We start from the raw sequence: 122,107 nt of genomic DNA on the forward strand, positions 1-122,107 counted from the left end.
CAGATTTACCCGCAGAGCTCTCTCTCCAGCTTTGTGGCATTTTTTCTGAAATTCAGATTTAACTTGGCACTCTGAATCTGGCAACTCCGCTGTCAATGGTCCCATTTTACCGCCTCAGAACTTCCCTAAGATTTGTTGGATTTTTGTTAACATTCTTCACTGCCTTTAAGAGAAAGTTCTTTATTTTTAAATTAGTTAATTAATCTCGAGACAGTGTCTCACTATGCAGTCTTGCCTGGTTTGCTATGCCGATCCAGTTTGCTTTAAATTCAGACACCTGCCTCTTTCTGCTTCCTCAGTGCTGGGATTAAAGTTGTGACACACACACACACACACACACACACACACACACACACAGTGAATGAGTAAAGTTCAGAATATTCGCCCAAAAGGTCTCTCAAATACAATAGTATGTAAGGGGGTCAGCATGGGGTTTCCTACAGCACCTTCTTTAAGTGCCATGTACAAATTATGGTTTCCTAGTTAAGTACAGAAAAGATATTTTGTTGGTAATGTTTGCTTTGTCTTCTTTTTGGTGCTGGGAGTGAATATAGGTCTTCCTCCATGTTAGGCAGACACTCTACTACCGAGTAACTTCCCAGTCCAGATAAAGTTGTGTGAACAAAAATATTCCTGGCATTGTAAGTTGCCTTGATTGGTGACTTTTGTTTTTCCCAAACTAACTAAACCTCGGGTAAGAACGTCTAGAGTGTATTGTGTCATTTGGGGCTAGCCGAATATGCATTCCGTAGCCACGACCTTTCAAATTTTCTTTCAAAGATAAACTTGAGACAGGAGCGGTGTTTTTTGGTTCGGCGGGATTGCCCAATCGGCAGGGGACAGGCGAGGTTGGTTACCTGTGGATTGGGTGGGTCCCACCAAGCACAGGGCAGAGGGCCCAGAGGGCAGGGACCACAGCGCACGCGCAGACGGGAGGGCGCGCTTGCCCTTGCCCCTCCGCCCTCCAGGCGGCGCTGGCGACCCGCCGCCGCCTCTCCGAAGCCAACCCCGGGTGGCGCCGGGCGCCTTGCGGGCCCTGGGTCCGCCTCCGCCGCGCCAAGGGCGTGGGCTCCGGGCTCCCGGAAGCGGCGGCCGCGGCGTGGAGCCCAACGGGCCGTCGGTCGCCGGAGCGACAATGCGCGGCAGCCGGGGGCTGTGAGCTAAGCGCGGCGGCGCGGCCGGGGCCCCCTGAATGGCGGCTCGCTGAGGCGGTGGCGCGGCGCGGTCTCCTCCCGGCGTGGGGTGGCGGGGCCGGGGTGATGCTGCTTAAGCTCCTGCAGAGACAGACCTATACCTGCCTATCCCACAGGTATGGGCTCTACGTCTGCTTCGTGGGCGTCGTTGTCACCATCGTCTCGGCTTTCCAATTCGGAGAGGTGAGTAGCGGAGCCCGAGCCCCGGAGCCGCGTGCACAGCCCTCCCCGACCGAGCGCCGTGGTGCCAGCACCCCGAGTCTCCCTCCTGCCTTCCCATCCTCTTTGCAGCCTGGGGACCTGCACACAGCCCACCAATCCCAGGCGCGATGAGCGCGCATCCTCTCCCCTGCTCGCCTGCAGCAGCTGTTCTGGACGTCCGGGCCTCCCATGCTTCAGCGTGCTCATGGGTCCCCTTCCTTCTGCAGGGTGTCCCCAAGAGTCCTCTGGTCATTTGAGTTTTGGCTCTAAGGCCTTGCGCGGGTGAAACTCTCTCCTAGGGTTTGTATTTTTCTGTAGTGATCCTTCATTCCGTGGCCCTCCTTCGGATCCAGTCCTGCGGTGCCACCCTATTAATCTTTCACCGTTGACAAAACACCTTATCTTCTGTTTCTTCTGGATCTCAGACTTTGTCTTAGAGGCACGCGCGGCTTTGCATGTGAATTTTGCGCGGCTTTGCATGTGAATTTTGCGCGGTTTTGCACGTGAAAGGGGAATTTTTTAATTAACTTTTTTCCTTTTTCATAATTGCTCTGCTGTTCTATACAGCTGCATGCCAGCGGGTGGAGGCCTTACTTATGAGAATGCACACGCTGATGGGAAGCGCTAAGTGCTTATCTCAGACGAACTGAGAGTAGGGCACTTGTCAGGTGACTAGGACTGCCTGACTGATCTTGAACTCCAGCCCCGGACCTCTTGAGAGGCAGCACAGACCCTTGAGTCATGGGCTATGCTAGTACTTTTTAGATCAAGTCCCTGGTCCTTCTTGGACTGAGAACTGCGCTTAATTGATGTAAAGCCGCTTGGTTAGACTGTAAACTCTTCAAAGGGCAAAGGCAACCGGTTTGGGAGGTGTGTGAAAGGCCAGGTTAAGTGAATTTTGTGCTTCTTTGGAGACATACCTTGAACGTTTTGGGGACTGCAGTTACTCTTCGGTTTAAATTTCAGTTGTTTGATTCTTGGTAGTCTGATGCGGTATGCTCTATCTTAAGAGTGCAAAGGGGTATGAGCAGATCAGAAATGAATGGGCACAACTGTGCCATTCAACAAAACACTGCCCCTGGAGACAGGAGGAAAACGTGTGCTTTCAAAGAGTTTGAAATGGTCTCCCTGTTTTATTTATTTGCTTATATTTCAGTAAGCGGTTTAAAGGGTTTTATAATTAACCGAATGCTCTTATTAAACGCACAGTACACATGTGTGCGCTCTGCACCAACACCGGGCAGTAAGCTCGGTGGAGGTGGTGGTATCAGTTTAAATGCTGTAACTCTAGCCCAGGCCCAGTGCCAGGTCCTGCCAGTGTGTGCATACTAAGCATCTGTTTAGTGACTGGCCTGTTTCTAAGTGTGTTTTTCGTGGTTCTAGGGACTAGAAAAAAGTAGCTTTACGGATGAGAATGAGAATGAGAACGTCGTCCACTACCACGTGTGGAAAGTTTTAATAGCCGACTACCTTCCGATCAGTCCTTGTTTCATGTTGTTTATGCATAGTTAGTGTCTTACTGCTTTGGAATGACTTTTTAAGGAAGAGCCTCACTAAGTTGCCTAGGCTAGCCTGAAGTTCCCAGGCTTCCTTTCGCAGCCCTAGGGTTACTGGTTCGTTTTAAACGAGCTGTTTACTAACCACGGTGTAAAATACATTTGTTAGAGCCTTGAAGAGTTTGAGACAGAGCCTCACCATATGTGGTTCCAGGCTGGACCGGAACTTCCTATGTAGACCAGGCTGGTCTTGCACTCGGATCCACCCGCCTCTGCCTCCAGAGTGCGGGGATTCAAGGTGTATGCCTCGAGGCCTGGTTCGTGGGCACAGAGTTTAAAGTTTAGATTAAATGGGGAAAGAAGAGTACAGGAGGGGTGGCCGCAGCTGGCCTGTGGTCGGGGGAGGGTTAGGGAGAGCTAGTGTGGATGTGACTGATGGCTCCAAGTTAATGCTAACCATGATAATAACGAACGTAGCCCTTACTGGGTGTTCTCTTAACTGCTTTACACACTAATTTAGTCTTCACAGTGTCATCTGATATGGACAGTATTATTTAACCCACCTCACGGGTTACGCAGCTGAGGTGTTTGCATAAATTAACCCAGCTAAATTACAGCAGACTTGTGCTTCAAACTTAGACAACTGGCTTTGATACCAATGTCGTAATAACACCTCTTTTAAAGATTTACTTAACTGTTTATTTTGTGTGCATTGATGTTTTGCCTGTATGTATATGTGTGAGTAAGGATGTCAGATCCCCTGGAACTGGAGTTACACACAGTTGTGAGCTGCCATGTGGGTGCTGGGAATTAAACCCAGGTCCTCTGGAAGAGCAGGCAGTGCTCTCAACCACTGAGCCATCTCTCCAGTCCCCAGTAATCCCTCCTTTTTTTTTTTTTTTTTAAAAAGGCTTTTCTTCCATATATTTATGCTATGTGCATGCATGTGGGTGTACCTGTGTCACTTTGTACTTGTGGTTCTCTCTCTGTACCTTGTGGTTCCAAGGAGTCAAACTCAGGTTAGGCAGCTCCCTCATCCTCAAAGCCATCCCCTCACCGCCACCCACCACCTTTCTTTTCCCTGCTGAGGCTTGAACATGTGACCTGGTGCATCCCAGGGAAGAGCTTCACCTTGCACTTCACCCTGAACTCCTGATGGTTTCTCAAGTAGCCTGGGCTTTGCTTATCACATCTAGGAAGAAATCTGACCCCTCCCAGCTTCCTCTTCTTTAAAATAAAGGCAAGACTGTCTTCTTCTCAGGGCTGTTAGTGGAAATTAAGTGTAGGAAGTACTTCATCAGATTGATAGCACATAACTAGCTGTGGTTCAGCCATAATAGTTGATGTTATCACCATCAATTGTTTAGTCTCAGTCTTCACTTTGAAATATTTCCTTGAACTAGGACTTTGATCTATAGGTAGCACCCAGCTGTTAACCAATTATGATCTTAACCATATAATGGTTAAGAAGATCGTTGTTAAATTTTGTGTGTGTGTTTGTTTGTCTCTCTGTGTGTGTGTGTGTGTGTGTGAGTTTGAGACAAGGTGACTTGTACCCCAGGCTAGCCTCCAACTCCATATGTGCTTGAAGATGGCCTTGAAATTTTTTCTGACCCTGCCGCTTCAACCTCCCTAATGTTTATAGTTATTACAATATTTAGGATTGTAATTTTGTTGTTGAATTATTAAAGTTTAAGACCTCTATGCAGTGCTGGGGATGTAATCCCAGGCTCTGCAGGTTAGGCGAGCACTGAACCAGTTAATCTATCTCCTGGCCCTGGGCTGTTGCTTTTTAATAAGCAGTTTGAACACTTGTCCAGATTTTGAGGAAAAGTGGAATCAAGGGCGGGATCTACTAAGTAAATTGTTTTCCCTTACAAGTTAAGCCAAGTATTTCCTGGAAACCCCCTGGGAATTCTGATAAAATAGGAATACAGTTGAATCTCAAGGTGACCATCTAGGGTGAGCCCTTGAAGTAGAGATATGGGTCTGAATGAAATAAGGACCCGGCGGCTCCTAGATTTGGTTGAAAAGAAGGTTTTGGTTTTTTTTTTGTTTTGTTTTGTTTTTTTGTTTTTAAATATTAGTTATTTTATTTGTTAACATTTCAAATGTTGTCCCCTTCCAGGTCTCCCCAGAAAGGTTTTTATTATAGGTGTGAGGGAGAAAACAGCCAGAGAACAGCATCTGGAAGAGTCCAGAGCAGGGAGAGAAAAAGTAGACTGAACCTGGCCTTGGGATGGGGAGGTTGAGAGAAAGAAGGGATAGAGAAAAGAGGGGAGGCAGGTGAGATGGGAGGGGAGGGAGGGTGAAGGGTAGAGGAGAGGAGACACCCAGAGGGAGCAGGGGGAGAGCACATGGGCAGGGTTATATAAGAAGGAGAAGCTGGGAACAGGAAGCCAGAAGTTTGGGGGAAGGGGTGGATAGGAAGAACCTCAGACTCCTTAACTGGTACTTGTGCTGCTGAGAGAGCCTGGAGGCCAGCCTGCTCTTTGGTATGCTGATAGCCACCACACTGTCAGTCCCAAGTTTCCTTTGGCCCGCACTACTCACTGTAGTGCCTTGGGGTAAGGGCTGCAGGGAAGAACTTGCCTATTTTAAGTCACGTGGGTCTGGGAGCATTTTTAAGTCACGTGGGTCTGGGAGCCTGGGTTTCTGGTATCAAGCACTTGTGTCCCCAAAGAATCCTTTATGGACTCATTCATAAATGTTTGATTCTGCCTTGCATGATATAATATGTCTGAAGATTAGCACCCGGGAGACAGGCAGGAGGGTTGAACATTAGACATTAGCCTGGGCTACACAGTGAGACACTGACTCAAGGGAAAAAGAAATTTCTGACTTTGACGTTAGTATTTGTTCTGCCTTATTATAGTTGCTGTTACACGTGCCTTTAAAACAAACTTTAGGGAGGAAAATGTATTTCAGGCCTATCCTCATTTATATACAAGTCCACACACCCTTTCCAGAAACTTCTGCAATCACTACAATATCTTAACATTAAGTCCCTGCACTCTCTGTAGTGAAGTACATGGATATTTCTACTCTGTGAGAAAAATATTGACTATAAATAGACTCCTGTTAGCTCAGGTTTTACCACCAAACAAGTTCAAGGCAGGTCGGGGAGACTGCCAAGTGAGGAATAAAAACAAAACCAGTGTTTGCAGCTCCTTTGACTTTAGGTTTGTGAAAAAAGCATCCTAGATTACTGGTCCGTGAGAATTTGTGTGTGTGAGCTGTCCCGTGTAGTGAACATACCACTTTCTTATGTAAGCTGCGTGTGGAAACAACCTGCCGCTTGCTGGTTTATGATCTTGATGCTGGATTGATGAAGTACTCTTTTTCAACAATAAAGAAGGATTGAAAACGGGATCCAGCTAGAGTCACCTTACGGACTAGTTTCTTGGCTGGCCGAATTCCAGGAAAGAAATGTGTTACCATGTTTGTGTTTGATTAGTTTCCTGATTTAACTGTTTTTGTGTGTTCTTGGTCAGAGGCAAAAAAAAAAAAAAAAAAAAAAAAAAAGGCGGGGGAGGCAGAGATTCCATCTGAAGGGACATTCCATTCCCTGGCCTGCACAGTGCCCAAACTGAATTACTTCCCAGCTGATCCTGTGGGTTGGTGGCTACCTCTCTGCTAGGTTTTGTTAGACAGGGTAGTATATGCCTTTAATACCAGCTCTTGGGAGACAGAGGCAGATGGGATCTTTGGAGTCTGAGGCCAGCCTGGTCTATGTGTATAATTAATTGCTGGCCAGCCAGGGCTATGTAGTGAGGACACAATCTTATAGAAATCAACAAAAACAACAACAAAATGGTTTCGAAATTACTAGCCAACGTATTCAAGGCCCCCCTCCCACTTTAATATATAAAAATGTACATTATTGGACACTTCACTTAAGAAACTGTGGTTGGGAGTTGGAACTCATGTAAAGGCCAAACTCATGCCGTTGGCCAAAGGCACACACACACACACACACACACACACACACACACATGTGCACCAGTAAAACAAAAATAATGGAATTTGTGCTACGGAGGAAATGCTAAAGATCACATAGAACTTTGGTTTTTTTTTTTTTTTTTTTTTTTTTGGTTTTTCGAGACAGGGTTTCTCTGTGTAGTCCTGGCTGTCCTGGAACTCACTCTGTAGACCAGGCTGGCCCCGAACTCAGATTTTTTCCCAAAACCTTGAGACCTGCATGCTGTTAGCTTGCATGCTATTAGGATGCACACAGTATGGCAGCCGGTACCGTCCCCATCAGGACTTAGCTCAGGCTGGGGGAGATGAGGCCACTGCAGACATGAGAACTACTAATGGTGGAAGGAAGAGGGATTTCAGTGTGTGGGTAGGTGGGTATGTAATAACAGCTTAGTTTAAGGGAAGAAAATAACTGGTTGAAGCATTTTAGAGGGATCTTAGCGACCTTTGCAGGAGGCACGAGCTTGTAGGGTGGCTTCATAAAGGAGTAGGCCATGTAGACAGAGAAAAGCAAAGAATGCTTTGGAAAGTCAGACCATTTGGAGTAGCTGAGCTGAGGCTTGTTAATATAGAAAAGTCTGTTCCCTCCCTTTTGCATGTTGAATCACTAGTCACTGGATGCATCAGCATCAGTAACAAGTTGCAAGTGACAGATCCCACCCAGCTCAGACCTGGTTTAAGAAAAAAGGGAGCTTTTCTGCTGGCATGACTGGACCAGGTAAAGTTCAGGCAGGGCTGGATCAAGGTGCTTGAATGATGTGGGAATTTCTCCTGGTCCTGTCCTTCACCTCCCTTGGGCAGCCTACCCCCAAATGGGTGTGGCCTCCAGTTTCCCTTCTGCCTGAGAGTAACTGCAGAGACTTGTTCTCAGGAGGGTAGACCACACTTGCAGCTGCCTGCCTGCCTGCCTTGACCTGGGGTTGAGTGCCCCTGTGTGAGTACCTTTGTGTACCACCCAATCCTCTGCAGAGCCTTGGGGATGGGCAGGCCTGGAAGTCACAGCTGAACCACCAGATCGGTGAGGGCTGCCCCTGAGAATAGTTACCAGATTGTTATCAAAGAACTGGCCAGTGAAACAGATGCCCAAGATACCGGCTTCTGATCAAACCCGTTTCCTTTCCTTGGCCTTCACATTATGCCTGTGATAACTGTTTGCCCTTTGTCTTGTAGATGTGATCATGGCTGTTTCCATGGAAAGTATCTGCGAGATTTATATTCTTGTCTGGGCATATTATCCTGGGACTTAGCTAAATAGGGCTCCAGGGTACTTCATAAGGCTTCCAGCAGTGATTCAGTGTATAACATATGTAGCAATTCCTAGTTGTGTTTGGTCAGATTTTGATGTCTAATCTTTTTTTAAAATTAATCATTCCATTGTTTAGAAGTCTAATCTTTTTATTAATGAATTTTAGTATGTTGTGAAAGCAAAACTTAACCTGACCCCTCCCCCTCCTACCCCCCTTTACCTTTTCTGGTAGACAATTTGTATCTAGAAGTTCTCTTTTTCTTCAGCATGTCCCCCCCTTTTACCTTTTCTCAAGGTTCCTTAGTCTTTTTTTTTTTTTTTTTTTTTTTTTGGTTTTTCGAGACAGGGTTTCTCTGTGTAGCCCTGGCTGTCCTGGAACTCACTCTGAAGACCAGGCTGGCCTTGAACTCAGAAATCTGCCTGCCTCTACCTCCCAAGTGCTGAGATTAAAGGCGTGCGCCACCACCGCCCGGCCCAAGGCGCCTTAGTCTTAAATTGGAGAATTGACAAGATCACTTCTTTACATACTTCCCTCTCCCCTCCTGTGGCAGACAGACATGTTTATCATCATGCTGTTCTTTTCACCCCGAGCCCAGACATAGTGTCAGGAGAAAGAACGAAGTGGTCTGATGTTCTACCAGCGTCCCAGGACTCTCCCCAGAAGTGGAGGGAGAACTTTCCTGAGACCTAAGCAGTTCTTTCCGGGCACTGTTACCATTTGTGTCTTAGAACTGTGCCTGAAAACAGCCAGATATTTGTACTACCTAGCAGTGAAGTTCCTTTATTAGGAACAGCTGTGCTTGTCCCTATGAATAATAGGCTGCCAGTTGGGCCCAAGATGTGTGGTGCTCCTTGTTGGTTTGGGCATGGTGGTATACAACTTTAATTCCAGCTATGGAGAGCCAGAATAGGCAGATCTTTGTGAGTTCGAGGCCAGCCTGGTTACACACTTCCGCAATCACTTCAGATTATAAACTATAGTGTTTCTTCAGCATTAGAGTGGCCAGTCTCAGAGAGGAACAGATACCAGAGCCTAAGCTGATTTTGTGCCTCCCCTCTCTAGGCCTGCAACACACAGCAAACCTAAAATTAAGCAGAGGAGGTGGGTTTGCCGGCCCTTCACTTTCCTAGCTCTATGTGCCTCTGTCTTCCACTTGTGCAGCAAGACACAAGGGCTGAAAGCCTTTACTATGTAACGTCATCCGTCATCCGAGGTGTCCACTGAGGTGACCACCTCAGGTTTGGCAAGTGTCAAAGTTTGTTCTCTACTGAACACCATCAAAGGGTATTGAGACCACTCCTTACCACCATGCTGGGAGCTGTTGCTCAGTCATCCTGTGAAACCAAATGTCATTTTCATTTAGATGGGTTGCTTATTCTTCCCATAGCCTCTGGAGCTTTTCATTTTAGCCTCTGCCCCTACGGGGGTGGGAGTGGGTCTTGGGCTCTGTCTTAAGTGTGACCCACTTCCAGTACACCGCATACCCATCTTTGGTTCCAGCTAGAGAATGTGAGCTGATTCCAGGCCATCGACCATCACCTTCCCCTGAGAACAGTTAGCTGACAGCCCTTTGTATTTCTGAAGTGTGAGGCAGGGCTGGCATTTACCAGCATTGTGAACTAGAGTGAGCTGTGTTGGTGAGCCTGCTGAGTGTTTTCCCTGGACTTGGGGAGATGAGAAGTTTCTGTCTTGTCCTTGGAAGAGGTGGAGCAGCAGTTACAGAATGCCAGTCACTTCTGCAAAGCTCTCAAGCCTCGGGACACTTGTGCCATAGTGGGGATGGACTCCCACTCTGTAGGACACTGTGTTTTGGTCCTACTTGGCCCTGGAACATGGTCTCTTGTGTTTGGTACTTTAGAGGAAACTCGTCTTTTTCTGTGCACTGCAGCTTCTCAGATGCAGTTACCACTCAGCTGGTGTACCATGCTCAGGAGAGAAAACTTCCTGTTCTGTACTCAGCAACCGGGGCTCAGAGATGACGTCCATAACCTTACCCCACAGAATGCCTGGCTCATTCATTCAGTTAGGAAATAACCTGGCCCCTTGGGTCAAAATAGTTAAGGAGGAGACCTGGTTCCTGCTGACAAGGAATTTGTGCAGTGAGGCAGTAAAGGCTACTTTATCACATTTGTGAGCAGTGCTGTTAATGTGGAGGGAGAGGGAGGCAGTGAGGACTGACCTGCCCTACCAGCCGCTCAGACAGAGGACAGAGGAGGGTAGTGCTGACTGGCATTTACTTTCAGTTTGTGGTGATTATTTCCCCCAGGGGATGTTTCACAACATCTGGAGACATTTTAGATTGTCCTAGCCTGGCGTGGAATGAAATGTTGCTGATGGCTTTAATGTGTGGAAGCCAGGGATTCTGTTAATGGACAATACAAGGCTCGAAGCCCCAGTGTAGGGGATGCCAGGTCGAGGAGGTGGGAGTGGGTGGGGGAGGGAGCACCCTCATAGAAGCAGGAGAAGGGGAGGGGATAGAGGGTTTCTGGAGGGGAAACCTGGAAAGGGGATAACAGTTGAAATGTAAATAAATAAAATATCCAATAAAAAAAAATCATCCAGGCCCAACAGCAGTGGTGCTGATACTGAGAAACTACCACTTCCCACCCAAAGAAACAGAATAAAGACCTTGATGTTGTGAGGACAATCCAAAAACAAAACAAAACAAAACAAAACAAAAACAAACAAACAAACGGTAATGAAGGAGTCAGCGTGTAAAGGCACCTGCATGTCACCAAGTCTGGTGACCTGAGTGTGAGTCCCAGGACTCATGGGAAAAGGAGAGAACAGATTCCCAGATTCCCAAGTTGTCCTCTGCCCTCTACATGTATGCTGGAGAACTAACACGCCTCTGCCATACACAAAATAGACAAGTAAGAGGATAGAGGAGAGGTGTGTGTGTGTGTGTGTGTGTGTGTGGTGTGTGTGTGTGTGTGTGTGTGTGTGTGTGTCAGTGAAGGCCCTGTGGCTAGAGTGTTACAGAGAAATATCAGGGTGACTGGTATGGTTGTAGTGACCTTTCCCCCAGCACTGGGGATTTTGGTAGTACCATTAAAGATTGTTTTGTACTGGCATCTGATACCTGAGACTTAGGAGTACTGCCAAATGATGATAACCCAGCCCTAGTAACAAGAAAAAAACCGTCAGGGCCCCTTACCGGGTACAAGATTTGAGAAGTCCCCAGAGAGATCCTGAGAGTGACTGTGGGCGTGGTAATCTGCAGGAGTCTTGGACTCAACTTGTAAAAGGGTGTAGAGAAGTGGGTAGGAGAGGAACAGCAAGAGGCCCAGGCATCTGCATGCTTGCCAGCCACTCCACTAACACCTCCATCAACAAGAGTAAGCAAAATAGGCAGTTGGCGTTCCTAGCCCCTAACGGTAGGTGTTCCGTGAGCATCTGTTGAAGGAATACTAAAGCATCCAAACTTATTTTTGTTCACTGACTGTACTGGCTGTTTTTGTCAGTTTGTGTTGGTTTGACACAAGCTAGAGTCCTCTGAGTGGAGGGAAGAGGAAAAAAAAGGTCTCCATAAGCTGGTAGAGAATTTTCATAATTAGTGCACAGTTAGTGTGGGAGGGTCCAGCCCATTGTGGGTGGTGCCATCAGGGCTGCTGGTCCTGGGTTCTATAAAAAAGCAGGATGAGCAAGCCAGTAAGCAGCATCCCTCCATGGCCTGCCTCTGCATCAGCTCCTGCCTTCAGGTTCCTGCCCTGTTCGAGTTCCTGTCCTGAGTTCCTTTGATGATGAGGAGAGATTTGGAAGTGTAAGTGTAACGTTTCTCCCCAAGTTGCTTTGGTCATGGTGTTTTGTCATAGCAATTATAGCCCTCACTGAGACACTGATTGTGACTAAGCCTAGTGACAACAGGTGGGCTACACGAGGAGTCAGATGTCTACAAGTCACCTTGCAAAATGCTCATAGAAAGCATCCAATAAGTACTAATTAAGTGTCATATGTCCCCTCTGGGGAGCCCTTCCAGCTGGGATGCTCTTGCTGGCAGAAGTGAGAGACCCACTGTCTCGGCTGATGCCTGCCAAGTGTTCCCCTAGAGACAGCAGAAAATTTCCCAAGGACTGCCTGGCTCTGCTGTATTATTGTTACTGGGATAGCAGAGGGGCAAGTACTTTATTAATATGACGTGCGCTTTTATAAATGACTATGTAGGTATCTTCTCTAGTTCCTTCTAGAAAGGATCAAGCTAGTGTTCCTAATGGATGATGTATATTATTCACAGTATGCTGTTATAAATTTCTCTAGTCTCGGGACAGTTTGTTCCAATCTTGTGATGCAGATGGCAGTATCTTTAGCAGGTGACTAGTCAGCCTGTGGTTGATTCATCCACACAGCACATGAAGCAAGAAGAAAGGATCTCGGAAACATCCTACGGACCAAGTGCCATTCAGACAGAGGGCACGGCGTTCTGTGATCAGACAGAAGAATGTATGGCTTGCTTTTAAATTGATTTCTAAGTTTGTTTCTTCTTTTAGGATTCTAGTTAATGCTTTCTCCTTGATGTGCCTGTTTACCCTTTATTGATAGATGTACTTATTTTTATGTATGTGTGTTTTGCCCTCAAGTATGCAAGCCATCATTGTGCGTATCTAGTGTCCTTGGCGGTCAAAAGAAGACATCAGATTCCCTAGGACTGGAGTTACAGGGTTGTGAGCCCACATGTGGGTGCTGGGAATTGAACCCAGATCCACTGGTAGTGCAGTCAAGTGCTCTTAGCCATAGACCCATCTCTCCTGCCCCTTACACAGCTGCCTTTCTTTCCTTCATGTTACCCTATGTTACCCCAGTCCCTTAACTTCATGTCCATTTCTCACTTATTTCTATCTGATAAATATTCCTCACCAAAATTCCAGAAGTCCACACGACAGATTTACGGAGGCGTTTGCTGTGGTCAGGTTCTCGGGTGGGTCTCCTTCTGTGTTTGAGGGACTCACAGTCCAATGGGAGATGGCCAGAATGGCCTTGAAATCTTTGCAGGGTAAGGTAAAGAGAAGTGGAACAAGTTCAAAAGATGTTGACAGAGGGGACAACAATAAGAATGGAAAAAAACAGCACATAGAGGGTCATGAGAAGAAAACCAGAAATGGCACGAGAGTCAGAGGAGCAGTGGGAGGAGGGTTGCTGATGGCTACAAGGTGACCACAGGCTGCCCCCACTGGTTTACAGAGCTGAGAACAGAATGCTGAATAAGATGGAACTTTTGTCTCTGTAGAACTTTGTGGAAGGTTTGATAGTCACAGGATACAAGCCAGGCACAGTGATTTTCATCTCATCCAAGAGTGAGTTAAACCCAAATGAGAGGATGTTGTAAGTAGAACCGGTGGCACGGGCTGGCCGCTAATCACTGTGGGAATCTCACATTGGCCATGGTGGGGGAATCACTTTTGGTTAGGGAGTAGGTCCATGGCTCCATTTTCTGTCTACTTGAAGGCCACCATTATTTCAGTGAGGAGTAACACTGCCATTGATCCAATGGTCTGAACCTCCAGTGTACTTGTTGAGTCCACAATTTACCTCTTAGCATCGTCATAGAACACAGAACACCCTCACAACATCAAAATGCCAGGCACGATGGGACCCTGGCAGCAGGCTTTTCTTTTCTTTCTTTTTTTTTGTTTTTTGTTTTTTGTTTTTTGTTTTTTCGAGACAGGGTTTCTCTGTATAGCCCTGGCTGTCCTGGAGCTCACACTGTAGACCAGGCTGGCCTCGAACTCAGAAATCCGCCTGCCTCTGCCTCCCAAGTGCTGGGATTAAAGGCGTGCGCCACCACCGCCCAGCACAGCAGTCTTTTCAAAACCTTTAGAAATCACAGTTGAAGGCGGGTGGTGGTGCATGCCTTTAATCTCAGCACTCAGGAGGTGGGTGGATCTCTGTGATTCAGAGGCCAACTTTGTCTACAGGGCTACTTCCAGAACAGCCAAGGCTACCTAAAGAAACCCTGTCTTGAGTGCCCACCCCTACAAAGCACTGGTCAGAGTATGGCATATCATAAGGACTCATTTTATCACTACGTTTTTCTGTTTTCATTTTTTTTTAGACCAATAGTATTTGGTACTGCTAAATCCCAGGTACCGTAAGTTCCTGGGCTATCTGGTCTCTGGTTCTAGGTCCCCCAAGCAGTGTTGGGTATGGGTTCTATCTCACAGACTGGGCTTAAGTCAGATCAGTTGTTGGCTGGTTACTCCCACAAGCTTTGTACCACGGTTGCCGTAGCTTCTATTGCAGGCAGGAGACCATTATAGATCAAAGGGTTGTGGCTAGCTTGGTGTTTGTTTCTCATTTGGTAGCATGCAGTGTACCCTCCTATACCAAAGACACTAGAACTGTGGTTCTGAACCTTCCTAATGCTGCAACCTTTTAATACAGTTCCTTATGTTGTAGTGACCCAGACTATAAAATTATTTTGTTGCTACTTCATAAGTGTCATTTTGCTACTGTTAGGAATCGTAATATAAATATCTGATATGCAGGATATCTGATATGCGAACCCCAAAGAGGTCACAGCCTAGAGGTTGAGAACTGTTGCACTAGAACCTAGGGGGAAAAGGTTCTATGTAGTCACAGGCTTAATTTCGCCATGTTCAGTGAGTTGTGTAGGTGTTGCCTTCAGCAATGGGGCCTTGCTGTCAGTTTGTGGAGAGCAACCTATAATCTTGGCAGCAGCCTGGGGTGTTTAAAGATTCCCATGGGACCCTGGCCAACAACTCAATTGGATGTAACCCAGTCTTCTTACTGGAAGCTATATTTGGTGACAAGAGATGGCCAGTTGGGAGTCTGTCTCCCTCATTATTTGGCAGTTTGATTTAGATTGCCTTTAGATATGTATATATTTTAGGAGGCTCCTCTACTGTATCAGGGTTCTATACTACCCCTCAAATGGCCCTTCATTTTAGCTGTCTCCCTATATTTCCTCTTGTTCCCCATTTGATCCTCCCATCCAACCCCACCCCCCATCCATCCATAATTATTTATTCTAGATCCCTTTCCTAACAAGATCTATTTGTTTCCCCTACTTTCTTAATCTCTACCTAACCTCTGTGGTTCTTTGGACTGTAGCTCGGCTATCATTGACTTAATAGCTAATACCCACATATAAGGTAATACATGCCAGATTTGTCTTCCTGGGTCTCAGTTACCTCACACTCAAAATGATTTTTTTCTGGTTCTATCTGTTTGCCTGTAAGCTTCATGATGTCATTGTTTTTGTTGTTGTTGTTGTTGTTGTTTGTTTGTTTTTTAAACATCTGAGTAATGCTCCATTGTGTAAATGAGCCATATTTTCTTTATCCATTCTTCTGTTGAGGGGCATCTAGGTTGTTTCCAGTTTCTGGCAATGAGCATAGTTGAGCGAGTGTCTGGTAGGATGAACCATTCTTTGCTTATATTCCCAAGAGTGGTATAGCTGGGTCTTGAGGTAGATTGATTCCCATCTTCCTGAGGAACCGCCGCCTGATTCCTATAATGGCTTTACAAGTTTGCACTCCCACCAGCAGTGGATGAGTGTTCCAATTACTCCACATTCTTGACAGCATGGGCTGTCATTTGTATTTCTGATCTTGGCCATTCTGACAGGTGTAAGATAAAATTCGAAAACAATTTTGATTTGCATTTCTCTGATAGCTAAAAATGTTGAACACTTTCTTTGTTTCTCAGCTATTTGATTTTCTTCTTTTGAGACTTCTCTGTTTAGATCTGTGCCCCATTTTAATTGTTTTTTTTTTTTTGATGTCTAGTTTCTTGAGGTTTTTTATATATTTTGGATTATCTCTCAGATGTGTAGTTGGTTTAAAAAAACTTTTCCTATTCTGTAGGCTGCTGCTCTGTCCAGATAATGGAGTCCTTTGCCATGCAGAATCAACTGTTTCATAAAGTTGTTGCAGGATATTTGAACTTGTTTAAAGTTAGGGTGTGGCTCAGCTTTAGCACACACCTTTAATCTCTCTGGCTGGAATAGAGACACATCCTTAGTACACACCTTTAATCCCAAACAATGAAGATAAAGATAGTTTGTAGGAGGAAGTAGCCATGTTTGAAAGTGATGTCTATTTGAGTTGCAGAAAAAGTGACAGATCAGAGAAAGATTTAACAGAACAGGATATGCCCAGCTTTCGGGAGAAGAGAGAGGAAAGAGAAGCTACTTAGGGAGAGACAGACAATACAGGAGAAGAGAGTGCACTCCAGCAATGCAGCAGAGTTTGTGGAGACAGTACTGTAGACTTGAGAGGCAGAGTAGAGCAGCACTGAGGGAGAAGGAGGCAGTTTTACCAGGAGAGTTTTTCAGAGACAGACTGAAGAGAGAACAAGCTAGACACAGGTAAAGACAGAATGAGAAGGAGCCTGAAGATTAGAACAGATTGCTAGAGTTAGTTTGAGGTTCAGAGGCCAAGAGAAAAACCAGATTGATTAAGTCAGCTGAGTTGAACCAGCCAGCTAGATAGAGTTCAGAAAGAAGAAAGGGTGAGCTTATCCAACAGCAGGTCTCAGAGCCCGAAAACATTCTAGGCAGAGATTATGCAAAGGCTAGAAGCTTCCAGGACTAGATTAGCAGGCAGAGGCAGTAAGCCTCACAGACAACAGTTACTACAGGAGAATAAATGTTACTTTTACATGGTGTCCCATTTATTAATTGTTGATCTAAGTGCCTGTGCCAACAGTGTTCTGTTTAGAAAGTCTTTTCCTGTGCCAATGTGTTCATGGCTATTTATACCTTTCTTCTATCAGTTTAGTGTATCTGGTGTTATGGTTAAGGTCTGATCCGTATGGAGTTGAGTTTTGTGCACGGTGATAAGTATAAATCTATTTGTATTTTTGTGCATGCAACTGAGTTTAATCTGCACCATTTATTGAAGATGTCTTTTATCCATTCTGTATTCTTGGCATTTTTTTTTCCCTAAATCAGAAATCAGGTGTCAGCAAAAGTATGGATTTACAGTTTCATTCTATTGATCATCATGCCTGTTTTTGTGTCAGTACCATGCCGGTTCTGTAGTATGACACTTTCTAAAGGTCTGAGGGACAACCAGTGTCTTCAAACCTGGGATTGTTAACCTGGGTAGGTGCTGGCTCATAATGTAGACATGCTGGGTTTCTGGTTATCACATCTAGGAAGATGGCTCAGTGGTTAAGAGCACTTGTTATTCACCAAAAGAACCGGGGTTAACATAGGAAAAGCCCTAGCTATGTTATGCAGAGTTCATGTGTTCCTTCAGTTTCATAGGGTAATCTGCCACGTTCTCCACACTTAAACGTCGCAGAGATGTGCTTTTGCAGAGAGTGCTGTGTGCCCTGTGTTGGAGCTTTTTTGCCTCTTTAAGTTTTAGTTCTTATCTTCACCAAAACTCTGTGGAAATGGATCCAAAGCAGAAAGTTCTGGAGAGAAACTTGGGAGTGGTGAGCTGTTCCAAGATTGCACCCTTATGCACCCATTAGGCACGTTTGAAAGTGCTCGTTGATGTTTGGTCTAGGCATTGTGCAAGGATCTAGAACTAAAGTGTCAGATCAAGTTCTTAGCTCATAGGCACGGAGACCGTTATTCTGTCCTTGAATTGATATGTAGAAATTGTGCATTAATTTATGGGGTGCTGTGGGATATTTTGGTAAATATAGAAAAGCCTTGGCAAATATTTTAACAGTTAAATTTTAGTATTATAAGTGCCATTTTAAGAGTTCTATAGACAGTTTGCCTGTGAACATTGTCGTACAGTTTTGTAAAGCAGGTGGCATTAATAGTATTATACAGAGAGAAAGTGTCCTAGGTTTGTACAATTGATAAGTATCAGGTTCAAATACAAACCTTCTGACTTAATCTTTGGATGTTTGTATTGTGTGGGGATAAATACAGGATTCTGTACATATCTTGCACATAGTCTGCATCTGATCTATATCCCAGACCCAACTCTTTTTTTTTTTCATTAAAAAAACTATTATCTTTATTTTATATACGCTTAAAACACTCTTCCATATAAACACTTTACAAGAGTGTTTTGCCTGTATGCGTGTCTGTATATCCTGTGTCTGCATGATGCCAAGGAAGCCAGAAGAGAGCACTGCGGGGACTGAGAACTGAACCACAGGTTCTTTTCAGGAATAACAAGTGCTGTTAACCATTGAGCCATCTCTCTAGACCTTCCTCCTCCTCTTCTATGTTTTTAATTACTCGTGTTTGTATATGTGTGTCTAGGTGTGTTACAGGTAAGGATAGTTAGTTGCTGGTTGATGCTAGAGGTATGCTATCCCCTAGAATTGGAGTTACACAAGAGGGTCTAACCTGATCAATGACCTGGGTGCTGGGAACCAAAATCCACTCCTCTGCAAGAGCAGTGTGCTCTCTTAGCTGCTGGAGCATCTCCTCAGCACCCCCAGCTTCCTGTTTAGCAGTGTTTCTAACAGTTCCCTAGCCCTGTGTGCATGTGTGTACATGCAAGTGTGTGATGGCATGCATGTGGAGATCAGAGGATGACTTGCAGAAGCAGGCCTCTGCTTCATCTGAGAGTTTTAGTAATGATAAGGGCTGAATTTAAAAAACGCACTTTTTATGTAATTGTAGGCATTTATAGCCATTTCAGGGAAATAGTTCTGGGTCACTGGATGTCTGGTGTATTAAGTAAACATTAGTTTTAGAACTGCTGAATGATTGCATTGATAAATGTAAATTATTATCAAAGCAAGTAAGTCTGAGGGAGCAGCCTGGGCAAAACTAGAGTCAGATGACCCAAGTTCCATCCTATGGCTAAGGAGGGAGGTAGGAGGGACCGCTTGGAGGAAAAATCAGAGGTAAGGAGACAGCTCAGTCAGTAAAGGACACTCTCTGCAAGCATGAGAACCTGGATTCACAGTGCAAACAAGTGCAGACGTATGGTTCTCCAGTCGTCGTCCTGGAGAGAGGGGGGACAGGCGGATCCCAGAGCTGGGTAGCCATCCAGCCTAGCAGAATCGGTGAGCTCCATGCTCAATGAGAGACCCTGCCTCAAAAGATGAGTCGGAGAAAAAATGAGGAAGATATCTTTGACATCCACACACTTTCATGCATGCACAAACACACGGGGGAGGGGGGGAGAGAGAGAGAGAAAGAGAGAGAGAGAGAGAGAGAGAGAGAGAGAGAGAGGAGATTTTTACCTAACAAGCTTCCTTCTAATGGTATTTATTTTTAAGATTAATATCCCTGAATGCTATGTCAGAAATCATTTTCATAAAAAGTATTATAGTTCATCTAGTCTCAGGTTTTACCAACAAACCATATTCTAAGGAAAACGTTTTAGAACAGTGGTCCTCAACCTTCCTAACGCTGTGACCCTTTAATACAGTTCCTCATGTTGTGGTGACCCCCCCTCCCCCAACCATAACATTTTACTCCACAACTGTAATTTTGCTACAGTTATGAATCATAATGTAAATGTCTGTTATGCAGGATAGCTGATACATGAACCGAGAGGAGTGGAGACCCACAGGTTGAGAACCACTGGTCTGGAAGTTGGTTTAGAGAGTAGCATCTGGAGGAACAGCTTCAAGTGACAACATAGCACTTCGTATATAAAAAGTGACATTAATTTCCATGCACATTTTAAATTTGCGTTAGTGCCGTATGATGCTTTAAGTATCTTGCCGTTACAATAATGAAGGCTCCAGAAGCCATGCTCTGTTTAGTTAGAGGTCTAGTATGCCTGGCTAACAGGAGAAAAAATAAGTAAGGAGATCAAAGCCAAGGCTGGAGAGGTGGCTCAACATCTAAGGATACTGGTTATTCTTCTCCCAGGGGTCCCAGGTTCGATTCCCAGCACCTGTGTGGCAGCTCACAACTGTGTAGCTCCAGGTCCGAGAGAGCTGATGCCCTTTTCTGACCTCCACAGGCACCACATACATGAGGTGTAAAGGCATACATGCAGGCAGAAAATAAAGAAAAGAAATATTCAGATGAAAACAGCAAAGCGAACACCCAGGCATGGGGTGGGGCTGCGGACAGTGGGTGTCTGATTTCATAGTTGACAGTCAAGATAAAAGTTGTTGGAGCAAAGAATGGGACATTTAGATTGAACCAAGAGACAAGGCACTTTTTCTAGTATGTCAAAGCACTCTGGACTTGGTGAGGTTGGTCTCTCTGGTGGGTGCAGGCACGTGGAAGGAACATAAAGCAACACCAGCTGAGCGTGACCCTTGGTGAGGTCACACTCAGCTCACCCTCCCTTCTGTCTCCTGCATCTTCTGGACAACCCACTAGCCAAGAACAATTTTCCTCGCTTAATTTTGTGGTTTTTTTCTCAAAAGAATTGCTATGTTTATACTCAATAAATTGATATTCGTGCAGTTTATACTATTGTAAGTTGGCATACCTGTGTTTTACAGTGTAGATGACATTTTACAGCTACAAGTTTGGTTCTGTGTGGTATCAGAGATAGAGCACTTTACTTCTCCAGGAATTTGAAGTCCAGCTGGAGGACACTTGTATGCATGTCTAACTGCATTCACCGTGATGATAGCAAGGTCCTGGATCTTGCTGGGAATCCTACCACCTCTTTTCTGTGAACAGCCATCCTACCTTGGCAGAGAAGGAGCACGAAGTTAGAAGGCGTGTGGTAGGGAAGACACCAGAGTAATAGAGGGGGAGGGGACGTGCTTCTAGAAAGAGGGACTGGTCCCTTAAGAATTAAGGTAGAGAGCCAGCAAATGTCACTGGACTTGACAGCATAGAACCTTGGTAGGCCATTGAGATAGGGCGAGGGCAGAGGTGGTGGAACGGGCTGAAGGTTTCAGAAGAGTACAGATGACTTTGAAAGCTATAGAGGATTTTGGATAGAGTGATCAGCTAGACGGATGTAAAGGGAAGGCTTTCCAAAGACCTAGAATGTGCTTATCTACCCGGAGGAGAAAAGAAAGGAGGAAAGGCCCTGAGGTGTGTGAGGCCATGTTGACGAGGCCTAGAGCAAGTTACACAGAGGCAGGGCATTTGCTAGGAAGAAAGACACTTTCTCAGTGCTCAGGAATGGAGAAGATGAGGCCCATGGACGGATGTTCATCCGTCAGGAGCTTCTGTAGCAAGGCAGTCAGTGGAAGCCTCGTAGTAAGATCATCCTCCTTCAGATGGTATTGGTCTCTTCTCCTGCTGTTGCTGTTTTTATGAGCTGTTCCTCCCAGACTTTAGGGGGTCTGAAGGCTGTCCTCCAGAGCGTCTGCTAACCCATGTGCGGCAGGGCAGGCCATAGTCAGGGCCCAGCTTCCTGTCCTAGCTTCGATTCTCTCCTGGTATCTACCTATTCTCTGCTTGAAAAAAGCCAACCACGTGGGGCTGGAGAAGTGGTCCAGTGGTTAAGAGTACTAGCTGCTCTTCCAGAGGATCTGGGTTCAGTTACTAGCACCCACATGATGGTTCACACCTGTCTGTAACTCTGGTTCCGAGAGTTCGGATACCCTCACACAGATAGACATGTAGGAAGAAAAACCCAACCACACAGTTGCCCTCAAGCAACCTGCCCCAAACATTCTTCCAGCTAGCTGACACTGTCTTTCTCTTCCTCCTTCCAGACCCCATGCAGACATCACTTCCTTCTAAACATTTTTATATTTCTAGACCCCAATCCAAAGCCAGTGAGACCCTAAGTCTTCTCAGATGTCCGAGCCACGGTTGTAGCTTGTTTACTGGCCCGAGTAGGGTGTCAGGTGTAGGACACACGTGGAGTGGGTCGCTGCTTTGGACCAGTCCGTCTGCCCCTTTAGCAGGTGTTTATAACTTAAAGTGGACTTTTTTGTTGAACTGTTAGTTTTTGATGCACAGAAAGTGTTGGTATTTTTCTTTTTCTTACAGGTGGTTCTGGAATGGAGCCGCGACCAATACCATGTATTGTTTGATTCCTACAGAGACAACATTGCTGGGAAATCCTTTCAGAATCGGTAAGATGAGAGTCATTTTGTAGAGCATCTGTTATTTGAATTTAAATGCTAAGGCATGTATTATATGGTGGTTAGTTAAAGAGAGACCTTTTCAGGTTGTTCATGGCAACACAAAACACACCTCTCACCTCTGAGGAAATAAATAGTTTACTTTTAAGGCAAATACAAGTAGCTAGGTGCATGGATTCTTTTTTTTTTTTTTTTTTTTTTTTTTTTTTTTTTTTTTTTTTTTTTTTTTTTTTTTTTTAAAGATTTTATTTATTTTATGTAGATGAGTACACTGTAGCTGTCTTCAGACACACCAGAAGAGGGCATCAGATCCCATTATAGATGGTTGTGAGCCACCATGTGGTTGCTGGGAATTGAACTCAGGACCTTTGGAAGAACAGTCAGTACTCTTAGCCACTGAGCCATCGCTCCAGCCCCAGGTGCATGGATTCTAAATGTGCCAAGTTGTATGCTCCTATGTGGAAATGGCTCATGAGGGTTTTATAGTTATGTAGCAAAAGAAAGTCATAAAAGTATTTTTCAGCCTAGCAGTGGTGACACACGCTTTTAATCCCAACACTTGGGAAGCAGAGGCAGGTAGATTTCTGAGTTCCAGGACAGCCTGGTCTACACAGTGAGTTCCAGGACAGCCAGGGCTACACAGAGAAACCCTGTCTTGAAAAACCAAAATAAGAAAAAAAAATTTTTTTTTCAAAAATATCAGGTAACTGGGTGTCTTAGGGTTTTGTTGCTGTGAAGAAACACCGTGACCATGGCAACTCTTATAAAGGCAAACATTTAATTAGGACTGGCTTACAGTTTCAGAGGTTCAGTCTGTTATCATCATGGTGGGAAGGATGGCAGCATTCAGGCAGACATGGTGTTGGAGGAGCTGAGAGTTCTCCATCTTGATCCTCAGGCAGTGAAAGAGACTGTGTGCCACCCTGGGTGTAGCTTGAGCATATGTAAGATCTCAAAGTCCACCTCCACAGTGACTTGCTTCCTCCAACAAGGCCACACCCACTTCAACAAGGCCACACCTCCTAATAGTGCCACTCCCTATGGGCCAAACATTCAGACACATGTGTCTATGGGGGCCATATCTATTCAGACCACCATAGTGGGTTACAGCAAACTGGGAGATCTCTGCCTAGGTTTCAGATGATGGAATCTATTCCTGGCTTTTGGACTGATGGAAACTATTGATCCGTTAATACATTTTAAATATGTCTTACATTTTAAATAGATCTTAGATCTGACACAGAGGTAAGCACCAGATGGCTGTTAAGAATATTACAAATAACCCAAGAGGATGTGGCTCTGGATCGGCAACATTCCAACTCTCTACAATCAGCTGGTCCCAAGCACTCACTTTTCCATATAGGTTTTGCTGTGGTCTTTAGTGGACACTAAGAGTAAATGACATCCCTTCCACAGAGAGCAACCCTCTCAGCTTTACGAGGTTCTAGACACAGAGATGTGTGTGTCTGTTGTAACAGTAGTAGGGGACAGAACATGTAATCAAAGTAAGAAAAAAAAACAAAACAAAAAAACAAACAAACATCCCTTAGGATCTGTAAAGCTGCAGTTTTCAAAGACACCCAGGCCTCCAAAGAGCCTCCAGTTCAGTGAAATAAAAGATCTCTCTATAATAAATGTCTGTATGTTATTTGCTTTTTAGAAACTATATACATTAGTGAATGGTATAAAAACAAGTGTGTAAAATTGCTCACACCCTAATATTTTACCACTGCTTTGCTGAAAGGGAACAGAATAGGGTGGGTCTATGTATAAATGTTCACGATGAAGCAGACCAGTTACTAGCCTGATTTTATGTTGACCCTTGAGTACACACTTGCCTTTTTAATTCCCTAGATCAGTCGTTCTCAACCTGTGGGTCACGACCCCTTTGGGGGTTGACGATCAGATAACCTGCATATCAGATATTTGCAACATGATTCATAACAGTAGCAAAATTACAGTTACGATGTGGTAATGAAGTAATTTTACGGTTGGGAGTCACAACCACATGAGAAACTATATCAAAGGGTTGCAGCATTAGGAAGATTGAGAAGCACTGTTCTAGATGATGTTCACATTAGCTGCATGGCGATTGCTTAATTAAGTCAACGCCCTTGGGCGGTTGAGTCACGAGTTGAACTAGCCGTCTTTTTCATGGTAACTCTTGTTACTTTATAGAGTATGGTTAGTACTATTGTCTGCTCTATAACTCGGACTTAGTTGGTTTTGTTTTTATTTGTCAACGAACAAGGTGATCTTGTCATTTTAAGGAAAGCGGACAGTAGTATCTGTTAGCAGTGATAACATCCGTGTTTCGGGTTTATAGAACTTGCTTCCAATACGGAGACGTTAACAGTTTCTGTGATTACCTTTAGTCTCGCCTCTGAAATCACACTTGTTAATATTACGTAAGATGATTAATAAAATGTATCAACATTTGGCAGATCTACATGACTGTTTAAGCTGTTAGTTTCCAGAGTGTGTTGTTACAGAATCTTGCATTAATAATTGAACTGTTCAACACGCAAGAAAGGCCAGTGGGTTTTCAGATTCCACACAGCAGCTAACCCTTAAGTTGCTATGGCTGGTTTTGGTTTTGGTGTCAAAGTATAAACTATTATCTGAAAAGGCTATTAACTATTAAAAGATGCCCTTCCCCATGTCCGTGTGAGCGAGAATTTTCTCCAAAACACTTTTTCTTTCGGTTGTCTAAGTAAAGCATCCTATGTAAACAGACTGAAACTGGAAGCTGTAAGATGCTGGCTAGCTTACTTCTGCTAACTGGAACAGAAAACTTCAGGAATCCCAGAAATGCCTCTCTCTAAATTTTGACAGTATTTCCTAGAAAATACAATTTCTGGGTTTCACAGATGGATCCATTGGTAAAGTGCTTGCAAGTCATCAAAAAAAACCCCAAACTGATCCCCAGAACCGGGGTCAAAATAGCCAGGTGCACACTTGTAATCTCGGTGCTGGGGGGCTGGAGATGAGCAGATGCCCAACCTATTTGATAGGCTCTAGGCCAGTGAGACACCTTGCCACCTGAGGAACTGAATGACCCTGGAGAGTGTCTTCTGCCTGTGTCCTGGCAGAGCAGTCATTTTATCACACAGACACACACAGACACACACACACACACACACACACACACACACACACACGAAAATCATGGTTTTCATGACAAAAGTTATAACCATTAACATGTAAGGAAGTTCATAGCTTTAAGCTGTCTTGTTCCATTGTAAATATGGAAAACATGAATAACTACAACCTATAGGCAAAGCTCTGTGGGCCTTGAGGGTTTTCAGTGTTGAGGCCAGCAGACCCATGTAAGGCTGAGAAACATCCCCTAGCTACAATGGTTGTTAAATTTTGCATGCTAGGACGGTGTGAGCAAAGGGTAGGTTCCAGAGTCTTAGAATGTCCCTGAGAATTGAGTTTCTAACCAGTGTCCTAATGGTCCTGAGGCTGAAGGCCTGGTGACTGGTGCTTCAGGAAAGGATTCAACAGGATGTGTCACTTCCATCACATCCGTGTTTCTCTATCTTGCCCTTTGACAAGTTGATTCTCCCACCCCACCCCCACCTCTACAAAAAGCTCCAGAGTGATCCTCTCCAACTCACACATTTATGGAGCACCTACTGTGTACCTGATTATGTGCTGCCCGTTGATGATGCACAGACCAGTAAGTCTCTGCTTTGAAGAGATGCCAGACTTTTAAGAGAAGAAAGCTAAGTTGTTAGGAAATACAGATTTTGGAATTCAGTAAGTTTTTGAAAAATTAATTATTTGTCTTAATTTTAAGTTATGTGTATATGTGGTAGTGTTGGGGGTTGTGCATGTGAGTGCAGTGTCCACAGAGGCCACAGAAGGGCATTGGATTCTCTGGCACTGGAACTGAAGGCGGTCATGAGCCATGTGCTAGAAGTTAATCAGGTCCTCGGGAGAGCAGTGCTTGCTCCAGGCTCCTGAGCCCAAGGTCAGCGGTTTTCATCCAATGCCCTTGTTTTCTTTCTAAAGAATTTCCTGTTTTGTTTGAGACCGGATCTCATTCCATAGCCTGGAACTTGCTGTGTAGACCAGGCTAGCCTCACTCACAGATGTGTCTGCCCTAGCTCCTGAGTGCTCAGATTGAAGGTGTGCACCTACACCCAGCTCACTAAAGGTTTTTCTTTTTAATATTGGTCTCAATATGTATCCCAGTCTGGCTTCACAGTTAGATTTCCTGCCTCAGACTCTCAAGGGCTGGGTTTGCAGCCTAAAATTTTATGAATACGTTTCTTCCATATTTAGGTTGCACTACGTGCTATAATCTTTATTGAAAGCTTCCGTTCTTTTGCCAATTTGCTTGCTTGCTTTGTTTTGTTTTTGAGACAGGGTTTCTCTGTGTAGCCCTGGCTGTCTTGGAACTTGAGCTAGAGATCTGCCTGCCTCTGTCTCCCAAGTTGTAGGATCAAAGGCTCGAACTGCTCCCACCCACCCCGCCGCAGTACAGTTCTTACTAGTGCCATCTGCTCTGAATGAGAAGGAAATCCCAGTCTGAGGGTTCAATTCTTGCTAATATGTAAATCATCCATTGTTCCTGATTTCAAGGCAGACATTCCTTCTGGGGCTCTTTCATCATGTGTAAAGCATGGGTATGAAACCGTTTTTTTTAAGCTTTTTTTTCTACTGCAGGTCTGAGGGTCTGGGAAGTGACTTTGTTACTTTTCTGTAGTGATTTGAATACAATTGTGTCACATATTTGTCACCATCCCTTTGATCCTGAGTCACAGGCTTCCTTCTCAACTGGAAAACCAGATCATGGTCTAGTGGTTATAACTAAAGGCTCAGACTCATCTCTGCCATGCTTGATAGAAAAACAACTGACTCATGGCTGGGAGCCAGTCATGTGATCTCTGTCGGGTTTTTAATTTAGCCCCTGAGGTACACATGTGATAACAGGCTCATCAGAAGAGCCAGCACGACTCTAAGTAAATGACTTAGGAACTTTAGTTGTTTTCCTCAGTTGAACATTTACCAGTATCTCCTGATTCTAATAAAATCCATTCTGAATGAGTCATTACTTTACTAGAAAAACTTCAGAATACGTATTCTTTTTTCCTTCCTTTCCACTGAAAAGTGTATTGAATCAAGCAGGGTTTTGGTGGGGTGGTTGTTTTTTGTTTTTGTTTTGTTTGCTTGTTTGTGTGTTTTCTACATTTTTAGCATCTAAGTCTAAATGTTTGACACATGAACCTAATGACTGGTGTGAGAACTGACACCTCCAGGTTGTTCTCTGCCCAGCACACATGAGCGTGTGCCCTCTCTACCAAATAGAAACAAGCACCCACACAAACACAAAACACACACCATAATAAAGACATTTGAGAGGATTCGAGTTGGAGTGACCTTGAATAAGTTGTGTGTGGGTATACGGGGCATCAGATAGATATTGGGAACATACAAATATGCTGAAGAAATAATAGTTACCGAGGCTAAAGACAGAGCTAGTTAAGGGCACCAATTGCTCCTCCAGAAGACTGGGGTTTGATTTCCAGCACGAAAATGGCAGCACACAATTGTCTGTGACTTTGGTTTCAGGGGATCCAATACCCTTTTCTGGCCTCTGCAGGCATATGCCAAGAACATAGAGGGTACACAGATATACATGCAGGCAAATACACCCAAAACATTAATGATGATAATAATAAAATTGTAATGAGAATATAGTTATTTATCTAACTGGTACATATTAACCCACTCAAAGGAGGCACTGTTCTAGACCTCAGGCCAATAGTGGTGACCAAGAGGAATCCATTACTCTTACATAGAGGACGGGAGGTGCAGTAGGGGACACAGAGCACAGCTGATCTCAAAGTGTGGCCGCCCAGATGGGCAGCAACAGCATTAGCCCAGAACTTCTTTGAGAAGACCGTTCATTCTGAGGCCATCTTGGACCCTCGCAGTTAGAGCCTGACAGAGAGCAGCAGCCTGTTTATAAGTCCTCTGTGTGGCCACCGGCTACTGTGTGAGGCCCGCCAAGGAGTGTGCAGGAAACACCTAGAGGGGATGTTTCTGATACTGTTGCAGTGGGGAGAGGGAGCCTGGAGGTGCAAGAGAGAAGGTAAGTGACTAGGAAGGCAGGCCGCAGGTGCGTAGTTCCACTTCTGTCCAGGGTGCTGGCTCTCTCATGGAAGATACGCGTGTCTGTGGTGGTGGAGGTGGTGGAGGTATTAAGTGTGCTAAGAATCCCTTCAGGTGTAAAGTGCTGGGGAAGATGCATATTGGAAGAGAACAGGGCTGAAGAGGGAAAGTGGATGGAGAAAGATGTGGTTAACGGAGTGTTGAGAGAAACGATGAGATGAGTTCCTAGCCGCACTGAGGGTGAACAGCCAGGACGTCTGTCCCAAGAACAACAGATTGTGAAGCCCAGACTGCTGGGGTCACACTCAACTATGGCACATATGCGTCCTCATTTTCCTGACAAAGCATTGGAACCTTGTTACCTCTCTGGTCTCCATTTCTAGTCAGGTTCATCCTGTTGCTTGGTCTTCCCCAGTTTCTTGGATAAGCCAGATAAGTGTTGTCTCAGGGCACATGAAAATTCCTTTTTCTGATACGTTTCTTCCTCCAAACTGGCTCATTCCACACCTTACACTGTTTTCTACAATGCCATAGTCTCAGCACTGTGCCGAAGTTGCCTAGACCTCATGTATACTGAGAAAACACTCTACCTGTGGGCTGCATTCCTACCCCAGACTATTTCCCAGTAATATCTAATATCTCTATCTAAAAATAGTCCTTACACAGACAGGCTTTCTATATTTTCCCCGTGATGTTTAACACCTCTGACTTCATATCTATTTAGTTTTTATTTAGCTGGAATATAAGTGCCACATTTCTTTTGGGGGGTGGGGGTGGGGTTGGGGGCAGCGTTTCAGCATAACCCAGGCTGATTCAAGATCATCCTTTCTTGGGCCTCTTGAGACTTCTATAATTACAGGTAGGTGCTGCCAATCGCTTGCTCACGTCTTTCAAGCAAAAGGTGGTGGTCACTTTGACAATTTCCCCATGAAGTAATTAATCCATGATGGAAATTATATATATATATTTTACAGCCAGAAGCCTAATCCTGTGCCCAGGCTGTAAGAGGGGCAAATGGAGCGTGCGTTTCCTCATTGCTGTGACCAGATACCTGACAAAGAGCACCTTGGATGGGAAGGTTTATCTTGGCTGCCGATTCATAGTGGGGGAGGCTTAGTATCACGAGGCTTTGCAGGCAGGGCAGGTGGAGCAGGTTGATGGACGCGGAAGCAAAGGGGGGAAATCCAGTGCTCAGCCAGTTTTCTCTGTCGCCCCTTCTTATTCAGTCGGGTACCCAAGCCTATGGGGATTGCACTGCCTGCATCCAGGGTGCTCCCTTCCCCCAGTTAATTCTCCCCTGAAATAATGCCTTCATAGGCACACCTAAGCCTGTGGCTCCCTGTCGCCCTGGGCACCTCTGATATCAAGCTGATAATCAGAATTAAGTATCTCAGAGGTCAAGCTTTGGAAGTTGGCCTTACAACAAACAAACCAATAAATAAATAAAATAAAAACCCTGTCCATTTATTTGGAAAAGGGAAAGAACCATCTAAAATGTCAACACCCAAACAGATATGAAGTTTGTAACACCCAAACAGATATGTAGGTCAAAGTGTTGAGATTGTTTGTTTGGTTTTTAGGTTTGTTTTTTCTGGTTGTTTCTGCTTTGTTTTGTTAAGTCAGTGAACTAAAGAAGAAACCTTCTTTTGGTGGGATAAACCTAAACCATAACACTAAGGCAAGGCTGGGCCTCATTCTTATTTTCCAAATGATTTAACAACAAGCAGTTGGGGGAAACACCATCATGCCTCATGCCATGGGCTTTTCAGCAGACACTGGCTGCCTCCATGCCAGCTGCTATACCACCTTGGATGCTTTGGGAGGCAAGCAGGAAGGTCTTCTGCCTTCTTGGTGCACAGGAAGGAGATATGTAGCTGGTAGAAGAGGTGGCAGGTTAGTCAGTTGACATATTAGATGTCAAGGGCTCTGGGACAAAGGAAGAGAAGAGTTGGACTTGGAATGTCTGTGGGGCACAGAGGGCCGTGGCATTACTTAGGCCAAGCCTTCACTTGGGCTGTTAGATAAATTCACTGTGTTTTGCTCTTTAAACTTCTGATTACCTTCCTGTATTTTTGATTATCTTTTTGTATTTGGCTGCATTTGATTTCCCAGGACCAGCCTTGGCATGGAGAGGGGTTCTGAGAGTAGGGGTATCTGGGCATGTCGAAGAGAATGACTCAAAGTCAAATCGTGGATCCTGCTTAATGACCTGTGTTCTATTTGATACAGCTTTTCCAGTCTGTTCCTCTCTATGTTCTGCTTTCTCTCTGGAGATTTCTCTCTATATTCTGCTTGCTTACTATTCTGATAGGTCTCTCTGTCCATGTTCTGCCTCTCTCTCTCTCTCTCTCTCTCTCTCTCTCTCTCTCTCTCTCTCTCTCTCTCTCTCTCTCTGTGTGTGTGTGTGTGTGCTCCAAGCAGTTCTCTTTTTATCCTAATAAATTCTCTAGATAGCTCATCTCCTGCAAAACACAAGTCCAGTCTTGATTTTACATATCAATCAGCCATTTACTCCAATTCTTAAGAGACTGCAAGCACCTGGCAGTGGTGGCGCACACCTTTAATCCCAGCACTTGGGAGCCTGATTTCTGAGTTCGAGGCCAGCCTGGTCTACAGAGTGAGTACCAGGACAGCCAGGGCTACACAGAGAAACCCTGTCTTGAAAAACCAAAAGAGAGAGAGAAAGAGAGAGAGAAAGAGAGAAAGAGAGAGACAGAGACAGCAAGCATATTTTTTTTTTCTTAACATTGTAAAAGAATTCAGAGATCTGTCTGCCTTTTTTAAGCTTGGAAGGTTAGGTAGTTGGGTGGGACCTTGCCCTGAAGTTACCATTTCTGCCACACCCGTGTTTAACCTTGCTGTGTCTCAGGATGACCTTGAACTCTGCCCGCCTTTGTATTTTTCTGACAAGCTGGCTCATAGTGCAGCTGCTTTTGTTCCCTTAGATCCCCCTCAAAACTCATATTGCATCCTTATATTTTGCATAGTTGAGAAATTATATTTTCGAACTCAGGTGTCTAGTGTTCTTTCCTTAGCCTTAAGGGCTGTCCTGAAGGTCCCAGCATTTACCATTTTGCAGAGACATTAGCCATACCTTCATCTGGATTTGTGCTATCTCAGATTATCATGGAGTCATTTATGTTAAGAAAGACAATCCTCGGAGGAATGTGAAATATGTACATGTAACATGCCTTATGCCTACAGCAGGCATTGTCACTTGTGGAGGTTCACACCAGGGGCCCTGTTCCAGGGGCAGGAACCTTGTCACTCTGTCCCCACCAAGGCCACCACGGGTTTAGGATTTGATCCTGCCAATCCTTTATTTGTGGAGTATATGAGGATTATCTATAGATTAACTAATCTAAACTGAGTTCTAAAACTAACACCCTCCCAGAAAAATCTTTATTCTCACCCTGCTTGACATTTTCTTTTAGCAAAACGTGCCATAGCACAGACTTTCGCATTTTAACCATCTTTACAGTCTATGGTTAAAAGCAGCACCAAATGCAGTCACTGTGTTGCCTGGCTGTCACCACATCTAGTTCCCAAGCTTTCTCCACCCCAAGCAATCTTCCGACTCCCTGCTCAACCGCAGCTCCAGGGCCTCCAAGGAGCGCCTTTTGTCTCCCTGTTAGTCTTTATTGCCACCATCATCATCACCATCATCGAGTGTGTGCATGATGGTGGGGTGGCATGCCATGGTGCGTGTCTGGAGGTCAGAGGATAACTCTTTCCCTTACCTTTCCAGGGATCAAACTCTACCTCTTAGGTTTGTTCGGCAAGCACTCTGAATTCACCAAGCCATCTTGCTGGCCCTGAAAATAATCTATATAAAGGAAAGCTATCAACCTCTTTAAGGGTAGTCGTGAGGATCAGATGATTCTATGAAGTTTCTAACATAATAAAGTTTTCAGAGATGGTATTTGATAGACACCTCTCCCCCAGCAGCGGCCCCAGGAGAGCACACAGTTCTGTCCCCTTGCATGTCATACCCCTGTGACCTTTTCATTGATTTTCTTTGATCATGTCTAAATTTAAACTCTTTTGTTGGTGGTAGGTTTGTTTGTTTACTGTTTTTTCAAGACAGGGTTTCTTTGTGTGGCCCTGGCTGTCCTAGAATTCACTCTGCAGACCAGGCCAGCCTCACACTCAAGAGATCTGCCTACCTCTGCCTCCCAAGCACTAGGATCAAAGGTGTACACCACCCACCACCACCCAGCTTAAATAAAAGTTCCAGTTAGAATCTTCCCCCCAAGTGTTCTGAAAAAACGTGCAGTTAACCTGGAGGACTTGCATGTCTGCCCTAGGCTCTGTCTGCCCATGCCAATCGACGTGGTTTACACCTGGGTGAATGGCACAGACCTGGAACTGCTAAAGGAGCTACAGCAGGTCCGAGAGCACATGGAGGAAGAGCAGAAAGCCATGCGGTGAGTCACTTTGGGAAGAAGCCCACGACTGGCCGAGAGATGGACAGGGTGACCACTCCAAGCTGAGTAATGTCTCCCGTCTGGAAGATTTGCTGAGAGCTTCCCCGCTGTTTCTTTATAAGCATCACCAGTGTGCTTCAGAAGCAGGTCATTTGTACCACGTACTGCAGCGACTTCTCTGGCCCAGAGTAGAAGACGACGCCACTGCATAAAATGACCCGCAGCCCCATTCCATGGTTTATAAATAAAAGTGAGCTTTATTGGTTGCAGTTTGAGGCTCAGGGTTATTGATATAGCATTTCATCCCTATCTGCTCAGCAGCTGTGGAATTAGTTCATGGCCTGAAGTCCCTGTGTCCCCATGCCGAGAGATGAGCACATCGCGTGATTTGTTTATGTTTTCAGTGCCCTAAGCTTTGTGACACTTCCCACTGGCACATCAGTTCCAGCGATGTGTCACCAAGAGAGTGACCATTGTCAAGTCTCCCCTGTCCACAGTTGGGCCCCCGCACTGGCTGCTGCACGTGTAACAAGCTGCCTTTACTCTTTACCAGGGAAATCCTTGGGAAGAACACAACTGAACCGACAAAGAAGAGGTGAGCGGTTTGGCTTTTTCTCGGGGGATGAAGTGTCAGGATTATCGCTCGTGGGACACGCTGGTATATATATTTAAGCTGCTGCTCACCTGCAGCCCCTCCCCTGCTATTTTGACACCCCATTAAGTACACCCATTAGAGATAATTGGCAGTGCTCTATTCTGTGACTGCCTGGGCATTCACGGGGTTTGTGTTCTGGTCGGCTGAGTCTGGCTCGGTTTTGGCAAAGCCAGAGTACTCATTTATCTGTCCCAATGCATTGTTTAAACTAGTTACACCCTCTTTAAACTAGTTACACCCCATGTTTTACTGACAAATTTATTTGTACACTTATAATCCCTCCTTATCTGTGGAAGCTGTCAGGTTGTATATATTTAAGGAAGGGGATTTAGCCAAATGACAGGAACCAGATACATCTCTTTTGCTAAATATATATTGATATCAATCACGCCTGGCTCTGACAAGTCTCTGAAAGAGCGCTCACTGACAAGCAGAAGCGTCTTTCCTGCTTCTTTCCCACTTAGATGTTAAAGGCAGCTCTCTGTGGAGATGCTCGTGACACCTGTTCCTCAGCAGTCTTCTGCTTGTTTGTTTTTATGTTTTGGGACAGGGTCTCATATAGCCCAGGTTGGCCTTCACACTCACACTGAAGCTGAGGATAGCCTTGAACTCCTGACCCTCCTTCTTCCTTCTCAAGTGTTGGGATCACAGGAGTGTGCGGTGCACTCAGCTCACTGCTTGCTGTTACTCATAGTTTGTGGCCCAAGGTCTCCTGCTCTTTAATTCCCATGTCGATGTATTATTTTCCTGCTTCATGTCTCTCAATGCGTCGGGCAGGCTTGCTATAAGCATACTGTCATTGTAAGTATATAATGTGTATATATTTCCACATTCTGTCCCTGAAGAACTGTGAGGCCACAGATATTTGGGAGGGACAGACTTACAGTGCTTAGTCATCATTTCTGAGGTGTGCTAACTGAGCCAACGAGGTGACAGTTGCCGCCTTTTGCATTCCTGTTACTAGCTAAGGAGGCTGGGCAGTTTTGTACACCACTGTACTAGTTGTGCTCCTCACTTTGTGAGCTTCCTAGCCATGTTGTGTGTCCGTCCATTGCTTCTATACACGGAATTATTATTATTGTTTTGTTTGTTTTGTTTTTTTGAGACAGGGTTTGGTTTCTCAGTGTAGCCTGGAACTCACTCTGTAGACCAGGCTGGCCTCAAACTCAGAAATCCGCCTGCCTCTGCCTCCCAAGTGCTGGGATTAAAGGCGTGCGCCACCACTGCCCGGCTATACATGGAATTTTTAAAGGAATTTCTTTAATGCTAATAAAAAAAGTCTCCTACGTGTTCACGTTAGAATCACACATTATTTGTATCAGTGTAGAACATATTGTTCCAGCTGGGGTGTGTAAATTGTATCTAGTACCATGTCACAGCCAGAATCTTTTTCCTAATATGCTAACAACAGCCTTCAATGGACTACAGATATGTTTTTTAATGGAAATATTGAAGTACTTAATTTCTTATGGATTTTTTAGTTACTAAATTTTGGTGGCAAACTTAGTTTATCTCTTTTTTTTTTTTTTTTTTTTGAAACATGATTTCACTATGTGTTCCAAAGTGGCCTAGAATTTATAATTGGTCCTCTTGTCTTATCCTTCAAGTAGGAGACATCACACCTGATTGATACTTTTATAATTAAGAGAAGTTCGAGAATGGGATCTAAAATGTGTCTTGTTACTTTTATTACTCCATACTTACAATTTTTTTTTTTTACATTCTTGAGATTAGCTAATTTAGTAAGGTATTTTATATAGGCTATGGGTTTTAAAACCCGCCTCATTCAGTAGTGGGCACAAGGTTTCCCTTGTTTGAAGTGCTGTTTGTCTCTGCAGTGAGAAGCAGCTGGAGTGTCTGCTGACGCACTGCATTAAGGTGCCCATGCTTGTTCTGGACCCACCCCTGCCAGCCAACTGCACCCTGAAGGACCTGCCATCTCTTTATCCGTCTTTCCATGCTGCCAGCGACATGTTCAATATCGCAAAACCAAAAAATCCTTCTACTAATGTCTCAGTTGTTGTTTTTGACACTACTAAGGACGGTAAGATTTTTTTTTCCTATTTTTTAAAAAGAAATATTTATTACTTTGTATGTATGAGTGTTTTGTCGTCATGTATGTCTGTACACCTCATGCCTGGAAGACAGGTGAGGATGTTGGATCTTTTGGAACTGAAGCTATAGAGGGTTGTGATCTGCCATGTGGGTCTCCAAAACAGCCCAGGTCCTGTGGAAGAGCAACAAGTCCTCGTAACTGCTGAGCCATTTCTCTCTGTATATTTTATTTTTATTATTATTTTTAGAGGTTTTATTATTATGTAGCCCTGGCTGTCCTGGAACTCACTATATAGACCAGACTGACCTTGAACTCAAGGAGATCCACCTGCCTCTACTTCCTGAGTGCTGAGATTAAAGGTACGTGCCACCATGGCCTCTGGATGCATTTTAAAACCATGTTATCACTGATGTTCAGAATAGTAAACTAAAAATGTCCAGAGAAAAGTCAAAGAGCCATTATCGTATTGTGTTGTAAGCTGTCCGACATCTCAGAAAAGGACTGCACTGCAGTTCCTTCATGTAGACACATCATATCATGTGTTTTAAATATATCCTATGATATTCTATCTGGTACTCCAAAAGTACTCCTTTCTGGCTCAAAGTCATTCTGGAGAAAAAAAAAAAAGCCATATAAGAACCAGAACACATACTTTATTCAGAACATACCAGGCCATTCACACTATATTCAGAAATGCTTGTTTTCTTTCTACTTCACACAGTGAAATCCAAACTCCTGAAGGGATGGCACAGGACACGGGAACTTTGGGAGGTGATCAGGGCGTGAAGGCTGAGCCTTCATGAGTAGAACAGTAGTATAATACAGACCCTAGACTCCAGCTCTTCCCCATGGGAAGTTAACATTACCTAACTGCAGTTGGGAAGAAAGTCCTCCCTAGAGCCCAACTATGCTGGGCCCTGTTCTTGGCATTGGTGCCTTAGAATTGTGATGCATCCTGTCTGCTCAGCAGCTGTGGAATTAGTTCATGGCAGGAAGCTCCTGTGTCCCTGTGCTGAGAGATGAGCTGCCGAGGCCACACGTGTGTCGTCCCAGCTCTGGTCTTGTCTTTCTCGGTCTTCCTGTGGATTGGACATCTTTACCTGGAGACGGTGTGGATTTTGCTTGGGGACCATGAATGGTCGCAAGCTCTTTCACCATACAGAGTATCATTCTGTCCACGTCATACCTGCCAGCCCTACTTTTTGTCTTTGCTTCTTCCATCATAAACTAATAACTAACTTCATCCTGTCAGTTGCTTTTGTTTTGCCAACAGTTCTTAGGTTCCTCCCCTGTTCATTTCCTTCATAGACTCTGAGCTGTTCTGTGCGTAAAGTTCTCTACCTAGCACAAACTGGCAAATCTGAAAATCCTGATCTCATTGATTCACTCCCCGCTTAGAGGACAGTACTGCAGTAATACTGTATTTGCTTTTTATGCCGGTTTAAACTCCTTCCTGTTCCTGGTATTGCAGATTCTGCTTGGCTGTGCCCTTACTTCTCTGTAGTGAGAATTTTGGTTTCTTTAAAAACACAGAGCTATTATAAGAAGAAGTTTTCATTTTAATCCCAGGTGTGGGATGTGGGGCTGCCTCAGATTGTCCACAGCAGCTGACTATGATTTTTGCCTTGTGCTCTAACAGGGGTGTGATTTTGCCAGCTGCAGTTAGTTCCTGTGATTGTGAGACATTTGGAATTATGGGAACTCTTCAGAGGGTGTGTAAATGCTAGGGCCCCAAGAGGCAAAGGAAGCAGGGTTGCTGTTGGTTGCTGTTTGATAGTAGTCATGGTCGAAGAAGAAACAAAAAGAATAGTTCAGTCTTTCTCTGCTACCTAGGTTAGGGGTCTAAAGGGCGAAATGAGGGTGGAAAAGGAGGGAAGAAAGAACCCACAAAGTAGCAAAAGAACAGCTGCAATTAACAAATAAGTCAGTTACATACTTAGAAAATAACACATAGAAGACCTTTGCATAGTGGTCAGAAAAGGGGACAAAGATCCCAAACTGAGTGTTGGGACAGGCTTCCCGAAGAGGATGAAGAAGGTGAGGGGGCCAGCAACAGGATTGACTGGAGAATTATCACTGAGGTAGAATAGCTGTTGCAAAAGCTATCCTACAGCAGGAAGGTGGCTGCTGTGTTAGAGGAGCAGAAGGCCATTGTGAGTTAAAGATGAACAAGAGAAAGCAGGAAGAAGATGGGCCTGGAGAATTGGGGCTGGGGGAGAGCATGGAAGCCTTTAACCCATAGTTCGATGGCAGGTCATCGAGCGATTTCGTCATGCTCCATACAAAACCACTTTGCTGTGCGTAGTGAGTATAAACTGAGAAGGGACAAAAAGTGTCACAATCCAGGCCAGAATGAATGTGTCCCAGACAGAAGTATGTGACGTGAGGAGGGTTTGCCTTCGGCCAGTTTTGAAGGCCAGCCCACCTAGGTTTCTTGGTCAATACATCTTGTGGTGGTTGTTTGTAGAACTGGCCTATGGTGTCTATTTATAGATTGTACCTTTGCAGAAGCCTGTATTTTGCTACATTTGATGCATTGCTGTAAGCAGCCACAAATTTGGAAAGTTGTTAGTCTGTTATCTAGGATAAGAAATCCCACTGGGCTGTGGTGGTGCTCAACTTTAGTCCCAGCACTGGAGAGGTAGAGGCAGGTGAATCTCTGAATTTGAGGTCAGCTTGGTCTACAGAGGGAGTTCCAGGACAGCCAGGGCTACACAGAGAAAACCTGTCTCAGACAAACAGACAGACCAAACTGCCAGCTTGTCGACACTTCCCTTTTCTTTTCAAAACTTTGGTGTGGGGTTCATGGAGACCAGAACCACGGCAAACCTCTCAGGCATTCTTCCAGGTTGGCTATGGCTGTGTGATCCATAGCCTTCAGTTGAATGGGTCAGGTCATGCTCTCCTCTGCTGGGTATTCAGCCTGTGTGTCTCTTAGAAACAGGAAGGTGGCATGAGGACATTGTGAAGATTTTGATGAACATTTGATGAACATGAACGTTATGTTACACATACCAGACCTGTTAACAGGATATTGCCCGCTGTATCTGTGGAAACAGAGTTACCTGATAAATGTATTTGAAAGTTAGGGTCACTCCTAGGGGCTAGTGTTGCTGCTTTTAGGGGTGGGGTTGTTGCTGGCGATGTTGTTGGTCTTTTGAGATCAGATACTGCTGTATGGCCCTGGCTGGTCTAGCATTCACTGTGTACAAGCTGGTATTGAACTCGTGATAGTCCTCTTGCATCAGCTTTGTGAGTGTTGAGGTTACAAGGGTGAACACTTCTCCCGACTGTTTTAACACTTCAGTGTTCCCAGGGCCTTGTGCACGCTAAGCAGATGCTTCTCTGCTCAGCTCTGTTTTTATGGTATGCTTGAGGCTCTTGTCCGGGGTTGCTATCCATCTCCCTGGACTGCAATTTGTAAGACCTGCCTCATTTGTCCCTGGAGATCTGAACTGGAGCCCACACCCTGAGATTCCTCTGTCTTCATCCATCCTGGATGTCAGCCCCACCTTTGCTGGATTCCTTGTATGCTTTTCTTCATGCTTCTCCTGCAGTTGAGTGCCCACCATCCCCAACCCTGCTCCACATCACCTGATGAAAGTCTTAGGGCTTTCACTGTCGGAAAGCCATTTCTTAAAGGAATGTGGGCCATAAAGCAGCTGCTTGCTCTTGTATAAATACCTCTGCCTGTTCAAGCCCCCTTCTCCAATGCGGCTTTTCTTGCTAGTACTGACGTTCCCAGAGATCATACAGTAGTCAAATGACGCTTTTCTCTTCTCATCCAGGTTTGCTCTTAGATCTGTGATTTTTCTATTGCCCCCCCCCCATCATTTCTTCCTTACAGTCCAGCCTGTTTGTTTATTTTCCACAGAGCACACTCCATGTTTCTATGGCCTGTATAAATCTGTTGACAATACAGAGTTTAATGTTTAATTATTGTGCCTCCGTTGTTGAGCAGGGTAATTTTACTTCCTAGCTACTTCCTTGAACCCAGGTATTATGTTACTTTCCTAGCTCCCAAGATGCTCTGTGTAGCGCTTTGCCAGAGAGTATACATGAGTATCTTAAACGTGTGCTTGCTTCTTATCTTGTTTGTTGTAGTTGAAGACGCCCATGGTGGACTGTTTAAAGGAAGCAGCAAGCAGACAGTTTGGAGAGCCTACCTGGTATGTCATTTGAACTCTAGTTGTTCTTCTGCATTGGACCCAAATAAAAGTATGAGTACTAAAGACCTTAGTTTTTGTTGTGTAGTCCCAGCTGGCCTTGAACTTGCAATCTTCCTGCCTCCACCTTGGGAATGCTGGGATTGCAGTCCTGTGCCACCATGCTTTGCTCCTTAAGGACCTTTTGTTTGCACCTAGCTTACTGGTGCTAATGAGTGTCCAGCTAAGGTGATAGTTTTAATTTGAAGCTCCAGAGAGCACAGTGGAAGTGCACCAGCTTCTCCGCTGTAAGTTTTCCCCGGCTTCGTGATATGGAAGTTAAGTCGCATCTTTTCTTTTTGTTCCAGACAACAGACAAGGAAGTCCCAGGGTTAGTGCTGATGCAAGACTTGGCATTCCTGAGTGGGTTCCCACCGACATTCAAGGAGACAAGTCAGCTGAAGACAAAACTGCCAGAAAATCTTTCTTCTAAGATAAAACTGGTAAGAGCAGAAAAAGAGCCACCAGCATGGCACCTCTCATTTCAGGAGTGACCCTTCTGTCGTGACCCACCTTGCATTTTATTCAAGTTTAGCCGGCAGTTATAAAAGGCAGAGAGTGACTCTGTCCTGTCACAGTATGCTGACAGAAAGGTAGATCTGCACAGAAGGTCCTCAGTGCTTCCTTTGTTTTTTGAGACTAGGTCTCAGCCAGGTTGGTAATAAACTTGCAGCAATCCTCCTGCCTCAGCATCTAGAGTGCTGGTATTACAGATTTGCACCTTCAAACTAAGCTCTGAAATTACCATTTTTATAATTTATCACTCTCCTTTTCCTTACTCTGTGTGTGTGTGTGTGTGTGTGTGTGTGTGTGTAGTTAGAACTCTAACATACATATATATGAAAGCTTTCATTCATAAAGGGGCTGTAGTTCAGATATTTATAATGGTTGATACTATGAAATTCTGATTAATAGCAAATCCAGCCGTCGATGTATTTAAGATATAAGTGTATTTCTTACCCATAAGACCTGACCATTCTTTGAGGACTGAGAAGGAATCCTTGGTTGGCTGGTGACCGGCCTTTTCCCGAACATTTCTTGTTCTCTAAATCATCTGCCTGGTAGACTCAGGACAGTCCGTGTGGGCGTGTTTTCTGGTTGACCTCGTCACACTGTTCACATTCCAGGGGGTAAACACAGCGTCTTTTCCCTTAGAGGTGCAGGTGTGCAGTCCTCGCCTCTGGTGGTTGAGATCTGGCTGTCTCATGTTTAACTTTAAACATGCATCCCTTTAACTTTTCCTCCTTTGATAGCTTTTCCGAGTTAAGATGGTTTGCATTATGTCTGTGAGAAAACCATGGTGTGAATGACGTCACTATTCTCATTTCCTGTCTCCCCCATAGCTAGCTAGCTTTGTCCCTTAGTTTGTTTCTCCTTCCTCCTCTCCCTACTCTTCCTCCTCCTTCTCCTCTTCTTCTTCCTCCTCCTCCTTTTCTTCATCTTTATTTTTGTTTGGGGCAGGTCTCACTCTGTAATCCTGGCTGGCCTGCAACTTGCTATGTAGACTAGGCTGTCCTCAAATTTGTAACCTTCCTGTCTCTGCTTCTTACTGGTGCTCCAGGAATGTGCCACCGAGCCCAGCTGTCCCCTGTAGCTTTTCTTCATCTGACTTTGAAATAATTCCAGAAGTGCAATCAGTTAGCATGCAGTACCTGTATGGACTGGAATAGCACGAAGCTGTATTTGGGTTGTATCTGTGGTTAATCTTCAGTTACCCTAAAATAGATACCACATTTCCTCCTTCCCCTGAGGTACTTTCAGTACTGATTTGAGCAGTTGAAACCACTGGTAGATTAGCTTTTGTTTCAGTGAAGGTTTATTTGGCTTCTTGGCTTTTTAGTTGCTAGGCTCAGAATGACGGACAAATTACATTGGTCCTTTCCATCGACAGCTCATCTCCCTTATGTGGGAAGAATGACTTTCCTGATTCTATTTCTATAAGTCCCCATTAATCAAGAATTTAAAGGCGATTAGGAAATTATTCTGTCCCCCCACCTTAAACGTGTGTGGATATTTCACATCCTGCTGTGCTGACCCACTCGTGTGCTGACTTTTGACCAAGCCTGCTGGTGACCGGTACGTACTGACAAGGATAACAGTTCCGAATAGTGGCGGGTTCTGCTAGCTGTGTGTGGGTGGCCTGCTATGTGGTGTGTGCAGCTGGGTGTAGCGGTGACCTGAGTTGCCAGAGAAATTGAAAGCCAGGAAGAACAGATAGGCGGCATTTGAATTGAAAGTGACACTTGTTCCCAAGAATGTGTGTATATATGTGTACGGGTGTAGGTGCATGTGGAGGCTAGAGGTTGATGTCAGGTGTCCTCCTTGGTTACTGTCCCTCTGATGACCCAGTCTCTCATTGAGCATTTGACCTCAGCAGTTGGCCAGGCTGCCTAACCAGCGTGAGCTCTAGGGAATCTCTCTCCCTTCCCCCAACCAAGCACTGGGCTTACAGGCGTACCCAGCTTGTACATGGGTTCTGGGGATCAGAACTCGGGTCCTTATAATTTCACACAGCCACTCCCCAGCTCCCCCGGCTCTTCCATTCTTCCTGTGGGCTCAGCCTTCTGGTTTTGTTATGTGCCTTCTGAGAATGGTTCCTGTCATAGGTTCCCAGTCCATCTAGGTGATTTTTATCAAATACCTCCTGCATGCCAGGGAGTATGTGAGGGAAAACAGAGGGAATTAAGACATTTACTTAGGACATGAACATTTCCAAATAGCAGTATAAAGTGCCCAAGGATGCCTGGGCTTCAGTCACATTAGGAGTTAAGACAGGCTTTGCAGCTTAGCTGGGTCCTCAACAGAGCCACTGTTCTTGGGTTGAGAAGGAAGTACTCTGAGAACAGCCCGAACAAAGGGCTTGGGGCTTAAAGTAGCTAGTGTGTTCCTGGAGGCAGCCTGCCACAGGATTCCTTAGGGGAGGGGCTGGGGAGATGGGCAAGGCAAGGCTGCTGGACCTTATCCTGGAGGCAGGGAGCCGAGACAGGAATAAGACAATCTGGTTGTCTAAGGCACAGAGTAGGGACACGTGTGGTAGACGTTAGCACTAGAACCAGTTTAGTCCTGCAAGCTATGCCTATTCAGGGGCCTCTGGCCAAGGGAGGCGAGTGGTGGGAATAGTTTCTGAAACATCCGAAAGATGCTCAGCCTCGTTGAGCTCTCGCCTTGTTGGCGAGAAGGAAGACTCAGAGAGGAGGTGGGGTATACAGTGCGTCCAGGAGTGACAGTGTCAGCTGCACCGAGCTGCAGGGGGAGAGACAAGTTCAGTTTAGTGTTAAACTAAACTCTGCTCTTCCAGGAGGACTTTTGCTGAGGCCTGTGGTCCAGGCATCAGACAGGGAGGGCCCAGCAGTGTCCAGCAGACACCATAGGCTGCATTTTAGTTCATTGTTCTGTTCACCTCTGTACCTCCACACAAGGGCTGAGCAGCAGTCTTGAAGGGCACTCACAGGATGCAGGCCTTGGACCAGACGGAAGGTTCTGTGTTGATCCATTGCCAGTGAGTTGATAGGCCTCTGCCTTCGTGTGTCCTGTTTAAGGAAAGTGTGCTGAAAGAAGGATAGACTAGAGAGTCTGTATTGCTGAGGTAATGGGTTCAGAATTCCTACAAGCCTTGTGTACTCTCTCCCTGTACAACACGTGATGACCCTCCCTCCTCCCCCAAGTCAGGTTTTCCATTCTGAGAAACCTGGAGGTGGTCATCTTATCATCTCATTACCTACGGATTTAGCAAATGGAAAATTGCTCTCTTGATAAATTACCCGTCATCTTTATTTTCATTTCATCTCAAATCTGTCTGTGGTTTTATACATTTTTCATTCATGGTGGGACTTTTCCATTGACTTTGGGTTTGGTTGTGTTCTGTTCCTGTGTGAGGAGCATTCGGGAAATCATCTCAGAACCCACAGGAAAATGCTCACGGTGAGTGTAGTTCAGCAGTGGTGGTTGCTGTGTGGGTGCACAACTGTGGGGGATATGTGCCCTGCCCTGGAGTATTTACATCGTGTTTGGAAGGACAGGGCTCACACACAAAGTACTCGGGGAGTATGTGAGTCACTGAATAGACTGCCACAGAGTTGTTCTCTTATGACTTGGATAAAAATGTACCCCAGAGGCGCCTGCGTTTGAACATCCAAGACCTTGCTGGTGGCACTATTTTGATTGGTTGCAGAACCTTTGGGAGGTGGATTCTAGCTGGATGAAGTTGGTCACCAGGGAGCTTATAGGCCACTCTGAGTTTATAGGCCAGCCCTGCTTCCTGGTCTGTTTCTGCCTCCTAGTCTGCTGAGGCGTGAATGGTAATCTCATGTGCCTGCCATCATTCTTTCTGTACCATGATGGACAGCTCCTTCAAATAGCAAGACAAAGTAAATCCTTCCTCCCTTAAGTCGTCTCAGTCAAGGATTGTGGCACAGTGACACATACATACACACACACACAAAACCAATACACACGTGGAAATTGGGAAGGTCTGTGTGGCTTAAAGACTTCGGGGAGTTTTCAGACCAAGTATACTCGTACACTGATAGCCAGATAAGCCTGGAGATCAGGTAGGAAGGACCACTGTTGCCTAGTGACTCACCTGTATTCTACTCCTCAGAATTCTATTTGGGATCTGTTTAAGGTCGTGCTTGTTGAGGACCGCACTGCCCCACACTTTGGGGCTAAGTGCTCTGGTCAAGAGAGAGAGTAGGGATGAAGGGGCCTCGAAGAATGGAGACAAGACAGGGTGTGTGGTCAAGTCTCCTTTACTGTCTCCCATAGACTATATTCTCCTCCTATTGACTACTCATTGATTTCTCCTATTGACTCTATTGCAAGGAAATCCTGGGTATTTATAAGCACAAGCAGGAGAACACAGGTGAAGACACTTTACCATGTGCACCATGCAGCTGGGGTCATTAAACAGCAAAACAAGCTATGTGGGATAAACAAGATGTTTGTCAGAGTGTGCTCAGCTGTTGTAGGCTGTTGAAAAACAAGTCTCTATCAGGGTATATGGTTCCAGATGGCTGCAAAGTTGATAGCTGCTTTCTAGCTGCTTTCTAGACGCTTTCTGCTTAAAGTCAGCTCTCAACACGTGCTGCCAGTTAAACACCTCTAATCTGAAAATCCAAAGTCCAAACATTCTAAGTGCCCGCATGGCGTCACAAGTGTAAAATGAGGTGTATATCCTCATATGGAACTGTTTCGTGTGCAGTTATTTAAAATGTGTTAAATTATCTTCAGGCTATGTGTATGTATGAAACATGAATTTCATATTTAGGCTGAGTTTTATCCCCTAAATAGTTCATTACACATATATGTAAATTTTGACCCCCCCTCTTTTTGAGACAGCGTCTCACTGTGTAGCCCTAGCTAGCCTAGGACTTGCACTGTAGACCAGGCTAAGCCTCAACTGCAACATCTTTCTGCCTCCTGATTGCTGGGATTAAGGGTGTGTTCAATCCTGCCAGTCCTGAAGCAAACACAGTATCATAGTGGAGCCTGTCTTTAATCCCAGCACTCAGGGGCTCCATAGCAAGTGCCAGGCCAGGCCAAAGCTATACAGTTAGACCCCCGTCTCAAAAAACAAACAGAACAAAACAAAACAAAAACTCTTAGCACGAAGACCTTTCCAGTCCCAAGCACTTCAGATAGAAGATGCTTACCATGTAAGTATTGTCATTTCTAAGACACCCTCAGTGACTTCCATGACAGTATTTTGTGCACTTGGGTTTTAATGCATGTCCTTCACTGTTGTTTTATTTCTAGATAGTCAGCAGATGAAGCAGCAATATGGAACTAACTTTAGCTTTGGGACAGTCCTCGGGACATTTTAAAACCTTGCAGCCTTGAGTTATCATGTCACTGAAAGCTGCTAGTTGGCTTTTCTGTTAGCAGTAGCAGAGGGGCTTTTATCCTAAGGACTTCTTTTTTTTCCAACATAATATTTTCAAAAACATCCTTTGGTATACATGTAATTTTACCCTTTGTCAAAGATGAAAACACATTTTATACTATTGAGAGATGGTTCTAAGTAATTACATTCTGGCCGTCGTTGATACTGCAGAATCATCTTCAGGGTTTTCTTCTTTTTCTTTTTTTTTTTTTTAATTTTTTCCCCAACACAGGGTTTCTCTGGCTGTCCTGGAATCTCTCTATAGACTGAGCTGGCCTCAGACTCACAGAGCTCCGTCTGCCTCTGCCTTGTGCTGGGATTAAAGGCCTGTATGACCATTGTCCAGCCTTCAGTGTTTTTCAGTTGAGTTTTTTTTTTTTTTGTCCTAAGTGCTAAGAATTCTTTCTAGAATTAGTGCAAATGGTAGAAATATGTGTAGGAGTATTTTATAAATTTATGAAGCTGAGAATGTACCTCAGTAGGGTGGATGCCAGCAAAGCATACCAGAGGCCCCTAGCACTACCCAAAACAGATGGTAGCACACAGAGAGGCCTGCAGTACCAACTCTACAGAACTGGTGGCCAGACAATCAGGAATTCCAGCTAAGAACTCCATCCTTCATCAGAAATCACAGCTACTCAACCTCACCAGAAAGCAACATGGTATTTGCTTTAAAAAAAAAAAAAAAATCCAGGATCAAGGTACATCTCTGATCCTTTTCCAGCAAAAGATGCTTCTAGTACAAGTAATGAAAGAGTTGTAGGATTGGGCTGCCACCTAGTGGACACCAGAGGCTACTTCATGCTTGTTACCCTGCCTCTTAGCAGAGGCAGAAAATCTCATGCTTTGAAATACTCTTTTAAAGTTCTTTATCTTTTATCTCTCTTTCACCTATTGTGTGGTTTCCAAGAGAGGACCTCTTTCTGATTTTTGATGATGTACTTAGAAGCCAGTCCTAGGCAATTGCTAGTATGGGCTGACAAGATGGCTTGGGGGTAAAAGGGCTGTTGAGTTCAGAATGGAAGCCAAGAAAACTTACTTCAGAGACAGAAGCTTAAAAGTGAAAACTTTATTTCCTTCGAGCTCAGGGAGGTGGCCAGTTCAGGATCTATGAAGGGAGGTTGTGCGTTTTCATAGAATGGGAACACAAAGCTAGGGGGAGTGGGGTGGGTTGTTGCATTGACCAATCATAATGGGTTAAACGAGGAAGTTAATGGTGGGGCCTGGGCCTTAACCAGGTCACCTGGTTTCAGGATCCTTGGGTCAACTTTTGTAGTCAGGTCCCTTCCTTGACTCTGGCCTGAAGTTTAGAATGATAAGGGAACAAAGGATCTGCACGTAGTCACTAAGTCATGACAGGCCACACATTTATGGCATGTGTGCCTTAGTTTAGATGACAGGATGACAGCATATTCCCTCTTTGCATCCTTTGCTGGTTAACAGACAGGGCCTGAAACCCCTGAAGAAGCAGGACAGGATTTGGGTTCTGGGGCTAGGGAACATGAACTCACTTTTGGCCCTGCCAGCAAAATGGAACTTGTTCCCGAGATGGCTGGTCTCAGGATATGTCTCCTAACAGTGCTTACTGCCAGATCTTATGACTAAATTCAGTCCTAACGAGCCACATGTTGGAAGGAGAGGTCAGACTCCTGCAAGGGGTCCTCTTGACTTCCAACCTGCCCGTGCTGTACACACCCCTCCCTCCCATAACATACAGACATAAAGTACAATTTTAAAAAAATTTATTTTAAAGTATATTTTTTAAAAGTTGCTAATTTAAGAATAATTTTCTTGACGAAATTCTTACCAAATAAAATTACCAGTGCAAATTATTTTCTATTTATATAAAATATATTTTATATTATATTCAGGCTGGAGAGATGTCTCAGAGGTTAAGAGCATTGACTGCTCTTCCGGAGGTCCTGAGTTCAATTCCCAGCAACCACATGGTGGCTCACAGCCATCTGTAATGGGATCTGATGCCCTCATCTGGTGTGTCTGAAGAGTGACAATGTACTCACATAAAATAAATAAATTTAAAAAATTATAAAATTAGATGTCCTTTTTAAATGATGCTGTGGATTTTGGGCTCTTTTATTAAAATTCTCAGGTTGTCTTAAGACTCTCTGAAGCATTTTTTTTTTTTTTTTCTTTATAAATGGATGGTGCCATTTGGAAGCAGAGGCTCATACATGAGAGCCAAGGACTCTATCTCAGCTGTATCCTGACACTAGTTTTTCTTTTTTCTTTTTTTAAATCATTACTACAGCAGCAGCAACAACAACAACAAACCTTTATACTTACTGGTTAACAGAAAAAGAAAAAAGATTGTGTTTTGTTTTCTTTGTCTCAAAATGGAAATTCCTAGCCTCTTAGAGCTAGTTAACTTCTCTGTGGTGGTTTGGGACTCCCCAGGAGCTGTGTGGTGAACAGTTCACACAGGACTTGGTGAACACCTGACTCCTGTCTTGCTCTCCAGCCACGCTGCATAACTTTATTGCTCTGACACTGGTTGGTGATCTTTGGACTGCTGCCTGTGATGACCAGAGCTGAGAAGAGAGTACCACTTTGTTAGGATTCAGAAAGGCCAGGCTATGATGTATGGGGCTCAGCTTAGCAGGCAACAGGGCCCGAAGGTCCTGGATGACCCCAGCCAGCCTACCAACTGCCTGCCTCTGTGATATCTCCAGGTATCCTCAGTCCAGCTTTCCACTTGTAGTACAAGGGCCCGCTTAGCCATCCCCCATCCCTGCATCCCGCAGGCCAGCTCTGCTATGGCAGCAGAAGCCTGGATGGATGACCCATTAAGGCTCAGCAGTGCAGATCTGAATTTACACTTTAACCCTGGTACAGTAATTGCCCAAGGCAGTGTCTGGTGCCCATTATGTGCCCAGTCAGTGGTAGAAATTGTATCGAAAATGCCATAATTACCAAGTTAAAGTGTAACACGGGCTTGTAATCTGCCTCAGAAGGCTGGGATAGGAGGATTGCAAATTCAGGGCCTCTCAAGGCACCTCAGTGAGATCCTGTCTCAAAATACAAAGTCAAGGGGGATGGGGGTGTGGCTTTGTGGCATTTATTTCTAGGAGGCTTCAAGATTATTTCCAAGGTGAGAACAGTCTTGATAGGAGACATTAGGATGCAGATATTTTCCCATTATGTTTCAAATTAAATTATGATATTACAGTAGTTTATTCTAGAGTAATGATTTTTCTCATTGCAGGGGGGATCTTAGAGGTGTTGTGGGAACTGGTGAATTGGAAAGAAGGGGCACAGAATCTTCAGGGAGAGGTGTGACAGTGCCTAGGCAGACAGGGGCAGGAATGACAGCTGTGATGGCTGATTTCTTGAGGTCCTGATGTGTGCCAGGGCAGTCAAGGTAAGGGCACACAGTCAGGAGACCATGTGCACACTGTTGGTGGTCAAGAGTTGACAGCATATGACTGGGCGATGGCAGGTAGGTCTCTGTGAGTTCTAGAGTTCAAGACCAGCCTGGGCTACAGACAGCCAGGGCTGAACAGAGAGACCCTGTCTCAAAAAAAAAAAAAAAAAAAAAAAAAAAAAAAAACAACAATAAAAACCAGTTGATGGCATGCATGATGAAAAGAGGGAAGGACATACATGAAATCCTCCACTCTTCTGGCTTGGGGCCACTAGGAACCCAGGGAGCTGCTTCCTGGAACTCAGGAACTTAGTAGCAAATACAGAGCCCAGAATGATCCTGGGATCATGTGTTTATTTCTGTCTTACGGATTAAGAAAGAAAACAGCAGCTTTGTTAGAGGAGCCGTGCGACAGGAGGGTTTTCTGCCTTCAGTGGGGTCGGGGTGGTACTCCTTAGTGTCTGGCTGAAAAAGCTCTTTTCCTAGGGCGTCTTGATTCAGAGTCCACATCTCACACAGATGGAGGTGGTGGGGAAGCCCATGGGTAAAACTTGCTGTGGTTTATATTGTTCCCTCTTAGGCTTGTGATCACTCAGAGCTTTGCCCACAAAAGGTATTTTTTCCTCTGGAAGTACTGCAGATAGTCAGGCCCAAGGTGTTCCAGGAGTAAGGCAGAAAGCTGCCGAGAGGCTCATGGATCGTACAGAGCCTAATCCAGCAGTCACATTGTAGGTTTCCCACAGTGTGCTCAAAGCGGGAAACTCTTAGCTATTTATTTATTTATTTATTTATTTATTTATTTATTTAACTTTGAGATAGAGTCTCTCCACATAGCCCTGGCTGTCCTGGAACTCACTATGTAGACTAAGCTGGCCTTGAACTCAGAGATCTGCCTGACTTTGTCTTCTGAGTTTTAAAGGAAGAACAATGAAAACCATTTAAGCCAGCTCTGAAGAATTAGAGGGATTTCATAGAAGTGTCACCCTCTCAGGGGATCTAATCTCTTGCGGGCATTGTGGCGGCATGGCTGCAGCTGTCACAGGATGCCCGAGGTGTCCTCTTCACACCAGCTGTCACAGGATGCTGGAAGTGTCTCTTCACACCAGCCTCTACCCCTTCCTGTTGCATTCATCTGCGTAACACTTGGGGCCTGTGATACTGTCTTTATGTGTCAAGATTAAAAGTTTAAAAACTGGGCATGATGACTCACACCTGTAATGTCAGCACTTGGGAGTCTGAGGCAGAAGGATTGCCAGGAGTTGAAGGTCAGCCTAGACCTCAAAACTGTTTTAAAAATAAATAAGTAAATCAATAAATGAATGAATAAATAAATAAAAGTGTAAGTCTGTTTATTCGTTGGTCTATGTGCCATGTGTGTCTCTGTCACCTCTCAGTTGCAGTTGTATTCGGAGGCCAGTGTTGCTCTTCTGAAATTGAATAACCCCAAAGGTTTCCAAGAGCTGAACAAGCAGACCAAGAAGAACATGACCATCAATGGGAAGGAACTGACCATCAGCCCTGCATATCTGCTGTGGGACCTGAGTGCCATCAGCCAGGTAAGGAGAGTAGACTCCTATAGCCCAGGTCAAGAACTCAGAATGTCTGCCATTGCCAAAACCGCTCAGCTAGGAAAGCAGTCGGCTGCAGAATTAGAATGTTAAAATCTTACAAGTCAGTTTATTATGAGGAAGAGGAGGGCTTAACTGAGAGGTGACCCTGATAAGAACTTTTCCAACCCTCCATGCCCTACCACTGGTTTGCTGCTTATTGGGAAGAACAAGGCCAAAGAGATGGCTCGGCTGTAAAGAGCACTTGCCCCTCTTCCAGAGGATCCAAGTTTGCCTTCAGCACCCACATTGGATGGCTTCTAACCTCCTCTGGCTTCGAGGAATCTGACACCTCTGGCCTCCCAGGGCACCCGCATACACATACACTCACAGTCACCCACACAAACGTAAACAAAAATAAAATAAAGCTTTGGTCTGGCTAGATGGCACATGCCTTTAATTCCAGCACTCTAGAGGCAGAGGCAAGCAAATATCTGTGAGTTCGAGATCCGCCTGGTCTACAGAGCGAATTCCAGGACAGCTTTCCAGGGCTACACTGAGAAAAAGGAAAAAAGAAAGAAGGAAATTAATTAATCCCCAAGAGTCTTGCCTGCAGCCCGATCTTCTGGAGGCATTTTCCCAGTTGAGGCTCCCTCCTCTCAGATGGCTCCAGCTTGTGTCAACACAACACAAAACTAGCCCCCCTTAGAGCAGAGCAGGCAAAGGATCAAGACAAGCTGGGATTGAGAGTAGATACTTCACGTCTTTATGGGTCCAATATCTCTCCCATCTCCCAGTCCAAGCAGGATGAAGATGTGTCTGCCAGCCGCTTTGAAGATAACGAAGAGCTGAGGTACTCACTGAGATCTATCGAGAGACACGCACCATGGGTACGGAATATTTTCATTGTCACCAACGGGCAGATTCCATCCTGGCTGAACCTTGACAACCCTCGAGTGACCATAGTGACCCACCAGGTAGGTGACTTTGCACATACCAAGAAGCTGTAGTTTCCTGTCCGTGCTTTCAGTGTGGTACAGTGATCTCACGATTTCATGACACCCCCCACCCCCACCCCGTTCTCCACCTCTATGTCTGCCTTTGTGAATTAACAGTCTCCTCTTTTCCCTCTTTCTAAATGTCCAACCAAATCAAAGCAGCTCACGTTTACCCTCTGTGTGTGTTTTCTGTTAAAAGGACATTTTCCAAAATCTGAGCCACTTGCCTACTTTCAGTTCCCCTGCTATTGAAAGTCACATCCATCGCATCGAAGGGCTGTCCCAGAAGTTTATTTATCTAAATGACGATGTCATGTTTGGTAAGGATGTTTGGCCAGATGATTTTTACAGCCACTCCAAAGGTCAAAAGGTAAGAGATAGGTGGGAGCCTAGCTGGAAAATCACTAGCAGATGAGGGAGTCCATGTGTACATTTCTGTATTCAAGAATTAACAAGCAGGCATTTATGACTCCCAGGTCAGCAGTTAGGCAGTAAGAGGCTACACTGAGAGATTGCTTTCCTGCAGTCTTGGATAACCAGAATTCCCTTCTTTCTTTTCTCTCTCTCTTTTTTTCTCTCTCTCTCCTTGACCCTTTGTGTTTTCTAGTATCACAAAACCACTTTGTAACAAAATTGTAGCTGGGGTGACAGCAGAATGACCAACATAGAAAATTAGCTTAGCATAGTGCTTGAAGAAGTGGGAAGTGAGCCTGGGGGTGTTGACACATGGCTTTAACCCCAGCATTCAGAAGGCAGAGGTAGGCAGATCTGTGAGCTCGAGGCAAGCTTGTTCTAAAAAAGTGAGTTCCAGGACAGCCAGGGCCACACAGAAATCTTGTCTCAAAAAACAAAACAAACAAGCTACACACACACACACACACACACACACACACACACACACACTCACATACACATATATAATAGAAGTGGGAATGGGTGAAGTTTCACACAAGGTGGCCTGTCTGACTTTGGCTGTGTTGGGGATGGTGGGGGGAGCTGGGGAGAGGCTAAAGGTTTAAATCAGGTGGCACAGGTTGACATCCTGTCTGAATTGAACTGGATTTTTGTTTGTTTGTTTGTTTGTTTTCTGTAGGTCTAGCCCCAGGGACTCACATGCTACAGAGCCAAACTTCCACAGAGCCAAATTCTTTTAGCTGTTGACAAGCGCTAGTTTCAGTTTAGATTTGAAAAAGTAAATTCTGAATAAGTCTAGTGTGCAAAGGAACAATAACTTTAAAGAGGAGAGTGTGTGTTGATCATTAGTGGATTTAATTTATAAAGTAATCATGAACCACACAACTCGTCTTGGGCGCTCTGAGTGTTATAGTTGTCTAAACATGGCCTCAGCATGGAGATGACGGCTCCTAGCATCTTCTCTTTCCCTCAGCCTTGTGTCCAGTTATGTCTAAATGAACACAGAGGTTACTAGTAAGTGTCACAGCTAAAGAGTGGCTGTGACGAAGTCCTCTCCTCCTTTGGCATGTGTCTATACTCACATGTAAGTCTGGCATTGGTATTTTATGCCAAAGTAGATTATATGAGCATGTTATTAACACTAATCCATGGCTGAGTCCTTGTTCTGAAGCAGATGGGAAAGAACAGCCATGAACGTCTTGGATAAACAAGCTCGCTCAGCGCTCCAGTGGGCATCGGCCAACCTAAGACAGAGCCAAATAGCAGCAGCCAGTCTTTGGGAAACCAACTTTTCTTAAGGCTGCTTTATAGTTACATTTTAATCCAAGAGTAGAAAGTGTCAGAATTTATTGTAGTTTCTCTTCGACTTTGTCACAGGTTTATTTGACATGGCCTGTGCCGAACTGTGCAGAGGGCTGCCCGGGCTCCTGGATTAAAGACGGCTACTGTGATAAAGCCTGTAACAACTCAGCCTGTGACTGGGATGGTGGTGACTGCTCTGGTGAGGATGTGCTAGGACCTGTTCATCTTCTCATCCCTTGATCCTAGGAACACATGCTTCTGACTCTAGAATCCAGAGATCCCTGGTCCATGTCGCCGTGTGGCCCCGTTGACTCGTGGGATCCATTGTTGAAGGCACTTCTCTGGTGTAGGCACTGCCCTTGGAAATATCTTTTGTTATTACTTAAAGCATCTAGAATACTCTTAATCATGTGAACCCAAGGATCGTTCTCATCAGATCCACAGGAGTCCATGGCAGTAACTTTCAGTGGGAAACTGCAGTAGGCTGTGAAATAATCAGAGTTGCAGAAGAAATAGTGCTTATCTACTTAGCACTCCCCCCCTCTGTCTACCCCACCCCCACCCTCAGCTCCCCCACCCCCACAAACTGCCATGCACCCTTGGATGTGTTGTTGGCACTTTTAAAAATATGTTCACTTACTAGCTTTCAGTTCGTAAAACACTGAATTCTAGAACATTATTTTTTACTCATTTGAATTTTGGGGGCCCCGAGAAAGAGTGTGCACAGACATTATCATCCCTGCGTGCTGGAAGAGCAAATGGGCTTGTTATTGTGTTGAATATTAGAGGAAATAAAATGTCAAAGCTGCATTTCAGTGTTCTCTGTTGTAAAATACAAGCAGCTGCAGGGAGCGAGCACAGCAGAGCAGACCTAGAACTGTTAACATGTGACAGCACTAAGCCTGTGACTGGACACCAGCTCTGCTATCTTAACCACTACCATCTGCATTCTATCAGCTGATACTTCTGGGGATTTCCTGAAGACACAGGCAGTCTTCTGTTGAAGAACGGGGAAGAGACTCTGTAGCTGCAGTTCATGTATCTATCAGTCTAGCAAACACGATGAGCTGTCCTCTTTCATGGCTGTAAACCCTCCAAAGATTCTTCCTCCCTCTTCCCTTTGCAGGTAATAGTGCAGGGAGTCGGTATGTTGCAGGAGGCGGGGGTACTGGGAATATTGGAGTCGGACAGCACTGGCAGTTTGGTGGAGGAATAAACACTGTCTCTTACTGTAACCAAGGATGTGCAAACTCCTGGCTCGCTGATAAGTTCTGTGACCAAGCCTGCAACGTCTTGTCCTGTGGGTTTGATGCCGGTGACTGTGGACAAGGTATGTTTGTTGCAGTGGAAACATTAGAGACAAAAGACTAAACCCACAAATAGAGGAACACTCGATGGTTGTCATTCTTTAAAGTAATTCTCAAATGGGCAAAAAAAGTTGAAAACTAGTCATTGAAGTTTATTGATAAAAGCCAGGCTACATCTTTATACTGAGTCAGGGCTAACATTTTATATAAATTGCTGTGGTCACCTCAAATGGTAACGTGAGCCATGTACCCAAACCTTGTACTAAAATTTGTGAGCATTTTAAGATAAATTTAAAGTCACCCTTAGAAAATAAGAACTTGACCCCAGAGAATTAAGGCCAGGGAGTAAAAATGCCTAATTAAAAAGAAACCATGTTTGTGTTTTTTCCCTCTAGATCATTTTCATGAATTGTATAAAGTAACACTTCTCCCAAACCAGACTCACTATGTTGTCCCCAAAGGTGAATACCTGTCTTATTTCAGCTTTGCAAACATAGCCAGAAGAGGAATTGAAGGGACCTACAGTGACAACCCAATCATTCGGCACGCATCCATTGCAAACAAGTGGAAAACCATACACCTCATAATGCACAGTGGAATGAACGCAACCACGATATATTTCAATCTCACACTTCAAAACTCAAATGACGAAGAGTTCAAGCTCCAGATAACAGTAGAGGTGGACACGAGAGAGGTGCCTAAACTGAATTCTACAACCCAGAAGGCCTATGAAAATTTGGTTAGCCCAGTGACACCTCTTCCTCAGGCTGACATCCCTTTTGAAGATGTTCCCAGAGAGAAACGCTTCCCCAAGGTCAGGAAACTTGATGTAAATGCAACAGGGAGATTCCGAGAGGAGGTGAAAATCCCCTGGGTAAATATTTCACTCCTTCCCAAAGAGGCCCAGGTGAGGCTGAGCAGCTTGGATTTGCAACTGGAACATGGAGACATCACTCTGAAAGGATACAACTTGTCCAAGTCAGCCCTGCTGAGGTCTTTCCTGGGGAATTCACTAGATACTAAAGTAAAACCTCAAGCTAGGACCGTTGAGACAAAAGACAACCTGGAGGACCCACAGGGAAAACCCTCTCACCAACGTCCACACGACTTTGCTGCTGGACACAGATCAGAGAGATGGACAACCCCAGCAGAGACAGTGACCGTGAATGGCCACGACCACAATTTGAATCCACCCCCAGTCTTGGAGACCAATGCAAGATTGGCCCAACCTGCACTGGGCGTGAATGTATCCAAAGAGAACCTCTCACCGCTGATCATTCCCCCAGAAAGCCACACGCCAAAAGAGGAGGGGAGAGACAGAGCAGAGGGCAATGCCGATAACCACGTACCTGTAAATGCACTGGTGCCTGGCAGAAAGCTGCAGCAACATGCACAGAGTTACCCAGGCTTTTTGCCCTGGGAGAAAAAAAAGTATTTCCAAGACCTTCTAGATGTAAGTTAAATCTAGCCTTGTTCTTTGTCATGTCCTGGAACATAAATAACTTTCTAAGTGGTAACATAATAGTAACTTCCATTTATCTAGCATTTTCCTGTGACCACGACTGAAGTAAGTGCTTTTCTTGAATGACTTTCATTGAATTTTCCCCCAGTAACCCTAATAATAAAAAATGCCACATAAAACATAAGTAAGGATTTTTAGCTAGGGGTGGAGGCTGGGCAAGTGGGAAGAGGTGGGCTGACATCCTGTCTCTCCTTAGCCTGTAGATCTGATACCATCACTAGCCTTGCTGGTGAGAAAACCTGAGGTTCAGATAAGTTCATTAGCGTTTCCAACATCAAGGCAACCAGCAGGTTCTTCTCCCTCCTGTCATTCTCGGCCTTCACTATGACGTGGGGTCATTTTTCCTCCAGGTGCTGCCACAGTGCTGAACACTGGGGAACACAGACAGTCATTCCTCAGGAAGACTGAGAGGCCACTAGGAGAGGGGATTTAAAGCTAATGATTGTGGCCATAAGGTATCTCTGTTGAGATTAGGCAAAGGGTCCCAAGGGAGATGGCCTCAGCTTTGCCCAAGGCATTAAGGAAGACTTCCAGGAACCAGGCCTGGTGAGCTGACCATAGACGGGTTGGAGTTGACAGACCAAGAAAAGCTGTACAGGCAAGGCTGGACAGCGAAGAAGAAAATGCTGAAGTGGGGCCCATGTCTTGTTCCTCTCATCCCCCTTGGGAGACATCTTTTTGCCTTACACATTAGCCACTCACTAATTGAATGGAGGGTGGCAGGTTCTTGCCTGTGTTTCTTTATATACTCTCCTACCTTTCCTGGAAGTATAGCCGTTTGGCTGTAGACAACTGCAATTTTTTAAGCAGTATGAAATCTGCCATTGAAAAGGAAGGTCTTGACTCTCCCTCCTTGAGATAGATGAAGGGCTGTCCTTCCAGCCTTCTCTAGGTGCATAAGCAGCCAGCTATGTGGTTCTGTGCTGCAGTGGTGACTCTATGCCATCCATGCACTCCCTGGTTGCCTCTAATTCAGGAGGAAGGAGCCCTGTGTTCTTTGTTTGTTTGTTTATTATTCCATATTCTATTTACATTCCAGATGTTATCCCCTTACCCCATTTCCCCCCTGCCCAGAAACTCCCTATCCTAGCCCCACTCTTCCTGCTTCTATGAGGATGTGTCCCCACCCACCCACCCCAACTTCCACCTCCCCACCCTTGAATTCCCCCACACTGGGCATCCAGCCTTCATGGGACCAAGGACCTCCTCTCCCACCTATGCCCAACAAGGCCATCCTCCCCTACATATACAGCTGGAGCTATGGGTCCCTCCCTATATGCTCCCAGGCTGGTGGTTTAGACCCTGGGAGCTCTGGTTGGTTGATATTATTACTCTCCCGATGGGACCGCAACCCCTTTCAGCTCCTTCAGTCTTCTTTCTGACTCCTCCATTGGGAACCCCATGATCAGTTCAATGATTAGCTGTGAGCATCTACCTCTGAATATGTCAGACTCTGGCAGACCTCTAAGGACACAGCTATATCAGGCTCCTGTCAGCATGCACTTCCTGACATCTACATAAGCGTCTACCTTTGGTGACTGCACATGGGATGGATATCCAGGTGGAATGGTCTCCAGTCAGCCCCTCCTTCAGTTTCTGTCCCACACTTTGTCTCCATATTTGCTCCCTTGAGTATTTTGTTACTCCTTCTTAGCAGGACCGAAGCACCCACACTTTGGTCTTCCTTCTTCATGAGCTTCATGTGGTCTGTGAGTTACATCTTGGATATTATGAGCTTCTGGGCTAATATCCAATTATCAGTGAGTGCATACCATGTGTGTTCTTTTGTGATTGGGTTACGTCACTCAGGATGATATTTTCTAGTTCCATTCATTTACCAAAGAATTTCTCCAATTCATTATTTTTAATAGCTGAGTAATACTTCATTGTGTAAATGTGCCACATTTTCTGTATCCATTCCTCTGTTGAAGGACATCTGGGTTCTTTCCAGCTTCTGGCTATTATAAATAAGGCTGCTATGAACATGGTGGAGCATGTGCCCTTGTTATATGTTGGAGCATCTTCTGGGTGTCCTTGTGTTCTTTCTAACAGCTGGACATTTGCAGCGTTTCACAGCTACCGTGTCTCAATATGACATAAATCTTATGCTTCAGTTTTTCTTTCCATCAGCAGACTTGGTAGGTTTCATCCTTGAAAACTTTGGGTCCTAAAATGTGGTACCACCTCACACTCCCATCATGCACAGGGACGCTTGCTATCCCATACGCTAATCAGCACTGGCTTTTGTCATTTCTTCAGTTTGGAAAGCAGAAAATTTCTTCCATTAAAATATGTTCAAATTCTTGGCGAATTTTCTTAGACCATTCAGTTCTACCTAACTGGCTTTGACTTTATCATACAGTGAGCTCAGTTTCTTTTAGTTGTATTCAAAACTCAGTTACATGTTTCTTTGTCACCAGCCAAAGTAGCTTGACTTTTAAGACATGATGAAATTTGCATGTAAATAACTTTTCTAAATGTTGCATCACATTAGCTTTGAAGTCATTTTTTTTTTTTTTTTTGGCTAGTTTTTGATGCATACCTGGCCTGTCACGTTGCTGTTTCTCTCAAGCCAGTGCTTAAGACCCTTAAAGAGACCTGACAGCGTGAGCTCCCCTCATCTTCAAGAACTATCAGGGACCCACATTCTATAACACTGCATGTTGGTGTTTATCGCTTGTTAATAGAATCCACTGTGGACTAAACACAGTATTGAGTTATGGAATTCTTCTTTCAGGAGGAAGAGTCATTGAAGACACAGTTGGCGTACTTTACTGAAAGCAAACATACGGGGAGGCAACTAAAAGACACGTTCGCAGACTCTCTTCGATACGTCAATAAAATTCTCAATAGCAAGTTTGGATTCACATCCAGGAAAGTCCCTGCACACATGCCGCACATGATTGACAGGATCGTGATGCAAGAACTACAAGATATGTAAGTCTTGGTTGTGCCTGTGATGCCTGCCTGTGTACTTGGCATTTGTGTATTTGCCCTACCGAGCCTACAGCCTTGGTATCTGATGAGTCGAAGATGCCATATAATAAGACATGAAGACAGATTTCTGTTTTCATAGCCGTCCAATACTGTATGTACCTGGGGTCTCCAGAGCTGTCTGTATGTTGCATTTGGACAGGTTCCCTGAAGAATTTGACAAGACTTCATTTCACAAGGTGCGTCACTCTGAGGACATGCAGTTTGCCTTCTCCTATTTTTATTACCTCATGAGTGCAGTTCAGCCACTGAATATTTCTCAAGTCTTTGATGAAGTAGACACAGACCAATCCGGTGTCTTATCGGATAGGGAAATCCGAACACTGGCCACGAGAATTCATGATCTACCTTTAAGCTTGCAGGTAAAGTATTGTTTCAGCCTTAAGCTTGTGACATGTCAAGGAAAAAATGTAATTCTGATATTACCTCTTTTTCTACCACATTTCAAGTAAAGAGAATTCTGAATATTTAATGTAGAGAGTGGTAACTCATCCATTTATTAAAGCCAGAATTAAAATAATATTTGCAATTTGTGTTTTATGGGTTGTTTTTTGTGGTCCTGCATTGGGATTAATTATCTCTTATATGAGGGGAGAGTCTGGTGGTAGATAACCTGCATATGACCCTTGTGACAAGTTCATTCCGGGCCTGGACCTGTGACTGACTGGAGTCCTTCCATGATCCTTAAGAATACAAAACACATGCATGGAGACACTAAAATGAATTCGATGTACAGCATTCTCTCTTGAGACCCTGGGCCACCTTGTAGAAACGCATCTTTCTAGCCTCATGTTCTTTCGGATGAAGTGAAAGATTTATTGTTGTATAGTTTCATTTTGCTCTTTTGAACTGTTTCTGTTTTGTATTTAAGAATTTTATTGCTTTTGAGCCATTTAAATACCCAGTTTTTAGACTTTCACATGTTTTCTATTATGATTTTTTCTTTTCCTTTTTGAGACTATAATTATATCGTTTCCCTGTTGCCATTCCACCCTCCAAGTCACCTCATGTTCCTCCCTCCTTGTTCTTTTTTCAAATTCATGCCCTTTTCCTCATTAATTGTCGTTAGACATGTGTGTGTGTGTGTGTGTGTGTGTGTGTGTGTGTGTGTGTGTGTATGCACACGTAAGTACAACTTGCTCAATTTGGATAATGTTACTATACACGTAATGTTACGGTAACGTACACACATACTTTTTATTTTTAAGCCACAGTTTTGTTTATGGTGTACATAACAGATTTGTATTTTGCTCTGTTAGGATTTGACAGGTTTGGAACACATGTTAATAAACTGCTCAAAAATGCTCCCTGCTAATGTCACTCAACTAAGCAACATCCCACCAACTCAGGAAGCATACTATGACCCCAATCTGGTAAGTTTCATGGTCATCCTTATAAGGTGCATCTCCTCCCTTCCTGTGTGGCTCATCAAAACGAGAGGCAAAGGAGCAGCACAGATAATACAGTTACATCTCGCTTTAGAATCTCTTCCCGCTCTGCAAATATGTAAGCTAATACTTAGACTGGTCACTTAGATTCCATAAACAGACTTCCTGGTGAGCAGCGGTAACCCCAGAATTCTCTTTTGGAAAAAGAACCTTAAATCAATGAAAGGGTGCTTGTGTAACCCTAGATATTCTCTGTCTCTAGAGAGAATAAAGTCATTTTAAAACATCGAAGTTATATTATACCAGCTAAAGAACATTCTCAGAAGAGTTTTAAAATAATAACTGCTTTTTAAATTTTCCCCAGATACTAATTCTATCAAAGCTTATACAGTGAAAGGCATATATGGGTTAATTACCTGGGTTTTGTTTTTTGTTTGGGTCTTTTGTTTGTTTGTTTGTTTTACATCTGTCATAAGCAAGACCTGGTGGTCCATGGCCTAGAATCCCACCACATGAGAGACAAAACCAGGAGAATCATAAGTTTAATATCAGCTTGAGTCTTAGTTCCAAGCCAGTCGGGACCTCTTGGAAGACGCTAAGACAAAAAATAGTTAATTAGGCCAAAGATGGGTAATTAATTTATCTTTATGTGTTTGTCGACACACCCTTTCTCCTCAAGATGGAAGGTAGGCACCCTGGATTGCCAGCCCCATTGTGTCTACACATATCTTTAGGTATACCCCAAGAGCACGGCTAAGACAGTAGCCAAAGGGAAAGTATGCTGGGCTCCTGAGCCGTTTCCCCTGCAGTATGTCCTTAGCCCAGGAGACTCTTGGTAACCCTTAAGCTCAGCCTCACCTGCTCTGTCTTGCTTTCCCTGATGTCTGTCTGACCCACTTGTGTCCTCTCATAGCCTCCAGTCACTAAGAGTCTTGTCACCAACTGTAAGCCGGTAACTGACAAGATCCACAAAGCATATAAAGACAAGAACAAATACAGGTAAGGGGTAAACGCGTCTTCATTCAGCTGAAGAATAGTTACAAAGGTCCAGCGTGTTTATGCCTCTATGGTGTTTTATTAATTGTATGTTTGTTTAGAAGTTCCTCTAGTAATCTTAAAAGATGCATTTATTTCTGTTTATGTTGAGTCCATTAAGTAGTCAAGAATGCTTTTCCTATTTAAATATTGTTTTTTTATTTCCCTGTATTTATTAAACTATTGAAATATGTTTGACAATTAGGTTTGAAATCATGGGAGAGGAAGAAATTGCTTTCAAGATGATACGTACCAACGTTTCTCACGTGGTTGGCCAGTTGGATGACATCAGAAAAAACCCCAGGTACCAATTCTTTTCTTCTTCTTCTTTTTTTTTTTTCTGATTGATTATAATTTTTCTTTAATTCTAAAAATAAGTATGACTTACAAGTGAATAAACGGGCATAGAGAGAAGAGTGACGTATTTCAGTTTGGAGTAGACAGAGAAGCTCCCCAGGTAAAGGACATAGTATTTCAGCTGAGTTTGAGCAGAGTCAGGTGCTGTGAGTTCAGTTGTCAGCTCCCCACAGAGGGCCTCGCTTAGACTGCTAAGAAGTGGGTGGCACCAGCTCTAGAGCCAAGCAGGTGGTGGGGGGGAGGGGGAAGGCTGTACACAGCTGTCACTCAGTATTTCTTAAAAGGTTCCACCTGAGCAGTTACCATGGCAGCTAGACTGAGTCCCTGATGCCTTCCTACCATGCAGGAGGGGTTACTCGAGTGGGTTCTGGGACAACTCATTGGCTGTTTGATAGATAACCTGGGGCTTCTTAGCTTTTTTTTATTTTTTTATTTCATTGTAACTTATTTTTGAGACAAGTTCTCACCAGCCCAAGCTGTCCTGGAACTCAGTAGAGATCCGCCTCCACCTCAGCCTCCTGAGTCCTGAGATAACAGGTGTCACCAGCATGCTCAGCTAATTTCCCTTTTTATCTTTCTTTCCCTCTTTTGTTCTTTCTGTAATACGTGTGGGGTGGGAGGGGGACAGGGTCTCTCTGTGTAGCCCTGGCTCTCCTGGAACTCTCTCTATAGACCAGGCTAGCCTCAAAGTCAAGAGATGTGCCTGCCTCTGGCCCCCATAGTGCCGAGATTAAAGTCCTGTGCCACCATGCTGTCCTATCTGTGAATTCTTAAGTTGCTCCTACATCCTCTTTATTTTTCTAAGAATTGGTAGTTGGATCTGAAGGTTTTATTAAGTTGTTTTGATTTTTTTTTTTAATTGTTGTCTTCAAAAGTGCTGGTGTCACGACTGATGATAACCTTAATGGGCCCTCAGCTTGTGACTCTCCTTCAAGAAGACTTGAAATAAGAAAGGACACCCCATCCTACCTTGCTCTTGCTGACCCCGAGCCACTCACAGCTTGGTTGGAGATACAGAGTCTACACTGTTGGGCACCATCTCTGTGTCAGCCATCTACAAGAGCATGATACGCAGTCAGGTCAAAAGCCCTTGTACTGGGTGCTTACAGTCTAATTTTCTCCCCGGCTGTGCAGCCTGTGAGCTCGTCTACTGAGCACACACATGTAGCTGCACTGAATGGATGTCATTTATTTATTCCCATAGTGGCATGCATCTCTCAGAATTATCTGCTCTATTTCTCTTGTCTTACAGGGGAGGAATTTGCAAGGAAATTTTACAGAGCACTCCTCCTCCAGGGAATGATGTCCTCGAGTATGCCAACTAGGAGAGCTGGCACACTGAAATATTTTTGGAGCCCAGGTTTCTTACTTTGTTAGATCAGGCTCATGCGTGTGATGACCAATAACTCCCTGTTGTTTCAGGAAGTTTGTTTGTCTGAATGACAACATTGACCACAACCATAAAGATGCCCAGACAGTGAAGGCTGTTCTCAGGGACTTCTACGAATCCATGTTTCCCATACCTTCCCAGTTTGAGCTGCCAAGAGAGTATCGGAACCGTTTTCTCCACATGCATGAGCTGCAGGAATGGTAAATTCTTGTTTTTCATGTGTGTGTGTGTGTGTGTGTGTGTCTGTGTCTGTGTCTGTGTCTGTGTCCATGTATCTGCATACATATTTCTGTCTGGACTTTAATGTGTTATCTGCCATGTAATTTATTTGGAAAAGTAGAGTTGGAATTTTTGTTCTATTAAACATTTAAAGGACACTTATGGGCAATTCAGGAGATTTGAAAAATCTTATAACTGGGTTTTTGTTTTTTTTTTTTTTCAGTTTTACTGCGTGACGCTTCATTTAATCAGTTGTTAGCTGATCAATATCTCAGTGAGCAGCACTGATGTGGACGATCTTGTCATGCAGTGCAAAATGCTAGGCATGTGAAATCAGCAGGGGCTGGCCAGACTTCCGGGCAAGCTTTCAGAGCCAATGGGAACTTCAGAGATAATGTCTGAAAGATAGACATCTGTCAGAGTCGCTTAGAACCTAGAGGCAAAGGGGAGAGAGGACTGGGAAGGGGGACAGCATTTGAAATGTAAATAAATAAAATATTAATTTAAAAAATTGTTATAGTTGAGAAGGGTGAGACAAGAGAAGACAAATTAAAATTGACATGGCGGGGGCATCATACAGTACACCTCACCGTTTTCAGCCACACACTTGGTTCACAGGTGTTTGTATATTCATGATGCTGTATAGGTCTGGTTTGAATTTCCCCATCACTTTACCCTTGGCCCCTGGTGACCATTTATCTGCCCATTCTCTGAATTCTCTAGTTTGTAAGGACTTGCACCACATGACCTCATGTTTCTGACTTCTTCCTCATTAGGGGAATTGTTCGTTTCCTTAGTGACAAGAATCAAACCCTGGGCCTTATGCACGATAGGCAAGCACTTTACGACCAAGATACACGCCGAGCCCTTGGTTTTTAAGACAGGGTTTTACAGACCTCACGCTGGTCTAGAACTCCCTTTGCAGCCTAAACTGGTCTGCAGCTTGTGGTCTGACCTTAACCTCTACCTAAGTGCTGGGAGTGATTTGCTCACACTGAAGTAGCTGGGCAGGCAAAGCCTGACTCTTGTCACACATTCTAGCATCTTCCATAGCTGCTCCATGTGCTTTCTTCGTTTTCTTTTATTCACTGCCATGAGGTTGGGCAACTTTATCTTTGAATTTATGAAAGCTTTTAACCTTTCACCTGCCTCCCTAAGTTGGATCCAAAACTGGAACATATATAGTCTGGCTTTGAGGGTGCATTCTGCCAGGGTGAGGGCCACCAGAGAGAGTATATTAGATGTGGCAGCAAGGTTTCTGATGATATTGGTGTACTGGGGATGGGAACAGTTAATCTTTTGGGAAAAGGTGACATTTGGACTTGATTTTTGTCCTTATGAAACATACCTCTCACCCCAAAGGGAATAAAAGTTTACTCCTGAGCTGAATGAGAGTGGCCTGGAAAAAGAATTCAGGTTTCCCAATAACATGTTCCTATGTGGAAAGGTTTCGTGACGTTTCTGTGGTTATAAAACAAAAGAAAATAATAAATAAAAGTACCTTAAAAATACAGTGGTAGAAACAATCAGGTTAACAGCTGTCTGCAAAAATACAACTCTCATGTCAAAAGTACCTAAGTTTATTTTGGAGCCAAATAAGAGTGACCAATCCCTGGGGACACAGATTTAAGTTGCCCCCCAGATTCCATGTGCCAATGTGGTAATAGTTAAGATGACATTTTCTGTAATAGCAGAACATAGAAAGTCATAAATTAAGGTACCTTTGCAATACATTACTGGAAACACTAGGTTAGCGGTTAAAACCGAGCTGAGGAATGTCTGCTGTAGGCTTTGCTGTCTGTTGGCTTTCAAGGGAATGACAAAAGCGGTAGGCAGAAACTGTCGTGGGGCAGACTTGGCAGGTCTTGAGAACTTGAAAGAACCTAGTGGGTGCAGCTGCATAAATGAGACAGACAGTGTTCTCGCTGCCCCACCTGTTCCTTCTCCTCAGGAGAAGCTGTGAGTGAGTGAGGATTCACCTTACACGTGCAGCTTCTCACTGTGTTCAGCTCCCCACGCTTCCACATGCTAATCCCCCCCCCCCAGTCCAGTTTCTTACCAATCTTCAGCGGTACAGTTGAGTAAGTGGAGGACTTAAGAGTAGTTGGAGTCCTTTTCTGTGGCACCTAGCAGTTGGCCACATCAAGATGAAGCTGAATCTCTCCTTCGCAGCCACCTGCTGTCAGAAGCAGTGGATGGCGAACGAAGGGGTGTGCTTTCTGAGGGAAGCACATGGCCACACAAGTAGATGCTGGTGTTGTAGGTGACAGTGGGAGGGTCTGAGTCAGTGGTGGGAATGACAAAAATGTGTACCAGTCATTTTAATGTAAAAGTGTGCAGTAAATTAATACAGTGGCTGTTTTTCTTTATCTTAGCTGGTTCCCCAATAACAACACAGAGAGACCAAGATTTATTTTCAACTTAAAGCACAATAACTAAGCATTATAATTCTATTCTAATCTACTAATCTAATCTGGTTACCTCCCAGCCAAAATCCCCGAGATGCTTGCATTTTTGTATTGGTCTGGCCTTCTGTATTACCTGTAGTACAATATTTACTATAAAACAACAGATCTGAACTTGTGATAGAAATGTATATTTTATTAATATCTTAGAGTTGACTGGCTAGATCTTTTTGCTTTACAACATGCACAGTGTGTTTCTATAAAAACCAGTGAATAACTGTTCTCTTTCTGAACAGGAGGGCATATCGAGACAAGCTGAAGTTTTGGACCCACTGCGTACTGGCAACATTGATTATATTTACTATATTCTCATTTTTTGCTGAACAGGTAAGTCTTGTATGTTCTGCATGGCCTTCTAGAAATGATATAAACTCATACCCAGAGTCAGGTGGAGAATCCCAGTACTTGGCAAGTTTGAGGATAGCCTGGGCTACTTAGCAGTTGTGTTGAAAATCTGTACCACCAACCCCCTCTCCCAGGGGAAAGAAGAAGGAGAGGGAAGGTAAATCAGTGTAAAGAGAACATTTAAATTTATCCTATTAGCACATCGCCCTGAGTCAGTGTGTCCAGCACATCAAGTCTTGCAGTGCTCAGCCATCAGCTTATAGCCCTGTGTCAGCATACCCAGCAGTCTAGTCATGCAGTGTTTAGCCATTAACTTTTTGCTGTGTCAGTGTATCCAGCAGTCCAGTCATTCAGTGCTCAGCCATTAGCTTATAGCCCTGTGTCACTGTGTCCAGGATGTCCAGTCATGCAGTGCTCAGCCATTAGCTTATAGCCCTGTGTCACTGTGTCCAGGATGTCCAGTCATGCAGTGCTCAGTCAGCCTAGTGGACTTTTCTCCATTTATCCTGTCTTTTGTTTTACTTTAGTAGACTCCAAACCATAACTGAGAAGCTCTATTTCCAGCCCAAATGGTGCCTAGAACCATCCTCTGGTACTAGTTTTCTTTCTTTTCCTTCTTAGAGAAGCCACAGTGTCTCCTCGGGTGCTTGTGGTCCTGTGTGTCACTGGACACCCACCAGCAGCCCCCTGCTTATGTCCCTTTGAACAGTCCTTTGTCCTTCCTCCTCCTCCTCTGTCATCAGCTTCTCACTTCTGTCCACCTGGGTGTGCGTTCAGCCTCCTAATGAGGGCCCAGAAATGGGAGGAAGTTGTGATAATAATATTAAAATGATCAGAACCTTCACCGAGCTGCAAGGGTAAAATACTGTGAAGGAAAAGATTGAAGGGAGGGACTGGGAATGGCCCCCCCCGATTGGTGCAAGCCAGGGAGGCGGGACAGGGGAGAAGAGGGGAGGAGGGTTGCTCCTCTGCTGAGTAGAGCTGCCACTTGTCACACCCGGGAAATGTACACTGGAAAGGAGGATGTAAATACTCAGAGCTTTATGATAAATGATTGCTTCCTGCCACAGATGGTAAAATTCAGGACTGAGTGAGGAGCAGGACAGTGTGGCAACTGGACCTTCATTCACCATCCAAGTACCAAGAACATTTTTTGATCTTTGTTGTCCTTGTTCTTGTAGGGGAAAAATAAACATAGAAAAGAACTTCACACACACGGCACACATGCACACACACACACACACACACACACACACACACACATACACACACACACACACACACACCACAAAGCAAAACTTAGCAACCTGCTCTCAGCCGTTTCAAGATGAAGAAGGACTCGGCTGAAACAAGCTGCTAGGAGTGTTGTAAGGAGCTGAAGGCCTGGCCTTCTCTTGTGTCTTTTGTCCCAGGAGGGAGCAGGGAGCTAAAGAGATGGGAGGGAAGGAGAGGGAGATTCCCCTCTGCATTTCTCCAGCACCTTGCTCTCCTACCAAACCAATGTCTGTCCTTCTGTCCCCACCCCCTTACCATCCTCACAGACAACCAGCAACCACTGCTCCTCCCTCAGCTCATTAGTGGGATTGCTCAAAAGGCCCAGCCAGCCTCCACCTCTGAAGGGAACAGGCTGGTCCTGTGTAGAGGAAGATAAAGTCAACAGTAGACTCCAGATGGAAACCCTGGAGATGCAGTTGGTTTTTTTCTCATGGCAGCTTTACAGTGGTGGTTAGCTTTTCCTTTTTACTTACAGCACATGTAACTGGGTTTTCAAGAAAAGTATTTATTCAGGTTCTAAACAATAAATTCAGAAATGAACTTTAGAAACTTTTTTTTTTTTTTTTTTTTTTTTTTTGGTTTTTCGAGACAGGGTTTCTCTGTGTAGCCCTGGCTGTCCTGGAACTCACTTTGTAGACCAGGCTGTCCTCGAACTCAGAAATCTGCCTGCCTCTGCCTCCCAAGTGCTGGGATTAAAGGTGTGTGCCACCGCTGCTCAGCTTGAAACATTTTTTTTATTACTTGCTTATTTTAACGTGTGTGGATGTTTTACCAGCATGTTTCTATGCACCATGTGTGTGCAGTGCCAGAGGAGGCCAGGAGGGGGCATCAGATCACCAGAGCAAGAATGAGCCCTGATATGGGTGCTGGAAATCAAACCCAGGTCCTCTGCAAGAACAGCCAGCACTCTTAACTGTTGAGCCACTTGTTTCTCCAGCACCTGAAAGGAACATTTCTCATTGCATCCCATTTCTAACATTGTCTCTATTTTCAAATGACTGTTGTTAAGTATAGGGGGGAAAAACACCGACAGGATTTTAATATAGTTTTTTTAAAACTGTCTTACAAAAAAGAGTCTATCCAAACCCAGAATTAGTGTTCTAATGATTAAACAGAGGCAGTTACTTTCAATTAAAAAAAAAATCAAATAAAACTGGGCAAAGATCTTGAAAGCAAATGCCCTTAGTGATGGCTGTATAAAATCAATCACTACTGTTCTTCAAAAAATGAACTGTGGGCTACCATAAGTTTAGTCTTGCATATCTGTGAGCATGTATTACATAAGGGCTGAGTATGGCCCAGAGCAAAGCTAGAAGGAAGTTTTGGGTTTGTTTTTATTGTTTTGCGTTGTTGTATCTACTGAGGCGGTGATCAAGAATGTGCAGGTCTCGGAAGGGAAGCTTCCTTCACTAACAGTCTTTCATCAGTACGGAAAACCAATGTTTAGTTTCTGTCTTCCATCACGTAGATAATTGCTCTGAAGCGGAAGATATTTCCCAGGAGGAGGATACACAAGGAAGCCAGTCCAGACCGAATCAGGGTGTAGATCTTCATCTGAAAGTCACCTACCTCAGCATCTGTGAACATCTCCCTCCTCGCCACCAAAGCTGAGTCCCTGGGATGGGGCACAGAGGCAGCCTCGTGGGGAGAAGGGACAGTGCAGACCGGGTTCTTCTACAACAGGGAGAGAGCCCACTGACCTGGAGTTACTCAGCACACTAAGAACTTGTGTCAATAGCTTGTACAGTTTGTACTTTTAAAGGATTTGCTAAGGACCTGTCAGCTTGTTGATAAACCCTCCCTGACAAGCTGCTGGTTTCTTCCCCCAATTACTGCACACTGAGAAGCCAGGCCATCTTGAAAGCAAATGCTGAGGGACCCCAGTCTGCATTCCAAAGCCATCAGGCATAATTTCTGGCTTTTCTCCTCCTTTGATCCATTTCCCATTTTTAAAACAATAAGTGGCTGCTAAGTTAGTCATTCTCAATTCTGAAAATAACGAATCAGGATGTCAAAACATGTTTGTATAGATCTTATTTAAATTATGTAGAATGATGACTTCTTTAGCCTATCTAAATTATTGATTTTTATTAACATTCAAGTGGTCTTGAATCGCTAACAACTACTGAAGAGCTCGAGATTGACGTTGAAAGTGTTTTGAGCTTGCTTAACTCATTCCCCAAGAATACTGTGATCTCGTGTGTGGGCCTGATTGCAAAGGGCTAGTGTCAAGTAGCAGTGCTACTCACCGGTTGTAATTATGTCGTGGAAATGTACATACGCAAACAAAAGTGCCTCACTTCAGAAATGAGCAGTGCTGACGGCACCAGCGCCTGACTGTGGTGTCCAGTTGGAAACCCATCATACCCAGTGCTTACTTTATACAGAGCTGGGGTCAACCAACTTCTGTAAAAGAACAGTAAATAACTTGAGACTCATCCATCTTTGTCAAACAGTCTTCTTTGCTTAAATTTGTTGTTGTTGTTTTGGGGGTTTTATTTTATTTTATTGTTTTGTTGTTTTTCAAGACAGGGATTCTCTGTGTAGCCCTGGTTGTTCAGTAATTTACTCTAAAGACCAGGTTGGCCTTGAACTTAGAGAGTCACCTGCCTCTGCTTCCTGACTGCTGGGACATGTGTCAACATTGCCCAACCCCCATCTCTCCCTCTTTTTTTTTTTTTTTTTGTAAACAACTTAATAAAAAGATGAAAGCCTGCTTTAGTTTGCAGCTATACAAAAGCAGGCCTCAGCCAGACTTGACCCCTGGGGCCGTCATTGGCCAACTGGAGAATCATTTTTAACATAGGTAAGCAAACCCTGACATGAGCCATGCCCCGTGATATCATTATGCAGTGGTTTTGTGGAGGCCTGATTCCATGAATCCTTGAATTCTGGCAGAATTCAATCATGATCTCAGTAGTATTCCTCTGAAATGGCACACATTTTTGTAACAAGAACTTGAAATGTAAATATTGTGTTTGTGCTGTAAATTTTGTGTATTTCAAAAATTGAAGTCTCATAAAAACACATTTATTGATACTTTGAGTTTATTGTTAGTATTTTTATTATGAATTATGTATGAGTAATTTGCCTACATCCACCAGGAGACCAGAAGAGGGTTTCAGATCCCCTAGAATTGGAGTTACAAATGGTTGGGAGCCACCATCTAGGCTCTGACTGCCCCTCACTGATGCTATGGCTGCCATCCTCTCTTGGTACCCAAACCTGGCTTCTTCAGCCTTCCAGTGTAGATGAAGATCGTTGGCTCTCCAGGAATCCATCAAGCCTTCAGTGCCACAGTGGAACTGCCAAGGTACCCAACTTCATGGACTGAGCAGCTACCAGATGGCTGGTGTGGAAACAGCCATTGTTGGAGTGCCCAGAGATGTTGTAGTCATTTTTTTTTTAATCTCAAATGGTGATTTCTATCCCATGTTTAATCACTCAGTTCCCAGATAAAAGACATACAACTTTTATATATTTATAATAAGCCTTTAATACACTGGGCAGGTAGCTACCTCTAAGCTATTAGAATAGGCTTTCATTGCTATTATGTCTACTTTGCTCTCAATAACCCTGAGTTATAACTTGCCATGTTGCATCTGGGCTGCTCTTAACTCCAATTGGCCAGCCCTCATGGCCACGTTTTCCTACCTTGTCTTCTTGTCCTCTCTCCACCTTCTCTTCATGGTGTCTCCTCAGACCCAAGCCCAGGAACCCCAACTCCACCTATCTTTCTTCTTTAGTCACCAATCAGGGATAACTTCAGGGGCAAGGTCACAAAGCATCACTTGTGTGTGTGCAGACTCTCTCATCCCTGAGGCAACGAGGCCTTGGGAGCCGGTATTTAGCATTACAACACATAGCAAAGACCAAACCTCGACACAGAGCCCATGGTGTAAGCCCAGCTAACGAATCTGCCTTTCCTATATATTAATTCCACCAGTGGTCTTCCTCTCCAGACCCCTGACTAATGTACCCTGCCAGAACTGTTGCTCAGCTCTGTCCATCCCTGCTTCTCTTTCTGTGTCAGTTCAATCCCCAGAAAGAAAGCGTGCTTCCCAACTCACATCCTTCAGAGAGGCCAGAAACATCATCTCTGGTTTAGTACAGAAAGTTCTGACTGGGATTGAATACACTGATTAGCATGCTCTGTCTACTTCTGGCCTGAGAAAAGGAGCCTTTCACCCAAAGGAGGCACGCTAAGTTGACAAGGGCATTGCCCTCCTATGAAGTTGCCTGTGTGTATAAGGAAGACCGAGTTCTTAGATTACCCAACTTGAAGGCAGACTGCTCTACTTGAAAGCATTGCAAAATTCAAATCTGCTCATTAAATACAACCAAACCTTAAAAATGCTTCATTTTTGAAAGGATGAATATAAACAGCAAAGACTGTAGATTTGGCTAACACACAGCTCAGTTAATACGTAGCTCAGTACTATAATACCTGCCCCCCACTCCCCATCCCCCATGCACAAAGCCCTGATTCAGATCCCCAGCACAGAGGAAAAAAGATTAATTTTTAAATGTGGCTTTAAAATTCACAATGGGTCCTTCCTTCTCTTTCCCTCACCTGCCAACCTTTCTCTGGACCCTTACACTGTGCCAGCAACATTGTAGAGTTGTTTACCCTCTATTTGAGTTAGGGTTCCCATGGCTGTAATAAAACACTGTTACTGAAGGCAACATGGGGGGAGAGGGATTTCCATATCACAGCCAGTCATTAAGAAAGTCAGGCCAGGAATCCAAGGCAAGGACCTGGAAGTAGGAATTGAATCAGAAGCCATGGAAGGATGCTACTTACTGGTTTGCTCCCCATGGCACGCTCAGACTGCTTTCTTAGACAACTCTTGGACCAGCCTGCGTAGGAAGTTGGCACTGTCCACCATGGGATGGGTCCCTCCACGTCAATCACCAATCAAGACAATGACTCCACAGACTTGCCTACAGGCTAATGTGTGGAGACACTTTCTCAGTTGTGGTTCCTTCCTCTCAGATGGTTCTCTAGCCTCTGACAATTTCACACACACACACACACACACACACACACACACACACACACACACACACTGTAAGAAAGTACACTGAGGGCACTCTAGAACAAACTTAGCCAAACATGAAAAGAATTCTGCGTGGTAGTAGGCTATAAAAGCGGTATGAAAACGAGAACTTCCAAAAGCTCAAGCCCAGTAGATGTGACCCCTTGTCTCCCCAAAAGTAAGTTCTGCCACCAGCCAGTGGGAGCCAAACATGTACCAAGCCTCAGTGCATACATGGAGTGGCCTTCAAGATGAGCACAACCTCAGGGACTTAGAAATCCTGAAGTTGGCAACAATGAATAGGAGGACTCCAGATGTTTGCTTGTGCATGACACTCAGCAAAGCTGTCTGGTCCGAGAGCACAGAAGGATGAAGTTTGACTTCATAGACCTTCATAGATGTTGATTACCTATAAGCCGGACAACTTAAAGGCCAACAAAAGCAACTGTGGGTTAGACTAAAACTCTGATACCTGTGGGGAGCTGACAGAAGGCGGCTATCATCCTTGTAGCCATCTTGAGCTATATACCCTGACAAGAGATTTGATTACAATAGCCTACAACAACTGAGCACACTCTGATAACATCTTGTTTTAGATACCCAGGATCTTCCCTTGGGTGTGTGAGACTTAGAGATCAGATTTACAGCCGAGACTTAAGGTGTGATTCAGAGATAAGACCTAAGGGCATGACTTAAGAGGCGTGGTTTAGAAGTGAGACATATAAAAGGCAAGAGGCAGACAGAAGAGTTCAGTACAACTTGGAACTAGAAATTAGGTTAGAGAGTACAACTTGGAGTAGGAATTAGGCATTGAGGAACAAGACACTTGGACTAGAGAACTTGGAAGAAGGATTATTAGGTATTAGGCACTTGGCACTTGGAGGAAGAACTTGGAATTAGACATTAGGCACTTAGCACTTGGAAGAAGTAACTTGGAACTTGGAGGCACTAGGGACTAGGAACTCAAGACTTGGGACTTGGACTAGGAAGAGAGACTGAAGAATAAACGGGATTGAATCACACTCTGTCTGGTCTCCATTCTTCATGTCCGTCCTCACTCTCTCTCTTGCTGAACCCCGACAGGCAGACTGGAGCAGCTTGGGGCAGTGCAGACTCTTAACAATTTAGCCCCCAAGGCTTTTGGCAGTGCGGGTTCCAACACTGACAGAACGGTCCGAGACATTTTGGCCCCCAAACGTGGGGTAGTGCAGTTCTCAACATTTCTGGCCCCCAATTGTGGGGCAGCTCGGGCCACAACAGATACCAGTCATAAAGCCACTCAAAATACAAACAAGCTATTTTCAAAGCCTATACTTAGAGCAGCACATGATGCTTTTCTAAGAAGAATTTTAAAAAAGAAACTAGTAATATATGCATTACAGAAAACAACAAGCCAAGACCAATATCATCCAGTCACAAGCAGCTCAGCTGACGTCTGTCAAGATCCTGTGTTCCTATGCACAGTTAGGTGATTGAGCCCATACACAATGTGTCGTGTTTTCCCACACATTGTGAAAGTGCACCAGCTAAAAACTCCATGCTACTTGAATATTCTGATAAAACTCAACACAGGCCAGAATCATCTGAGGAAAGGGAACCCCACTTGAGAAAATGTTTCCATAAGATATACTTAGAAACAAACAAACAACCACCACCACCAACAACAAAAGACTGTGAGGAACAACAATGAAGGGGCATGTTGGGATTGTCAGTTTCTTGGCCACATCCATCACTTTTAGCAGACAAGGATGGGGTCAGAATCCCTAACCTCTGTATCTATATCTTCAGTGAAATAGCTGCTGGTGTAGTGAATCATTCTGGTCCACAACACTCCAAGCTTCTATAATATCCACTGCTGCAGCTTTCCTCCATCTCTCCTCCATAGTCAGACTAAGGAGACATGCATGGAAGGCTGCTGAAATTGTTTTATGACCCCCTTCCCCATGTGTGTGGGTGTAGCTCCTTGTAAATTAATACTACATGTGTGTCCATGACCAACCTAGGGCCCACCCCAGGGTTGTGTTTCATAGATCTTTAATTGTTTATTTCTTGTATCTGGGCTTTGGTAGGCACTAGACCACACTTCCTGAAAAAAAAAAATCAAAACCAAAACAAACTACCAAACCAAACAAGTTTGTTTGTCTTGTCTCTCTGCCTGTACTTATGTCTGTATATATGTCTATCAGGGCTACACAGAGAAACGCCATCTCAAATAAGCCAAAACTAAGTCTGCCTGGCATACAGAAGTTCCAGGATGATTAGTTATATTTATCTTTTATTCTGCATTTTAATTGAAAAAATTTTAAATTAGTGATTGATGTGGGAGGGCCTAGCCAGTGGTAAATGATGTGATCCCTGGGAAAGTGGTCCTGTGTTCTATTAAAAAAAGCAAGCTAAGCAGAGCACATACCTTTGATCTCAGCACACGGGAGGCAGAGGCAGGTAGATCTCTGAGTTGGAGGCCATTCTGGTCTACAGAGCCAGTTTCAGGACACCAGGGTACCCTAAGCAGGCTGAACAAGCCATGGGGAACAAGCCAGTAAGCAGCATCCCTCTGTGGACATCAGCTCCTGCCTCCAGGTTCCCTCCCTGTCTAAGTTCCTGTATTGATTTCTTCTTCAAGGACTGTAGATGTGAAAGCATAAACCAAATAAACCCTTTTCTCCCCAATTTGCTTTTAGTCATGGTGTTTCATCATAGCAATAGTAACCCAAACTAAGAAGACAAAAAACAGCAGCAGGCCTCTTAGAAATACTAGTAGAGCTGGGCAGTGGTGGCGCACGCCTTTAATCCCAGCACTTGGGAGGCAGAGGCAGGTGGATTTCTGAGTTCGAGGCTAGCCTGGTCTACAGAGTGAGTTCCAGGACAACCCGGGCTATACAAAGAAACCCTGTCTCGAAAAACAAACAAAAAAAAAAAAAAAAAAAAAAAAAAAAAAAAAAAGAAAGAAAGAAAGAAAGAAAAAAGAAATACTAGCAGAGTCAGGGTAGAAATGAAAGGGATCCCTAATAGTGTCAGGGGTTGGCTCTCACATGGGATGGGATGGGTGTCAGATTGGGGTGCTTCTCTCTGTTTTCTTTATTTGGAGTTATCCGTTCTCTCAGTCTCAGCTCCATCTTTATCCCTGCACATCTTGTGGGCAAGATAAATTTTGAGTTGAAGGTTTTGTGGGTGGATTTGTGTCCCCCTCCCTCCTCTGGAAGTCCTATCTGGCTACAGGAAGTGGCCACTTCAGTCTCTGTGTCCCTCTCTGGTAAGAATCTCAGCTAGGTTTTTCCCCATAGACTCCCTGTATCCTCTCACATTCCAGGCCTCCAGCTAGTTCCAGAGATGCCCCCCACACCGATTTTCATTCTTACTCCCTCTTCATTGCCCCCTCCCCAAACCTGATCACCATCCCTCTTCCCTTCCTTATCCCCTCTCCTACCCTGTCTCCATCCATCCTCAGTGACTAGTTTCCTCTTCTGAGTGAAATTCATGCATCCTCCCATGGGACCTCCTTATTATCCAGTTTCTTTGGCCCTGTGGATTGTAGCATGGTTATCCTCCACTTTTTGGCTAAGGTCCACTTATAAGTGAGTACATACCATACATGGTTTTTTGGCTCTGGGTTATCTCACTCACTCTGGATGATATTCTCAAGCTCCATCCATTTGCCTGCAAAATTGACACTATCAATGATGCTCTGCTATGCTTGCAGACAGGAACCTAAGCATAGCTGTCTCCTCAGAAGCTTCGAACAGCAACAGGTTGAAGCAGATGCAGAGACCCACAGCCAGAGCATGGGGAGTCTTGTGGAAGAGTGGGGATAGAAGTGAGGAAGCTGGAGGGGTCAAGGACACCACAAGAAGATCCACAGAGTCCACTAGCCTGGGCGCACGAGGGCTCACACTGGTCCACCAACCAGGGAAAATGCAGGGGCTGGACCTAGGCCCCCTACACAAGCAGCAAATGAGCAGCTCGGCCTTCATGTGGGTTCCCTAACAAGTGGAGCAGGGGCTGACTCAGTCTCTGTTCCTTGCCATCACCCCTTCCCCTAACTGGATTGCTTGGTTGGTCCTCAGGATGTGCCTAGTCTTGCTGGGACTAGGTGTCCCAGAGTGGGATGATGTCCAAGTGGTGCTCCCCTTCTCTGAGAAGAAGGGGAGGGGCTACTGGGAGGAGGGGTTTGCTTGTAAGGTGGGACTGGGAGGAGAAGACGGAGTGGGTCTGTGATCGGGATGTAAAGTGAACAAAAAAATATAAATTACTGGAGAAAAAAAGAGCCGATGATTTAAATGAAAACAAACAAATAGGTCCTAGCACCTATGACAGAGGTTCTCAACAGTTTCAACACACTGGTGGTCTAGCCTTCTAAGCCCTCCTTTGCCCCTGCACTACCAGCATATGGACATGTCTTGATTCTCAATGTCCAGAGGTCACATAACAACTCTGTGCTTAAAAGGAACCTTTTCTCTCAGATCTAATACATTCATTCAATAGCTATACTTTTTAAAAAACCATACCCTGCCACAACATGGTCAATTCAGGAAGGGTCTGGCTATTTCTCTCTGAACAATATGTCATATGAATTTTAACAAAGATTAAATTACATAGTGTGCTACTTTACTAGTACTTATAAAATACGTCAGGCACTCCAGTGTATCTAGAAAGATACAACTGCCAACAAGCACTGAGCATTGTCAAATCCACACGTACATAGACGGAGGGGAGAGGACAGAAGAGGAATAAATGCACGTGTAATGTTGGAATACTTTTTAAAAACGTCTACTTCACGTGACCCATCTAGCTCCAGACCTTTTCTGCTCAGCCCTCTAACAGCACAGACACACTTCTTTACAAGTGTCACTCCTGAGGGTGTAGAGGCAGCCTAAAAAAACTCCATTTCAAAGTCACTTCCATAGACATGCCTCCAGCTTTTAAAAAGATGACTGGGCATACACACGTGTGATTTTCTGCCTCTCCTTTACCCTGTGTGAGCAGTCCCTACAGCTAAATGCCTAGATTTAGTCAAAGGTTTGGTTGCAGTGATTCTCAACCTTCCTAACCCCACCACCCATCGATACAGTTTTTCTGCATGTTGTGGTGACACCCAACCATAAAATTATTTTGTTCCTACTTCAAAACTATAACCTGAAGAATGACACTCAAAACTGACCACTGGTTTTCAGATTACACATGCACATACATGCCAGAATACCTATGTACACAAATGCTTGCACGGGTGCGTGCACACACACACACACACACACACACACACACACACACAGACAAATGCATAAGACTAGGGAGACTTTATCCTAATTCGGTCTGTAGATAGGTGACACCCTTCCCACATCAAAGAAACTAGCAAGGTTGGTTTTGTTTGTTTTGAATGGATCTAGGAAAAACCTATTGGAAATCATCTGGGAAATGAAGAGTCAAGCAACTGCAGAACGTGTGTTAGAGAGGAACAAGGTGTGAGTCTTGCTGTCACCAACGGAAAGCTCCCTAAAGTTGGAGCAATGAAAATTGTGGTTTGCAATCAGGGACATAGGGAAATCTGCCGGCTGAACAACAGGAAGAGTAAACTCAAGAATTTTGGGAAACATACTTTGATTTGGTCGTTGCATGCTATATACATGTGTCAAATTATCACTCTACACTCCATAAATGTAGGGTAAAAGGGCCAAGAAAAACACACCTTGACCCTGACTAAGCCTCAGACCAGGGCCAAAGAAAAAACAAACAAATGAAAACAATAAAAACAACAAAAAAGAAAACAATAACACCCCACCAATTCCCTGAGCATGAAATCCCACTAATCCCTGAGTTTCAAGAGCCGGTCACAGAATCCCACCAATCCCAGAGCTTGCCCCTAGATCGGGCCAGATAATGCTCCAATCCCAGACCAGCCTGGAAAGCTCCTCCCCACCCCAAGAAATCCTAGACAAGCCTGCCCTCTGCTCAGTTCCCTGCTCTTTCTCACCATAGCAGAAGCAGCCACCTTCCTGGATTTTTCCCTCCCAATAAATCTCCTGCGTGAGGTTTGTTGTGTGGTGTGACTTTGTGGTTTTCCTTGGATCTCCACTGCCAGGATACCTTTCCCAGCAGAGCTGTTATACTTGCACTGACGACTACCGTTTCCCTCAGATCTGTATAAGAGATATATACAGTTGTTCTAGCAAAAATTTTTCTTGACACAAAGCTAACAGGTAGGTGGTATATGATACAGCTGTTATAGAGAGGGCACACGCTTTTTAAAAAACTTTTATTTATTCTCTCATATAGTACATATGTTCCTCCTCCCTCCTCCCCTCCCAATCCTCCCCTCCTCATCTTCCCCTCCTCCATTTCTATACACACAGTTCTTAATAAATTATGAGACATCAGTTTCCATAGGAAAGAAAATGATTTTTTTCTTAAAATTTTAAACATTAAAATATTTAAAATATTTTTAAAAACTTTAAAACTCATGGAACTCGTAGAGGAATGATTTTTAGCATTCAAAGTAATGATAATTTTTATATGAAAATAAACCCAGAAAAAAACAGAGATAAAAGCTGCATAAAAGATCTTAAAAACTCAGTTCTAGTGAATACTCTAGCATAAATCCTGAGTTGCATTATAGTCCTAGCTATCTATAATAGCGTTTCTTATAGCAATAATAAATAAAAAGGGAATTGCAGAATATTATTTAAAACGTTGAACATTTTTCGTTATTACAATGCTCAGACATACAGAAAACTATGATGTGTTGCTATATTAAAGAGCATGTCTATATGTTACCGAAATTCAGAACATGTAAATCGGTTGTGGTGTACTCCTATAATTCCAGCATTTAGGAAGCTATAGCAAGATTACCATGTGTTTGAAGTCAGCCTGGGTTAGAGTGAGAGCCTGTATCAGAAAACAACAAAGAATCACACAAAGACATCAGAAAACGGAAGATGGATAATTTACAGTTTCCCCGATAGGTATGAATGAGGAACCATTGGCAAAGGTGGCCCAGTCAAGTGGGATGATGGAGATGGGTGTGGTGTGGATATGACTTCTTAAAGTAGTTCAGTGAAGCAACAGCAGGAAAAGCACAAAAGCGCTGCTTCTCAGGGTAGAGCTGATGTGTCTGTCATGGAAATGCCCCGCCCATCGTGTCCGTGTGGATGGGCACTGGGCACGTGCTGTGGGGCGGGGCTACTACGTAAGCATGTGTACCCATAGTGTTCAGCCAATCAGCAGAGAGCTTGGCCGGGGCCCAGGCTATATTTTCTCGCCCAAAGGCCAGGTTTCCTCAGATGCGTCGAGGAGACGACGACGACTGCTCGCCAGAGCTGCTGAGGTGAGGAGATGGGGTCGTGAGCGCCATGGCAGTTTGGCCTTGGTAGGCCTGGGCCTTGGGCCTGGGCCTCGGGAAGAGGAGTCCTGACTAGGGAGGAAGGTGCCGCAGCTATGTCAGGCCAGAGTGCCTCACCGAGGGGAGGGCGGTTCACCAACCGTGGCCGGTGGACTGAGGGGAGCAGAGGTCAGGCCGAGGGAGTTGAGTCAGGCCGAGGGAGTTGGGGGTCGGGCCGAGGGAGTTGGGGGTCAGGCCGAGGGAGTTGAGGGTCGGGGTCAGGCTGAGGGAGTTGGGGGTCAGGCTGAGGGAGTTGGGGGTCAGGCTGAGGGAGTTGGGGGTCAGGCTGAGGGAGTTGGGGGTCAGGCCGCGGGAGTTGGGGGTCAGGCTGAGGGAGTTGGGGGTCGGGCTGAGGGAGTTGGGGGTCAGGCTGACGGAGTTGGGGGTCAGGCTGAGGGAGTTGGGGGTCAGGCTGAGGGAGTTGGGGGTCGGGCTGAGGGAGTTGGGGGTCAGGCCGAGGGAGTTGGGGGTCGGGCCGAGGGAGTTGGGGGTCAGGCCGAGGGAGTTGGGGGTCAGACCGCGGGAGTTGGGGGTCAGGCTGACGGAGTTGGGGGTCAGGCTGACGGAGTTGGGGGTCAGGCCGAGGGAGTTAGCGGTCAGAGCCTAGGGAACTGGAGTCGTGGGCTAAGGATATTAGGCGGCGGGATTAGGATTTAGGATTGGGGGCCGAGGGAACTAGGAGTCAACGGCTAAAGAAGTGGAGAGACGGGGACAGGGAGTTCGGGGTCAGGGCTGAGGGAAGTAGGGGTCCGGACCTAGGGAATCAGGGTCAGGCTGAGGGAGTTAAAGGTCACGGCCAACGGAGGTTACTAGGGGACTAGGGGTCAAGGGCTAACTAAGGGAGTCCGGAGGCAGAACCTTGGCAATTAGGGATGGCAGCCTAGGGGATTAGGAGGCGGGGCCCAAGAAAAAAGGATTTGGGAGCTGAGGGAGTTAAGGGCTCAGGCTAGGGAATTAAGAGTCCAGGGCTAAGGAAATCAGGAGGCGGGGCCTGGGGACTAGGGGGCGTGGCTAAGGGCATTGGGGTCAGGGATGAGGGAATTAGTGGTTGCAATCTAGGAAATTAGGAGTCCAGACCTAGGGACTACGAGTCAAGGGCTAAGGAAAGTTAGAGGAAAGACGTTGGGATCCTGGGTCAGAGCCAAGGGAAATAAGGGCTGGGCTGGGTCTAGGGAGTTAAAGGTGAAATTAGGGGTGTGGTTAGGGAAATGTGGGTGTGGCCTAGGGAAATAGTGGGGTGGAGAGAATTTAGAAAATGGGGCTTAGTGAATTAGGACCTGTGTCCTAAGGGATTAGGAACCTAGATATTTATGTACTAAGTCAACTAGGAGGCAGGGCATCAGGAAATTTGGGGTGAGGATGGAGAATTTTTTTTTTTTAAGTCTCTTCTCCCTCCCCCCCCTTTTTTCCTTTTTTTTTTTTTTTTTTACACTTATTTTTTATTTATATAAGTACTCTATCTGGATGTATCCCTGCAGCCAGAAGAGGGCACCAACTATTATAGATAGTTGTGAGCCACTATGTGGTTGCTGGGAATTGAACTCATGACCTCTGGAAGAGCAGCCAATGCTCTTAACTGCTGAGCCATCTCTCCAGTTCTGAGGATGGAGAAATTTTAAAAGAGGAAGTATAGGGATTTAGAGGTCAGACACTGAGAAAATTAAGGGTTTGGGTATGGAACTGTGGTTTAGGATCTAGGCAGGCATGGGTTGGGCTCTGATGAAATTAGAGATCAGGGCTTAGGAAATTAATGGTTGGGTACTAAGAAAATCTCAGGTTGGTGCTGAGGAAATTTGGAGTTGAGGTGAGGGAATTAGGTATTTGGCATGAGGGAATTGGGGCTTAGGGAATGAAGGATTATGGCTGATAGTTTGAGTCACTGAGAGAATTAGGGATGATGGGTTAGGTATGCTGGGGCTGAGGGTTTTGGCATTGGGGTGAGGGAATAGGGGTTTTCATTAGAGAGCTTGGAAGCTGAGAGAAATAGTTGTGGGAATCAGATGAGGAAATTGGGGTGAGGTGTAGAGGTAGGAGAATGGGGGCTGGAGTCTGGGAGAATAAAGGAGTTCAGGGATAGGTTGTTGGAGGCTGCGGGAACTAGTAGTTGAGTTAGAGAATTAGGGATTGTGAATGAGGAAATTAAGGATTGGGTTTGAGAACATTAAAATTGAGTTGGGAATGACAGAATGGTTAGGTCTGAGGGAAGTAAGGGTTGAGGCTGTGGCAATTAGGGGTAGTGGGTGAGGGAATTAGTTTAGGGGTAAGGGAAGCAGTGTTTGGAGACTTAGGGACTTAGTTGGGGTGAAATTTAGGAATTATATATGACAGAACTAGGCTTGGGATGAGGAATTAGGGCTTGTGGGTTAGGCCAATTAGGGAGTTGGGGCTGAGGAAATTATGTGAGAATGAGGAACTACAGGCTGAGAAAAATGTATCTTTGAGGGAATTAGGATTGGATTTGAGGAAATGAAGAGTTCTGGTTGAGGGATTGTGGGCTAAAGGCTCTGGAGAATTTTGGGATTGGGGCTGGGGAATCAGTGAATTAAAGGGTGAGGGAATATAGTATGAGGGGAGGACAGACTTGGAGCTGGGGTAAAGAGGGCTGAATGAATGAAGGATTGAGGCTTGGGTGTTTGTGGGATTGAGAATAGAGGCCTGAGGGAAATGTGCATCTTGGGTAATTTGGGATTGGGAATTTATAAGGCTGATGAAATAAAGTTCTTGGGGCCTGAGGAAATGATGGTTTGGGGATTAGGAGTCAGGTACTAAGAACTGAGGGGCTAGAGGTCTGATTGGTGGCATAAGGAATAAAGAATAGAGATAATGATGGGCTGTAGCGGTGAATGACTGCAGGTCTCTGGAATGAGGGCCTGGGAGCAATGAAGGACTAGAGAGTAATGGGTTAGGGGACTGAGTGGTGAGAAGAATCTGGGCTTAAAGAATGAGGCATTGGGGGGATAGGACTGGGAACATGAGAACATAAGGGTTGGGGAGCTGGTGGACTTGAGGGGCTAGGAGCTAAGGCACTTATGACTGAGGGAACTGAGAGGTGTGAGGGCTGGGACCTATGGGTGTCCAGTGTGCCTTTTCAGCCCACTGCAAGATTTTTTTTCATTTAATACTATGGAAATTTTATAGGTACATTACTTTCCTAAGGTCTAGTTTTTCATTTTGTTTTAAAGGGCAGAGTTGTTCTATGTAATCCTCCTGCATCAATCTCTTTAAGTACTGGAATTCTTGGTGTGTTCCATTTGTGCTTTGTTTTCTTCTTAAGACAGTCTTGGTGATAGCCCAGTTGCCTCACAACTCTTTATATAACCATTGTGTGTTTTATGCATTTATGCACTACTAAGGATGGACCCCAAGGCTTCCTATATATTATATAATTGAGCTACACCCTCAGTCCCATACAGCTATATATTATAGGTTTATATTGCTATAACCAACTTTTGGAATGTTTGTGATTTATCCTGCTGGTAACTATGACATTACTTTTCTGAGATATAAATTAAAATTTATCAAGTATCTGGCATATAGGGCCAAAATTCAGATCTAGTGGCTAGGTGGAAACATATTTGTAATCAGTGTTCAAGCTGTCACTGTGGTGTTTTTCTTCTTTGTAAATTGATAAATGATAAACTGTTAACTTTTGGTACAATGAAAAAATACAAGGCCAGAAACATGGCCCAGTGACTAAAGGTTCCTGTTCTCAAGCCTAATATGAGTCTAATCCCAGGGACCCAATTGGTGGAAGAGAACTGGCTCTTTCAAGTTGGTCTCTGCCCTACACATGTGTCCCCTCAGTCCCCCTACCCCAGCACCCCTGCAAAAAAAAAAGTTTACTTAAATGATGTAAAGTTTACTTAAATGATGAGATATGTGGATTTTTGCTGTTTTTTTTTTGTTTGTTTATTAAACAAGCAAACATCTAAAGATGGTGCCTGGTGGCAGAAAGCATTCTGGGAAATCTGGGAAGCCACCATTGATTGATCAGCCTAAAAAAGCCTTTGACTTTGAGAAAGAAGATAAAGATCTGTCTGGATCAGAAGAAGATATTGCTGATGGTAAATACCTAATGTTGGTTATTAACAATGTTCTAGAGTCCATTTATTTTGAATTTGCTACACTTAAAACTTAATTAAGTAAGCATTTTCACATAACTTTGTTGTTTTGATTTTTTTTAGATTTACTTATGTATATAAGTACTCTATCTGCAGATACACCTACATGCCAGAAGAAGGCATTAGATCCCATTACAGATGGTTGTGAACCACCATGTGGTTGCTGGGAATTGAACTCAGGATCTCTGGAAGAGCTGCCAGTGCTCTTAAACTCTGAGCCATCTCTTCAGCTCCCATACTTAGTTTCTTATCAGATCTCCCTATCCGTATCAAAGTTGTAACACTTCAAAGAGTATTCCTTATCTTTGTAGAACAGTACATGACCATATTTGAAAATTTGCTTCTAAAAAATGGGTCATGAAGTGTGACATAAATTAATTTTTCCAAAAAATATATTTATCTGCTTTTTGTTACAAAATCCTGAAAGGACTGAAAATAATTTCATTAAAATTTACCAAAATAGCATATTTAATTTCACAATTTATTTTGTCAATATAGAAAAGACTCCAGTAATTGATAAACATGGAAAGAAAAGATCTGCAGGAATAATTGAAGATGTGGGGTAAGATGTTACAAAAAAGTACTTGAGGGTGTGCATGCGTGTGTGTGTGTGTGTGTGTGTGTGCGTGCACGCGTGTGTGCGTGTGTGCATGCACGTGCATATGTATGTATGTATGTATGTATGTATGTATGTGTAGTGTATGGAGAGGTTGAATGTCAGCTGTTCATGCTTGCAGAGCAAGCATTTAACTAACTGAGCTGTTTCACTAAGCCCCACAGATGTTTTTTTTGCTCAGTAAAGTACTTTAAGAAAAATCTACTTCAGTCTTATCTAGCAAGTAGTGATATAAAATACTAGATATGTGGTATTTCTCCCAATACAAGTATATTGTGAATCTTTAAAGGTCTTTTTTCCTTTATTTTTAATGGTGCTAGGGATCAAACCTAGGGCTTTGACCACACTGGGCAAATGTTCCACCATTGAATTGTACTCCTGGTCTTAATTTTTTAACTGTTAATCTTTCACAGAGGTGAAGTACAGAATATGCTGGAAAAATTTGGAGGTATGTTTTTGAGAGACATATTTAAAGAAAATTGTTTAAAACTGTATAATTGTATAATAAGAAATGAGGTCAATATGTGAATAGTTTAATGCCCTTTTTAAACTCTAGGGTTTTGCATAAATATTTATGATTTAGCATCATAAATATTTTTTCTTAACCTTTTTTTTTTTTTTTGTTTTTGAGACAGGGTTTCTCTGTAGTCCTGGCTGTCCTGGAACTCACTCTGTAGACCAGGCTGGCCTTGAACTCAGAAATCCGCCTGCCTCTGCCTCCCAAGTGCTGGGATTAATGGCGTGCGCCACCACCACCCGGCAACCTTTTTCATGATATGAAAAGTAAACATACTTTAAGAATTTTATAAAAATAGAGGGGGAAAGTTTTTTTACTTTTTTATATTCACAGAAAAGTGATTTTATATATATGCATGCCTTTTTAATCCCAGCAGAAGCAGGCAGGTCTCTGAATTCTAGGTCTACAAAGTGAATCCATAACAGCCAGGGCTACACAGAGGACCATGCCTCGAAAAACCAAACAACAATTAAAGAACTATTATTACTTTTATAGTAATTTATGTAATTGAATGTAAAAAGACAACTTTAGCCAGTAAAAGATTTATAACCAGAGCCAACGACCTTAAATTTTAAATACTGTTTTTATACAAGTTTAGTTAGGAGATAGCACTCTGCTTAATTTCTTCTTTTTAAGACAGGAACTTGCTAGATAGTCTAGACTGGCCTTAAACTGGGTATCTCTTCAAACTTGTGGGTGCTGGTATCATAGGCATCAGTTACCTTGACTAGTTTAGGAGAATATACTTTTTTTTTTTTTTTTTCATTTCAGGAGGGAGGTGGGTAGCATTCCATGGTGCATGAGTGGAGAGCAGATTAAAACTTGCTGGAGTCAGTGTCTCCTCCTACCATATGGATGGATTCTGGAGATCATACTCAAATTGTCAGGCTTTGCTGCAAGCACTTTTACTTGTTGAGCCATCTCACCAGCCCCAAAATACTGTTTTACAAAAAAACAATTGTTTAAGAATTATTCATACCATTAAGTGTTTATAAGAATTGTTCTATTTGGTAGTAACAAAATGTTTGCTTTCTAAACTTACTATAAATGCTGAAAATGCAAAACATGTATTATAGTTACATCATAGTCACTAAAAGGTAACTTTTATGGTAAAAATATATGCATAGCAAACATTGATAAGTGTTTAATAAACTGCCATATTTATTAGTGATAAAAGTACCTTATACAGATCACTGTGAACTAGGCTTGGTAGCACATACCCAGCTCTTAAGACAGCAGAGGCATAAAGGTATCTGAATTTGATGTTAGCCTTATCTACATGGTGAGTTCCAGACCAGACAGGGCTATGCCATGAAACCTCATTTCAACAAAACAATAACAACAAAAAGTCCCCCATTAAAATATTATAAAGTATTCTTAGATGCATTATTTAGACATTTCACTAAGATTTTTTTTATAAAAAATGTTTAATAGTATTGACTTTAAAATTTTTATTAATCTTTTTTGATTTACTTAAAATTTAGTATTTCTGATAATGAGTTCTAACAGTTACACCAAGTATGGCCCATCAAATGGAGGATATACTATAAGTTTAGAAATATTTATACTTTATTACTATTTGTTCATAAATCTGGCCTTGATCCTTTGTTTTATTCATTTTTATCACCCTTAAATTTAAAATTTAACTCATTAAACATAATAATTGAGATAAGTTTGAGTATTTTATCTATTTCTTATTCCAAAATATCTAAGACCAATGTTTCAGAATTCAGCCATTTTTGTATTTTGTAATATTTTCATAGATTTTACTAGCTAAGCTTCCTTAGTCCGAAAATCCAAACTTCTAAGTATTCTAAAATACAAAGCATTTTTTAAAGCACATGTTGGTGTTAGTTTTTAAATTAAAATGTTTTAATTCAAATTTTATGATTTGTGTGTGATGTGTATGTGTGAGTGTGGGTCTACATGTGTGATAGCACATCTGTGCAGGTCAGAAGACACTTTTGGGAGTTGTCTCTCCTCTTCCACTGTGGAAGATGATAGGGCTTGGTTTGCCCCTTCCACCATGGATTCCTGTGATCAAACTTAGGCTGTCAGGCTATGGCAAGTGTTTATTTGTTTTTCTTTATTTGTGACAGTGGGTATCTATGTTTCCTGACTGGCCCAGAACTCACTATGTAGACCAGACTGGCCTAAAATTCAGAGATCTACCTGTAGAGTTCTGCCTTCCAAGTGTTGGGATTAAAGACGTGCCACCATGCCCAGTGCAAATTTTTTTTTCTCCTGTTTAACTCCTTGGTCCCTAAATTTAATTTTAAATCTCCTTGATATTATTGAACAAACCCATACTTACATTATTTGATTATGTGGAACAAAATAATTCTCTTCAACATTAAATTTCAATGTTTATTTTCAATATAGCTGACATCAACAAAGCTCTTCTTGCCAAGAGGAAAAGAATAGAAATGTATACCAAAGCTTCTTTCAAAGCCAGTAACCAGAAAATTGAGCAAATTTGGAAAACACAACAAGAGGAAATGTAAGGTTTTTAAAGAACTACATCTTTATCATTTCTTAGTATGTCCTGGTACAAATTACCTACAGAAAATAGTATCATCTGCTTATTAGAGTCTCTAGTAAAAATGCTAGGCTTTTTTCCCCCTAATCAAGTAGTCCTATAACTTCATGCCTTCATAGAATTGAGATGTTTCTTAGAAGTCAGTGGAGATTGCTTTTTTCTCCTTTTAAATAACTGGGAGGTTACTAATCAATATTCATTGTGGAAATATATTACTTGAGTAAAAGAAGTAAATGTCATAGAAACTATCATTTGATAACTGTGAAAATATAGAAAAATTCAGTTTTATATCATAAGTAATTTATATATTTTAATCAACTTGACTATTACTTTGTACTAAAAATCGTTACCATGCCAAATGGGGGAGGTAACCTAAGTGTAATAATTTATTTATCAGAACCATATTCAATAGGAAAAATGAAAAATTTCTTGGAGATTAAATTTTTCTGGAAAATATAAAACTTACTTAGTTTCAAGAGCTAAAGCATGTAAGAAGACATCTGTTAGGAAAAAATACTAAAATCAACATAAGTTTTAAAATTTTCTTATCAAAGTATTTAAACTATTGTTTCCTTTTTACAGCATAAGACATATGAATTAAATTTGTTTTGAATGTTCTTTTCACACTGATGAAATTTGACAGGATTCATTGATTTTACAGACAGAAGCTTAACAATGAATATTCTCAGCAATTTATGAGTGTGTTGCAGCAGTGGGAACTGGATATACAGAAAATTGAAGAACAAGGAGAAAAACTAACTGTTAGTATCACAATTAACTTTATAATTACTCTATTATAACTAAGCCTCAAGTAGAAGTAAAGAACCTAGTCTTATGTCCATAGAACTAAGACAACTTTTACTACCCATTGTTAGGTACATGTCTTAATATTGCCAAATGATAAACCATAGAAGTATAGGCACATACAATATTAATATCCTAAGCATTGATCTTCTTAAGGATATCGACTGATATCCTTGCAATTTTAAGTAACAGAAACTTGTCAGTGGATAAAAGAAGAATTACTAGTTTATATAAAAGAATTTGGAGATAAAATTAACTTTAGACATAATGCCAGTTGAATGGGGGTAGGGAAGGTTTGCTTATTATAGTGTTATCTGGACTCTGCTGTTAGGTCTCCATGAACTTTTAATGTACTAAGTTAATTCTCCCAGTCCTAGACTTAACTACAAATTTAGTGACTGCATAGACTGAGATGATCTTTCTGAAATTCATGTGGCAGAACATCATTAATCTAGTTTGGATTATTTGCTCATTCCTAGCCAATCGTTGTAGACACAACATGGCTTATTGTACTTCCTTGCTCCCTTCCACCACCACCAACGCCCCCCCCCCCCCGCCCCCTTGGAGTGCTAAGGACTGAATCTAGATGCATTGTGCAGCCTACTAAAACATGCTATCACTGAGCTACAGCCCCCATCCAGAATATGACTTACTTTAAATTATCCAGATTGTATCATTTCTCTATCTCCACTGATGATGGAAGGTAACTCCTCTCATTCTGTTTAGAGAAAGGGTCTCACTTTGTAGTCCTGGCTGACCTTGAACTCACAGAGCTCCACTTGCCTTTGCCTCCCAAGTGCATGTTTATGTGCTGACAGGAATTAAGAGGAACAAATTTATTTCTGGTATTGCATATTAAACCTAGGCCCACAAAACTGTTCTACCACTACACTATATTCTCAGCCCTTGTTTTTACCTTTCATTTTGAGACAAGAACTCAAGACACCCAGATCCTGTACCAGATAGGATTTCAATTTGTGACTTCCTGTTTCCATCTTGAGAGAAGCTAGGGGTTGGGTTATAGGCCTGCAGCTCCAGGTTTGGCTACAGAAGAGAAATTTAATAGTAATAGGAGGGGGGAAATTGCTAAATTCTTGAGAATGGAAAAGGCAGGAAATTGGACTGAGTATAGTTATCTTTAGAAACAAGAGGAAATAGAATATATGAGTAGGAATATAAATAGATATAGATGGGTGGTAGATATATATGATAATGAAAAATGTTCTCTTTGGATTCTTTTTGATTTAGTAGGATCATCATGTAGAGTAACTAGAGTTGAGTTTTACAAGATAGGGATTTAGCTAAGTGAATATGAGTCACGAGGCAACAAAGTGTATATACAAAGGAGTGCTGTGCAACTTTATGAAAATTGCAGTAAAAGGAAGAATGCAGTTTTTAGTCTTGAACTAAGATTGAGCTATACTATAGTACTAAAGAGTTAGCCAGAGGCAGGCAGTGGTGAATATACAGTATACTAGAGAAACCATATGTATAGTGAGTAGAGCCTGGATTATAGAAACATACTTAGAACCAAATTCTGCTTGAACAATTTAGCTGTGAAACAGTAGGTAATTTACTGTTATGTTTCAGTTTCCTCTACTTTGGACATGACTGATGAAAACCTAAATTGAGTTTGTTTATTACACACACATTTAAGGGACTCAAAATAGTTAATATACAATTAATTCATCATTACATAAACTACTATAGAAAGGTTATGCCATTTATAATGACAAAGTCTCTATAAGGATATAAGTGAATGGATTAAGGACACTAGAAGACAAAGTCATTGGTGGAGAGTAGATTAAGGAACCAAAAGACAAACATTAGACATCGAAATCACTAATAAGATAGTCTTGGGGCTAGGGATGTGTATCAGTTGGTAGACTCTAGCATGCACAAAGCTTTGAGCTTGATCCCCAGCACTACATAAACCAGGTGTGGGTTTTCACTTTCCACTACCTTACTCACTAAATAAAACATGTCTACAATCCCAGCATTTGAGAGATAGAGGCAGAGGGACCTAGTACTTTGAGGCCATTTTTGACTACATAGTAAATTTGAGGCCAGCTTAGACCCTGTCTCAAAACCTTGAAAACTGAGATTTCCTATTCAATCTTTTATGATGGTATCTATGCTCCTGTAATACCAGCTACTTAGGAGGCAGAGGTAGGAACAGTTACGCTGTACAACACAGTAAAACCTAGACTCAAAAAAGAAATTCGGGGATGAAGCAATGGTTCATATACAATGAGTTCTTACTGGTTTTACAGATGACCCTGGTTTGGTTCTTTGCACTCAAATGACAACTTATAATTGCCAGTAACTCCAGTTTCAGGGGATCTAACACCCTTATACTCAAAACATTTTTTTTTAATGTATACTCATTGACTGATAGGATTATTATAGTACATGTTAGTAGTGAAAATATTTAAACTTAGTCATAATAGTTGTTAAAATACTAGTTATTAACTTTAAACTATGTCTTTAAGTTTAATATGGAATTACTTTTTGCTGAATTTAAAAATGACTGTAATAGAGCTCAGAGATAGGTGTTTGCCTACCATGCATGAAAGCCAAAATAACAAAAATACTTGTACCAAATCATTATTACATTTTTTTAATGTTTATAGAATCTTTTTCGACAACAACAAAAGGTTTTTCAGCAGTCTAGAATTGTTCAGAGCCAGAGAATGAAAGCAATCAAACAGATACATGAGCAGTTCATAAAGGTGAGTTATACATAGTAACATGTTTTTGTTTTATTGTGTATCTCCTTTGTTTTTGTTTGAAACAGGGCTCACTATATTGCCTGGCTGGCCTGGAACTTGCTATGTAGACTAGGCTGGCTTCAAATTCAGAGAGATTCTTTTTCTTCCCAAGTGCTGGTGTTAAAGGTGTGAGCCACCACATCCAGCTAACTTATGTTCTTTTTTTTAATAGTGTATATGGATGTTTTTATATGTATGTCTGTACACCATGTACATGCCTACTGCCCACAGAGGTCAGAAAAGGGCAGTAGATCCTTTAAAATTAAAGTTATAAATGGTTGTGACCTGCCATGTAGGTGCTGGGAATCAAACCTAAGTCCTCTATATAAGAACAAGTATTCTTAACCACTGAGCCATCTCTTGCCCCTAACATATGTTCTTATAAACCATAATTTAAGTATTATTATTATTTTTTTGCAAATTCATGGGAAGTGTTTTAATTTTTAAAATTTCTATTTTGAATTGTTTGTGACCAAAGTGATAAATATGTCTGTAAAATTCTAATGTCCTGAGAAGGTTGTTATTCAGGACAAGAAATGGCAAAGTAGCAATTTTACCTTAAAAAGTTCTTATTCATTAAGTCCATACTTCATTAAATAACACTTTTTAGCCATTGTGCTGTTTAACTGAAAATAGAAAATTTATAAGTTATTTCTTTTATCTGCAGTTATTCTGCAGTCTTTTATCCATGTATTCCCAGTGTATTTTCAATAGGAAGCACCAAATGGAATTATTTCCTTATTTTCAAATGTATTATATAGGTCTTTTCTGGCATATTAGCTTTTAGAATTATTCCAGTGACCACAATGACTTTATATGCCAACTTATGAGAGGGGTTATCCCAAAATTTAACACAGTTGAAAATTTAAACTTTGTAAGTTGAGAATTATCTCTTGACCTATATGTAAACTAGAAAACTGTTCCCTAATAGTAAGCAGTTTTATAGGTAAATATGAACAAAAAAGTTAATATTTAATTATTTCCAAGAGACCTTGTCAGCTTGCTCTAATGTTCCTTAAGAACAATTTAATTGGTATGACTTGAGGAAGTACTTGAAAAGATTTCTTCTATCACTAAATGTTACCATTTTGGTAGAAACTTCAGTATAATTTTAAGTCCTCCATATCTATTTTTGTTGTTGTTGTTATTTTTTGAGAAGGGTTTCTCTGTGTAGCCCTGGCTGTCCTGGAACTTACTCTGTAGACCAGGCTGGCCTTGAGCTTAAGAGATCTGCCTGCCTCTGCCTCCTGAGTGCTGGCATTAAAGCCTGCTCTCTATCCCTTTTATCTTCTATATTGTTATTAAATTCTGGAATTCTTACCTCTACAGTGGTTCATTGTTTCTTTAATTTCTGCTGTTTAATACATTTGTTCATTCTCTGCTTGTACTATTTCACTTTCTCATCACACTTTGTTCTATTAAAACTCTTACCTGATTTCTCTTTTCTTCAATCCATTCTTTGCCTCTGCCCTGTAATCTTAATAAAACATCTCCTTCCTGAAAATATGCCTGTAGTTGTCCCTTCTAAATTTTTAGTTGTACAATCTATACATGTACATTACTCCAAACTCTCTACATAATTGCTTTCTCTAAATTCAGACTTAACGTATTTCCATACTTTGGTTATACTATTCCTCTAGAAGATTTTAAGTCCCTTTAAATTAATGAAATAGTGTATTTTTTTGTTAGCTAAACAGCAATTATTCATATGTTCCACCAGATAGTTACCGGGGTTGTGTTTCCATTCTTATAAAATTATGTTGTTTACATAATTTTTCTGATTGTAAAAAAACACTCATGTATTATTTTTTAGTTCTTCACAGAACAGTATTTTCTATATAATAGGCAATAGGATATCGTATATTTGGTGAATGAGTACTAAATTTTTAAAAACTTTTTAGCTAGGTGTTATGGCAGATTCCTCTAAGCCTGAGACAGGATTAGAGAGTTTCGGGTGAGCTTGCCTGTATTATGAGACGTTGTCTTGAAAAACAAAATACTGGGGCAGAGTTCAATCTATGGGGCCCATATGCTAGAAGGAGAGAACCCAGTACCCACAGTTGTCTTCTAAATGAATGAAAATGTAATATTTTAAAAAAATTTAATAATTCTTTTCTTTTAACTTGATTTTATACTATAGATATTTTATTCCCATTTGTGAATTTAAGTCACATTGACTCTTAGTCACAATAAGTAGATTATACCTAGATCTCTTAAGAAACTTACTAGAAATTTTTTAAATTCTATATACTGATAAACCTTGTAGTCTTTCTAGATTTTATTTTCTTATTCTTTTGAGACAAGATCCTACATTGCCCAGACTACCCTCAAATTTGCAATTCTCCCGTCTTGTTTAGCTCCCTTCCCCATTTTCTTTTTTTATCACCTTGACCTTAGTTCATTAAACTGTTGTTTTGGGCAATGATATTACCGGTGTACTTTAATTGTATTTGATTAATGTGTGATATATTTACTTGCTTATAGTGGGAAATTCGGTCTATATGAGTTACTTAGAATGTTGGGATAAATAATGAACATTTTCTGAATAATGAAAGTATTTTTACTTTTAGAAGATTTTATAATTTAGAACCTATGGTTAAAATCTAAAGTTTATAACTAAAGTGGGGTTTTTGTGTTTTAGAATTTGGAAGATGTGGAGAAGAATAATGATAATCTGTTTATTGGCACACAAAGTGAACTTAAAAAAGAAATGGCTATGTTGCAAAAAAAAGTTATGATGGAAACTGTAAGTTCTATTTCATATTGCAAAAATATGGATTAATGGAGGCACTGAAATGTTTTATTTGCTGAAATTTTTATAACATTTAACTAAAAATTAAACATGTTTCATATCTCCTTTCATGAAACAGCAGCAGCAAGAGATGGCAAATGTTCGAAAGTCTCTTCAATCCATGTTATTCTGATGAGTCTTTGAAGAAAGAACTTGAACCTATGTAATATGATACAATTAAAACATTAGCTAAGAGGCATACCTTTAGTAATTATAGTTTAAACTATAGCATCCAAAATCATTAGCTTGTTTAAGTGGAAGGTTTTTGTTCCTGTTAACTTCTAAATAAACCTAATCAACTGTGTAAGTAGTAGCTATTCTAATGTATCAAACTTTCAGGGTTTTTTGTTTGTTTGTTTGTTTTAATAGTTGTTCTTTCCACTATTGTGTCAATAAAGATGATTTAAATTTACCTTTTGGTTTCAGTCTATCTCTTAACAGTTCCAAGGTACAAAGTTCCAAGTATAGATGGTTCTGGATTTTTTTGTTTCTAACCCTCTTTCCCAGATTACTCTCAAACTTTTAGGAATAAGAGATCTTTATACCTCAGCCTCCCAAATAGTAGGAACAAATGCTTACACTGTTCTCCTTTAAGGAAAAAAACCCTATAGAATCTGTTTTGTGTGTACATCTTTATATATTTACTAAATTAATAGATGCCAATTCTAAGAAAATAATCTATTGTATAGTTTACTAAAAGATCTTAAGCTTGTGTCTTAGAATAATAATTAAAATACTTGAAAAGATTTCTAAATATTGGTTTTAATACATAGATTTATATTTCATTTCTGCAAGTTCATCAAGATACCATCTAATTGCCTAGTCTATACTTAAATGACACATGCCCCTAGTAATAATTAAGAGTGTTATCACAAACATAGCTAAAGTTATTTATGGTTTAAGTACTTCATATTTATCTTCAAATATGAATTTCCTAGGTATCTTTTCCATTGTAATGTTCAGTAAATATACTGAAGCTTGATTTCACATTCATTTGTAAACTTGAACTGTTTTTAATTTTTAAAATAGGCATTTATACAGAGAAACTTATAAACAATTTCATACATGTTGAGTTGTTTCACCTTTTCTTTAAAGTCATTTGAGCTTTCTAGTTTTGCTGAAACTGCATTCAGTAAATCATTCAGAATAACAAAAAATACCCATTAGAAGGAAAACTATATTTTTGAATTTTGTTCTATAACCCATCTTTTTTTTTAAAGATTTAAAACAAGTCTATATAATACTCTTTCTATGGTCTAGGAAGAAATTACCCTTCTACCATTAGCTTTGACATTAAAAGGACAGTCCAATTATTTAATTCCTTTTTATTTGAGGTGGGCATTGCTAGCAGATCAAGTCAGGGTTTCACCCATGCTAAGCATTCACTCTTCCACTTAGCTATGTCTGCAACATGGAATATAGACCTTAAGTATCATTCGTACTTACTTAGATCTTTGAGAATTTTACCCAGGAGTTAGAGATGCAAAGTAAATACTTCAGAGTGTTTTCTCTGTAGTCACATATTTTTACCTTTTGAGAAACATACTTTTTCAAATCTCGTTTTCTTACTTGGAATACTTAAAATACATGTTTACAGTATTTGTCTGATTCTTTCATTATATGGTATATAGCCTATGAAAATTTTGTATGAAATTAGAAACAAGGTCTGGAGAGTGTTAATATAATTGTAGTATTTATAAAGAGAATCTTAAGTATTTTCAACTGAGAATAGAAACAATAATCAGTACCTAATGTACCTAGTGTTGAATACTTACACTTGTTTTTTTTCCCCTTTATACCTTTTTTCCCCCATTTTTCAAAGTTACCAACTTCTTTTCCTATCAATTATTTGAGCTACTTTTTTGTCTTCCTTTGGAGACTTAAGGTTCATTTTTTCTCCATGGAAATAAATTATTTACTTGGACTGTTTAAGGCACAAGTTACCCTCAAAGACTCATGTTATGCTGAATTAGTACAACAGATTCCCACAACCATTGTTTTAAGTTCTAGATAGTATACTAAAGTATGTCTATTAACTAGCATACCTCTTTTGACCAATAGTTAGTACATACAAATATCTCAGTATATCTCACTTGACTCAATTATAGTATCATTAGATACTTAGTATTATGAGCTCACTTTTAAGTTTTATCAATCAAATGTCACAAAATGGCTAGAAGTTCTTTTAAGTTCTGAATATTTGTGTAATCCTTCGGCAACCAAAACCCCAAGTCTGATAGGTATTTTGTAGACATAGTGCTATTTAGACTTATTGGGGTATAATTTCTTATTGCCTTTAGTATTTAATATTTTTGTTCTTATTTCTAATGCATACATTATATTGATAATGTCTGTGATAAAATAAGTCAATAACGGGATTCATTACTAATATAGACATAATGGAAGCTACAGATTTATGTTTTAGATTTAAATATAACCTTATAGATAGTATACTAGCCTCCTGCATAGGGGGATATCCTTCATACATAGGTTCCCCTAACTGCTTCTCCTCTTTTCCTTGGGCTACTAGTCAGTCAATATGCTTGTGAACCTGTTCAGGTGCTTGTTGACATGAAGTCTTGAAGATATTTAGATGAAGGTGTCTTGAAATTTGCAGGCACAAAGAACTAAAGTATATCATCATATCAAATGAAGAAATGACCTTTGGAAGCAAAACAGAAAATATAAAATGGGTTATGATTCATCTTTTCTAAAAATACAATTAATTTTCTATTAGCCCCAACTTCCATCTCAAATGACCTTAAAATTCCTAACTAAAAATACTTTACTTTAGAGGGTATACCTTTAATGTTCTTTGTTTGTTTGTTTGTTTTTGTTTTTTTCTTAAATAGGATCTGGGCTATAGAGTCCTGGTTGGCCTTTTGACTATGTAGCCGAGGCTGGCCTTTAACTCATGTCACTCCTCTTACCTCAGCTTCCCAAGTGCTGGAGTTACAAGTATGTGCTACAATGTACGAATATTCTGGGTATTTATAGAAATTGAAGCATAGAGGTAAAAAGACTACAGTACAAATGCTCAAAAGTAGAAGGACCTAAGTATTCTGACTCCACATTCTACCAGCTTTCTGCCATTGAATGAAGCCACAAATTTCCTTTCAGAAAGAGCTGTTCACATATTTTTATTCCTTTGACATTTAAAAAACTTAAAAGGCCTAGAAAAGAGGCTGTAGTTAAGGGAAGCATACATAAAATTCTGTTATATTAAAAAATTAAAGGGTAATATGTGAGATTAGAGTCAAATACCTTAAGAAAATAAAGCCTACAAAAATCTATTGATTGATGTTTCTACTGAGGTAGAAACAGAAGCTCACCAAGATGTTAGCATTCATTTCCTGAAGGAGCAACGGTAAGCTCCCACACCCAAGAGAATATGGGCAGTAAAAACTGGACTCATTGGATTAATTTTTTAAAGGACATGAGTTTGGAGGGTTGTTTGTTAGATGGGTGAGGATGAACCTGGGAAGAGTTAGGAGGAGTATTGATGAATATAATCAAAATACATCATATGTGTGCTTGAAATTCTCAAAAAAAGTTATTTTTTTTAAATCCTTACATCAAGTTTCCAAGATATCTTGAGTAATTTCCCATTTAGACTGTTTTACATCCACAAATTTGATGTTTAATTTAGGTTGTTTTGGAGCCATAAAAATAGATAGCAAATTAAAAGAAATTAGTTATCAAAAACTTTTCAGAATATTGCTTAAAAACATTCACTATTCACCAGAAAGAATTAAAAAATATCATTACTGGGAATAATAGAAGACTGGAATATCAATTAATAGTAGGCTATTAATTTACTTCAGGAAGTTTAATGTATAACCTATTGAAGAGTCATTAAATCCCAGTGCTTATAGAGCAGAGAACAGATTTTTAAAATACTCAAGTCTAGCAACAGGATGGTTAATGTAAATTAGCAAAAGATTTGCTACAGACTCTAAACATCCACATATATTACTAACAATTTGATAAAAGCTAGTGAGGGAAATGGAAATATATGAGCCATAGATATTTTATATATATATAAATATATATATATTATATATATATTATATATATATAAATTATATATATATTTTATATATATATATAAATATATATAAATATATATATATATGTGTGTGTGTGTGTGTGTGTGTGTATATATATATATGTAAAAGTGAAAAAGTACTTACCATTGCTATCCATAGAACAACATATTCATCTATAAAATTATTAAAGTATTGGTCTAAAAATAAAAGACCTGGACCAATAAAGACAGTGTCTTGAAGATACAGTTCACTTTTCGTCATGTGAGCTATCTATAAAAAAGCAAATAAAATAATTTCACTATTAAGTTTTAAATATTTTTGCTCTAATTTTTAGGACAAGACATTAAATTTGCTATTAAGACAATTCCATTTCATTGCATATTTGATAAAGGAATAGTTAATATAAATCTTATTCATGAAAGGATAGCTATTAAAAGTTCTAATCTTTAAGTACCTTGATATCAAAAAGTTACAATTGACTATTATGGAAAAAGAAATTAAATACACTATTAACTCACAGTTTTACCTGGAGCACAAATAGCTATTTGTTATGCTGCTGACACCATAAAGAAAAACGAACATTTTATAAGAAATTGTTCCCAGATTTGTGGTTGAATACTATATTTATATATCATGAATCTTTTATAAAAGAATTTCTTACCACCAATTTTTGTGCAATTTTAGCAAAGACACATCCAAACATTAAAGTATAAAGGCAAGGGTGTTTTTCAAACACATTTGTTGCAGACTTTTTATAGATCATTATTGCCAGTATAATAATTAGTCCTATGTGGAGTCCAGGTGACAAGACACTGGTACCCTGAAAGATTAAAAAAAAAAAATTACCACTTGTCATCAAAAGATAATATAAAGTATGACTGATAGTAAATGTATAAGACCTGTGAATACAGAAAAATGATATATGACATACCATAATGTTTCACACACATAGACAAACAAACATTGAAAAGCCCCAGTAAATTACCAGAATGTGTTTTCACTTTCATTTCTTCAGTATTTAAATCTTATTTTTTAGTAAAGGCAAGGCCACGATTTTTTGAAATATATTCTTTGTGAAGCAGAGGAGGCATTCAACTCTGGGGACAAACCATAATCACACAAGGACATGGTCATGATTGTGAGAGTTTGGAAGAGGGCCAATATAATGATGGACCAGACCCAAGGGATTAATCACTAAAGCAATCTGTCAAATAGAAACTTCTTTCTAACAAGGTGTAAATGATTTGGAAGGTCAAGAATTTTAAACTGTTTCAAGCCTTGGCAGCTAGAAGTAACTCTAGTGTGTACCCTTTTATGGTAACAGTCAAACCCAGACTTGGATACAGGGGTGCCACTGCTGCATCCCAAGCAGCTCTTTGAAAGTTGCTGTAATACAGTATCAAAGATCTGGATTATAAAACTTTAAGAAAATTTAGGTATTTTATACTCTCTAAACTGCCATTTTTACACAGAGCTGCGGATACATTGAATGTTAACTCTTCATATAAAATGCATTTTTCTCAAGTGTTCTTTGTGTGATAGTAGCTTCTGGTCTAGTGGGTTATTATAAGGGCTGGGAATCTACAATTATTTTTGGGTATGAAGCACCAACACCAGCAATGAGACACTGGGTGGCTACAGGAAGCAAGGTCTCTGTCAACAAGATACTCTTATGGAGGAGAGGAAGAGAGGGCTTCAATCAAAAGGGACCATTTCTGCAGAATTATCCACTGACCAGTGATCCTTTGCTTTGCTACAGATAGCAAGATTTATACAGTCTTAGAAAGTTTAACAAAACCTGCTCTCTAGGAGAGCAGGCAGGAGAAAATATTGCAAACATTTTTTTTTTAAGACGGGGTCTCATGTGGCCCAAATTGGCCTCAAATTCGTTGTCACTCATCCTTGATCCTCCTGCCATCACCTATCAAATGCTGGTATTATAAGCATGTGCCACCAAGCCTGGCTTTGAATATCTATTTTGTACAAACAACTAGAGAATAAAGAATAAAACTAGTATATGGCTAAATTCAAACTTTCGCAGAATCCTTGGGTTATACAAAAAATGATATGGCACAACAAAATCTGATTCAATGTTATATATTACATGCTCTACAATGAACAAAACTGACAATTAGATTTTCTATATCAACTTTTAGTAAGTCAAAGGCTATTAATAATTATGACTGTCAATAAATTTTTGTAAAAGTATTATCCTGTTGGCTATAAAATACAAGAATCATTGATTAGGAAGGCTCAATTTAACCCTGGTTTCTTTCTACATATAAACTTAATATACTCTAGGTCATTAATCTTCAGTATAAATCAACTCTTATCCTAAGTAAAATGTTGAAATCTCCTTAACACCGAGACTTACTGACTCTATAACCACCAATGTGTTTATTAAAAACAACCAAATTCTTTTAAGTTTATATGTTTTAAGTTAGAATTAACCATAAATTACAGCTAGGACTACACAAAGAGACCCTGTCTCAAAAACAGTTTTAAACCTTGTTCTAAGTAATAATATTAGGCAATGTTACTTTGTATTATGCTCTTTTACTCAATTTGAAAGATCTCCACTACTCCCAGTGTTTGGGAGGTCAGGCACAGGAATGTGAGGCCAGCTTGAGCTATATAATGAGATCCTAGTTAGTTTGTTTTCTAATTGAAAACCCATCACTGTCAGTTAGAAATGACTGCCTAGCTTGAGTTTCACTTAATTCGTATTTCAAACATTTAATAATTATTTCTTGGTAAAATATCCTCTATATCGATATTGAATCTTATTAAATCTAATTTTTTACTGGAACTTATTATGTTCCTGTTACTGCTCTACTTTATTCCCCATGGTCAAGCAAGTCCCTAAAGCACAGTATTATACTAAGGTCAGCAGGAAAAACACCTTAAAACCAGTTTTTACAAGTCGATGTGAACCTGTATATCTAAAGGAATTTTATCATTTGGTGTTTGATAATTTGCTTTTGAATTCTAAATAATACCTTAAAATTTTGAGACTTTATTAATTATGGAAGACTTTTGAAACTGTCTTAAGAGCCAGTTTACAAGTTACTTGGGAAGATGAGATTCTTATAACTAAAAATACTGTATCTTCTGTTTATTACTCTTGGTAATTAAATCTTATTCTAGCTGTGTGTATTAAGTTTGAGGCTGGCCTGGTCTACACAGCAAGCTTCAGGGCTCTCAGATCTACTGAGACCCTGTCTCTCCCAAACAAGCAAGCAAACCAAGAAACAAACTAGCATCATTTGAATAAGTACATTTTTAGAGTCTTATGGTCGACTATCTTGAAGATAAGAGACTCTAAAAATGTAGATATCAAGGTGTCAGAAATTGTCTCTTTTTTACTTAAAAGTCCTGACTTTTAAAAACAAATATGAATAAATCCACAAATTATGATAGTATAAGCAAAGTAGAAAGAACACAAAGATGGGCATATATATACTCCAGAAATAAGGTTAAAATTTGAATTCCAAATCATCAGACTCATTCCTTAAGGCATATGTTAGTAAATTTTCAATAAAATTTGTAAGTAATAAATTACTCCATCTATGAAACTTTTGACCTTTGGAATCAATCCAAAACTAATGAGCAAGCAGTTACTATGTACAATTATAAAACACTAAAAGAAAGAACAATGTGTTAAGTCTAAACTATTTTTTAAACTGTTTCTTGCAATCTTTTTTTTTTTTAAGATTTTTTTTTATCAAATTGTAATTTTTACTTTTTCACACGGGTTATAAACCCAAAAAGGCAGGATGTGGGGAAGGGGATGACACAGCAGCGTAGGTGTTCAGGGGGAGTACAGATATTTTCCAGAACAGGGTATCAGCTGGGTGAAGGTTCAGGGGACAGGTCACTATGACTCTGCCTATAATTCACTTGTCCTTATCTAAGTTGGTACTATCCACCAAGGCTACCTATCTACAAGGTCTATGACTACTCAGGCTGGTAAATTTCCACCTAAGTTACCTATTTACAATAGCTTATAGCCATCTATTTCAGTGTTTTTCCACAGAGACCCGATACTTTGTGTTAGCAGGCATGTATGACAGGCCTATTGCTGATTTTAGGCCTATGGCTGATTTTAGGCCCTCAGTGTATAAGCAGGGCTGCCCCTGACATCTCCTCCCTTCTCCAAGTATAGAAGGGCTGTGGTGATTCTAATCTTGTGAAAGCAGGGATAGAGGCCTGACCGCCAGTAATTAAAGGGGACCTTGTAATGGCTCCAGTCCTCCCGTCGTTGTCCAGTGAGGCATGAGGGCCATACCCGTCCCGATGTCTTTTTCCTGGAGAGGGGATACTTTTGACATCAACCCCTATGCAGACAGGCTTGTCCCTCAGGGAACCCAGAAACATATTTTTAACTTTTATTTATATTCCCTTGCATTATTAGGCCTCGCAGCCTAAGCAAAAATTCAGATCGTCAGTCAGAGGGGTTCTGGGTGGCCCCTCTCTGCTTGTTCCAGGGGCGGAAGTTCCCTCTTTTAGGTTGGGTGGAAATGGGTTTTGGGAACACCCTGGATAGAGTAAACAACCTCATCTTGAGTCTTGTGGTCCTCCATAGCTAACTTATGATAATGTATCTGAATAGGTTTTGCTACCAAATTATCTATTTGTTGTTTCACAAAGTTAGTCAGCCTATTTAAGGCCCAGGGACCCCCCAACCCCCCAAAAAAGCAAAACTAACCCAATTAATGGTCCCAAGATGGAAGGAAGTAGGGTTGACAATCATGGAGAGGTTGAAAACCAATTCTTGTACCAGCTCTCATCTTTCTCTTTTCTCTCTCTGTCTTTTTTTCAAGCCCTTCTCTGACCTTTTTCATGCTCTCTTTAACCACCCCTATCTCATCTATGTAGAGGCAACATTCTTCTTTAAGGGCTGTACACAGTCTTTTCTATTGTAAAAGAGTAAAGTCCAATAAAGTCCTTTGCAATTTTTGGAGATTACTTCAGACAGCGAAATGAGGGATTTCTTCAGATTAGTGATGTCAATCTCTAGCTGTTTGATATCCTTGTCAATGGCCCATTGAAGGTCTGAGTAGTATAAGTCCAGAGGACAGCATCAGGATTAAAACTTCGAACAGCAGACACCACGGGTGATTCATTTTTACCTGAGATACTGCCCGGGTTAGAGCTCCTGGGAGCCCCACTTCCTCTGGGTTTTGTGAGGTTGGGTGCAGGGCTGCAGCCTGGGATCTGCTCTGTGCTCAGGCCCAGACCAGAAGCCAAGTCTAAACTTTTTAAAATGCTTTTGTGTTACACACCTAAAACAAACTCTTCAAGATAATTGCTTGCTTTCTCCATTCTTGAGTTTTAGGGCATTTGACTATCTTTTTATATAGTGAAAATTCATTACGTATTACTACTGAAAGGTGACAAAAGTAAATGTCTTACTGCAATAGTAGATCCATTCTTGCCAACACCACCATGAAGGATCACATGGAAATAATTTGAACAGGAAAATATTAATCCACCTATAACTCCAAGAACCGGGAAGATCTTCAGTTTTATTTCTATGATAGGTATCTTTGGGGGTAGAGGAAACAACAAACCATTAATAGAACAGAATTTCTCTTCCTGTTATAGGAAGAAACATGACATGATTGTATTCCATGGGCTACTCTTTTCCACAACACCAAACCTGAGCTTCTGCAATTCAAACAGGAAGTTTTTTGAGACTGCTTTACTAACTGAAAAATGAATCCACCAAATCAGTTCAGTGGGTTTATAGGGTTATAATCAAATAGTTAATTTCACAAGCCTTTATCTGACTTAAACATGAAAAAGCATAGTTCAGTGGAACTTAGTAGTTTCTAAAAGGCAGACAGCATGGTCTGCAATACACATGTGATAAATACCACATGTGTGCATGCAAAAAGACTGTGTAGTCAAGACCCAGGAGTAAACCTCTAGCAATATATGTATTTACCTGTTGGTCAACTGTTGTTCAAGACAACTTCCAAAGGCAGCAAAGGATTTAAAAACAGTAATAATGAATTGCTGGATGCTATTATACTTTGAAAAGAGACTTTGAGAAATGATGCCCAAACTTATGGAAACTAGAGGATAACACTAAATGTAGAAAATCATTAGTATCATAATGTGAGATTTTTCCATGTTATTGCCGAAAACCCTAAATGACACAAGTTTAAGATTCAATTGCAAATTGAAGACACATGCACCTGACTTAATGACTAGAACTGCCAACTGCTTCTTGGGCCACATTCAGCAGCCAGTGGATTCAGGTCAGTGGTAGAACATTCTTGATTCTATTGTTCATATGGGAAGGAGTGAGAATGTCTTAGGGAACATAGGTCTGATTGAAAGTAACCGAAAAGCCTGTTTCTGACCTTACGAGTATGAAAAATAACTGAGAATCTGAAATAGGTAAGTGCCACAGGGAAATTTTTCATTGTTTTAAAGTAAGGTTTGATTTCTAAAATACTGTGTATCTATGTCTTGATGCATATGCACTGAGGCAGAGGATATTTAAGGACAAATTTCAAATATATTTTACTAATTCTATTAAAATATTTATAACTTCAACATATTTTTTCTCTTATGTATTAGGAAAATAGGAAGATTTTGTTCTATGAAATAAAACATTCATTAAGAAGTAACTGTCATATAAAGCTAGCATATAGAATATTAATATTATTAAATGAAAGAAAAGGCTCATAAAAGAGAGTGAATATTAAATATAACTCCAAGGATTTCTAAAGACAGGCAACAATCTAGTAACTTCCTGTGCACATAAAAAACATTTAAATGTAAATTTGCATATTTAGATTTACCGTATAGTCCCACATTGTTGCTCCTCCAAATGTTGACAACACAAAGACGATCACTAAGGCTACCTGGATCTCAGTTACATCTACCCTACAGAGGAAGAACAAAGAGCAGTGAGTGTTTGTAAACAAAGTTCTAGAACACAAACGTGAGTTATCACATACTCTATGACACAGATTCGAATAAACCACACAGACCTGGTTGGTTTTTAATCTTTATGCCTTTATACCCCTCACTGAATTCTGTATGAGCTGACTATGCTGGGTAGAAAAGAATATTTGTTCTCACAGGTAAAGATCAGTATAGGCAGAGAAAAATTACTGTATAACATGTACAGATTGCAAGAAATTACAGAAACTACAGAAACAAGACATTTCTTTTGAAGTTTTTTTTTATTCACTTATATCCCAATCATAGCTCCCTCCCTCCTCTCTTTCCAGTCCCACCCTTACAAATCTCCAGCCCCTATTGGCCTCTTCCATTATCCCTAGAGGAGATACCAAGATACCTTGGTGTACCGCCCAGACATTTATTTTCTACTTGATATATTTGTGTGGTTTAAATTTTTCAAAAGAATTATGTGTTGTTCTTTTAAAAAAAAATCACAAAACACTCATAATAATACATAAGTAATCATATGCCTTAAGGTAAATTGTATATTATTGTTGTTGATTATTAATGTTGGTATGTATGGTATGGAGTGCAGGTTCACGTGGAGGTCACAGGATAATCTTAGGTGTTGGGCTTCACTTTGTGTTTTGCTTTAAGCTAGTCTCTTTGTCATTTGCTGCTACACATACCAGGCTGGCCAACCTGCAAATTTCTGTGGATTCTCCTGTCTTCACCTCCCATCTTGTCATGGAAATACCATGATTATAGATATCTGCTGCTGCACCTGGCTTTATGTGGGACCTGGGGATTTGAACTCAGGCCCTGTGACTTTACAGCAAGCACTTTACTCACTGAGTCACTCCCCCAGTCCTAAGGCAAATAATTATTCTTTTTTCTTCTTCTTCCTCTTCTTATTACTATTGTTGTTATTATTCCTTCTCTTCCTTTTTTCCCTCCTCCTCCTCTTCTTCTTGGTAATCAGTGTTCACTTTGTTATTACATTTTAATACACTTATTTAGTGTGTGTGTGTGTGTGTGTGTATTTATGTACACTTGTATATGTGTGCCACAGAGATCAGAAAACAACCTGAGCAAGTTGGCTCTGTCTACCATATATGCCCCAGGAGTCAAACCCAGGTCATCAGGCTTGGCAGCAAGCACCTTCACCCTCTAAGCCATACCATAGAGTATTCTCATGTTAGTTCACCTGTCTCCCACAGCTGAGTCTTTGGATCATTTGTTGTTGGTGACTATTGTCAAGGGGGTCCCTCTTTAGGGTATATGATGATTTGACCAAAAAAAAAATCATTTTTAGCTAGGCATGGTGGCACATGCCTTTAATCCCAGCACTTAGCAGAGGCAACTGGATCTCTATGAGTGTGAGGCCAACCTTGTGTACACAGTGAATTCCAGGCCAGTCTGGGCTATATATATATATACTCTTATCTAAAGTTTGTTGGTTTTTTTTTATTTAAAATTCTTCAACAACAATAAAAATATCCTTAGATTCAGCATCACATTATTTTATGAGCCCAATAGTGTTTAGGTATTGTATATCCTTTTTTTTTTTTTTTAATGTTTGGTACAATAAATAAAATAAAAATTATTTTATTTTCTTCTATCCCAACTATCCTTATTTGAACTAGTAAGTCAAAGAAGATTGGAAGAAAAAATATTGTCAAATAATATAACTATAGAGGTTAGAAGAAAATACTATTGTCAAATAATGTAGCTCTGACGTGAAGGATACCAGCAGAGCTGTAGGTGTGGCATTCGTGGCTGTTCTGATAAATAATAAGAACTTTAATTCTCAAATACAGCCTTATCTTCATAATATGAGCAAATGACATTACAGATTATAAAAATGAATTTGGTTGCATCCTAAAATGTAGAACTTAAAAACCATTCTTACCTTCCAAATCTCAATACTCCTGAGACGTAAGTCTGCCAATGAGCACAGTAAAACATGAACATCCCAACAAAGGAGCAGAAGAACAGCCAGTCAGGATGTGTTCCTAGGCGGACAGCAATTGAAGCGCCAATGGCCATAAATACTGAAAAATCAAGTTTAGGAAGAATTAAGAAATAAAACCAAGTATTAACCTGTTTAGAAATATAGTTTTAAGGGACATAATCCTGGCATTAAAATATAATACAGTTTTTTTAAAAAATGGTGAAATTTTTTTATACAATGTAAAACTCAACTTTTATTTGTTCGTTTATACAGATTTACATATGGGAGACAGAGGACTGCTTAAGAAAAAGACAATAGTTCAAAACTAGCATGGACGACTTAGTGAGACTCTGGGTCAAAGGAAAAAGTCAAAGGATCTGGTAGACCTCAGTGGTAGGCCCGTTACCCAGCAGGCAGGGAGCTCCAGTTTCAACTGAGTCTCAAAACAAACAGTAAAAATGCACTCAACCATAGGGGTGGGTCAGGCTGCTTGGTGGGTCAGGCTGCTTGAGTGAGGAAGGTGTGTTTCTGAGATCTGGATAGTTCATTTTAGAGGCAGACTTTGATGGAGGGGACAATTGTTCCTGAGTTAAAGAGCTCAAGGAGGGGACTCCAGGAATGGACTATGGTTTTCATCTTTCCTGTCTTTATTTGTACTTTTCAGGATGTGGCATGGCATCAGATTCATGACAGAAACAGGCAGTTTTGCAAGACTACTGATATAGAGATAGAATTATGCTTAAGCAAAGGGTAGTGAGGGGTCATCTTGGTCTTAGCCAGGTTTAGTGTGTAGCTCTGGGGTTGTAGCCACTGAGGATAGCCTGAGATTGCCTTAACACTACGCCTAGACAGCCCAGCTCACTGCCCATCAAGAAAGTTTGTCTTTTTAACCTTAAGTTGAAGAGGGACAAAGATCCACTCTCTATAACTACTTCTGGTTGACACTGCTCTATTGCCCCTGCATACTAAGAAAGAGAAGGATCTTAGCTGTCTGACCCAAGGGGAGTTGGAGGCACTGCATGCAGGAGCGAGCTGGAAAGCTTGCAAGATCATTTTAGCACAAAAGGAATTTTTGAACATGCTTTAAAAATCTGCTGGGCAAAACTGCTCCCAAATATCTCTGCAAAACACCAACAACTCAAACAGCTCAGATTTGTCTTTGAAAAGCCAGAGAAGAGAAGCAAAACTTCATTAATTTACCTGTGGAAAGAGAGTCACAACCATGATCAAACAATTCCCCTAAAGGAGAGCAAGAGTTTGTCCTTCTGGCTTGTTTTCCATCAATGGCATCCAATGACTGGTAGATAAAGAGTCCCAGGGCACATAAAAGGTATGTCCAGTATGGTGCCTACAAAGAGATACGATCGACAAGAATAAGTGGCAAGCTAGCTTCTGTATGAAAACATAACGTTGAGTGCTGAGCAGCTTCAGACTCTGCTCTGATTCCAAGTCCACAGCTTCTCTAAGATTCCTGTACTTATCAACGGCACTTGTACGACATTTTTCAGGACGTCTTTGCTGTTAAGACCTTCAAAGGAAAACAGCAGACCTGCCTGTGTCTGCTTACGACTGAAATCCAAGACTGCATTTACTCTCCCACCTATGTAAGGCAAGGAACCTGAGATCCGATTTGAAATAAGGAAAAATGCAAACCCTTGGCTGCTCCAGCTGACTGTCGTTTCCAGGCCACAACACAGGTACGGGGACACAGACAGAGCCCATCATCTGTATTGAGAAGGGCAGAATTGAGAAAATGGAGGAAGTCAGAATCTGTGCAGCAGAGAAGTCGGGAGGAAGCTGTGTTGAGGGGAGCTTGGGTTGTAAAAGGCAGCTTCCGAGTCTCTGGCTAAGAACTGAGCTGTGCCTTAACAAGACAAGACTGTTATCCAGAGCCAGGGAAAGAAGTCCCAGGAAGTGAAGGTAAACCATTCTCACATCTCACACAGAGCTGGGAAAAGTCATGTTCCCATCAGGCATGGCAGAAAGCTTGCAATGTGTGGGACACAGAATAGTTCTTAGAAGTGGACTAGCCTAGAGCCATCAAAATTAGTCCTGGACCAGGGACTTTCTAGATATCGCTAACAAAACCTAAAAGACAGACTTTAAAACAGTAATTCTCAACCTGTGGTTAAGACCCTCTCAGGAATCAAAAGACCCTTTCACAGGGGTCACCTAGGACCTTTGGAAAACACAGATATTTACATTTTGATTCATAACAGTAGCAAAATTATAGTTAAGGGGTAGCAATGAAAATAACTATGGCTGGGGGTCACCACAGTACAAGGAACTGTACTAAAAAGGGTCGCAGCATTAGGAAGGGCGTGGACAATATGAGGAACTGTACTAAAGGGTTGCAGCGTTAGGAAGGGCGTGGACCACTGGTTTAGAGGATCCAATTCATTCTCTACAACTTAACTGCAACCAATATAGAACACACCTGAGGGAGAGAAATCCCAAATCCAAATCCACAAGGCACCGGATCAAAAATTAGCAGTCACACAAAGCAGCAGAATGGGACCCAGAGGAGTAAAATCAATCAATCTTCAATGATATTCAAGAACGCAAGAAATGATAGGAACAGCAGACCAGATACTAAGAAAGCGATTACAAATGTGCTCCATATTTTTAAGAAGGTAGAGAAAAATTACAAAAGGGAAAGTGGAAGAAAAGACTTACATAGAAACTCTGGAAGTGAAGAGTGTAGAATCTGCTCTGTAAATCACCTTGGGTGTGATTATTTTACATTAGACACTATGAAAGGAAAGATCAGTGAACTGGCAGGCAGACCCAATGAACACTATGTCAAACTGCACAGGCAGGAGACGAAAAGTACCCAGACTTGCCCAGAATTGCCCCTGGGGGAACAGAAAAGCACATACATTGGTGTGCTTCAGAAAGAAGAGGGATAGGCAAGTCATAAACATGACAGGAGACAATGAATGAAACATTTCTGCACCTTATGAAACTTATAAACCTACATATATGAGATGCTCAACAAAGTCCAGGCAGAATAAATAGTTTTAAAACCAACCAAGTCAGCACTCAAGATGCTAAGACAGGAGGGTCATGAATTCAAGATTCATAGCAAGCTCTGGGTTAGCCTGGGAGATACTGCAAGATTCCATTTCATTCCCCTATGTGGCCCATGCAAATGCATGCATGCACCCACACTCCACCAAGACAAACAAAAATAATAATAGTAGCAGTAGTAATAGGAAGAGAAGGAGGAAGAAGAGGAGAGACAAAAATAACACTGTTACAAAAGCATTTTAAAAGCCAAAGAAAAAGACACATTACATGCATTCCATAGAGTGGCACATAGACACATGACAGAAGAGACCTGTGATTATGGCGTGCTCATCATTCTTCAGATAAATGAAAGGCAGGGTTTATGTTGGCCAGTGGTTTTGGAGGTTTTGGTCCACAGTTGCTTGGTTCCACTGTTTCTGGTCTTGGGGGTGGGGATGGGGGAGCACCGCCAGCAAGGACCTCAGGGTAAACCAAAGAGTCAGCCTTTTATCCAGTAGGAGGCAGATAAAGAAGTGTTCAGGGACACACCCACTGGCTACTTCTTCCAGTCAGGTCCACTGTGCAACCCTCCCTCAGAAATGAGTCATCAATGGGTTAATGCTTTATGAAGTGAGGTCTCTCAAAGGCCCACCAGCTGGCAACCAAGCTGTCTTGAGCCCTTAGGGAAATTTTAAAATTCAAGTCACACGCAGGCAGCCTAGAACTGTACACTCAGAAGAAAAGAAGAAAAGAAGAAAAGAAGAAAGAAGAAAGAAGGAAGAAAAGAAAGAAGAAAGAAGAAAGAAGAAAAGAAGAAGAAGGAGGAGGAGGAGGAGGAGGAGGAGGAGGAGGAGGAGGAGAAGGAGGAGGACGACGAGGAGGAAGAGGAGGAAGAGGCGGCAAAATTGTTAAAGAACTAGGATCTTAAAGTTTGATGTGCATTTGATTTCCTGGCTCTGCCATGTAATGACCATGTGACCTTGGTTGGGCAAGTCATTTAACCTCTTATTTTTTGTTTTTGAGACAAAGTCTTTGTATCCAGGATAGCTTTGAACTCATAGTAACCATCCTGTCTCTGCCTTCCAAGTGCTAGGACTGAGGGTGTGTAACCCTAAGATAATTTTGTTTTACCATGTTAGGCCGGATTGCCTCACCTGTAACGGGTGAGTAACACCGGCTTTATCTGATGAAAGAACTGTTATCACTATTTGCACATAACCTGGCACATAGGAAGAGCGTAATAGAGTTATCTACTATCATTGTTTTCCTATTTTTTTGTGGCAAATATATATTTCAAATATCAACCTGTGCATGGTTTACGGTGATTCTACAAATACCCAAATCAGCCCAAACACCTATTCCTCAATCTTCCTACTAGTAAACAGAACTTTGCTTTGGATAAACTATATAAAAAAAAAATCATAATTTGTTCCTGTTCGATGCTGACATCGCTGACTATCTTGCTTTGACATTTTTAAGGGTTGTTTTCAAGACTGGGTCTCTCTACATTCCTGACTGGCCCGGGTACTCACAGGCTGACCTTGATTGTGCTGTTTAGAGAATTATTTATTTAAAAGGATTCTAAGTCACTTTCACTTAAAAGAAAAGCAGTGGACGACGGAAGTATTCTTAAATACGAGCAGCAACTCGTGTCAAGTGATAGACGCCAACACTGAGCTGTCACATGTACTGTGAGACAGCTGGGGCGGGGGAACAACTGAGAAACCATCCCAAATGCATAAAAATGAGGAACAAAAACCCCTCCTGAATTTAAAAAGATCTTGGGAGGTTTACAAAGACCGGCTCTGTTCATCAGGACCCTCTCGCCCGTGGCTGGTGGTGTGCGTTAAAACATCTAAAAGGTGAGGCAATGCCATTTTTCTTGTTACCCTCTATTTTCTTTAATTATTTGCTCCCTCTGTCCCCATAACAGGCTTCTGGCAATTCTATGGAAGGATCCAGCACCAAAAAGGCCCTGTGTACAAGTGGGAAATTTGACCACATTTAGTCACTAGATGGTGATTCTGAAATATGTCAGTACTCTCCGGACTTCCACAGCAATAGACACTAATGATTTTATGGGCGCACGAATGAATGAGGCCGCTGCCTGGCCTTACTCTTTACTGGCACAGTAGAGAGAAAGGGAGTTGTGGAGAGGGGCGTGGCGGCAGGGCAGGGGGAGGGGAGGTGGTGGGCGGGGGGGGGGGGGGGGTGGGCAGGGGGAGAGGAAGTGGTAGTTCCCTACTACACCACACTTCCATTCCTTGGGGTTTCCATCTCTAATCAAAGCTCCTCAGACCAGGACTGTAAATGTCTCCCTGCCTCTTTCCTTCTTTCTGTCTCTTGCACACACACACACACACACAGACACACACACATACACAGACACACACACAATTTCATTTTCTGGTCTGAACTAATCAGCATGAATAGGCTGAGCGATAGTGGGGCCTGTCTTTCAGCCACACAACTACACTCCCTACCTCCACCTCCAACACCGTGATTAACAGAGCATGCATTCAATACTCACTGTGAAATCACAAACAGTGTGGGAGTAAAGGGGGAGTTAAAGTCCACCACTGGAGGACTTGGGGCAAGTCCTTCATGCCCTCAAGGTTCCTCTGGACACCTCTCTCCAACCCTCCGTCAGTCAATCTTCTGAACAAAATGGAATGACCAGGGCTCTACCCAGAGTTTCAGCCCAGCCCTATCTTGAATACCCCACTTCGCTCTCCGGCTCCAACCCACCCAACAAAGTCCAGGGCCTGGGTTGTTCATGGCTTGACAATTACTCCCTTCCTAAGCGTTCTCCTTACATCCAGCAAAGCCCGTGTTCCCTCCTTCGAGAATCCACCTCTTTCTTCACCTGTGCTTCACCTAGAAAGAAATTAAAGGACACGCCATACTGGTCACTGCACTCTACTCTAAAGCACACCTTCTACAGAGGTTTGCTTTCCAGTTGGAGTATGGTTCATGTTCATAGGATTATTGGTACTTCGAACACAAACATTTAAGAAACTACTAAGGAGGGTTATCTGTGACTTTGTAACCATACTCTGTCTTCAGGGGGGCAGTTTCCTTAGTTGTATGCGACTTACCCCAGCCAAGTCGGCCGCAGTAAGCTACAACTGCGGGCACAGCTCTAGAATCTTCTCTAATCAATGAAGACTGAATGTAGTCAAGGGAAAGAATATGTAAGTCACTCCACTTACTGTTTCTTTAAATATGGCACATGTGTCTGGATGTCTGTGAAAGCCACAGGCATCTAATCTGGAGCTGAAGTTCCCGGTGGTTTTGAGCTACCTGACCTGGGTGCTGAGAATCGAACTTGAGTCCCCTGGAAGTGAAATGCATGCTCTTCATTGCTGAACCACCTCTCCAGCCCGTCAATGGACATTTTAAAATGTGTAATGTAAATGAATGGAAACAAATGGCAAAAGGCTCTCCGCCTCAAACCTTCCCTTATATCCTTAAAATCACATATCAGATGTTCTCAGTGGTAACGTGGCAGGCAAAACCGCATTACTGTAATGACTTACTCATAAAGAGCTGGGTATTCAATCATGATGATCTCTACTTGGTTGCTCCTAAAATGGTATTTTTTTTTCTTCTTCCACCTATAAGCAATGGTTTAGCAATAATGATTACTTTCATAAGATAAATGATAATCTGAAAAAGTTATGTGGTGCTTTTAACCTAATATTTTAAGAGGTCTACTGCCACTCTTCTCATTTGTAATAGCTTTTAATTTGCAGAAAATCAGTTTATTTTTTTAATTTTATTTATTGGAAGGAGCTCACAAAGAAAGGTAATAATCTTCAGCACTTGGGAGGCAGAGGCAGGTGGATTTCTGAGTTCGAGGCCAGCCTGGTCTACAGAGTGAGTTCCAGGATAGCCAGGACTACACAGAGAAACCCTGTCTCGAAAAAAAAAAAAACAAAAAAAAAAGAAAGAAAGAAAGGTAATAATCAGCCAGTGTAGACCAACAGGTATCTTAATATTCAATGTATCTAGGAGAAAATAGAGAAAAGAAAACCTTTTTCTTACAGAGAAAGCCAGAGGGTAGTAAATCAGCTGTCTGTTACCTGAGTTTCGTGGAGTAAGAAACCTCACAAATACCCAATACTAGTACGTTAAAAATCCTGAAGAAAAGTGTACTCAATCTGCTTGATCAGAAAACAAACAAACAAACAAACAAAAACAACTTAAAGAAGACATGTCTTGGCCTCCAGCCGTACTTAACAATGAGTATTAACTAGTAGCTTCATGTGCCACTTAGGTTCTGGAAAAGCACGAGAGAGAAGACCAGACTATTGAACTATAAGCACTCTGTGTCTGTGTCACCTTTCTGTGTCCGAGGCAGGCACTTTAAATCCCATACATGGTGCGTACAAAGCAGAAGACAACAAAGTGAGAAAAACCAAGAGTGTCACATACACAGGCTTAGGCTGAAGGAATGGACTCCTCTGTGGAATGTCAGCTAGGAAGAAAAGGACTTCCCAACGGCTCAGATGCCTTGACTTAGTAAGGGCATACCATCTCTCATCGATATACAGGAAGGGCTATGAGAGAGAGAGGAGAGGGTTGTCGTGCCTGTAAGGCCTTCCATAGCAGGCAACACTGGGCCTCCCAGGACGAGGTTCTTTAAAGGCCTGCCTCTGGAGAAACAAGAAGACAAAAGAAGGAACTGAAGTAGACAAGGGATTTCCTGGGTTGTAGAATAACTGGATGATTGCTGTCACTGGCTGTGCATGGTCTCAAGCAGGTTCAGAGTACAGCAGTGGACCCTCAAACAGGAGGCCCCAGAAGCTTCCACGCTGTAAGGTAAGATATGTCAGAGAGTAAAGTGCAGAGAAATAAGACTCCAGGAGACCAAGAAGGCAGTGTTCTTTCCTAAACAGACACCTTTATCATAAAGCTAAATCTGTATTACAAAAAAAATCCCACTTATCATAATTCAAGTCATGGGGAGGGAAGTTAAGCACCGAGAGATATGAGGGAGAGTGTGTGTAACTGGCTGTGTCAAAATTAACTGTGAGCAGAGATCAATTACTAAATCCTGGGCATCTTTAAGTGTCTGCAGAATAGGAAGGAGACAGGACAGATGCTAAGCAACACTTACACATCTGCTTACTGGACAAACTTCACTTATGATTTAGACTTGCAAGCACTGGACTTTCTGGACAACAGTCTTTGCATCATCCTCTGAATCAAACTGCTAGAGATCACACTGACAGCAAGACATGTTTCCACTCTGGATTCTGTAACATGACTTCCGGGCGTTGGGTTTGTGACATCTGCTATACATGACCCACGAGGTAAATATCTAGATGAAGAAACCCAAGTGATATTCTAATTAATCCACCCAGGAACAGTTTTCAGTAATCGCTTTGAAGGAGAGAACCCCCTCCCAGGCTTTCTTCTGGATTCTATGTGCACCCAGACCCTCACTGTGCCACTTAGGGGTGAAGACAAAAAAAAAAAAAAAATCACTTAACTTCCCAGAGATTCAGTTTCCAAACATGAGAAAAAGAAAAGAAACAATCCTTGTCTCCTGAGAATTAAGCGGATTATTAGACGAGAAGCCCATCTGGAAGTACCTAGAACAAGAAAGGAGTGTTGTTGGTGCTAATTGCTGTTGTTCTATTACTGGCTCTTCCAGATAACATTAGGAGACTCACGGGGATCTTTTTCTCTGAACAGTTAGGAACTTACTTCATGTAGTTTGAAAAAATAGCTAATACAGCATATCTAAGATTTTATACATATAAACTTGAGAATGAGTCTATGTTTTTGAGTCTGATGGTTAAAGTTGACCTAGTGAAAAAAACAGCGACACTCTCGATTCAGGATCTCCTTTTCAAATGAACAGGAAGTGTCACAAGTTGGAGACTTCTGGGATAAGGTTTGCCATATATATATGATTTGCCCTGAGGGAAACCGGTTGTCTTGTCGGAGTGTCAGAAGCCTCTGTAAGGATTGCAGGTACACTTTGCACCCATTTTGTCTGCTCTCTCTAGAGCTGTCAGCAGGTCACAGTGACCATGTCACAGCTTGGGTGTCATGTTGTCTCTAAATTTGCTATACCAAACAACTCAGCCCACTGCTTTTCCATTTAGTTTCACTCAAAGTTTTAGAAGATTGGCAGATGTAGTCAGATGGTTTACCCAAGAGTTCCATGATCAGTCCTAAAAGAATCTTTTCCCCCTCTGAAACCTCATGAGCCAAGCCTATACTGTGTCCCTCTTGGTCTTACCCACCCCCACCAGAACAGCCCGATACACCGTTTGTATCATTCTGGGTCTTCTCTAGCCCACAACTGCAAACTCTTCCACATCCCTCCCATAAAAGTTCAAAAGTCTGTGAGCCATATGATCAAGCTCATTAAGGAATGGACCCACTCCTTGGTACTGATGTTCCACAGTTGTTAATTTTCTTGTTGTTGTAGAATGTCTGACAAAGAACCAGAGGAAAAGGATTTATTCTTGGCTTGAGGTTTAGGTAGTGACACGATCCACTGTGGTGGGAAGGCATGGTAGGAGGGTTATGAGAACACTGGCTACACTGCCCCACAGCCAGGAAGCAGGGCGACACATGCTGGTGTTCACTTTGCTTCCCTTTTCTATCCAGTCGCCCACGAAACACTGCTTACCCACATTCAAGAGTCTCCACTCTTCAGTTAAGCTCTCTGGAAACATTCTCAGACACACTCCAAAGACCCCCAAAGGTCCTAAATCCTATTGACAAGTTAGATTAACCAATCATGCTAGCACAGGCAATACCCCAAAAGTCTTCTGAAATGGAAACTTAGGAAACACTAGCACTGTACGTTCTCTGGTTTCTGAATTTTTATTAAAAAAAAAAGAAAAGAAAAGAAAAAAAAAAAGATCTCTTTGCTTTAAATAGCCATGGGTGAACTGACACAAATGCAAAGGGGATTCTCAGAGCCACTATTATGTCAGCTGGTAAGAGTTTAATAGCATCCATATTTCAGGTGACGTTCTCATGAAAATGGAAACCACATTTCTGAATGTTAAGAAAGAAGGAAATGAGAAGAGACAGGCTGTGTGTGTGAAGGATGTGGTGCTGCTCACAGTGGCTTTACATCCTGCCCAGTGAGCCTCGGGTTTTTCAAGACAACTTGTAGTGTCTCCAGTAGACTGCTATATCGGCTCAGGAAGACAGACCAATTAGAAATAACTAAATGCCTCACTCTGCAGCTTCTCTCACGTATACTATGTGCCTGTGACATGTTAAAACACTTTGCTGTGGGTTGGAGAGACAGCTCAGTTGGTATCAGTTGCCGGAGTTATGAGGTTCAGTCCTCTGTACCCACATAAAGAGAGTTGTTTATAATCCCTGTGCTGGGTAGGCAGAGATAGAAAACCTCTGGGACTTTCTTGCCAGCCAGCTTAGGCTAACTGAGTCCCCAAACCCAGTAAGAGATCATGTCTCAAAAAACAAGATGGGGTGGGGGTGGGGGGGTCCTAAGAAATAACACTGGAGATTGACTTCTGATCTATGGACACATGTACATATGCATGTGTAAACACACACACACACACACACACACACACACACACACACTATTTATTGGGAGCTTGTGACAAACGGCACTTCCTTGTTCCCAAGGCAATTTTCCTCCAGGGTAGGTGAGTGGTCAGGAAGGAGAACATCCTTGGCCAAACAGAACAGCCCCAGGGACTGGTTTCCCCCTGGACTTCTGGCCTCAGCTCAGTTTACACACTAGCAATGAGTTTCGCACACTCATTTCTATGAAATACAGCAGCTAGGAGCATGGGCAAAGACACTCATACACTACTCAGCCAGGCACTCCAGGACCAAGGAGATCTCAGCAGCCCTTTGAAAGGCGGCCTTTCTTTTTCTCTTTGTTTTGAAGAGTCCTGTATTACTTCCCCAATCTTTGGGACTTCTGGAGTTCATGTTGAAATGCTAAGGGGAGCTGAGAAGAAGAAGGAGAAAGAGGAAGAAGAGGAAGAGGAGGAGGAGGCAACTCCCACCCCAAATCTACTATTGGCATATCAAGTGCATTAGACACCCAATAAATGCTCTGTTCTCTAACTCAATAAAATGAGAGAGGTCAGCGACTATGCCCCGCCAGGTCCAATGAAACACGAGCAGAATTCATAATTCTTCCTATATATCACAATGGCACGTGCTATCAGTACTTCATGCAGACTTCTATGGGAGAAGCAGCATATTCCTTAGAAATGAGGTAGAGTGCAGTCACAAAGGAAAGACGTCTCCTGACAAGGTTTCTTGTAGGCACATCTGAAAGATGTAAGGAGACCAGGAGGCACCTCAGCTGCAGAATGTATGGAAACCTCTGCTTCCGGTTGGCAGACCGCAACATTAAATCCTGGGGCCGTAGTTCGCTTCTACGTAGTTCGGGGCTGTAGTCTCTTCCCTATATTTGGAACTTTCTTCACCTTCTAGCAGAATGGATATTTTCTTTTAGTGGATATTTCTTACTAAAATATTTCTTTAAGTAAGAAATGGATATTTCTTACTAAAAGAAAATGGATATTTTCTTTTAGTAAGAGAGGCCACTCCATTACAAGACTCCTGCCTCACCAAACGATGCTTGACAAAGTACTGAGCTGGTTATAAATAAATGAAAAATAATAAATAAATGGTGATTAAAAGGAAATACAGATCCCAAAGATTTAAACTTAGTTTAAATAAATATGAATGTGACTATATAGTGCCCTCCAAAGAGTCACTAAAATGCACAGATTAAGAAGGTAGGGAGAAAACACCAAAGCAAGTAGGTAAAAGAGAATTATGCCACAGTTTATATTAGCCCTTCCCCTCCCCACAACAAAGGCAAGGAAATATTTTGTAGTTGAGAATGCTACTGGAGCTGGGACTCCCCAACCCTCTTTGCCCTTTTGCACCTCCATAAAACTTTGGATAACAAGAAGCCCCCACCTATATGTTAACTTCTAGCTCTTTCTTCAGATTTCCAGAACCCAGATGGCTTTACACTGCTCTTCCTTAGTAACTACTGGAAGGAGAAGGTGCAAGTTGGTCACAGTGCTCTGAAGCGCACACAGACCCTGGCTGGCCAGGACTGCTAACCCTGGCCTCACTGCCCCCTTCTCTCCATGGAGACACCCCTAGCAAGGAAAACAGAGCTTCCAGGAACCAGCTCTTCCAGCTCCTTCAGAGCTGGCTTTTCTATGAACCTGATTCCTTTCTAACAATGCTTAGTCTCCTAAACACTGGTACCTCAGTGGCTAGGAGCAAAGATATTTGATTCTGGTAACCCTAGAAGCCTGGAACTAGAACTAGCTTTGAATCACCAAGTTATCAGACATACACTTTTAATAAGTGCATTAAATAGGCTATGGGACCTTTTGATATCCTAAGAATCTATGATTCTCCTTCAGCAAGAGATAGCCAAGGACTGGAGTCCAAAGGATCATATACTCAAAAGCGGTAAATCCTTCATCAAGGTGTGTGTGGGGGTGGGGAGGGGTGTCTAACCATTTACTAACATTTGTTTATGCTCAGACCAAACAGGTAAATATTTAATTGAGGAACAGCTAGAAGTGAGTGAGAGCTGAAGAAGCCATCTCTCAAGATTACACTGTGCTGTTTTGCTCATACACCCAATTAGCAAACACTATGCAAGACACTGTGTCACCAGTTAAAATCTGGTACAGCTGTCCTGTTCAGTAAGACTACACCATTCTACTGGACAACCACAGAGGCCTGCAGCAGCAGAAACACAGCTTTCTGGTTTGGAATCCTAGTCCTCCTACTTCAAAGCTCTCTAATCCTGGAAGATAATTTCTCTTCCCTTTCCAGAGTCTATGAAATGGGGATAGTAACTATCTTCTTCATGAGACAAAGAGACCGAGATAACAAAACAGCTCCGAACAGTGTCTGATAGCCAGTAAACAGCCTGTGGCTGTTAGTTACCACACTCTCAGGATTGTGGGAGTCTGGGAGTGGTTGATTTGAATTAAAAGACAGAAGTTCATGGGGTAGTAGTGTTAGGGGAAACAGCTGGAACTGGACATTGAGAGACAGGTAGGTAAATGCATAATCGAGGGAGGAAAGGATGAGAGGAAGAATCCCTGTCACAGCAAGCTGTTCACCTTGTGTACAGGGAAGATCCCTAAGCAGAAAGGATGGTCTGCAAAGAACTTTGGAGCACCGTTACAGACACTTAATATAAACCACAGCTTTTCTGATCCACTTCTCTTTGCTCCCAATCCTGTTCTAGAAGTAAGTGCATAGCTACTGTGTTCCAGGTCAGCCTGGTCAACTAAGGGTGCCCAATCTCAAAATTAAAAATACAATTTAAAAGCTGCTGGAGCTAATCTAAGCTCCATGGCAGAGCTTTCTTGGCTATCATGTTGAAGGCCCTGGTTCAGTCTCTAATCTTTCAGTGTGTGAAAGAGCACTCTGATTCCTCAAGCCTGAAATTCAAAAACTTCCAAGCTAGGTCAAAGTCTCTTAGCCTTTGTGGACTTCGGTTTCCTCTTATGAAATATGCCACTTCAGGCTGGCAAGAAGGAATTCCAAGATGGCAGGAAGGCCACCCTAGGAAGGGAAAACTCACCAACCTCCTCAGGTTGATAAGAGTAAAACCCTCAACAAATGTGAGCACCCTTCACATACATACCTGCATCATATAAAGTACCAAAGTTTTCATACGTGCCACAGATTCAACAAAATGTATCCTTCACAGCTGGATTAACCTGGATCTGAATTTTATCGAGCCATGCCATTTATTAAAGCAAAGTAGCCAGAAACTATTCTTAGAACTGCACTAAGCCCTTAAAAAAGAAGTGTTTGCACAGATGCAGAGCATCAACTATTTCTACTGTATTCCTGTTATCCAGCCTCGACTCTCGCGTTTGTGCATGTGCACGATCTATATTTACATATAATTATAGAGGGAGCGTAAAGAAATAATGTCATGGAATCTCCAGAGCAATGTTATCCTGTGTAGTGAAGGAACCACTTCTGACCACCATTGTCCAAGGCCCATGTTACTTAATATTCTTACTTTAGACATAGGATAGATATAATTACAACTAATACAATGTGTTGGCTTTTATAATCTCTAAGTCTAGATAACTGTAAGGACTGTCACCTACACCCTGCTTGTTTTTCGCGAAAAGGTCAATGAAGCAACGAGGAAGTTACCGTCCAGAAATAACTTATCTTTGATCAGTGCTACCAGTAATTTCAGGATCACTAGGCACCACCTTTGAGAAACAGAATTATAAAGTGCTAAAGGGTATCTTGGCCTTACTCAACCCATCCACGAGTCCCGCCTGCATGGCGATGTGGGTGTTTAATCCCCAGTGTGCAAAATACGGTCTGGTGGTCCCATGGCCCCAGGGATGAAATGGGCAGACAGGGCTGGGGCAGTGACCTTGACAAGCCCCTCCAGGGAAGCTCAGAATGGTCACAGGATTGGGGTAGTGATGTGACAGTCTCCAGGAGCCCCCGGGGAGGCTGAAAATGAACACTGCCAGGTGACAGCGGTCTGGTCGCGTCCGCACCTCCCTCCAAGACCTAGAGGATGCTCCTCTACACAGGGTCTCCCCGCTCCACCGACGCCTATAGTGACGCCGGCTCCTAAGGAGGCCCAAGGGCTCCAGGGAACAGTACCGGCGGGCGGCCAGCCCTACCTCCTCCGTGACCGTAGGGCAGTAGAAGATGAGCACTAGTGTGGTGACCAGGTTGATGGCGAGGCCGATGAGGGTGATGGTGTTGGGGGCCATCCAGAGCGGGATCCATTGGAGCAGCCAGGTCCAGTAAAGCTGCAGCGGCGGCTCGAACAGCGATTCTCCCACCGCGCTGTAGCGGTGCTCCTCCAGCCGCCGCAGCTGCGCGGCGCTGAGCGGCTCGCCTAGCGCCTTCACCCAGCGCGGCGCCGGCCTGGCCCCGGCGCCCGCCGCCATGGCCGCCTGCGGGGCCCGCCGCGACCCAGCGCAGCCCGCGGCCCGCGCGGGGGGGCGGAGAGAGCGGAGCGAGGGCACAGCGCCCGGGCCAGCTCCGCCGGTGGGACTCACTTTGCAGCGGGCAGCGGGGGCGGGGCCGGGCCACGGGGGGCGGGGCCTCAGCGAGCTCGCGGGCCGTAGCGAGGCTGGGGGCGGGACCGGGGCGGGGCTTCAGTGAGCTTGGCTCCAGGCGCCCCGGAGGGGTCACGCAGCCTGAGCTGGTCGAGGGCAGCGCTGGCCCTGGTCGCTGTGACTTTTCTATTGGGGCTGGAGAGTTCGCCTTCCTCTCTCTCCAGCTTTTGCTCAG

The 122,107-nt window shown here is 42.6% G+C and overlaps 3 protein-coding genes across 5 annotated transcripts; 2 read left to right on the top strand and 1 right to left on the bottom strand.

Annotated features, from left to right (window-relative positions):
- The first annotated feature begins 1,034 nt into the window (after positions 1–1,034).
- Positions 1,035–70,349, top strand: Gnptab (N-acetylglucosamine-1-phosphate transferase subunits alpha and beta). 2 transcript variants are annotated; one of them, XM_076919907.1, is made up of 21 exons: positions 1,035–1,376; positions 21,926–22,011; positions 32,454–32,573; positions 33,127–33,168; positions 35,067–35,272; positions 39,389–39,453; positions 39,798–39,932; positions 50,147–50,308; positions 51,097–51,276; positions 51,497–51,667; positions 53,089–53,212; positions 54,140–54,343; positions 54,716–55,773; positions 58,580–58,779; positions 58,979–59,198; positions 60,096–60,209; positions 61,138–61,223; positions 61,465–61,563; positions 63,039–63,206; positions 65,927–66,017; positions 68,779–70,349. In XM_076919907.1, exons 1-21 carry the CDS (start codon positions 1,260–1,262, stop codon positions 68,854–68,856), a joined length of 3,726 nt encoding a protein of 1,241 aa, XP_076776022.1. In that variant the 5' UTR covers positions 1,035–1,259; the 3' UTR covers positions 68,857–70,349. The 2 variants fall into 2 exon arrangements, with proteins under 2 accessions (XP_076776022.1, XP_076776021.1); XM_076919906.1 differs by lacking the exons at positions 65,927–66,017; positions 68,779–70,349 and having other exon boundaries at positions 1,127–1,376; positions 62,869–63,138.
- A 9,234-nt stretch (positions 70,350–79,583) lies between these two features.
- Positions 79,584–94,038, top strand: Sycp3 (synaptonemal complex protein 3). The gene is made up of 9 exons (XM_076919909.1): positions 79,584–79,667; positions 83,643–83,785; positions 84,341–84,404; positions 84,872–84,906; positions 87,358–87,475; positions 88,176–88,275; positions 90,952–91,050; positions 93,731–93,835; positions 93,960–94,038. The coding sequence occupies exons 1-9, from the start codon at positions 79,624–79,626 to the stop codon at positions 94,011–94,013; spliced, it is 762 nt and encodes a 253-aa protein (XP_076776024.1). The 5' UTR covers positions 79,584–79,623; the 3' UTR covers positions 94,014–94,038.
- Positions 90,923–121,827, bottom strand: Chpt1 (choline phosphotransferase 1). 2 transcript variants are annotated; one of them, XR_013106286.1, is made up of 9 exons: positions 121,489–121,826; positions 108,005–108,152; positions 106,763–106,904; positions 104,745–104,829; positions 103,345–103,476; positions 98,591–98,749; positions 98,074–98,199; positions 96,339–96,542; positions 90,923–94,039 (listed from the first exon to the last, which is right to left on the bottom strand). XR_013106286.1 is itself a non-coding variant. In XM_076919908.1 (9 exons), exons 1-9 carry the CDS (start codon positions 121,759–121,761, stop codon positions 93,995–93,997), a joined length of 1,221 nt encoding a protein of 406 aa, XP_076776023.1. In that variant the 5' UTR covers positions 121,762–121,827; the 3' UTR covers positions 90,923–93,994. The 2 variants fall into 2 exon arrangements, 1 of the variants encoding a protein (XP_076776023.1); XM_076919908.1 differs by having other exon boundaries at positions 96,432–96,542; positions 121,489–121,827.
- Positions 121,828–122,107: the final 280 nt, after the last annotated feature.

The sequence above is a fragment of the Arvicanthis niloticus genome, chromosome 22 (genome assembly GCF_011762505.2).
Source record: "Arvicanthis niloticus isolate mArvNil1 chromosome 22, mArvNil1.pat.X, whole genome shotgun sequence".
NCBI classification, from domain to species: domain Eukaryota; kingdom Metazoa; phylum Chordata; class Mammalia; order Rodentia; family Muridae; genus Arvicanthis; species Arvicanthis niloticus.

Coding starts and splice junctions, on each gene's coding strand:
- Gnptab (XM_076919907.1), top strand. CDS start 1,260: ATGCTGCTTAAGCTCCTGCAGAGACAGACCTATACCTGCCTATCCCAC. Junction 32,574..33,126: donor GAAGAGCAGAAAGCCATGCG/GTGAGTCACTTT, acceptor ACTCTTTACCAG/GGAAATCCTTGGGAAGAACA. Junction 54,344..54,715: donor TGCCGGTGACTGTGGACAAG/GTATGTTTGTTG, acceptor TTTTCCCTCTAG/ATCATTTTCATGAATTGTAT.
- Sycp3 (XM_076919909.1), top strand. CDS start 79,624: ATGCGTCGAGGAGACGACGACGACTGCTCGCCAGAGCTGCTGAG. Junction 84,405..84,871: donor GGAATAATTGAAGATGTGGG/GTAAGATGTTAC, acceptor AATCTTTCACAG/AGGTGAAGTACAGAATATGC. Junction 91,051..93,730: donor TACATGAGCAGTTCATAAAG/GTGAGTTATACA, acceptor TTTGTGTTTTAG/AATTTGGAAGATGTGGAGAA.
- Chpt1 (XM_076919908.1), bottom strand. CDS start 121,761: ATGGCGGCGGGCGCCGGGGCCAGGCCGGCGCCGCGCTGGGTGAAGGCG. Junction 106,905..108,004: donor TTGTGACTCTCTTTCCACAG/GTAAATTAATGA, acceptor TTGATTTTTCAG/TATTTATGGCCATTGGCGCT. Junction 104,830..106,762: donor GGAGTATTGAGATTTGGAAG/GTAAGAATGGTT, acceptor CTTCCTCTGTAG/GGTAGATGTAACTGAGATCC.